At 46.1% G+C, this 144,179-nt stretch overlaps 2 protein-coding genes and 1 long non-coding RNA gene across 10 annotated transcripts in view; 1 reads left to right on the top strand and 2 right to left on the bottom strand.

Annotated features, from left to right (window-relative positions):
• Positions 1-24,142: 24,142 nt before the first annotated feature.
• On the bottom strand, positions 24,143-68,992 carry LOC147577344 (uncharacterized). 2 transcript variants are annotated; one of them, XR_015240186.1, is made up of 4 exons: positions 68,789-68,992; positions 64,671-68,636; positions 60,925-61,015; positions 24,143-24,278 (listed from the first exon to the last, which is right to left on the bottom strand). It is a non-coding gene; the product is annotated as an uncharacterized LOC147577344 (long non-coding RNA). The 2 variants fall into 2 exon arrangements; XR_015240187.1 differs by lacking the exon at positions 24,143-24,278 and adding an exon at positions 50,106-50,890.
• Positions 68,993-69,046: 54 nt separating this feature from the next.
• Positions 69,047-132,801, top strand: MASP1 (MBL associated serine protease 1). Of its 7 annotated transcripts, none has more exons than XM_086674959.1 (15): positions 69,047-69,227; positions 76,092-76,323; positions 96,217-96,394; positions 98,232-98,363; positions 100,535-100,731; positions 102,231-102,378; positions 103,708-103,826; positions 105,039-105,117; positions 111,321-111,458; positions 112,266-112,340; positions 122,643-122,780; positions 124,185-124,298; positions 127,135-127,202; positions 129,167-129,266; positions 129,696-132,801. In XM_086674959.1, the coding sequence occupies exons 1-15, from the start codon at positions 69,223-69,225 to the stop codon at positions 129,884-129,886; spliced, it is 1,914 nt and encodes a 637-aa protein (XP_086531085.1). In that variant the 5' UTR covers positions 69,047-69,222; the 3' UTR covers positions 129,887-132,801. The 7 variants fall into 7 exon arrangements, with proteins under 7 accessions (XP_086531085.1, XP_086531086.1, XP_086531083.1 ...); XM_025913228.2 differs by lacking the exon at positions 69,047-69,227 and adding an exon at positions 125,182-125,367 and having other exon boundaries at positions 76,081-76,323; XM_086674957.1 differs by lacking the exons at positions 122,643-122,780; positions 124,185-124,298; positions 127,135-127,202; positions 129,167-129,266; positions 129,696-132,801 and adding an exon at positions 116,278-118,766 and having other exon boundaries at positions 69,050-69,227.
• Positions 132,802-141,799: 8,998 nt separating this feature from the next.
• The window catches only part of RTP1 (receptor transporter protein 1), an 11,199-nt gene continuing 8,819 nt past the window's right edge, over positions 141,800-144,179 (bottom strand). The window contains exon 2 of the mRNA XM_025913990.2: positions 141,800-143,712. Within this exon, the coding sequence (XP_025769775.1) occupies positions 143,193-143,712 (520 nt within the window). The 3' untranslated portion in view covers positions 141,800-143,192. The remainder of the gene's footprint in view (positions 143,713-144,179) is intronic.

Raw genomic sequence — 144,179 nt, 5'->3', positions numbered from 1 at the left:
GAATTCTATCTCCAAGAACCCCACGAGGTCTCTTCACTATGAAGACAGACAAAATTCTTCTTGCGCTTTCAGCAGGGGAAGGAGGAAAATAACCATTTTTTAATTTTTTTTTTTCAACGTTTATTTATTTTTGGGACAGAGAGAGACACAGCATGAACGGGGGAGGGGCAGAGAGAGAGGGAGACACAGAATCGGAAACAGGCTCCAGGCTCCGAGCCATCAGCCCAGAGCCCGACGCGGGGCTCGAACCCACGGACCGCGAGATCGTGACCTGGCTGAAGTCGGACGCTTTAACCGACTGCGCCACCCAGGCGCCCCCCATTTTTTAAAGATACCCAGGGAGACGCCAGGGTGGCTCAGTCGGTTAAGCGTCCGACTTCGGCTCAGGTCATGATCTCTCCGTTCCGGAGTTTGAGCCCCGTGTCAGGCTCTGTGCTGACAGCTCAGAGCCTGGAGCCTGGATTCTGTGTCCCCTCTCTCTCTGTCTCTGATCCTCCTCTGCTCTCTCTCTCTCAAAAATTAATGAACATTTAAAAAAATTAAAAAACCTAAAGATACCCAGACCTCTCTGTTCCTAACAAGGTCTCCTGTCAAGGAAAGCTATGTCACCAAAATCACACTTGGATTTTATAAAAGCCTAACTGACCCGAGGGGTGGGAAATACCCAAAGCCAACGGCAGCTGCCCTCCACCATACACATGGGAACGACCCCGGCGCTTCCCACGTGTGACCTCCTTTCTGCCCGCCGTAAGGACAAACCTACCAATCTTGCAATGATGAGAGAAGAGAGCCAGGCATAAGCGCCACAGGGCGGAACTACTTCTGGGCTGTTCTCTGGGAGAGGAGCCAGGTCCCACACAGGGCCAACTCATTCTCCTCTCAGCTCATAATATCTGGGGGAGAAAAAAAGAATTCAGTCAGCCATCAAGATTTCCAAACATGTGCTAGAATCATTAAACCATCAAAGCACGGAAGAGGTTTTAAAGGCTCTCTAGGTCCCATCCTTTACTGGTTCACTTTGTAATGGTTAACATTTGAATTATAAGTGCAAATTCAGATACGATTCTTGGGGGAAGAATTGTCAGTGGGGGAAAAGCTTGGGCTCCAAATAAGAAGACGAGGGTATACATTCCCCCTCTAACATTTACCGAGTTACTTAAGCTCTTTGAACCTCAATGTCTTCATCTATGAAATGAGAATACCCATCCCACTATATTAAATGATGTATGCACTAATATGATATAAATATGAATCAAAACTACAAAATACTAGGGGCGCCTGGGTGGCTCAGTCGGTCGGGCATCTGGCTTTGGCTCAGGTCATGATCTCGCAGTTTGTGAGTTCCGGCCCCACATCCGGCTCTGTGCTGACAGCTCGGAGCCTGGAGCCTGCTTCGGATTCTGTGTCTCATTCTCTCTCTGCCCCCCATCCCGTAAGATAAATAAATGTGTTTTTATTTTATATTTTTAATGTTTTATTTATTTTTGAGACAGAGCATGAGCAGGGGAGGGGCAGAGAGAGAGAGGGAGACACAGAACCCGAAGCAGGCTCCAGGCTCCGAGCTGTCAGCCCAGAGCCTGACGTGGGGCCCGAACTCACAAACTGTGGGATCGTGACCTGAGCCGAAGTTGGACACTTAACCGACTGAGCCATCCAGGTGCCCAAGATAAATAAATGTGTAAAAAATTAAAAAAAAAAAAAACTACAAAATACCAGGTGGCATCACTTCAAAAAAGAAGACTATACAGCAGCTTGAAATAGTTGTGCTTGGATGGGCCAGAGCATTTGAACTCAATAATTCAACAGTAAGGAAGAGACAAGGACCCACTTATGGAAAGAAGAGACACAGTTAGACTGAGAACTTAGAAAGTGTCTGTGTCTGTGTCTGTATGTAGAAAAGTAAAAGATAAGATGAATAGCCAAATTGTAGAGCATTTTATCTGCTAGAATGTACCTTTATCCCCACACCTATGTTGTCCCTCTAGTAACATGATGGCTTAGGACTCTTAAATAAGAAATGCTCCAGAACGGACACATCTAATGGAGCTTTATAAAATACAAGGGTCCAGGCGCACCTCTGAAAATTCTGATTCTGCAGGTTGAGGGGTGGAGAGGGCATGTAGTTTTTAAAAGCTCCAAGAATGATATCGGCATACACTCTTGCCTAAAAGTCACTAATACGTTAAAAATCTGAGGCTCGGGCAGTCCGAACCACTCACCAAGATCTAGCATTCTGAGTGGCAGCGAAAGGAGGCTCAGCCAGGTGCTTTGAGTCCCACTTGTGCACTTTCTTGCACTGTGTGATTCGGGAAGGCAAGGTCAGCCTTGATTAGTCCAGTCGTTGACTTGCCAAGGCTGAGTGGCCCTGGCATCAGAAAGCAGCTTGCTTTCTGATGGATGGAGTCCAAGAGAAGGCCACAGTCGTCCTGTACGAATTTAATCAACAATGGTATACACTCAAATCCAGGGAAGAGGGCTATGAGCAATGGAGGCAGATCAGCCTTGGCCATCGCGATGCAAAGCTGCAGACACGCTGCACGGCCTGCAGCTGTGATTGGTCACTCCAATCAGCAGGAACTTGGCTTTTTACCTCTGCGGCCTCAGGCTGGCCATGACAGTGCAGCCCAGGCCTTGGGGAGATCCTGGTATCACCGAGAATTCTGAAGCAGTGCTGAGAGCAGCCAAGAGGCCAGGCCAGCAGCAGGAGGCAAGCGGGCTCAAAGCCACAGGTCCCCCAGGGGTGGTTTGGGGAGTATGTTAAAGGATCCCTGATCCCGATCTCTAGGTAGATGCTTGGCAATATTTTCCCCCCAAGGAGAGTTTAGGAGATGGGTGTTGGAGCCATCTCAGAATCTGACCTAAAGTCTTCCACGAAGTTATTGATTTCTCCCAGTTCACTCCCCGGATCAATTTCACAGCCTGGTTCCCATACCTCCCTGTGGGGCGCTTTTCATTCTTGGCCACAAGATGGAGGGTTAGGCTTTCCCCCGGTTTTGGAGGAAAAGAGATCAATTCTCTCTCTCTCTCTCCCTGCCAACTCTTCAGAGATTTTTTTTCTTTTCCATTTCAGTTTTCAAAATCCAGATTCATTATCACCTTGTTTCGGTGAGGAGGGGCTCAGCTGGCCCTGGGAGCACCTTTAATTATTGAGCATCAGTAGCAAATGTCAGATCCGCAGAGAGCTCGGTGAGTAGGGAGAGCGACTGCTTCTGAACAAACCGCTCGGTGCACAAGACCTGCTCTGAAGGCAGGCGGGCTGGGAGATTGCAGGTGACGGATGTGGCTGCGGGCATCGGCACTGCCGCACTGTTTCCTCCCCTGGCTCTTCCCTGCCAGCCCCACGATTTATAATGCTCTGTCGTGTCTAATTTCGGCCACAGCCTGGTGAATGTCATAAGGCTGCAAACACTGCGAGGCTTTACTTTCTGTGTGTTTTCTCCCACTTTGCATTTGTTACAATCCATGTCTCCCAATAACCGATTAACTTTCGGATCCACTTTTTGTTCTCGTTAAGCTCCCGGGGCGCGGGAAATGAGTATTCAGAGCACGCCCGTGTGGCACTGAGCTGAAAAATTATTCTGGCACAGATATTTAGGGAGAAGAAAACGAGCTACTATCCCCAGGGAAATTGATAAACAAAATGGATCGGATTTGGGGGAGAGGACCCGGATTTGAATCCACGGCAGATTGCCATGGTCTGCTCAGGCACCATTGCCGGGCATCTCCCTGCCTCAGCTTCCTTTCCGCGTAATAAAGCGTTGGTTCGGATGGTCTCGGGCTCAGCCCTTTCAGTCCTAGCGCTGGCATTCTGTGGGAGGGTTGAGGTTATGGATCTACATTAGGGGGTGCAAAAGGGTCTTTCCATATCCCAGATTCTTGTGATCCACAGCCTCAGGTTGTCCCAAGGCAGTAGTAGGGTAGTGAACTTTAGAGCAGTTCTCTGAAGGTGGAAAGCCTACCTCCTGGTAGAGCTTACTTTTCCCTCAAAGAGAACTGGGGAGTAGGTAAAGCTGAGGAGGAGATCTAGACGTGCAGGAGGACAGTGTGTAGAGGTCGGTGCCTAAGACAAGGGAGGGGTGGTGAAGGAAACAGGACTATGTACCTTGAGGAAGGGAAGATCCACTAGACGGAGGTCTAGCTAGAATTACCAAAGACCTTAAGTGTGTGCAGAAGCATGCAAGCTTGTCCCTGGGAACACCAAGGGCTGACCTGACAGGGAAGCTACAAGAAGAGCTTTCATACAACGTAAGGGACAACTGAACAAGACTGTCATTCCAAGCGGCACAGAGACAGAGTGGCTCATCCTACCCACCAGCCCCTCTCTCTAGCAGCATCGCAGGAATTTTGAGTAACACACAGAGGGCCGGATTAAGAATTAAAGACGGGGACTGACATTCAAACTCTTCCAGGAATGGACAGGGCATCCCCATAGAGAGGATATTGAACAGTTCACCACCAAAGGTCGGCTGGAGGAGAGGACTCTAGGGCGTCTCCCTGGATTTATTAAAATCTCTGAGAGCACCTCCCTCTCCCCTGGTATTGAAAATAAAGTGCAGGAGAAACTGGCATGGCCCTGCTTGGCTTGGTGCAAGTCCAAGGGTCAGTGTAAGTGGGCTAAGTGGGTGCTTGTTTGCAAAAAGATCATGATAAAGTCTAGGCTACCACACTTTCCGTAGCTCTGACCCTCAAGTCAGTGAGCACGCAATGGTCCGCGTTCATTTGTAGCCTTCAGAAATGTTTCCACTTTTCTCTGCATGATTTCCTTAAGTGCCGGCTGCTAGATAGACTTGATGCGTAACAAGTACGACTGGGTCTAGATTTACAGATAAAATGCAGGGGAGAACTGAAAACAAGACATTACTTAGGATCTGCTCTTGCCTTGAGAGGTATGTTCTACTTCTAGTCTCCCGAGACAAGGCAGCTTTGATGACGAAAATCTATCTTGTATTCCTGGCTCTAGTCATTTTCAGGGACTTTCATCTCCACTCAGTTAAGCCACACCATCCCGCGGCCTCATACTTGACCTTGTCATGTCCCAGATTATCCAGTGTCCAGCTGCAACCAGCTCTCTCCTTCGGCTACTCCCACCAAAGCTATTGCTAGACCTTGCCAGCCCCTGCCCTGCCACCTTCACCTCCTTCCGTCTCCAGATTAGATAAGGTGGTCTGACACTGAGACTTGTCCCATCTGACTGCTAAAAATCCCAACCACGGGTGAGCCTGCTTCCTGCTTTGGTCAAGTACGTAAGTAGCCTGCCGGATGCTGTTGGGAAAACACACACCTGTGGATGCCATTGCATATTTACGTTTCCGGTCTCAGTAGAGCCCTCTACCTTGTCCGGAAAATTCTCGGCTTCCTTCTCTTCCACTCTACTGCAGCTATTTCGAACTGTGTACGCTCTCCCCCAAATCCCAACCTGCCATTTTCCTAGCTCACGCTGAGGAGATGGCTTTACCCCACTCACCAGGAAAGCCGAAAGCTTCAGATGAGGACCTCTTCAATGTCCTGCTACCAGACCTACAAACTCCTTTGTGCCCATCTCTCTGTCCTTCCTTCCTGCTTTTTAATGAGGTGTCCTTCCACCTACGTCGAGCAATGACTCCCATCCTTCCCGAAAATCTTGACGTTTTCATTTCCCTGTTTCATATTTCTGATGGTCTCTGTCTACTGATGCTTCCACTTGGCATTTAAATGTGTTGACCCCACCTCCCCTTCCAGCCATCACTGACATCCTGCTTCCCCGTCGTAGCCACTTTCTCGAATGAGTCACACACTCGCTGCCTCCACTTCCTTACCTCCCACTACACCTGACTTCTGTCCCCAACACCCCACTAATCCCAGCCTCACCATCGTCTCCCTTACCCTTCCTGTTCCTAAACCCACTGGGTAATTCCTAGTCATCATATGACTTGATCTCTGGGCAGGGCTTCGGCCTCTTTGAAACAAAAGCTCCTTTGACTTCTATGATACCACACAGTCCTGTTCTGTTTTGGTTTTCTGCTCAGCTTTCTAGCCACTCTCTTAGCCTCCTGTGCAAGTTCTTCCTGTGCTTAGCAGTGGCCCTCAGAGCTCTGCCGTCTTGTCTGATGTTCTACTCTTAGGATAGCCCAGGCTTTCCCGCCTATAATGGCCTTATGCACCCTGCTGCCCGCCTACAGGTCCAGTCCGTTTGAGTGTCATAACCTCATCTGCAATTGTCTCCTGACCGCCTCCACTTTGATTTCCACAGGACCCTTCAATGTGCTGCACTGAAAGTAATCTATCTAAAATTCAGATCTTATCATGCCAACCCCCCCCCCCACCCACCCTCCGCCCACCGCCACGGAATCCCCTGTTTCCTTACTACTCTTAAATGGAAGGCCCAACTCCTTGGCTTGACCCCATAACCCTTCATGACCTCTGCCTCCCTCTTCAGGCCAGGGTTTCTCAACCTCAGCCATTGACATTTTGGGCTAAATAACTCTTTGTTATGGGGGCCTATTCTGTGCATTGCAAGATACTTAGCAGCATCCCTGATCTCAGTGCTTCACTCTTTTTTTGTTGCTGAATACTATTCTAACCGATGATATTTCTGAGGCTTGTTCATATTTTATGGACACTCCGCATTTTTTCTTATTTGGGTACTCTCCCTAACTTTATTATATGATTCTGTCCTTGCACACTGCAACCTGCAGTCTCCAACCTAAGCTCTAGAAAGAGTCATATTAAAGAGTGGACTTCAGCCAGGTCACGATCTCGCGGTCTGTGAGTTCGAGCCCCGCATCAGGCTCTGGGCTGATGGCTCAGAGCCTGGAGCCTGTTTCCGATTCTGTGTCTCCCTCTCTCTCTGCCCCTCCCCCGTTCATGCTCTGTCTCTCTCTGTCCCAAAAATAAATAAAAAATGTTGAAAAAAAAAAAAAAAAAGAGTGGCCTCAACAGGCCATTCGAGAAGCCAGCTAGCGCTGATCTCATAATAGTAGTTGGGTTTCTCCTTGGTGAAGCCTTCGTAATCCTCTTTCTCTATCCTGCCCCCCTTCCTTGCCTCTCCCCTCATCCTTGCAACTGGGTTTGGTGAGATCAGAACTTTGGGCTTGGTACCATCCTGCCTGTGCATATTTTTATCAAAGCACTGTATTAGGTATTATCTATCCTACTCACTGTTCTGAACAGTTTAGACAACTAGAAGCAAAGATATCATGTTATTATTAATACTTCTAGGACCTGACCTATTGCCTGGCACATGCTAAGCCTTTTAGTAATTTTTTTGTTAAATGAATGAATCAAAGAATGAGTCACTGCTTTGATAACCTGCCTGTATTGTGGTGTCCTTGCATCTGGGCCTGACTTAGTCCTGGTTAGGCCTCCCAGAGATGGAGGCTCGCCTTTTCACAGGGTAGAGAAGCTTTGACGAGGACCTGCTGTCAGGCTCTCTGGACCACTGGTGTGGCTCACTGACTGCTGCCTTGCCCCTGCCGCCGTCTTGGTTGTTCCATGACCATGTCTCTGGATCCTCGTTGACCCCCTTCACACTGACTTATTGACTGAACTGCATTTCCCACTCACTCCTCCTCTGGTCTTATGTTTTAGCCTGCCTCTTGAGTGAGCCGGTTTAGTCCAGGGAAGGATCGAGCAGGCAGCCTTGTTTAGGCAGCCGGACCCACTGCTCTGGAAGTTAGAGAATAAGCATGGCTATCTTGAATGAGAGACACCAGAAAGTAAATTCTTACTCACTGTTGGCTGATGCAATGTGGAAAGATGTATTTTGGTTTTTATATAAGGTTTATTTCTTATGTAACAAATGAAGCACTGTTCTAACTTGCTCCCTCTTCACAACATTATGACGTAGCTCCCATTCTTATTTGCGTTTTGCCGATGGAAGCACCGAGAACTTCATTCGTTCACTGTCACACAGCTGCTAAGCGGCTAAGCCAGGATTCGAAACCATAGGCTCTAACTCTAGAATCCTGCTCTACTGCCTCTCGCTTCTGGCCCTTTCCACAGGTTGCTCTCTCTGGCTGGAAGACTCCTTCATCATCTCCACCTGGCCAACTACCACCCCTCCCAGAAAGCTGATCTCAGATGTCTTTTTCTCTAACAATAGATAAGCATTTACTCCTTCCCGGAGCCTGGATTTGGTGCCCATCTCATGTGCTCCCAGAGCAGCCCGATGTTTTCCTTTTATAACACTTTCCCACTTAGAAATACATTCACATTGTGCCAATCTCTTCTATGACTCTAAACACGTTGAGAGCAGGAGCATTTTCTACCTGGTACAACATTGTACCCTCACATCAAGGGATGAAATACCTGGAAAGTAGCAGATGTTGAAAAAAAAATTGTTACAGAAATAAATGAACCCAAACATCCATTTCTTAATATCGAAATTTAGTGTTATTCCATGAGATTCTTCTAGTCTAGCCTCTTTGCTCCCCTCTCATCGATGTTTGGATTGACAGACTATGAAAGTGGAATAAAACCAAAATAATGGCTAAGGGGCTTTCCCAAAATCTTGCTCTCAAAATCTTTACACAATTTTCATAAACTGGGTAATTAATATAATAGGCTCGCATAGCTAAGTGACTATAGCTTCTGCAGTATTTAGACCACTTCTGGAACTTGCCTCCAACTCTGAGAACACACTAAAAGAAACATTAAAAACCTGAACATATTATAGGTAACTACCCGTCACCCATAATGCTGTGGTGTGGTGGGGCAAGGAACAGCAGTGAATGGACCCCATCTCAGCCTTGGGGGCCGAAGGGGGGCCAAGATGGGTCTAAACCTATCAGTGAAAGTGCATTTCCCTTCAACAGTTATAAGTTCGGGTGCCCATTCTGAGCCGGTGAGATCCCACTCCTGCTGGGTCGTGTAGGGTGCAGATAGGATCTCTGGACCCTACCGCATGCACCTCCTCTGTCTCCTTGAGGAAGTTCAGTCTCAGAGTCAGGTTGACGCTTCAGAGGCAGAGAAGGGAGATCAAAAGAAACTTGGTTCTTGACAACATCACTGGGCCCTGACAAAACACTCTTCAAGAGTTCACCTTATCTCAGTGAACTGGGCATTGTTGTTCCCCTTTATTGTCCGAATCTGTTTGAATTAAGTTTCCTGGTCCTTGTAGCATAAAGGGTATACTTACTTTGGAGCATGGCCAAGGACATATGAGCCTGGTGCCAGTGGACTCTGAAGGCGGGCAAATGAGGCCACTGCCCCCAACAAACTTCCAGGTCACACAAGGAACCCTGGCAAAGAATACAGAGGTCCAGCAAAAGAAAGACTTACGCTTCAGAGAAAGACTTCTGCTTCAGTTTGAAACCATAAGAGACTCTTAAATACTGAGAACAAACTGAGGGTTGAGGGGGGCGGAGGAGAGGGGAAAGTGGGTGATGGGCATTGAGGAGGGCACCCGTTGGGATGAGCACTGGGTGTTGTATGGAAACCTACTTGACAATAAATTATTTAAAAAAAATAAAAGAAAGAAAGGATTCAGAAAGGCCATCATTAATTAAGAGTCCTAACACGTGCACATACTCTGGTAAGTTTTTTTTTTTTCTTTTTCATTTCAGAGGAAGACAAGAAACACAAAAACCTACAGGTATCCCAGCAAACAGGAGAAGAAATGGCTCACCTACAAAGAAACAGAAATCAAGTTAGCTTCAGATCATTTCTTATTAATATTAAAAGCCAGAAGGAAAAGAAACAACATTTGGGAAGTTTAAAGGGAAAATATTCAAGGCTGAAAAATATATCAAGTTATTTCACTTGCAAGGGGGTAAAAAGATGTTCTTAACAAGCAAGGACTCAGTACCTATATTGATGCTTCTCAGAAATCTTATTAAAATTGTGCTCTGAAAGATAAATAACATAAGAACTCTAGGATGTGAAGAACTTTAGTGCTTCAATATTTAATATAAAGTTTACTGTTAGCATCTGAAAGATAATTTGTTATCGTAATATTAGGATGGTTCACTTTCTAACTATTTTTGCATGACGTTTTAATCACCAATACATGACCTCCATGAGGCAGGGAGTTTTGTCCATTTTGTTCACTTTTCCATTTTCCATTTTGTTCCCTGGAAAAGTGCTTAGCACATAGTTGGTGCTCAAGAAATATTTGCCAGAGGAATGAGTCAACCAGAAATAGACGCTGAATCAGGTCCAATGCCTTTCCCCTACATGTTGTTTTGTTATTTTTTTGTTTTTTGTTTTTGAAACAATTACTGTTCTGATTTGCAGTGATGGATTTCTCAATGCTGAGCCATCCTTGCATACCTGGGATACTCTTTACTTTAGTAGTGTACTATTCCTTGAATATACAGCTACATTTGATTTGCTAAGATTTTTATGACTAACCTTACATTAGCTGCTGTTGTTTTGTATTTTTTAAAGCTTATTTATTTATTTTGAGAGAGAGAGAGAGAGAGAGAGAGAGAGGGAATCCGAAGCAGGCTCTACGCTGTCAGCATGGAGCCCGATGTGGGGTTCGAACTCACAAACCATGAGATCATGACCTGGGCCCAAATCAAGAGTTGGACGCTTAACCAGCCGAAACATTCAGGCGCCCCTGTATTTTTGTTTGTTGTCTGTGTGTGTCTGACTTGTGTTTGTTCCATCTGCCCAGAATCCATTCTCCTTTCTCTTCATAAAGGGCCCTGTTTTCATTTGGACAGTTACCGCTTACTCATTCTGAGCCCACGAGGCTCGGGTTACGCTAACTCTACCATTGGTCTGGACGTGGACCCATGGTGCCCTCCGGGTCTGCTGGAGCACCAGATCTGCCACAGAAGGAATCTCAGTAATGGACATGGGAGCCAAGCCGGACCAATAAGTTCCCTTCTCAGGACTTGTACTGGAATTGTCAGTACAGACGTGGCTCTTATTCTGCTGCGGCTCCCCACTGAGAGACTGCCGGCTTGCACCTGCTGGGGACCACCTTGCCCCACCCAGGAGAAAGGGTGCCTGGAAGCAGCACACAGGAAGCTTCAAGTGCCTAGTTTCAGCATGCCGGAAGACACACTCCCATATTTGTTAGCAACATGAACGAGTTAGCTCCATTGTCTTCCCTAAGTCCATTTGACGAAATGAATGTAACACTCATAAATCAGAGCTGTCTGTATCTGTGCGTGTGTGTGCGTGCGCACGTGTGTGTGTGTTCTCTATCGAGTTCTGGTGTCGGGTCTATGCCAGTCTTATTAAAACATCCGGGAAAATTTTCCTTCTGTTTACACTCTGGAATATGCTAGAAAGCTAATTATCCACACCCCTTTCCACTTCCAGGTTACATGGAAAAGTAGACATTGGACCCAGGAGGGAATGAAAATATAGTAGACCTTACGATACTGGCAGAAATGGCCCGAAGGACATGCTGAGCTCTGCAGCCCAAATGGGGGCCTCCTGAACCGAACTGCCCAGTCACTGGAAGCTGCTGGCACAAAGGCCCCGCCCACAGATGCCCCTGTACCCATATATGCATGGTGGGGAGGGCCAGAGAGCCCTGTCTGGAGTCAGTTTTGGTTATTTCAACTCTCCTGAAGAATTATGCGTTTCATTTAGAGTCTTCTTGTTGTTATACTTTTCCCACTCCTCATGCTTTATATTTTTTATTTTCTTCATTCATCCAAAACCAGATTCCTAGGGATTGCTTATTTTAACCTATCCAACTACAAATCTTTTACTAACCGTGTTTATATTCCCTCACAAAGAGACTATTAGCGTGCCTTCCCTCACTCCATCCTCCTTTTTCCTGTTAACAGGATTGGAATTTTTAGTCCGAGTTGTTAAAATATTGATTTCTTCTCTTTTAAGAAACTCGAGTTATATTTTAAAATGAGATTCTCTGGATTCATTGAAAATCAGCATTTTTTTCTTGTATATTTCATTTTCCCCAATCTGAACTTTTATTCCTGATTAAATTTTAATCTAGAAGGCATAGATCTTCAAGTCCTTTGTAAGATGTTCACAGGTGCATACTCTTTTGAGCCCTTGCAGCCCTTGGTTGGAGGACCAAAGGAATCACAGTTCTGCTTTTCCACTGATCGTCTTTAAATACTTCCTAGGTCTACCAGCCTCCACTGCTGCGGATAAGAACATGAATGTCAAAATCATTCTTTCCCCTTGTAAGTAACCTGCTCTCTCTTTTTGAAAAACTTGTAAAATATACTTTTTATTTCTGGACATTAAAACTTCACCGCAAAATGTGTGTTCGTATTATTTTATTAATTACATCTATAATCCTGTGACTTTTTATACAAAAGCGTTTCTCTTTCTTCAGTTCCAAGAAATCACAATTTTTAATTATTGTTTCTCCATTCTTTCCTTTTCCTCTTCTGGAGCTGTTTGTCTTTGTCAATTATACTTCCTGAGTCCACCTTCCATTTCTCTTTTATTTGCGTTAAAAATTTTCATTGATTTGTCTTTTTTGGTCTATATTCGGGACTATATTTTTAGGTTTCTTTCTTAGATGACTAATCCAGTTTTCAGTCCCTGCATATATTATCACTGCTTCTGTGGGAAGTTTCAATTTTAGAAAAATTTTTTAACTATATTTCCTAACTTTTGAGGGTTCTTTCTTATTATTGTTGTTATTTCTTAATTTTTTTTTTTACATTTATTCATTTTTGATAGAGACAGAGTGCGAGCGGGGGAGGGGCAGAGACAGAGGGAGACACAGAATCCAAAACAGGCTCCAGGCTCGGAGCCATCAGCACAGAGACTGACGCAGAGCCCAAACCCACGAACCGTGAGATCATGACCTGAGCTGAAGTCAGAGGCTTAACGGACTGAGCCACCCAGGCGCCTCTATTGTTGTTATTTCTCATTATTTCTCTTTTGTAACATCTTCTTGAATCTCACTCAAAATTTGTATCAAAGCGTTCTCATTCTTGCTCTCTCTTTCCTCCATTCTATTTAAATGGGCTCTGTTTTATTTTTATGTGTCAGTGTTATAGCTTTCCTTTCATTCTCTGAAATGCCTAGCGTTATTATTATCATTATTATTAATTTTCATTCTTATGAACACAGCTTAGACCTGTCAGCCCCATCAGCCAGTGTAGGTTCCCTCAACACAATTAAGGCTGGGCTGTTGAGGCCTTGAAAGGCATTAGACCCTCTCCGGGTAGACCCATGGCAACAGGTAGACAGGCTAGGATTCTTGAATTAAGGAAGGGGAAGGCCACTGGGTTCATGAACTTATCCAGGCTCTTGAGAAGGAAAAGAGGACACTGCAAAAGAGCAGCGCCCCTCAGCAGGCCTGGCCCACCCAGGACAGCTGGTGCCAGCAGGGGCCGAGAGCCGGTCCTGGGGCTGAAAATGCTGCACTGACTTCAAGGCCAGCGGCTCCCGGGCTTGGCCCCGGGCTCTCTGAGATGCGAACCATCACCCGCTGCAGGCAGATCCCAGGTGACTGCCTGAATCATCTCCATGGCAACTGAGGTGCCAGTCAGGGCAGGTGGGACCTCTTCCAGGCTTCCTTTGGTCCCTGAACTCTGGCCACGTGGTCAAGCCATCTGAAAGGAGTACTGAGACAGCATCTGAGTTCAAAACAGAGTGTTTTCTTTCCCCTCTGCACTTTGAGAACATACGCTCCACTATTTATAGTTCGGAAGGGGAAAACAGCTGTTATTTTTGAAAAAAGAGACCCCTGGCGTGGTGGCAGTCATCCGTCATCAGTGAAGACTGCCGACAGAATGCGCCATCAGTGAAAACTGCCGACAGAATGCGCCGACGCCTCTTCCCAACAACCTTGTGAGAGTCAAAACGTTATGAACAGGAAGATACTTTGTTGCAAGTATGTCACTATGAAAATGCAAGCTGATGTGACTATTAACATCAATAGGAACTGGTGTTACAATGAAAAAGAAATGCACTGTCACACAGCAGTAAGACTCCCTGTCCCTGGGCGCATTCAGAGCGAGATGCATGGCTCTCCCTTAGAGACGTTCGGGGGAAAAGGAATGCATTGGACTTCAGAGTCGTTGATCTCCGAGTCCCTTTTCAATTTTCTAAAAGTCTGTAATTCATGCCACACGTGGAAGTATCATGGGCCTGGGAACCAAAATTTCCCCAAAGTTAAACTAAACTCCGTAAGTTGGAAGTCAAGTAGGAACAAATATACATTCTAAACTGGGGTAAAGTATGGCCTCAATACATGGCTAGTGCACACAGACTTCTCTTTCACTAAGGACAAGGAAAAAAATATTACAATGGGAATTCTCTAGTAAAATAGCTAGCTGCAGCCCATTCTCATCATCCTGACAGGCTGAGGGAAAGAGGGGCCCCAGACTTAATTAGCAAAATGTGACAAATCCTCTCTTGAGCCCTAGGCTTCAAGCCCACCTGCTCCTGCTGTCTCCCAGGCCCATATTCCAAGTCTCCAGTCTGTGCCTGGCTGTGGTATAAATGGATGAGTTCATAGCTGCAAGTTATCAAGAAAAACCATCCACCCGTACTCAAACGAACCTGAGTAAGAATCACATCTCTGTCAGTTATCGTATCCAATATAATCTGAAGACGAATGAGCCTTGTTAGATTTCTACTGGAAACTGACAGGAGACCCCATCCTCACGAAACCAAGTACAGAATGCAAAGTGGAAGAGAAAGTCGAATCTGGCTAGTGAGGCTTTTCATCATTTACTTGATTCATTAATTTGACCAACCCGAACAAAGACTCCTTTGTGCGCTTAGGCACGGGGCTCCCACCATGGGGAGAATCCAGACAAGAACTGGTGAGGTTTTCTGTCCCTAACAGGTTTATGGTAACAGGTGCCGACACACTCTGACAAAGGAGAAAATAACCAGGAAGTAGGAGTCTCCGTTTAAGGGGGTTAGCGGGACGTGGGAAGTTTATTTCTCGCCAGGAAGATTAAGAAACACTTTCTGGCCAATTAATATTTGCGCTTAATCTTGGAGAATGGGAAAAATGCAGATGTGCAAGGGTGAAGACAAGTAAGGCCCAGAGATGGGTAAGTATGGAGAATATTCACAGGACAAGGCATCTATCTATCAAGTGCTTACTGTGTGCCAGTAAGGTGCTGTGCAAAGCTCTTTAAACAGATTGTTTCACTCAATTAAGAAACTGAAGCCCAGAGAGATTAACGTCTTTGAAGACACCCAGCTTAGAAGTGATAAAATTGATATAATAGTCGGTGATAGTTATAGGAGGATATATTTATAAAAGTCACTGATGCTAGATCAAGAGGATAATGCCAAGTTAAGATCAATGTGCCTCGCTCTTGAGATATTCTCTCTAGATCGTATTATTGGAAAGATTCAGTGACTCTATTATTCACTACATTTTCCACTCATCATAGGGGTTTGAGAAATCTTGAAAACCTAGACTTACTTTACAGACTGAAAATGGTCAACTCCCACTACCTTACCACATGGTTCTCGGTTCTGAATTCAAGAGAAGTCGGAGATGATTTAAGGAAAGGCTTACTATAAGCTGGAACCACTTGACTCTGGCAGAGGTGAAGGAAGGAGCCTTGGGCAAGTCCCTTCATGAAAGAGTCAACTTAGTGGAATAGAATGGAGTCCCACCGCTTACTTCAGGCTGGAGACAGTCCTATTTTGTGGAAAATAGAATCGTCTGGAACAGGAGTCGACAAACCAGGGGTCAGCAAACCAAATTCAGCTTGCCACCTGTTTTTATAAATAACGTCTTATTGAAACAAAGCCACGATCATTAATTTATTGCCACTCTCATGCAATAATGGTGCTGAGTAGATGCTACAGAGACCATGGGGCATGCAGACTCTTGACTATCTTGCCGTTTACAGAAAAAGTTTGTAGACCTTTGACATAGAGCAATCAGAGCATTCTAGCACATTCACATCGGAAGGAAGAACAGAGATCATTTAGTCCCTTATCCCCTCCCTCCCCTCAACACACATAGAGAGACCGAGCCTGGGAAGGAAGAGATTTACCTAAAATCACAAAACTGGTAAGGGACCATAACTGGGGTCACTAACCATTAGAATAATGTTCTTTCTACCACAGTAATCCTGAAAGACTAACGTAGCTTGTTTTCTAAACAATTACTCATCACTAATTCCTGAGATGGGGGGGAGGGGGGCGTGCCACGGCCATGCTTCCTCAGGCTTCTGTGGAGGATGAGAGAAGTTCTGTGGTCCACACTGGAAATGGTGATAGGCCTTACGTAGTGGAGTTCTACCTGAACTCAAGTTGGCATCTGAGGGAAAATCAAACTGCACCCAAATTTCCCTCTAAACTCCCTCAGGAAGCCCCACAGTACCTGACGTAATGTTTCCCATTGAGTCCAACACCGCCCGTTGGCCTTTCCAGGCTGGAACTTTCTGGAGATGCCTTAGATGAAGCAGCTGGTGTCATCGCCACATCGCTGAGGGTGCCTTCCACCCCCAAGCAGCACTCGGGGAATGAGATGGTGATGAGGGATTGGCACGCTCTCACCTGCCACCACACTTTTCCCGGCACGGGGCCCTGTGTACCAAGTGGAAGGCCAGGTGGCGTCCCCGCATTATTCGAATGATTTTCCTGCTCTTCTTCTCCCTCAGGCTTGCGTAGCTGCATGAGTGTAAGACTCTAGCTTCCGCTAGATACTCGAAGCTGTGTGAGGCAGCGTGCTGTGTGAGGCAGTTCCCTGTGCCTCGTAGAGATTGCCCATGTCGGGGATGTCTGCAGAGCAGTTGTGTGCATGCATCTAGGGAAACGGAGTGCAGAGAGGTGAGAGATTTTCCCAAAGAGATAACTCGTTGTGGATCCAGCAAAACTTCATGCGGATTTCGTATCAGAAATTAACGGAACCTTGGGATTAGAATGTCAGCGGAGGACCAAGGACTCCCAGACTGTGCCGAGATCGAGAACTGCACCTCCAGCAGCTTGGACAGATAGCCTCTTCCTGAATCCCCCAGGGGCCACCTTCACTATTTCCTGGGGGAGCCCACCCTGTGTTCAAACACTATTGACCGTTGAATAATTATTCTGTACATTAAAAAGAACTTACAGCTTCTAGTCCTATCTCCCAAAGCCACATAGAGTCTTTTCTCCCTTTCCTTGGGATGGTTCTTAGGGTGCACCCACATCAATCAGGCCCCCTTCCTGCCCCTTCTTCCATCCTCCCGGTGACAGAGCAGCGTGGACGGATGATGCCTGCACGTGTGTGCATGTACACATATATGTTGGCATGTGCAAGGGAAGGAGGAGAGAGTTACAGCAGTTCCAAATTAGTGAAGTGTAAAAACCATGTGAAAGAAAGAGTTGAAAAATAGAGCCTACTGCACAGGGCATTACATGCCCAACTAAAAAGGTTGTGCTTTAGATGGGAGAGTAACGCAGCCTGGTAGAAAATTTAGAAAGATTATTCTGCCTTTACCACATAGGAGATATTTGCAGGACCCGGGCAGGAAGCCCATTAAGAAAATACTGCAGGAGTCGACGAAGCCTGAGCAAACCAGAGCGCACAAAGATGGGGAGACAGAGGCATGGTACAGAAACGTTCAGGAGAGACCGGAAGACTTGGTGAGTGATATAGACTGTGAGGCAGAGAGAGGAATCAGGGATGGTGCCAGGGGTGATGTCCGCAGACCGAACAACTCCAAAATGCTGCCCCTACTGGAAATTTTCATTCCGTGGCCTCGGCGCCCTCCCAAAGGAGAATCTGCCGGGAGAGAATGATACATTAACTGCGGAAGTTGGCAAGGAGAGAGGAATAAGAAACACTAATTACAGGCCAAGATAATTAACCAGCAGGTCTGGGATCAGCTGCATGTAACCTCAGCTCATCTGCTCCTGAAAATGGCCAACAGAGGATGCGAGGGGCAGACTGCGGGCAGGACATTTTGCAAATGCTAAGGGAGCAGCTGAGCTCAGACCTTGGTGACACTTGAGTTTGATGTACTTGGCGCTTTAGCTCCGGTTGCTGGAACCCTTGGGGTGCCAAATGCACTGCAGCCAGCTGTCCACTTGTCCAAATGTCACTTATGCCTCTAGGCCACTAATTACCAGGCTCCCCTTTGGCCTTATTGCGTCACTCCATTAGGGGCTTGTTGGCGACATGTACAGGAAATGGATTGGGGGCCATTAGACTGTCCAGGTTGAGAAGGGTCGGGCCTTCCTCTTGGGAAAAAAAGCCTACTTTTATCATCTGACACCGGAGAAAGATCTCAGGACTAGCAAAGAAGGTGTTCTTGTCCCAGCCCAGCCACATGGCCTTGAGCAAGTAAATTATTTCCAGTCACACAGTCTCTGTTTGCTGATCTGATAGCTGGGGCATAAATAGTCCCTGATTGTGAAGATCATATGGAATCAGAGGCCTAGGGGTATGCACTTAAGGAGCTGTTGTTACTGCTGTTGATGTTAATTGCCAACTTGAACATTTAGGTACTTTGGACTGGGGATGAAGAAACCAGGGTTTAAATCCTATTTCTGCTAGTATGATATATGACCTTGGGCAAGTCTCTTTTCTGTAGGCCTCAGTTTCTTCATCTGCAACACTGAAGGGATTGGTCTAAATCAGTGATCCTTACATCCACTAGAGTTGCCTATGGAGACTCTTAAAAGCGCAGGTGCCCGCACTCTACCCCAGACATATTGAAGAAAATTCTAAGGAGATACTAGAATCGCATAACCACCGAGGACCACTGGGTTGGACAGTCACACCCCTCCTGCCTCCCCCCTCCGTATACCTGCTCCCTCCACACTTGGAACTACTTGATTCCCATCTTCAGGTAAGCCCTCCCACAACCTCCCACACCGATCCTGTGGGTCAAAGCTCTGGACCTCAGCATCAAGTCTGGCGGCGCCACACTGGCTTTGACTTCCTGTTTTACTCTCACCTCTGAGCCCTGGCCAGTTGTCAAGATGTGGCGTTACCCTGTTCCCGGAGGCAGTTGCATTGCTGGGCTTGTCTAGTCCTGACTGGCGGGGCACTGTCTTGCCTTTCTCCGAGTTTGGGATCCCATCTCTGAACTCCAGGCTAACGGGGGGAGACCCGTTGCTGGCATCATCCGAGTATCCCTTGCAGTTGGACCCCTCTTTGCATCCCACATGTCCTGTCTGCCTTACCAAGAACGCTACTCCCATCCGAGACGGGCGTGAACACTGTGATGTGTTCCGGGACCACGCTCAGTCTGCCGCACAACCAAGCAGGTGGCGTTTTCTACCTGCAGCCCACCTTGGGCCTGTGGCTTCACTCCATTCCCGCTCCAACCTGATTCCTACTCTGTCCAGCTGCAGCCAAGGTCATTTCGACCCGTTCTGCCCCATCACGTGGTTTCGGTGGTGTCTAATAACCCCTCCCGGCCAAAAAGTTAGAACTCAGGTGGTTGCCTCGACCTCAGGAAAAGCACTGGACCTCAGTTGGCTTATCTGTAAAACAGGAACCACAGCATCTGCCTCGTGAGGGCGTTATCTCTGACTCCAGTGCTCCTCCGGGTCGATTAAGTGAACTAAGCCCTGCTTGTTCTTAGGCCTTAGATCTTAGATGTGCCTTTATCAAGCAGGTTTCCTGGACCAACGCTCCCCAGCATCATCGTTATGTGTTCTGATAACCTCTGCTTTTACTTTGCAACTCTTTAATCTCCTGTAATTAATCGCTACTTATCAGCTTAAACTCTCTCTCCTCTACTAGATCATAAGGTTCCTTGTTCGCCAACATTAAATACCCCATGCCTGGCGCATAGCAGACATGAGACATGTGTCTGATGACCGACAGATGAGATACTGGATGTGCCTGGCACATAGCAGATGTCTGGTGAATATTATTCCCTCTTCTCCGCTCCTAGGGAACGCCACGAAGCTGAATCCAGGATGCACAAGGGAGAACCAGGGCAGAGCTGAGCGTCCTTCTGGACGCTGTGCAGGAGCCATAAGCAACTAGGAGACTGGTAAGGAGGACTCCCACGTCAGCAGTTACCAACCCTGAAATTCTCGACGTTCAAAAGAATTCCATCTGAGAATCTTCCAGAAAGGACCGGTGCCTGGGCCCAGTCCACAGAGACTTTGTTTTATTTCATCTGGAATATGGTGCGGGCTTTGGCTTTGTTCACTAATTCCCCCAGGTGATCCCAATGTGCAGCCATAGACGAGAATGACTGATCCAGTCCAACCACATTTCAGACGTGCAGGTGAAGCCCGGGCAGGAAGGGATTAACCCAAGAACCCACGGTAGCTGCGTGGGGCTGGAGCTAGAACTTCGAGGAGCTAACGTTCCACCCACAGCTCTTCCCACCGCACCAAGTAAACAAATTGAAACCGCCTGTATCACTCACAGAGGCGGCTTTCCTGGCACCAGACAAGGCTGGGGACAGGCAGCTTGTTTTTTCCACCCTGGAATATATGTTATTAAAAGCCGGTTTCTGCAAGAAGGATATAATTAATAGTGATGAGTGTAATTCTTTTATTGCAATGAATATTAATTAGAGGTAAACACAGCATCAATATTCGCTTAGAGAAGGATGGAGGCTGAAAAAACAGACTGCCCACGCCCGGGCTGTCAGTCACATCAGAGAGTGAAAAGATGATAGGACCCAGAGAGCAAAGTGTTGCTCTATTTTCCTCAGATCCTCTTGGACTAGAAGGCAGCCAAAATGTAAATCTGCTGTCAGGCTGGGCTCCATGACCGTGCAAGTCTGCGTGGGCACAGGTCTGCTGTCTTTAGGGCACAGCCCATAGAACGTTTTAAGCTGGCCAGACTCTTCGTCACTCGGGTGAGCATGCTGGAGGGGCAGCTGGTCTCTTGGAAGCTCCTGGAAAGGGAGAGGCCAAACAGCCCCATGACCAGCCCTGTTGCTCTGGACTCCACACACTGGAAGAAGGGCAAAAGCACATCATTTCCCAGGGAAAATCCCCCAGGCTATGGCAAGTCCCCAGATCTGACAAATCAGACTCATATATGGAGGCTTTTGAAAATGCAGATTGCCAGGTCTTATCCCCATCTTACCGAATGAAAACGTTTATGGACGGAAGCCTGGGAATAAGCATGTTAACACACTCTCCCGTTAAGCCTGATTTTTGACCAAGCTCAAGGTCTTTTTTTTTTTTTTTTTTTTTTTTGCCAAGTCAGGATCTAGAAATCATTTCTCTCATTCATTCATTCATCTGAGAAGTACTTATTAAACATTAGGCACTGTGATGGTCATGGGTGAAGACAGAGTTCCCTGTGGTCTGGCAAGAGAAACCAACACATGAGAAATGTAATTATAACACACAGTCATGACTTCCATCATAGAGGGAGGAAAAGAACAGTATGGGAGCACAGAGGCAGGTGAACTCAATTCTGACTGCGGCCTCCAAGAGTGCTTCTCAGAGAAGATGAGTGGAGAGGCTGTGTGGGTGGCATGTTCACCCAGCAGTAAAGGCATGGAGACTTGGAGACACGACTGGAAAATGGATTTCACCAGAAGGCAGAGAAAGTGGTGTTTCATGAGGTTGATGAGCGCTAGATGGATGAGTGCATGGACGTCACCAAAGGCATTTAGGTTTCACCCTGTCAAAGAGGAAAAGACATGCAGGAGACTGACATACACTCGGGTGGGTTGTGTTGAGAACGCCTTTAAAGACCGCGGACTTGGGGAGCCTGGAACCTGGCTGGCTCAGGCAACAGAGCATGCAATTCTTGATCTCAGGGTTATGAGTTCAAGCCCCAAACTGGTCACAGAGTTTACTACAAGCAAACAAACACAACAAAAAACAAACAAAAAACCAAAGACTGCAGGCTTAAATGCCTCTTCATAGTATCGGATTTACAATCAAACAAGCATTTGGAGGATGTTAAAAATAATTGGCAAAAAGGAGGTTGGCATGTACTCAGGAGCCAAGATAGTGAGTAGAGAGAACAAAACAAAACAAAACAAAACAAACAGTGTCTTCCTAGATAAGCTGAGTATGTCCTGAATAGACAGGGAGGAGAGGAGAAGGTATTGCAGGCTTGGCATTGGGACCAACAGCAGAGCGCAGCAAGGCGGCTAACCATTATTCTAGGTCAAGAATGTCTTGATAGGCTTTTCAACCTGTGGCTGTGGGCAGCCGCCTAATAAGCTCCTAATGAGAAGGAGGTCAAGTTTGGCTATAATAGAGCAGACAGAGCAATAATGTGGGTGCCAACTCTGATGACCAGGAAGGGGGTGAGCATGGTACTCAGATGGGTCCCCTGTGATACATTTCAGAAGGAAGTAAACACACCCTCTTCTTTCTGAACTGGCTTTAGACAATCAGTTTCTCAGCTCTGGCAGGACCCATGGCGGGCATCCATGTTAACTCTTACGGCGCAGAGATGGGTAAGAGGAATGTCAGAAGGTGCAAGGACCTCACCACTGTCACATGGCCACCTAATTCCACATAAAGTGAGACCTTTTCCTTTTAGCTAACTCAGCTGCATGCTGGGATTACCTGGAGAGTTTTAAAAACTATTGATGCCTGTGTCCCACCCCAGAGATTCTGACCTTATTAATAGGGAGTGAAACCTGCTATTGAGAGTTATAAACATGGTTACCCAGCTGATCTTATTGTACAGCAAAACTTGAGACCCCTCCATCCTTACTCTTAACCAGTCAACCAATAGGTGTTGAAGGCAAATTAAGGAGTTATTCAGCGATCGGGGGTGTTGGGTAAGACTGCTATTTCCATTTTGATGGCAGAGTCTTTTTTTTTTTTCTTTTATATGTAACTTCCCGATCTTCGTTTCAAAGTCTGAAAGCAATTCCCACTTAGTGCTGCAGTCCAAACAATACAATAAGTCTATTTTTCTATAAGCTAAAATTGAGCTGTATCTGTATCTCCCCCTATTTCTAACAAAAATGTTAACCTCCTCTTACCCCAGATTATACATAGGGATCATTACGGATTTGAAATCTAGCATAATATTAATTTTTTAATAGTCAACACTAATTTTATTTTTAAGTTGTCCTTGTTTCTTTACTCAAGAATGTTCCTCTCTGCAATAATTTTCTCTTGTGTTCTTTTTTTCCGGTTGCTAGACTAGAGCTTTCAGAAATTCTGGTAGTGAGAGTCACTGTACAGACTTTGTATGCCTAAAATGCTTTGAGTTTGACCTTACATTATAATGATCACTCGGGTCATTATAGAAGTCCAGGCTCAAGATCATTTTCTTTCTTAACACGAAACATCATTCCATTATTTCTTGCAGCCATTATCGACAATCAAAAGCTTGGCGATCTGATTCTTTTTCCTTTGTAGATAAATCTGTTTTCTTTCTGAAAGCTTTTAGATTGTGTTTGGGTTTTGTTCCTTTCATTTCCCCAACTTTCACTCGGACGAGTTTAGGGCTGAGTTTTCTCCTCACTCTACCCAGAAGCCTCGTGTGTTCTTTCCATCTACCTATGTACCCTTCTCTGGTACTGGGATGTTTTCCTCAGCGAAATCTCTGATTTTCTTTCATTCATGTTGTCCACTGCCTCCATCTTGAACTTATATCACAGAGAGGGTGGACTTCTGACTCTTTCCTCCAAGTAATTGGACCTTCTGCTCGATGTTTCACCCGTCGATGCTCCTGCTCTAAGAGCTGGCGTAACTGCTCAGCTGCAGCTCACAGCTTGCTCTGTGCTCCGTGACCTCGTTTGTTAACTTTTCCTTTTGTTTTTTTTTTTTAAGTTTATTTATTATTGAGAGACAGAGAGACACAGAGTGTGAGCAGAGGAGGGATAGAGAGAGGGGGAGACACAGAATCTGAAGCAGGCTCCAGGCTCTGAGCTCTCAGCACAGAGCCCGAGGCGGGGCTCGAACTCACCGACGGTGAGATCATGACCTGAGCCGAAGTCAGACATTTAACCTACTGAGCCACCCAGGCACCCCTCTAATCTTTCTTTAAAATCATATTTTTGAGGGGCACCTGGGTGGCTTAGTCGGTTGAGCATCCAACTCCTGATTTTGGCTCAAATCATGAGCCACTCAATGTGCAGCCTGCTTAAGATTGTCTCTCTCTCTACCTCTGCCCCTCCCTCCCTCTCTCTAAAAATATAATAAAGTCATATTTTTAGTTGGAAAGGATCTCAGAAGCCATTTACTTCAATTCCTTCGTTTTCACTTTTTTAAAGGTTAACTAATACATTCACACTTTAAAGTCAGTTAAGACATTCTCATTGTAGAAAATTTGGAAAGTACAGAAGACATAAAATCGTATAAAGAAAAATCATCCATGCACAAAACGATTACAATTAGCAATATCAGCTCCGTAATTTATGAAGGATGGCCCAGGGAGGAGAAATAGAAGGCCAAGAATCCATCAGTCAGCAGGTCATTGGCCGGGTCTCATCCACACCAGTCCTCTGTACTTCCCTCTCAAACAGGCAGGAAGACTTTGGTTTTGTCTGTTGGTTAGAGGAACACAAGACTGACCACAAGCCTGGATGAAGTTACCACATCTTTCAAGAAGCTCGGAGGACCCCTAGTTCTGCCCGCTTACACCCTGTTTCCTGCCCATCATCATGTTGGTCACAGCAACGTCCTACTCTTTTTTTTTTTAATTTTTTTTAATGTTTATTTATTTTTGAGAGAGAGAGAGAGACAGAGTGTGAGCAGGGGAGGGGCAGAGAGAGAGGGAGACACAGAATCAGAAGCAGGCTCCAGGCTCTGAGCTATCAGCACACAGTCGGACGAGGGGCTCGAACCCACGAGTTGTGAGATCATGACCTGAGCAGAAGTCTGCCGCTTACCCAACTGAGCCACCCAGGCGCCCCATTGTCTGACTCTTGAATTCCAAATGAGGCTTAGCCTCATTGCCTTATCTTGAAAATAGGAATAACAATAACTGCCATAGTAGGGTGGCTGCGGACACAAAGACTGAAAATGAATATAAAAGTATTTTGGAACAATGAAACACTCTATATATACATTCAAGAGAGGAAAAGAAGTGAGTGTGGGAGGTTAGTAGGGAAACAGATATCTGTCCTAAATAAAAGACCTATTTCTGTCAGAATCAAAGAGGAAGATCCTTCTCCAAAGAGGAGGAAAGCACTGGAATCATAGAATGTCATGTTACAGGGATCAGGAATGCCTTAGCTTGTGGTTAAGAATGGTTATGAGCTGAGCCACTGGAATGAACAGTCCCCAAACGAATCTGATGCATCCTCGTCCTGCCTCTTTCCTCCCACCTTTCTGGTCCCACCTCTAAAGACGTGGGCTCTGGGGCGCCTGGGTGGCGCAGTCGATTAAGCGTCCGACTTCAGCCAGGTCACGATCTCGCGGTCCGTGAGTTCGAGCCCCGCGTCGGGCTCTGGGCTGATGGCTCGGAGCCTGGAGCCTGTTTCCGATTCTGTGTCTCCCTCTCTCTCTGCCCCTCCCCCGTTCATGCTCTGTCTCTCTCTGTCCCAAAAATAAAAAAAAAAAATAAAAACGTTGGAAAAAAAAAAATTTAAAGACGTGGGCTCTGAGCCACACAGCTGGGTTTGGATTCTGATTCTGCCACTAAGCCAACCTGAAAAAGTACTTCACTTCTCTATCCATCCCTTTCCTCTTCTGTAAAATTGGCTTAATCATAGTGTCTCCACGTAGGGTCCTCTCTTCCCTCTTAGCCAGTTTTGCTTCCACAGTCTATCATTACAACTTCCTTGCACTTACTCTCCGCTCCCTCCTCCCCCCTTTTCCTCCCCTGCTGAAATCTGCTTTGTAAAACCTCGGCCCTAGTAAATCACAGCCCTCCCCACACTCTCTGCTGCCCCTGTGTGGCTGAAGGGAGCTTGAGAAAAATTCAACGCCACACAAACCGCCCCGCTTTAGATACAGGACCACAGGTGCGCCCATAAAGTTGCCCAGCTGTCATGCTGTGTTTCCTTAGACCACTCACTCTCACCCTGCTGGAAACAACTTGACAACATCCCTCTCCTCAATCTGCCTTTGCCAGCACTCTCAGCTAATGACCTTGATTTCCACATGTCTGAAAAAATTAAAGCAATCAGAAGAGCAGGTCCACAGACTTTCACAAATGTATCTATAAGCCTGGCAGCAATTTCGGACAAGTACTCTACCTTCTCTCCTGTTACGAAAGATATATTGCCCATCCCCTATCTACAGCTATTATGTGTTGGGGCGCCTGGGTGGCCTCAGTCAGCTGGGCAACCGACTCTGCCTCGGGCCATGATCTCCCGGTTTGTGGGTTCGAGCCCCATGTTGGGCTCTGTGCTGACCGCTCAGAGCCTGGAGCCTGTTTCAGATTCTGTGTCTCCTTCTCTCTCTACCCCTTTCCTGCTCATGCTCTGTCTCTGTCTGTCTCTCTCTCTCCCAAAATTAAATCAACATTAAAAAAGGAAAGTTTAAGAAATAAAAAATAGTAAAGCTATTATGTGTTGAATTGTGCCCTCTAAAAATTTAGCATCTCAGAATATGCCCTGATTTAGACATGGGGTCATTGCACATAGTTAGGATGAGGTCATACTGGAGTAGGGAAGGGTCCTGATTCAATGCAACTGGCATCCTTACACAGAGGGGAAACTTGTTCACAGCCGTGTCCATGGGAAGAACGTCATATGAACAAGAAGGTGAGAACAGCGTCCTGTGCCTGCAAGCCAAGAAATGACAAAGGGTTCTAGCAAACCACTAGGCTGGAAGAAAGTCTCACAGACCTCAGAGGGAGCCAACCCTGCCAACACCTTGACCTTGGATTTCTCGCCTCTGGGACTGTGAGACAGTACATTTCCATTGTTTCAGCCACCCGGTTTGTGGTACTTTGTTCTGGCAGCCCTAGAAAACTATGACAAAGCCAGCCCTTCAGTGATCCAAAGTGACTGGATTCTTAACCCTGTTTAGGTGACCCAAAGACAGGGTTCCAACAGTACTCGTCTTTTTCTCCTAGAGCCTTTATTTTCCCCTCTCTACCTATTCTTATGTTGTTGTCCTCATTGTGTTCAAGTCCTCTCCCACTTCTCCTTAAACATACTTAGACTAGGTTTGGATGCCCTTTACTCCCCACGAAGCATTCTTGTCTGGGTCACCAGTGACTTCCACATTGCTAAACCCAACGGCCAGCTCTCCGTCTTGCTCCTATCTGTGAGCAAGTGACATTTGACACAGCAGATCCTTGCTGCCTCCTTGACACTCTCCCTTCCCTTGGCTTCTGGGACAGCATCCTCTTGGCTTTGTCCTTCCTGTCTGACTGTTCCTTCTTCTTGGGGGTTCCTCATCTTTTCCCAGACCCAGGATGTGAGACACCCCAAGGTCCTCGATCCACCCTCTACCTATGCACATTCCCTGGGTGAGCTCATCCAAGCTCAAGGTTTTAATTACCACCTGTGTGCCAACGACCCCCAAATTTATAGCTCCAGCTGGACTTCTCCCCTGAACTCCAGGCTCACATATCCAACTGTCCGCTCTGGTAAACGCCACATGTCCCAAACAGAACTCCCGATCTTCCTCCAGAAGCTTATTCACCAGCGTTGTCCATTTCGCCTAAAAGAAACTCTATTCTTCTAAGCACTCAGGTCAAAACCTGGTATCCATTTTTAATTCCTCTCTTTCTGACCACAGATCCAAGAAGCTCTGTCGACTCTACATTTAAAATATATCTGGTATCTTGGGGCTCCTGGGTGGCTCATCGGTTAAGCATGACTGTGAGGTCATGATCTCGTAGCTCGGCACTTCGAGCCCCACATCAGGCTCTGTACTGACAGCTCAGAGCCTGGAACCTGCTTCAGATTCTGTGTCTCCCTCTCTCTCTCTCTCTCTGCCTCTCCCCCTCTCCTGCTCTGTCTCTCTCTGTCTGTCTCTCTCTCAAAAATGAATAAACATGGGGCACCTGGGTGGCTCAGCCAGTTGAGCGTCCGACTTCTGCTCAGGTCACATTCTCGTGGTCTGTAAGTTCGAGCCCTGTGTCGGGCTTTGTGCTGACAGCTCAGAACCCGGAGCCTATTTCAGATTCTGTGTCTCCCTCTCTCTCTGACCCTCCCCTGCTTGTGCTCGTTCTCTCTCTCTCAGAACTAAATACACATTAAAAAAAATTTTTTTAATGAGTAAACATTAAATTTTTTTTTAAATTTTAAATATATCTGGAATCTAAGCCTTTTTTGTCCCCTCTGCTGATCCATCATCATCTCTCAGCAAGATTATTGCAGCAGCCGCCTGACTGTCTCCCTACTTCTTCCTTGCCCCCCACACTCTGTGCTCAACACAGCAGTCAGAGAGATTCTGTAAAATGTAAGTCACATTAAGTCGAATCCTCCAGTGGCTCCTTACTTGGTAAGAGAGAAAGCCACGCCCTTACAGTGGCCCCCTAAGACTCTCACAGCTTCTACAAACCCTTACATCTCTGACCTTATGCCCCCCCATCCTCCCTGCTGCCTCCGCTCAAGCCACGGGGCTCCTTGTTGGTCCTAGAGCATCCGGCTTGTTCTCTTTGCACTGGCTGTTCCCTTACCTGGAGTGTTGGTCCCCCAGCTAACCACATAGATACCTTCCTTACCACCTCTGTCCCCACTCAGATGTCACTTCCTCAGTAAGGCCCATCTGGCCCAACTATGTAAAACCGGTCCCTTGGGACGCCTGGGTGGCTCAGTCGGTTGAGCATCTGACTCTTGATTTCAGCTCAGGTCATGATCCCAGGGTCGTGGGATCAAGCCCCATGTTGGGCTCCACGCTGAGCATAGAGCCTGTTTAAGATTCTCCCCCTCTCCCTCCGCCCCTCCCCCCTGCTCGCCTGCTTGTGCTCTCTCTCTCTCTCAAAATAAAATAAAAAAAAATTAAAAAATTTTTGGTTACAAAAAAAAAAAAAAAACTGATCCCTGCTCTCCCATATTCCCTTTTCCTTCCCTTAGCCCATCACTTCTTAATATACAATACAATTTACCTGTTCATTACATTTACTGTATATTTTGTGTCTCCCTGTACCAGAATGTAAGCTGTGAAGGGCAGGGGTTTATTTTTCTGTCTTGTGTTTATTTATATATGTATTAAGTGCCAATAAATATCTGTTGAAGGAGTAAACAAATGAATGGTTGAGTACAAACGGTTTAGAATAGCGTATGGCCCAAAGTAAGTGCTTAATAATTATTAGCCATTATCTCCTGTATAATATTACCTCCTATTATTCAGATCAGATTCTGTAGACTGAAGATCTAGGAACTTGGCTGGCAGAGTGCCCCCTAAAGGAAGGACACTGGGTAAGGGGGGAGACTTGCCGGGCAATGAAGCTTATCCAAGCTTCATTTATTTCCAGTTGACGTGCATGGGCTTTTTTGGTTTTCCTCCAATTGCTCTCCTGTGCCAGCCTTGGATGGATCCCTTGGACCTACCCTGGCAGGGCCCCCTGAAATCACTGCTCTGGGCTTCTCGGGAGAACCTCGGGCCCAATTTACCCAGCGGGAAATAAAAATTAATAACCTCAAAGAGTTCTCAGCCTATTTCTGCTGTTCTCTCATTTTCAGGACTTTTTTCAGCCTTTCAGAGGAAATAAGAGAATTAGGCCCAAACCCAAGAGCCGATGATACTTAATGCTGGTGAACGGAGCACGGGCAGATTCTGCACAGCCCGGCAAGACAGTCCAGCCATCGGTAGAGAATACGAATGGGTTTTAATTTGGTTTCGTTTTGATGAAAGGGTTTGCAAGGGAATCGATTTAATGTGGCTTGTGTTTTATAGGACCACCCCGGCTGTAATTTTGAAGAGAGAGTGTGGAGTACAGTTTGGGGGCCGAGTGCCTGGAAGGATGGGGGCCTCAGAGCAGCTCACAGGATTCGCGAGATACTCTCCGTGCGCTCAGGTATGCTCATGGGTTGGGTTGGGGACAGAGGCAGGGTGGCGACTGAGTAACCTGTTTTGTACACATCTCCTGCACCTATGTCTTCTTCAAAACAGGACGGACCAAAGTGCCTCAGTTTTCTCAGAAACAAGAGAGAAGGGCTCGTCTTGCAGAACCCCTAATCATTCTTTCCTGCATTCCCTACTTTTTCCATCTGTCCAGGAAAATTAGTTTCTGGAATAATTTCCACAGAACAGAATAACTCCAGTCCTTTATTCTTCAATAAAAAGGTGATTTTAGCGACGGGTCCCCCTCTCCGCCCCTTCCTGAGTGCACTCACACCCTTTATGTGCAGGTCCCCTCTGCAAACCACATTGTGGTTTGAAAGCCCACCCAGTAAGAGGGGTGGGATTCAAATGACTGATAGGGTCCTAGGGAGAGGAAAGGGATTATATTTTACCTTTGCAAACACTTGGGGTGAGGAGGTGCCCTGATTTCTAGTCCAGAGTCCTCTGGGCTGTTGGGTTTCTGCTGCTACTCAGTGTTAGCCTGTTCACCGACAGCATCTCACCCAGAGACGAGCCTGGCCTGGAAGACGGCCTTGCTGAAGAGGAAAGGGGATAAGAGCAGGAAGTGGGGGCCCAGGGTCTCGCAGATCCCCACCATTAATATCAGTGTACTTTGTCTACACCACCTATGGTTGTGGGAATTTAGAACCACACGAAGCAGATCAAATGGAAACCATAAGATCCATAGGATCAAATGGAAACCTTGAACTGGTTGCTTTCAGAATCGTTTTGCCTGGAAGGCTTGGGCGTTGAAGGAAGAACACACACGACATAAAAGCATTGCTGTTGCCAGTGCCCAGGACGCCTAAAATGGGTTCAGTTACAGCCAGGAGAGAGCCTGCGCGCGACCCTGGTGACAAGGGCGTGCTTTCTTGGAGGCACCGTGCTACACAGCTCTTCGGTGATTCACTGCTTTCTAAATCAAGGTGCCATCAAGGTTTTTCCTTTGAGAATATCACCCTCATCCTGTCCCATTTGCCTTCTTAAAGGAGTCAATGAAATAGAATTAAAGTTTCGAGCTGGGCATGTTTTGTAACCCTGGGAAGAACCAAAGGAGTGTGTCTGGCAAGGGGACCTCACTGGTCATATCTGTGGAATCATCAAAAAAGGTTAGGGAATTAGGGACAGCTGTCCCAGAACAGAGGACCCACCTTCCACACTGAGCAGGGCCCAGACCTGCCTCTGAGCTGTGTTGGGGGAAGCTGTCATTTCCTAGGGGTGTCACTGGAATGGGGCCATCACACACTTCTCCCCTTTGACATTTGGGGAGAGACATTTGGACCTTCCCAATGCTCCTCAGTGAAAAGAGAGGGTAGACCTTCGCTACCAGGAACGGACCTGTTAGAGTGGAAGATGGCAAGGAGTTACTCTGATCATGTAGCAGGTTTCCAGTGCAGGGATAGAGCCTCAAACAGGCACCCAGAGATTTATATTCCCGTCTTGAGGCTGATGGGGGCTGTCCCTGAATCTTTGTGACATGAAAAAGTCACTTTCCATCTCTAGGGCTCAGTTTCCTCATCTGTGAAAAGGATCAGATGATCCTCATGGCCTCTTCAATAATTCAGTTCAGTCCAACATAACATGAGTGGATCATTCTGACATCAGAGTGGAGGCAAGACTGGAAGAACATTGCCTGGAGGCCAGGAGATGAGCTACCACTAAATTCCAATGAATTACTATTAAGTTACCAATACCTTTCTTAAGCTATGTTAAGAAAGGCATGATAATGGCCTGAGCAGCAGTTGTATCAGCTAGGAACTGCTGAGTAACAAATCACCCTAAAACTCCCTATTATTTTTCAATACCTACAGGTCACCTAGAAGCCCTACTTGACCAATCCTGACTGGGCCCATGCATGTGTCTGTGGTTGTTCGGCTGGCAGGTTGGCTTGGGGACTCTCTGGTCGGCTCTCTGTCACATCCCTCTAGCAGCCTAGCCCAAACATGTTCTCAGAGCAGTGGCGGAGGCCTAAGTGAGAAATCAGGCTTTTTTTTTTTTTTTCTATGTATTTTTTTACTTTTTCCTTGTATTTTCTTTAATAGCATTTTAATACAGAAGTTGAATTGATCAAAACAGAGTTCAACATTGTAAAAAGGTAGGAGTAAAAAATCTTCCTCCCTGTTCCTGTCCCCAGTCTGCCCTATTCTTTTTTTTTTTTTTAATTTTTTTTTTTTCAATGTTTATTTATTTTTGGGACAGAGAGAGACAGAGCATGAACAGGGGAGGGGCAGAGAGAGAGGGAGACACAGAATCGGAAACAAGCTCCAGGCTCCGAGCCATCAGCCCAGGGCCTGACGCGGGGCTCGAACTCACGGACCGCGAGATCGTGACCTGGCTGAAGTCGGACGCTTAACCGACTGCGCCACCCAGGCGCCCCCAGTCTGCCCTATTCTCCCAGCCCGCTCCCAGCCACAGATAACACTTTCTTATTCATTTCTCATATACTTTTCCACTGTTTTTTTTTTATTTTTTAAATTATTTTTGTATTATTTTTTTTAACGTTTATTTATTTTTGAGAGAGAGAGAGAGACAGAGCATGAGTGGGGGAGGGTCAGAGAGAGAGAGGGAGACACAGAATTCGAAACAGGCTCCAGGCTCTGCACTGTCATCACAGAGCCCGACGCAGGGCTCAAACTCACGGACCGTGAGATCATGACCTGAGCTGAAGTCGGACGCTTAACCGACTGAACCACCCAGGCGCCCCTCCACTGGTTCTTTTTTTTAAACGAGGACACAACCATACATGAATGTATGTTCTTATTTTCCCATATTTTGGACACAAAACCTTCTTATGCTGGATATACTACTCTTCTTTATATACTAAACCATGGTGATCTTTTCAAATCAGTACATGGGAACCTTTGGGTTGTTTCCAATCTTTGAGCTAGTGCCTTCAGGGACAACCTGGCTTGTTTGCCATACATTTGTGCTGCTGTTTCAGCCCATCTGAGTGAAAGCTAAAGAAATCAGGCATTTTTTAAAGCCTCTGCTTGCATCAAGTTTGCTAGTGTTCCATTTTCCAAAGTAAGTGTCCTGGCTGAGCCAAAATTCCATGTGAGAGACACAACCAGAGGGCACAGATCCAAGGAAGCAATCCTTGTATATCATCTAACAATCCTCTGCAGAGGCGGGCTAAGGAGAGGGGATGCATACAAGAAACACAGAGAAAAGCAGGAGGTGGCTTCCCATCAGCTGTGACCTCAACGCATGTCAAAAACTTGGCTGGGGCGCCTGGGTGGCGCAGTCGGTTAAGCGTCCGACTTCAGCCAGGTCACGATCTCGCGGTCCGTGAGTTCGAGCCCCGCGTCAGGCCCTGGGCTGATGGCTCAGAGCCTGGAGCCTGTTTCCGACTCTGTGTCTCCCTCTCTCTCTGCCCCTCCCCCGTTCATGCTCTGTCTCTCTCTGTCCCAAAAATAAACGTTGAAAAAAAAAATTAAAAAAAAAAAAAAAAACTTGGACATGTCCTTGAGTAGGCCCCAAGCCCAAGTGACCAGGAAACAAGATAGGGTAGAGTCAGTAAGGAGATTCGGGTGGAAGATGTTAGTGCTGGCTTCTGCTCAAGACCCTGTTCTCCATGAACAGGTCTCATTTGGTACAGCTTGGTATTTTCTTTTCTATTTCCTTTCGGTTGTTAACAAGATTCCTTCCCCATGCCATACTAAATTATTTTCACTAAAAAAGAAATAAATAAAGCAAGAGGCGAGGGTGCAGAGTAGGGGAGGGTGTGAAGCTGCGCCCCCAGCATCAGATATGGTGAGGGCAGTGGGATCAGAGAGAGAAACCCTCAAGAGACTTGAAACGCAGGATGCCCTACGGTGATGGGATGGAAGTGTCCTACCTACACGCTCTGCAAGATCTTGCCTGTCCAAACCTCAATAGACTTTCTGGCTTGTTTAAATAATGGAGGTCTCAGTCCTACCGATTTATCTTCCAGGAGAGAGACTATGAAGGAGGAAGGAAGACAGGTGTGGCCAGCCCCTTTACAATTTCCCATTGACTGGAGTTGAGAGCCATCAACTTTGTTTGGAACTTTCCCACATTGGTAACATTTGTGAGCCTGAGTCTGTGTCTCCTGCCACAGTGGGCCACAAAACCATTAAACAACAACGACAAAGAGTCAGAAGAGTGTATGAATGGCAGCCCAGCCCAACACTACAGAGACAACAGAAGGTACTCAGATACGTTTTCAGATTTGATTCTCAAGCTGCCCTAGACTGTTAGCTTCATCAAGACAAGAGAAATCATGTCTGTTTCATCCACTGCATCCACAGTGCTTAGAGCAGTGAGTGGCACATAACAGGTGCCCAATCCGTATTTGTTGAATACATGAACGCTATGAAGCAAAGAAGACAAGTCATTATCCCCGTTTTATATTTGAAGCCTAGAGTCTCGCAGTTAATAAATGGCAGAGCCAGGCCCAAGTGGAGACACTCATCCCCAGGTCATTGCTAGCTATTTTGTCTTATGATGCTTCTAGGTCATTAGCCTCAGGAAGCAAAGAATCCCAAAGGCATTTATGTGTGGAGCAACTGTACAGGGCACAGGCAGAACCTCTGGAGCTTTCTAGCACCAAGCAAGATTCACAAAGAAAGGACAGAGATGTGGATGAGTAGCTGGCCAGAAGCTCCCAGTCCTCCTGGTGCAGCAAAGGTGCGTTCCCAGCACGCGGTCCCCAGCCAGGAACATTCGCAGCTCTTCAGCCTCTCCTGGAACAGAGTTCCAGAATGGAGCCTCCTCTGGCAGCCCAGGTGCTCCCATGAAAGCCATATCCAAACACATCAGGGTTATGTCTAACTCATCTGTGCACGGTCCACTGTTTAGATATTAGCCATCCTAAGACTCGGGACCCATCACTGCCACTCTTTGTTCTCTGGAAGAGATAACCGTCTCAGGAGGAAATAGTCTTACTACAAATTAAGAGGCTAATGTGCATAGTTGACCATCGAGAATGACTACAAAACATTAAGTTCTTAAGGTCCAGTGAAACCCTGAAAGGACCACAGCCTGGGTCCCTTAGGCAAAGGTCTGGAAGCAGTTGAAACAACATGCATGTTGTAAGTGTCCTGAAGGAGAGGGTCCATGGCTTCCATCAGATCCTGACAGGGGTCTCTGATTCAGTTCCAGCCACATAAAGATCTAGAATGGACTTGTCATCTTCCCAACTACTTGGCTTTGCTCAAAGCCCCAGGGATGGGACATGTCCTTAGCAAGACAATGCATGCTGTTTCCTGTGGTCACTGCCTGCCTCCCACAGAGAATGAAAAGTGAGTAGGTGGTCCCAATGGGACTAGAGCAATGCCTCTCCCTCCTCGTGTCCAACACATGGGGTCAGAGCCGGAATGGTAGCATGCGAATGCTGGAACAGGCTCCAGAGGACATCAGCAGGCATAGAAGATGATTTTATACTTCGTGTAAAGACAACTAATGCCTAGCTCCCCCAAAGTGGCGTGTTTCAAAAGAGATTTCTGCTCCTATGTCTCAGAAGAGCCTTACATAGAAGCCAAGCCTTGAGCTGGTGGCATCCATCAGCCTCAAATTCTAAAGGACGCCGCCCCACCCCTTCCAGGGTTCAGTAAAGGAGGCGAAACCCCGGGGTTTGTGCTAAAAGTGATTCTCTGGTGCCACCTGGTGGTCACTACTTATGAATGCACCTTTTACAACACAGACTTAGCACTAAGTTTGTACTTTGCTTTTTACCGATTTCAAAACTGAACTCAGTTCAAACTCCGCCCATTACTGACATGCAGGTTGAAGCTCAGGGATTGCATAAGTGATATAGCAGGTGGCTCATCAGTGGCACAGACTACATTGAAGCTCAGGCCTTCCCATTCTCCTTCCGGAGCATTCTCCCACCCTGTGCAATGTTAACTTTTCGTTCCACTTCACCCTTTTCCCAGGACAGGAATTTTCCATCTGGAACCAATGTCTGGGCTGAATGCCCTCCTTTGTGCTCCTAAAGTCCTCTAAGTTCCCCTCTGCAATGGCCTTCTCTACCCAGGTTGTCCTACTGACTTTTCTGCATCCCTCACTCAAAAAGAGACCTTTGAGAGCAGAGACTGTTCACACTCTGTATCCCAGGACCCAGCCTGGAGCCTGGAACACACGGACAGATGCATGAAGTTCCCCATCACCCAGATGAGCAGTACAGTATGCATGCGGGCCAGGAGCACCATTGCTGCCCCTGTCACCATGACCACTGTCTTCCTACTCCATGCTGTGGGCCCCTTATAGTTCAGGGTCCTGAAGAGAACAAGACGTGGTCCCTATCGTGTGGTGTTCCAGTCAGGGAGGAGCCCCAGCAAGGTCAAGTATGGATCACAATATGATGTGGGGAGTCCTACGCAGAGGTACCCTAAGGGCAGAGAGAAAACACTGGGGTGAGGCTGTGAATCTCGAGATAGTTTCTGAGACTTGAAGGTGAATGGAGGTGGCCCTTGGTGGAGGGCATCCGACAGCAGACACAGCCAGCCCCAGAGATGTGAACAAGTAGGTGTGGGAAGGGTATATCTGGAGTACAGGATGCATGTGAGAGTTGTGGGTGAGAAAGGCAAACTTGGGGGCCAACTCACAAGGGCTCCTCATGCCAGGACATGGGAGCTTAGCCTCTGTTTCTAGGGGTGAAATCCCTGCAAAGGATTTTAAAGACAACAATGAAATGGGGGTCTGGGCAGCAGTGGGGTCAATGAAGTCGGAAACATTAGAATAAAGAACGTGGCCCAGAAAAAGTCTATAGAGCTGGTGTTCTCCAACTTTAGTGTGCTATGGGGTCTCCAGGAGGGAGAGCTTCCAAAGCAGAGTCCCGGGGCCCCTCCTGGGATTCGGCCTCAGCAGGTCTGGGCTTGTGCCCCAGTACTTGGCATTTTTAGCAAGAATTAAGCTTCTGCTACAAACGACTCAAGGGCCGCACTTGAGGCACCACTGGAGAAGAATGAGGGGGGCAAGGGCCAAGGACAGCGAGAGACGGGGCTGTGAAAAAGATGCTTTGTGGTGGGAGCTACAGAGGAACAATTGGAGGGGTAGGAAGGGACAAGGGAACAAGCAGTGCCCATAAGACCACAGGAAAATTGTTTTAAGGACAGAATGGTTCCCCAAAGCAAACTCACCAGGAAAGTTAAATTAGGTATGAAGAGAAAATGCGGTGATTGGCTTTGGGCAATGAGGAGGTCCTTAATGACTATCCTGCAAGCGGTTTTGTGGGAGCAGTGGGGACAGAGCCAGACGATAGAAGGTCAGAAGTAACTGGAAAAGAGAAATACGGACACTCAGGGGCTCTCCCTCCCTCTAGAAGCCTGACCTGGAAAGAAAATGAGAAAGAGAATGGAAGCCAGATGGGGACGGAAATAGGTGCCAGAGAAGAATTTTGGTGTTCGGATCAGAAAAGTTGACTATCTCTCTATGGTATGGAGGCCGAGTGGCTGAAGATCACAGCAGAGGGTCCAGGAGGGAAGGGTGGCCGGAGAAGGGAGCATCCTGGAGAGGACCGGGAGCTGGGGTGAGGTCCAGAGCCCCTCTCTCCTGAGGCCAGTGAGGAGAGGGAGGGGAAAGGTGTGCTTGAAAACAGGTTTGCAGGGTGATTCAAATGAGGTACAAAGATAACAAATACCATAAATATATCAACTCACTTGGCCAAAATCTGAGTTGAGATAAATCTGGGAGAAATAGTAAGATCATTAAACAACGGAACGAAGATCCAAAGAGATGTGAAGTGTCTAGAGTGAAGAGCTAAGACACAGCTTTAATTTAGCAGACATGAACTCTGTACTTGGTTTAAAGTCAGCTTCCACAAGCACAGAAGGGCAACTTGACTGAACAGCAGACAACGGTTTAAAAAATTAATTGACAATATTCTCCACTTGACCGAAAAGGATTACAAGGCTTTTAAAAGCTAAGGATCTCAGGTTATCAATGTGAGATCCCAGGACTTAGCAAAATTCTAGCCTATCCACTGTTACTTTTTCACACTTTTCTAAAGACGCGACGGTGGGGAAGAGTGGGTGGTATGATTGTTGAGACGGCTTAGTCTGTACTCTGCTTAATAAATGTTTTTTAAAGTAACTCATTTGCAAACCTTGATATTTTAACAATAATTGGAAGCCAGTTCCTTGTGATGGATCTCAAAACTGATTGAGCTGATTTCGCCAAACCAAGTTCACAAATCTCCCTGACCACCTGGGGAGCTTTGCAAGAAGACATCCCCAAGATCTTCTGTCTGGCCTCACAGAGATTCTGATTGGGTAGATCTTGGGGTGGGGGGGGGGCTGTCAATGAACCACAGTGAGGTTTAGAAGACACTTAACTGGTTAGGAAATCTTTGGCAGTGTCTGATTCCCATCCTAAGCTGCTAAAGAGACACAAAACATTCTTCCTTGTGCTTCATAGGTATTCAGAACCAACAGATCGTGTCTTTAGTGAGTATGACGACTTACGTGCTTGAAGCCACGGCTAATGTTGGTATACTTTTGGTATACTTTATAATTTTATAAAAAATTTTTTATAAAGTTTTTTTATAACAAATTTTTGGTAGACTTTATAATTTTGGTAGAATTTTGGGCATGTGTTGGTATCACATATAAAAGTGTTGAAAGACTGGCTTAGATTTATAAACTTCTTTTCTCAAAAGAGTTTAGTTTTCAATACAAATCTCTATATATCTATTCTAATCTTTTCAAATGGCTAGTCATTTATGAGCAGCATATCCATGCGTAATGATGCCGTGGGTGTTACGGAGAGAGACTGGTGAAGTTAGGAAGAGGTGGTTTGGAATGAACTCATCCCGCCCAAAGATCCCAAAAAAGGGACCAATCATTTATCATCTTTACCATTTAAGTTTACTTTTATTGGCTGATGTGTCTCTTTGAGTTAGATTTTATATAAAATCCATCCATTATATATTTTTTTTTTGTAAATTTACACAGCCCTGAAACCATCACCGCCATCTAGAACCCTGCCACCCTCCAGAAAGTTCCTTCACTCTTGTTGGCAGCCTGATAGCCTGTGTAAACCTCGGATCTATTTTCTGTCTCTAATGTTTTGTCTTTTCTAGAAACTCTACGTAAAGAGAAGCCCAAAGTACTTAGTCTTTCACAGTTGGCTTCTTTCACTTTGCTTAACGCTTGTGAGGACTTACACACAGTTTGCTCTCTACTTTTAGGTCTTACATTTCAGTCTACGATCTATTTTTTTTTAATTTTTTTTTTTTAATTTTTTTTTTTCAACGTTTATTTATTTTTGGGACAGAGAGAGACAGAGCATGAACGGGGGAGGAGCAGAGAGAGAGGGAGACACAGAATCGGAAACAGGCTCCAGGCTCTGAGCCATCAGCCCAGAGCCTGACGCGGGGCTTGAACTCACGGACCGCGAGATCGTGACCTGGCTGAAGTCGGACGCTTAACCGACTGCGCCACCCAGGCGCCCCTACGATCTATTTTTTAATTCATACTTTTGTGTCATGAGAAGTAAGAGTCTAAGTCTATGCATTTGTATATGTGTGTATTTTTGCCTGTGAATATCCAATGGTGTCACTACCATCTGAAAAGGCTGTCTTTCCCCCTTGAGTTGCCTTGGCATCTTTATTGGAAATCCGTTGATCATAAATATGTAGGTTTATTTCTGTACTCTGTCTTCGGTTCCATTGATCTACATGTCCATCTTGTAGGAAGGATAAACACTGATTTGTGAAAATATTGTTTCGGTTATATGCACTAGGTGAGTGTGTAAAGTGTATTTCTTACCGATGACTGTGGCAAACATATCTTCTTGAAAATTATTTATCTAAGCAGTGCCTGATAATACAATAATACACCAAAAAAGGGTTCTCGAATAGGCTACTGGCACCCACAAAGACTGTGGAATAGAGTACAGCCTCACACTTTGCAGAAGAGGAAACTGAGGCCCATAGGGAGGAAGTAAGTTGGCCACAGTTGTGCTACAATGCAGACTGGGGTGCCTTTCCCAGAAGCCCCCATTTTCCTGATGCTGCAGCCACCCCTCCTGTTGTTTTGTGACTCCTTGAGGGGCTCCCACCTCCGCCCGTTGCAATGAGGTCCTGCAGTCAACAGCTGGCAGAGCTCACATGGGCACGGGAGCGGGCAGGAATCCTGGGGGCTGTGACCCGCCAATGCCCCTGTCTTCCCCTCTCTCTTCAGCCTCCCCCTGCAGGTTCACTGAAAGTGGTCTCCACAGACACTGCATTGCCTGGTGGGTCCGGCCCCAGATGACGGTTCTCTGTGTTCCTACTCCTCCCTCCGCACCGACTGCAGAGTTGGCTTTTCTTCAGGGACTCTTCTCAGAATGGAAAAAAGAGGGCAGCACCACGGACGTCAAATGGCTCTTACACAATGGCAGCATCTTGCTGAGAGTCATGTAAATAAGCCTGGGAACATACGGATTGAATTTCCCTCAACTTACCCAGGAATGTAATAAGTCAGGGCCACGGAAGAAGGCTGCCGCTCGGCCAGGCGCTCAGAACACTTGAAAGACTCCTCTCCCTGCCCCAGAGACATCTTACCCTGGAGGTCTCCATCCCTCTCAAGTTCCAGGGCTCCTAGCCTTGACGAGGCACAGACACTTGGCTCTGTCCCTGGCACGCTGGGCTCTTCAGAGGGAGACAGTGCTTCCAACCTCGTAAACTGGGCAGAATGTCTGTTCACTTCTTCATTCATTCCGCCACTCGCGCACCTAGTGTTATTGAGCACTGTGTCGGGAGGGTAGGAATCTCACAGGGTACAAGACAATGTGGTCCTGCTGTCCTGTCTAGTGAAAGAACTTTCTAGCACCCCAAGTTATCAACGCTTTTGAATAAGGGCAGCTTCTCAGCATTGGCAAAGTTGGAGCAGAGGCTGGTAGAGACATAAGCCTCAGATGCAGAATTGGGCGGCTGACCTCCAAGGTCCTTCTCAAGGGCAAGCTTCCTGAGGTCTGAAGTTGCTGGAGCACTGCCACCGCTTCCTTCCTGCCTCCTGCCTGCACGGCTCTCTCCCAAAGGCACCTGCAGGACCTTTGCCCCGGAGGTTTTTGTTGGAAGGCATGGGAGGTCCCTGGAGAAGCAACAGTGGGTTCAGAAAAAGCACAATGTTCATCTCTCCTGCTGAGAAAACCACTATCATTCTGATTTCTTTTTAATTTGTCTTCTGTGGCCCCTCCGAAGAAATCTGAAAGCTTTCTCCCGAGGGAGGACGAACTTGAAAAATAAAACAAAGGCGTATCCACCAACATAAAAGTTCTAGTTAAATTATTCCCATTGGGGAAAACTGCATGAGGGATACACGAGGACTCTAGATTATTTATTTTAACGGAATGCAAATCCACAAGTATCTCAAAAAAAAAAAAAAAGGTTTAGTGAGACCTAAAATTTCTTGATAACTACGCTATGCGTATGTAAGATGTTATCTTTAGGGGAAGCAGAGTGAGGATGTAATGGGCATCTATACAGCTTCTCCAATTTTTCTGTCAATCTGAAATGACTTCAGAGTAAAAAAGTTTAAAAGCAATTTGTAAAAATGCAAGAAACTGCTTATTGATAGTGGGGGGGGGTGCAGAACACTAGACTGGAAATTAGTAGACATTGCCTTTCCATGTGACCTTGGGCAGGACCCTTCTTCTCTCTGGCCCTCAGTTTCACCACTCGTAACGTGAAGGTGCCCCACTCTTTTTATATAACATCCTGCCCCATCTGTGGTCCAGTTTGGGGCCCCGGGTCTATGTCAGTCTCGCCCTCTCTTCACCCTTTTCCCAGCCCAGCTGCTTAGATTCCCCATCTGCAACATAGGAGTAAATAACATTTATTTTTTTAATTGTTAAATTAAAGAGGAAAGGAAAGGAAACAGTAGATGCCAAGTGCCTGACTCGTAATAAAGACTCAGGAAATATTTGATTCCTGCCCCTTTGCCCCTTTCCCACAGAGCAGGATTCGCTGAGTTCCTCCACCTTCCATCTCTCACCGCCATGCCCTGACCCTGGAGAAAGCACACAGCCTTTAAGAAAAACCTGTGAGGTTCCCCCTGGGAATAACAAGACGTCAGACGGAGCACGTGGGTCCTCAGTTTCCCTACAACAGTGGTCTTCACACTTTGGGTGCATCCAAATTACCGGGGGCAGGGTGGGGGGAGCTTGTTAAAACCCAGAATGCTGGGCTCTGTCTCCAGAGTTCTCCTTCGGTAGATCTGGTGCAGAACTTTAGAGAACGTGGGATTCTAGCCCGTTCTCAGGTGATCCTGCTGCTAACATGAGCCCTTTGCAAACCCAAAGGATAGCTACACACCCCATGTTGCAGAGGCAAAGCAGACTTGCCAGGGAGCTTGGCCCTAAGGGCTGGAGCAAGGGAGTTAAGCCAAGGAGAAAGAAATTCAGGTCTGGGGGAGGGTGACCTCTGGGCTGGGCTCCGGGAGATCAGAGCAGGGACCTTTTCCTGAGGAAGGCTAAAGAAAGAGGAGTTGCTCCAGCTTTTCCTTTTCCTCCCCCTTTTCCACCCAAAATAAAGCAGTGCCCCTGGCAGGCCTCCCTCTAGCCCATGGGAAGGCTCCAGAGCCATGTAAGGTCAGGGCTCAGGCCGAAGGGCTGACTGCAAATGTTGAAGGCAGGAAAGACAGGAGGGGAGGAACGTCTCCAAAGCCCAGGACGCACGAGCTGAAAGGGAAGTGGAAATTTAATCAATCCCGAACTGGTTTGTAGGGGGAACATTCCCGGGTGATTTGGGGAAGCTGCATAAGTAGGAGGTTGGCTGCGGCCCGTGTTTGTCAACACCCACGTGCTCGAGTGGAAAGTGAGGCGAAAGATGAAGGCAAGGAGGAGAAAATGAAGAAGCATCTCACTTTTATTGTTTAAGTAAGTGCACAGCCCTGGGCTAAGCACTTTTCTCTGTGAAGCAGGCATTACCCCCCCCCCCCCCCACTTCACACTTACTAACTACTCCCAACTTACACAGGTATCCACATCAACAGACGCCTGACTTCAGACCCCGCTCTCTCCACTGGTTTACTGCCTCATGACCTTCTGGGCTTTGTCACCTACAACCTGTGTGAATTTGGCCAAATCAATATTTCTCAGACCAAATTTCTCTGCCAGGGGAAAAAAAAAAAAAAAAGAAGTTGATATCAAGTACTCTCTAACGGGTTTTGAAGCAGAGAGAGAACAGCCAGGGAAAACAATAAGGTAAAATGCAGCCTGCTGTGGGTGTCTCAACCACCCAGCTAAAGATAACAACCGTGACTTCTAACACACAAGATGGTAAACACTTAGAGGTCTTATATTTGGCTTCTGGGCACCACTGGGTTAACATTTCCATCCTGTTGTAAGTAAAACCATTACTCACCAGTGTAACTAATGTTTCATTATTGCTAATTCCAAAGCCATTACACCATGGAGCCAGGGTTTAAAAAGAATTTAATTGAAGACCAAAACATGCCCAGTAGCAATGCCTCTTTTATAAATAATTTCTGCTCCAAATTCTAACTTGGCATAAAAGCTTTTTGTGTCTGTTTCATTTTTTTTTAACGTGTGATATACAATGTTTTCACTGTATCTCTGGGCAGAAGCCTGAGATATCCAGAAAAATAACACCAGCCATAACAGTCCTTCTCATTTTAAAGGTGCCAAATGGTAGGCTGGACAATGACTCCCGTCCCACGAGGAAACACATACAGGCAAGTTACATGGGATGCCCAAGTTCTCAGAGCTGCGTCCAACCATCCCGGTAGTGTGGGTGTAGACCCAGTCCTTGTTTTGTCCCGTCGCTCTTCCACAGAACATTGGAGAAAGAAACATGCCACCCCACCCAACGTCAATAGCCCACCCACCTACACAACCAGCTCTCTTTTCATGTGAGTGTGGCTTAGTTCCTCACTGGGAAATGCCCCCTCAGGACCAAGACTATGGAAGGAGTTTGGAGATTGTCTAAGGACTGACATAAGGTACTGGAGTCCTGAGAAGTCAGAACAGCCTAAGATTACACTGCCAGAAGGGGTCAGGAGCCCTCCTCCACCATCCTCAGACCACGGAGATCCGAAGAGGGGGTGATTGGGCAAACCCCTCCTAGGAGACGATGCCGAGCTAGGATGTGTTCATTCCTTCCCAACAAGCCCTGATTTCTCAGTGTGCAGTTGTCGAGCAGTGAAGGGGACTTCACGTTCATCAGAACGTGAAAAACATTATGATTATTCTGGAGAGCCCCAAATCTAAATCTTCATACATGGCATTGAATTCATAGTCCATTTAAAGAATTATCAACTGCTGCTGCTGAATGAGATCCTAACTAATCTGTTTATTTTTCACACGGGGGGTTCTGAAGTTCTAACACCAAATGTGACTTACTCAAAGCCACAAACATTTCACTGTGACAAAGGTAAGAATTAGTAACAACTACTCAAATTTAAGAACCAAACCGTGGGATGGGGCACCTGGGTGGTTCAGTCAGTTAAGCGGCCCGATTTCAGCTCAGGTCATGATCTCGTGGTTCACGCAGATCAAGCCCTGCGTCGGAATCTGTGCTGATGGCTCACAGCCTGGAACCTGCTTCAGATTCTGTGTTTCCAACTCTCTCTGCCCCTCCCCTGCTCACGCTCTCTCTCAAAAATAAATAAAAAACATTAAAAAAAAATGGGTACCTGGGTAGCTCAGTTGGTTGAGCATCCGACTTCAGCTCAGTTCATGATCTCACAGTTCGTGAGTTCGAGCCCCACATCGGGCTCTGTGTGGACAGCTCAGCCTACTTCAGATTCTATGTCTGTGAATCTGGAGCCTGCTTCAGATTCTGTGTTTCCCTCAGCTTGCATTCTCTCTCTCTCTCTCTCTTTCAAAAATAAATAAACATTAAAAAAAATTTTAAGAACTAAACCATGCACCAGGCACACTGCTAAGAGATGTTCATGTAACATATCATATTATGCTTACAACAAATGAGGGATGAAGGGGAAGGGAAAATGGTTCTTCCCCATAATCAAATATCCAGGAAATGGCAGTCTGGATTCACAGCCAGGTCTGTCAGGCTGCAAGCTCGTGTCTCCTCCTCCATGCACTATTGCCTCTCATGATATTATGATTTATAATAAGAAACTCGTATTTGGCCTTCATCCCCATTTCCGGCCCAAGGCTCCCAAAACCTTTGGAATTTCCCAAGTGATGAATCATAAAGGTGTCCTTTGTTATGTTAATGATATGACTTTTGGACCCTGACTGAGGATGGGGGCCAGGTGCCAGAGGAATCAACCCAGTGATTTAGAGGGTTAGAATTTATAGTCCCACTCTCTGACCTCAGGGAGGGGAGAGGGGCCGAAAGTTGGATCCATTGCTGAAGGCTGATAATTTAATCACCCATGTCTATGTAGAAAAGCCTTCATAAAGAACCCAAAAGGATAGGATTTGGAAAGCTTCTAGGTTGATGAATATGTGGAGATCTGGGGAAAACAGTGTGCTTGGAGAGTGTATGAAAACTTCATCTTCTTTCTCCCTACTTTGTTCTATGTATCTCTTCTATCCAGCCGTTCCTGAGTTATATCCTTGGTTCCTGAGTTATATCCTGTTATAATAAACTGATACTCTAATAAATAAAATGTTTCTCTGAGTTCCGTGAGCTGCTGTAGCAAACTAATCAAACTGGAGGAGGCGATCATAGGAACTTTGATTTGTAGCCCGTTGATCAGAAGCACAAGTAACCTAGACTTGCAATTGGCACCCTGGGTTGGAGGGGGTTGTTGGAACCTTCAGTCTATAGCTGGTTGGACAGGAGCACCGGTGACAGCCTGGACTTGTGACTGGCATCTCAAGTGGGGGGACAGGGGGGCAATCTTACAGGACTGAGTTGTTAACTTATGGAATCTGAATCTGATGTTGTCTCTAGGCAGATTGTGCCAGAATTGAGTTGAATTGAGTTGCTTGATGGTGTTGAGTTGCTTTGAGGCTTGAGATGCTTTGGAATTGGGTACAGGAATCCAAATTACCTCTCAATCTGTTTGAAAAGAATCACTGATGAGCATGGTGGAGAATACATGGGAAATTGCAAGTCTGGAAATATGAAAGCCAGTTCAAAGGTGCTCACAAAGTTCCCAGTGACACAGTAAGGGCTTGGACTTGGACAGTGGCAGAGGGATGATGATGTGGATGTATTTTAGCATCTGCCCTATCCTCTGCTGAGACTTGGCATGGGTGTTAACATGAAGATAAATGCCGCCATCCACAGGGAAGCTCCTATAGCCCACGGTATTTGTTCTCAGAAAGAGATAATCAGCTGTGAACAGGTTGGTTAAGGGTATTAACAACCTTTCTCTGAGCATCATAGAATGGACTTGGAGTACATTTCAGATGCAACTCTGAGCCAGGGCACAGCGAAGGACACCAATCAAAATGGATCCATTTTTCTAAATTCCTCCAATCAAGGAGGATAAAAATAATATAAACCCATCGGGGGCATTTTGTGAACATCTTCACCTGGGTCCAATGGGGTCTTTCTGAAATCCCAGCCCAATATCATTTTTAACAATATTCATTCTGACAATCTTTTATTGATTAAACACATGTTTAGGGAGTGTGAAGCACGCCTAAGTACATGAAGCATTGCACAATGCTTGGGGACTAGAGCAATGATGTAGTTATAGGTATATTACTCAAGAGCTTACAGTATACTACAAAGTATAAAATACAGATATAAATGACTGAAATGCAAGGGTGGCAGAGATACATGACTTCAGAAGGAATGTAGAATGGCTCTGAAAGTTGAAAAAGGACCCTTCTAGCTGAAGAGGTGTGAAGGAGAGAACAGTAAGGGAGGCTTCCTGTACAGATGACAAATAAGAGAGTGATTTAGAGGATTTTCAAGTATGTTTACTCTTTATCTCCCAGATTCTCCAGGAAAACTCGAAGGAGTGCACTATCATTATCATTATCATGTTACTATTGTTATCATATTATAAAGAGGGAACTGAGTCGCAGGGGGGTAAGTTTATTTTTTAAGGTTCACACCACCAGAGAAAATAATAAAGGCAGGACTAAAACCCTGATCTTCTGCTCCCTACTAGTCCTATTAATCTACCAATTGGTTTGGCCACGTCCCTGAGGATATGTTGGAAAGGATCTTTCATACATCGTAAGTCCCCATACCAGCTCCTTGAATAGCTGATTTTATAGACCATTTCCCAGGCACTGGGAATTGCTTTGGACTGGTCTGAGCCAACCAGCTGTGTTGTGGAGCTTTGTTGATCATATTCTCTATAAGCATGTCTCTGGAGAGTTGTTCAGATTCACAGGGCTCTGGGAGTTTCCTGTTGAGACCATTGTCCTGGAAAGAATCTGGAATGACTCTTAAATGACTTTATCTTTTCTCAGAAATACAAGCATGAGGCATTTCCAGGAGTGTGTACTCACATGTCTTCTATTTCTTGATAGACAGTGGAATGTTGTGGTTTAAATTAGAGACACTAGATTCATGTGAATGATGTCACTTTGCCACTTGATAGGCATGTTGGCACTGGACAACTTACCTAATTTCTCTGAGCTTCAATCTCCAAATCTGTACAATGCAAACAATAATAATACTGAACTCAGAGGGTGACATATAGTAAGTGCTTGATATATGTGAACTGTTATTTTAATTATACCTCTCTTCACCCTCAAAATAGTATAGACTCTTCTACTTCCAGTGAAAATATCTTTTAGAAAACAAGAGCAAAATAAAGGCTTTTCCAGATATACAAAATTTGAAAGAATTCATCAGCATCAGATCCACACACACACAAAAAGTGTTAAAGGTGTTAAAGGAACTCCATCATACAGAATGAAATAATACCAAATGAAAATATGGATCTACACAAGAGAATGAAGAGCACTGGAAATGCTAAGTACATTTAAAAACACATGAGGTTTTTTTTATTATTATTTAAATCTACTTAAAATGTAATTATCTTTTGGGGCACCTGGGTGGCTCAGTCGGTTAAGCATCTGTTTCTTGATTTCAGCTTGGGTCATGATCTCATGATTCCTGAGTTTGAGCCCCATGTTGGGTTCTGTGCTGGCAGTGTGGAGCCTGCTTGGGATTTTCACTCTCCCTCTCTCTCTCTGCCCCTGCCCCTGCCCTGCTCATGCTCTCTGTTTCTCAAAATAAGTAAACTTAAAAAATAAAAAAAATAACAAAATAACATGTAATTATCTTTTAAAAATATAATAATACCAACATACTAAGCTGTTTGTAACATGTGTATAAGGAACATTACTGACAACAGCAGTATAGTGACATAGAGGAAAATGAAATTATGCTATTGTAAGGTTCTTATAATATACATGAATGTGTATGATATCACTTGAAGGTAAACTGTGATACATGAAACCCTAAACCAACCAGTAAAATAACAAAACAAAGAATTATACCTAATAAGCGCAAAACAAAAAAGATAAAACTAAATTATAACATATGCTTATTCTAATCTAAATTAAGCTAAAAAAAGGAAAAAGAAAAACAAAGAACAGATGGGACAAATAGAATACAAAGACTTTTATGATACACTCAAACACAACCATATCAATAATCACATTTAATGTAAATGTGATCTAAACACATAACTGAAAGGCAAAGATTGTCAGATAAATTTTAAAAAGCAAGACCCAACTATATGCTGTTTATAAGAAACATATATTATTATTTTAATGCTTATTTATTTATTTTGAGAGAGAGAGAGAGAGAGCATGAGTGAGGGAGGGGCAGAGACAGAGGGAGAGAGAGAATACCAAGCAGGCTGACAGCACAGAGCCCGATGTGGGGCTTGATCTCATGAACTGTGAGATCATGACCTGAGCCCAAATCAACGTCAGAGAGGAAATCAATGAAATATAAAACAGAAATTTAATGGAGGGAAAAAAATCAATGAAACAACAACTAGTTTCTTTGAGGAGGTAATAAAATTGACAAATTTCAATATAGACTGATCAGTACAAAAAGAGTAAGAATACAAATTACCAAATTCAGGAATGAAAGAGGTTACATTACTAAAGATTTTATAAATATTGAAATCATAATAAGATAGTGCTATGCACAATGTTATACCAATAAGTTTGACAACATAGACAGAATAGATCCTTGAAAAGTTTACTCAAGATGAACTAGATAATCTGAATACCCCTATACCTATTAAAGAAATTGAATTTGCAGTTAAAATTTTTCTCATGAAGTAAAAGGGAGGGGCAGGCCCAGATAATCTTTTTGGTAAATTCCATTAAAGATTTAAAGAAGAAATTATATCAATTTGTTTATTTATGTAGATAAACTTCCAGACAATTGAAAAAGAAGGACTATTTCAACTCACTATGAGGCCATGTTTTGCTGATATTACAAGAAACCCAGACAAAAATGTTACAAGAAAATTTCAGAGCAATATTTCTCATAACCATAGATACAAAAAAAATTTAATAGACTTTTAGCAAATGAATTCAATCATATGAAAAAAATAATATAGCATGACCAAGTGGGGTTTATCTCAGGAATGCAAAACTAACTTTCTGGAAAAATGAAGAAAATAAACCAGTGAAATTTACAATATTAATAAACGAAAAATGAAAAATCATATGACCATCTCAAAAATGAAAAATAAAAACAATCGGTAAAGTCCAACTGCCATTCCTGATGGAAACTCTCAGCACATTAGGAATAAAAGAAAACTTCCTCAGCTTGGTAAGGGGCAATTACAAAAAGCCTATGGTTAACATCTTACTTTGTGGTGAAAGACTGGCTATTTTCTCCATAAGATCAAGAGCAAGACATTTATGTTCACACTTCTACTCACTATTGTACTTTTGGTTCTAGCCAGTGTAACAAAGCAAGAAAAAGAAATAAAAGGCATCCAGATTAGAAAATAAGTAAAATTCTCTTTATTCTTTTGATGATATGATCATCCATGTAGAAAATATAATGGAATCTTAAATTTTAAGAAGCTACTAGAACTAGGGGCGCCTGGGTGGCGCAGTCGGTTAAGCGTCCAACCTCAGCCAGGTCACGATCTCGCGGTCCGTGAGTTCGAGCCCCGCGTCAGGCTCTGGGCTGATGGCTCAGAGCCTGGAGCCTGTTTCCGATTCTGTGTCTCCCTCTCTCTCTGCCCCTCCCCCGTTCATGCTCTGTCTCTCTCTGTCCCAAAAATAAATAAACGTTGAAAAAATTAAAAAAAAAAAAAAGAAGCTACTAGAACTAAAATGTGAATTCAGCAAGGTTGCAGTATATGAGATCAATATACAAAATGAATTGTATTTTTACATGTTAGCAATAAACAATCAGAAATAATAATAAAAATCATTTACAATAAAATAAAAATTTATGAAATACTTAGAGATAAATATGACAATAGGTAGACAAGAACTATTCACTGAAAATAATAAATCACTGTGAGAAATTAAAGAATGATATAAATGAAAAGACATACTGTGTTCATGGGTCAGAGCATTCAATATTTTTAAGATGTCAGCTCTCCTCAAATTCATTTATAGATACAACACAATCTCAGTCAAAATCCTAGCAAGCTTTCTGGTAGAAATTGACAAGATTTTTCTAAAACACCTTGGAAAAAAGAACAAGGTTAGAGAGCTAATACTACATGATTTCAAGTCTTTTTCTAAGGCTACTGTAATCAAGATAATGTAGTGTTGGTGCAAAGATCAACAAATAGATGAATGGAACAGAATTGAGACACCAGAAATAGATCCCCACATACAGGACAACTGACAGAAGTTCAAAGGCAAATTGATCGAGAAATAATATAGTCTTTTTAACAAAGCATGCTAGAACAATTGGTATCTAAATTAAAAAAAATTCTCCTAAATCCATTTATCATGCCATATATAACAATCAGTTCAATGTGGATCATAGACCTAAATGTAAAGCTAGAAGTATAAACATTCTAGAAGAAGATACAGGGAAAAAAATCATTATGACCAATGGACTGAATGCTTGTGCCCCACCCTCAAATTCATGTTGAAGCCATAACCCCCAAAGTGATGGTTCTCGAAGAGGGGGCCTTTGGGAGGAAATTAGGATAGGATGAGATCATAAAGGTAGGTCCTTCATAATGAATCAGTGTCCTTATAAGAGAAGATACCAGAAAGCTTGCTTCTCTTCTCTTTCTCCCATGTGAGGACACAGCAAGAAAGTAGTCTGCAAGCCAGGAAGAGGGCCCTCACCAGTAACGAAATCTGCTGCCTCCTTGATTTTGGACTTTGCCACCTAGAGAATTATGAAAAATAAATGTCTATTATTTAAACCACCCAATATATAGTGCTTTAATATGCCAGACACTTGGGTTAAGCAAAGATTTCCTTGATATGACATCAAAAGCATGATCCAGAGGGAAAAAGATTTCTAAATTGCACTTTATCAAAATTAAAAGCTTTTGGGGACACCTGGGTGCTCAGTCAGCTAAGCATCTGAGTCTTGATTTTCACTCAGATCATGATTTCACAGTCATGAGATTGAGCCCCACACTGGGCTTTGCACTGAGTCCTCTCCCTCCCGCCCCCTCACTTGCTCATGCACATTCTCTCTCTCTCTCTCTCTCTCTCTCTCTCAAAATAATAATGATAAAAGCTTTTTTTTTCTGCAAGGCATTAACATATTGAAAACACAAGGCACCAACTAGGGGAAAATATCTGCAAATCATGTATCTGAAATGGATTTGTGTATACAATGGTCTCGGGATATATAAAGAACTCAATAATTAGAAAACAAATAATATGATTGAAAAAACAGGCAAAAGGTTTGAATGGACACTTCACCAAAGAAGATAGAGATACAGAAAACAAACAAATAAAGACGCTCAAAATCATTTTTAGAGAAATGCAAACTAAAACCTAGCGAGATACCTCTAAAAATATATAAGAATGGCTAAAATTAGGGGCGCCTGGGTGGCTCAGTCGGTTGGGCGACTGACTTTGGCTCAGGTCATGATCTCACGGTTCGTGGGTTCGAGCCCCGTGTCAGGCTCTGTGCTGACAGCTCAGAGCCTGGAGCCTGCTTTCGGTTCTGTGTCTCCCTCTCTCTGCACCTCCCCTGCTCGTGCTCAGTCTGTCTCTGACTCTCACAAAATAAATAAATGTTAATTAAAAAATTAAAAAAAAAATAATGGCTAAAATGAAAAAGACTGACCTTACCACGTGTTGGCAAGGATGTGGCACAACGAGAATGTTCACTTCGAATGTTCACTTTGGGAAATTGTGCCTACCATATGACCCAGCCATTCCACTCCTAGAAATGTATCCAAGAGAAATGAGACCATGTTTCCAAACAAATACATGCATGTGAATACTCACAGGAGCTTTATTTGTAGTTACTGAAATCTGGAAACAACCCATATGTCCATTAATGAATGGATAGATAAAAAATTGTGGCTTGTGAACTAACGGTGCATGCAACATGGGTGAATCTCAAAATAATTACACTGAGTGACAGAAGCCAGACACATATGGGAACATAACGTACAATTCCATTTGCACAAAATTGGGGAAAATGCAAAGTCATATGTATTGACAGAAAAAAACTCAGTTTTTCCCTAGGGAAGCAGGGGCACGGTGGAGGGGCAAGGAGAAACTACAGAGGGACACAAGGAACCTTTGGGGATGGTGAAAATGTTCATTGTCTTGATTATTGTGATGGCTTCAGAGGTTCAAACATATGTCAGAATTTATCAGATAGTACACATTAAGTTTGTGTAGCTCATCGGATGTCAATTATACCTCAAAACAGCTGTCTTAAAAATAAAATGACACAAGCTACTGAGAAAATAGGAGTATGAACACATGAAAAACAATTATTTATTGAATAATGAATAATTTCTCCTTAAAAAAAAATCATAGACTCGAGGTGCCTGGGTGGCACAGTCAATTGAGCTTCAGATTTTTTATCTCTGCTCAGGTCACAATCTCATGGTTCATGAGATCAAACCCTGTGTCGGGCTCTTTGCTGACCTCATGGAGCCTACTGGGGATTCTGTCTTTCCTTCTTTCTTCCCCTCCCCTGCTTGTTCCCTCCCTCTTTCTCCCTCTCTCTCTCTCTCTCCTGCTCTCACTCTTGCACTCTCTCTCTCAAAATAAATAAATAAACTTTAAAAAAATCATAGACTCTAAGGTTGGGAGAGTACTTGGAGATAATTCTAGATGAACCCCCTTATTTTGCAGATGAGAATAAATAGCAAAACTCAGAAAGAGAAAGCGACATGTCCAAAGCTGCACAACTAACGGGTGTTAGGTTATAGCGCTTTTTCCGTTAAGCCATCTTGTGGTGGAGAAATTGCAAGGAGCAGGAGACTTTAAAAATGTTCTATCAGGAAAATTTTCAAGCACACCCAAAACTAAAAAGAATGGCACAGAGAACTGAAATAGAGACTTTAAAGCTAAGTCCCTACCTCCATTATCATCTCATTATTTCCCACCCTAATATTCTGTTGCCTTGTCTCTAAAATGGGGCCAACGATAACTGACTTGCGAAGATCGAATAAGAGAATGCATATAATGCCTGGCACACAGCACAGGCTCCACAAATGGTCAGCTCTATTATTCATTGTGCATCATGCCTCCATCACTGGCCTTCCCACCTCACTTTTTGCCATTTCGGTAGCTCCTGCCCTGCCATCAGCCTGTTGAAGTCCTGTTCGTTGTTGTTGTTTTTTTTAGTCCCAACCTGAAGGCCACTTTCTTTTTTTTTTTTTTTTTAATTTTTTTTTAACGTTTATTTATTTTTGAGACAGAGGGAGACAGAGCATGAACGGGCGAGAGGCAGAGAGAGAGGGAGACACAGAATCGGAAGCAGGCTCCAGGCTCTGAGCCATCGGCCCAGAGCCCGACGCGGGGCGAACTCAAGGACCGTGAGATCGTGACCTGAGCTGAAGTCGGACACTTAACCGACTGAGCCACTCAGGTGCCCCAGGCCACTTTCTACATGTACCTTTCATGATCCTTCTACCCCTACTTTCCAACTATGCTAGTAATTACTACTATAGGCTGAGACCCCATAAATGGACGGTCATTTTGCGGGTGGTTTAAAGATATTACTAGGGGGGTGCCTGGGTGGCTCAGTTGGTTGTTGAGCATCCGACTTCCGCTCGGTCGTGATCTCACAGTTCGTTGAGTTCAGGCCCACGTTGACCTTTGTGCTGGACGCGCGGAGCCTGCTCTGGATTCTCCGTTTCCCTCTCTCTCTGTCCCTCCTCCACCCATGCTCACACGTTCTATCTCTCTCTCTCTCTCTCTCTCTCTCTCTCTCTCTCTCACTCTTTCTCTTTCAAAAATAAACATTGTAAAAAAATTTACATTTCTTTTTTTTTTTTTCCAACGTTTATTTATTTATTTTTGGGACAGAGAGAGACAGAGCATGAACGGGGGAGGGGCAGAGAGAGAGGGAGACACAGAATCGGAAACAGGCTCCAGGCTCCGAGCCATCAGCCCAGAGCCTGACGCGGGGCTCGAACTCACGGACCGCGAGATCGTGACCTGGCTGAAGTCGGACGCTTAACCGACTGCGCCACCCAGGCGCCCCAATTGTAAAAATATTTAAAGGTATTACCAGGGAAGTTGTAATCCCTGATCCTACAAACAGGTATATGAGCATTTTTATTTGAATACACAATTTTCTCTGGAGGGCAACAATTTTCATTAGATCTCTCAGAGGTGTGCATTATTTAAAAGCCTTGAAGAATAACTATGTCCTTGAAACAGTATGTAGGGAAAGTGTTATCATTACTCCCATTTATGGGAAGAAAATCCAAACAACTCAGGCCCAAAGAGTTGGGTCACGTCATGGCTTATCTCCTAAAAATGCAGCAGTAAGCATCATGTGCTAAGTGCTTACCTAACAGGGTCTACCGGCAATGTCTTCAGATGAGTCACCCTTTTTTCTTGGTCAGACATGGCAAAGACAGAAGGTCCACAGAGCTTTATGCCCTTTCCACGCCGGCTGTGGTTGAGCCCAACCTTTATAACAATTGCCTAAGGGGTAGCCAGCTTTCCTGAGATGTTTTTTTTTTGTGAAGAAGTATTTTGTTTGTAAGGTCCTGCTTTTAAAAAAAAAAAAAAAAAAAAAAGCCGTGGTCATTCAGGTTTGCTGTGTTGTGACAACCGAAGGGTTTGAATTTGCCCTGTGGTTTGGCCGGAGAATACAGCCAGCCACAAGCCCCATGTGCTCCGCATGAGCCCGAGCCTCAGCCAAGCTGTGCTCTGGGCTGGGTCGAGCTGGGAGGTCTTTCCAGCTCTTTCCCAAACTGCCTTCGTTTCATTTCATTTTCCTGAGTCTGGGAGCGGCAGGAGAATCGGGGGGCCTGGCTACGTAGGTATTATTAGCTCCCAGGATATTCTCCGGGCTCCGACCAACTCACTTTAATCCCCCGTGTGCTCATTCATCAAACATGCATTTTCTTTTCCTTTCCTTTCTTTTCTTTTTTTTACTGTTTTTGCAAACGTTTATTTATTTCCGAGAGAGCCAGCGTGAGTAGGGGAGGGGCAGAGAGCGGGAGACCGAGGATCTGAAGCAGCTCTGCACCAACAGCCGCGAGCCCGACGTGGGGCTTGGACTCCTGAACCAAACCTCAAGTTCATGACCTGAGCCGAGGTCAGATGCTCAATCAACTGAGCCATGCAGGTGCCCCCAAACATGCATTGTCTTAAACACTGTCTGATCATGTCAGCCTTCGCTAAAAAATCTTTTCCGCCTTCCTGTTGCCTAAAGACTCAGCGGTAGTCCTCAACCCTTTCAAGATCCTGGACCAGTGGTGACTTTTCCACAGCTGGTGTGGTGCCCAGGGCTGGTGATCTGGAAAGCCCTGTTCTCCTCCTCTCTTCCCTGTCTCCGTAAGTGGTACCGGTGCCACCTGAAGTGAGCATTCCAGGCGCTCTATCTTTCCCCACTCTCCATTTACGGCCAGGTTCAGGCTCTTCTTATCACAACACATATTTTGCCTTGGTCCACTTGGCTCCACTCGCTCGGATCCGTGCAAGCATTATTCTCTCCCAATCATGGCTGCTTTATGACTTTTGCGGGCTCTAGGCACTTCTGCCTTTATGAGCCCCTCCATCCATCTAAAACATGAATAAAAATCACATTTTAGCCATGCCTTGGTATAAAGGCAAATGTAATCCAAGCCAAGTGCATTATTATATATTTGTTTGTTTGTTTGTTTTTTAATTAAAACATTTTCACAGGCTCCAGGCTCCGGGAATGCCTAATGGATGAATGAGTCCTATAACTAACCACTACAACAGCCTCCTACCTGGCCTCCCTGCCTCCCCTCCTCCAAATCCATTTTCCTCATGATACCCAGCAGGATTTTTTTATCATTGTGAATTGGGTTGTGCCACTTTGCTGCCTGAGCACCCCTGACCAGGCACCAAAGGCTTTGCGGTTTGGGAACTAGGAATGAAGCCTCTCTTGACCACATCCATCACACGTGTAACTGGTTACGTTGGCTAGATCTCCTTCCCACACTTACTTCTAAGACATATGCAAAATACATGCAAAATGTCTCTGATATGTACAAGATATGGATTGTTTGGTGAGCCTATTGTTTTGTCATTCAACAAATAGTATCCTAACGCATGTATATCATCCTTCAACCTTCCCTTTTCACTCAGTGCTAAGTCTTGGAGATAAATTCCTGTTGCTGTACATAGATCTTTCCCATTTTCTCTCACTGGTGCTCCATACTACATCTAATCACTATTTTACCGAGGCTCATTTTTCACCTTACAAACAATGCCACAAGGAACATGCTCGCCCATGTGAGTGTTTCTCTAAGACGGATATCCTGAAGTAACATTCTCGATTCGTAGGCTATGCACATTTTTGCTTTACCAATACCCCCAGCTTGCCCTCCAAGTGGCCATGCTTGTATATTCCTACAAGCAATATACGAGTGTGCCTATTTCTCCACGGTTTCGTCAACACTAACCATCTCCAACATCCTCCGGTGATTCTTTCTGAAAAGACCTGCGAGTGATAAGCTTTTAGAGCCTGAGTATGTCTGTATTTCAGCTTCACTTACATAATCCTCTGGCTAGTGTAGAATGACAGGCTCAAAGGATTTTTCTTTTGCACATTAAGATATTTTTTCCTTCCCTCTCGTTTCCAGGTGGCTGGCAGAAAATCTGGATGTTAATCTGGTTTTCATTATTTCTTTTTGGTAATTTTTAAGATTTTAACTCTACCTCTGATATACTGAAATTTCACAGCAAGGAATCGATGTATAATTTTATGTATGTATCTCACATGAGGCTCGGTAGATCCTTTCGGTCTGAGATTCATGGTTTTGTCTCAATTCTGGGAAAACTGAGACCAATGTTTCTTTCTTTCTTTCTTTCTTTTAAAATGTTTATTTAGGGGGCGCCTGGGTGGCGCAGTCGGTTAAGCGTCCGACTTCAGCCAGGTCACGATCTCGCGGTCTGTGAGTTCGAGCCCCGCGTCGGGCTCTGGGCTGATGGCTCAGAGCCTGGAGCCTGTTTCCGATTCTGTGTCTCCCTCTCTCTCTGCCCCTCCCCCGTTCATGCTCTGTCTCTCTCTGTCCCAAAAAAAAATAAATAAATAAAATAAACATTAAAATGTTTATTTATTTTTGAGAGAGAGAGACAGAGACAGAGACAAAGAGTGGAGGAGTGGGGGCAGAGAGAGAAGGAGACACAGAATCCGAAGCAGGCTCCAGGCTCTGAGCTGTCAGCACAGAGCCCGACACGGCGCTTGAACTCACAGACTGAGAGATCATGACCTGAGCCGAAGTCAGGTGCTCAACCAACTGAGCCACCCAGGAGCCCCATGAGACCAATATTTCTTCAAAGATTTCTTCCTTTCCCTTCTCTTTATTCCATTTTTAATGAAAATTCCACTAGCCACACATAGGATCTTCTGATTCTATACTCCCCTTACTTTTCCATACTTCTGATCTCTTTATCTGGGGAAATTCCTCAGCTGGATTCTTCAGATCATTCACTTGTGACCGTTCAGCCATCATATTAGTACTGCATTTTATTTTTAATTTTAATACGTGTACTTAACATAATTATATTTAATAAATACAAAGTTATTGGTTTAATTTCACTGATTATCCAATTACTTCCTTTTGTGTTTCAATCTATTCTTTTTTCTTTCTCCTCTTCTTGTTTCATAGATGATACACCCTCCTTTAGCACTCCAGAGATAGCTTATTTTAAAATGCTGCTCTTACATTTCTGTTAACCCTATTTCCTTACATAACATTCTTCTCTTGTTGAATTTATGATCCTTTTTCCATATACAATCTTTAAAAAAAAAATATCTGTTGATGCTTGTTCGGTGCCCTTTCTGTGTTGGTGGTTTCTATTTCTTAACAAGTGACTTCATGATACAGCCTTGTCAGAATCCAGCTTCCCCATGGGACCTTGATGGCTTTCCACATGGTCAGGATGGGTTCCCACAGGATGAGTTCCCATGGTCAGGATGGGTTCCCCGGATCACTGCTACAAATTCTCATCTACAGACCTCTTTGTACAGACTTTCTCATCCACAGATCTTTCCTTTTCTTGCTTCTGAGTGCAGCCGTTCATTTATTTCTCTCATTTCTAGTCTTTCTTAGTATTTCTATGGATTGGGTACAGAAATTGGAAATTTCCATTTCTCTTGATGTCCAGGTAATATAGCCCACCCTTCTGAACCCACCAACCCTTCATTAGCTGACGTGTACTCATTCTAGTCAGCTGCCATATTACCATGACTTTGCTGACCACTTTTATAATGTAACACATGCAATAATTTAAAGTATGTATAAGGAACAAAGGTAGTATTTACTTCTCCTCTGGGTGATCAGAGAAGATCTCCCAGAAAAGCTGACATTTACGCAAGATTTCAAGGGATAAATTAGAGAACGTTCTACAAGAAAATGAGGAAGAAAATAGCAGTAAAGACCAAGAGAACCAAGTATATAAGTTCACGCATGCATGAAAGAGCGTGATGGAACCTGGAATAAACTACGAGTTTGGTACCAGTTCTAGACATTAAAGTGTGTGTGCCTAAGTGAGGGGAAGAATATAGAAGTGAAAAGAGCAATTCGACGTAAGAGTATCGTGTGAGTTGGGCTAGGCTAGATCATCTACAGAAACGAACAAAAACCAAAAGCTCTGTGGCTTTATACAACAGTTTTGTTTTTTTTTTTCTCACTCATGCAAAGTGTGCTGTGGACCCAGCGGACTTGTGAATGCAGCTGCCCTCCACATGCTGTCTCAACACTGCAGACTATTTCAATCTCATGGCACCTCATGTCAACATGAGGCTTCACGGTTCAAATGTTATTTTGAGACACTCTTATTTGACTCTTTAAGCAAAGGAGGGCGTTTAGGAAAAGGTTTAACAAAGAAGAGAATTAATGAGATTTTTTTTTTTTTTTTTTTTTTTTTAAGAATGGTGCTGTAGACAGAAAAACCAATTAGGAAGTTATTGAGATAAGCCAGTGTGAATTAATGAAGCCTTCCACTAGTGCAGTTGCGGTGGGGATGCTGGATTTGCAAGAGACTTACATGCAAATAATGGGACTTATTGATTAATGGCACATGAGGAGAAAGGAAAAAAATACATCGGAGCTGACTCTCAACTATCTGGCGTGAGTTTCTGAGCTAATGGTGGTTCACGAACATAGGTGGTGCAGGAGAATGAGCAAACTGAGAATGGAAAGATAGTAACCTCTGCTCAGTAGAAACCTCAGATGGAGGTGTGAACAGACACTTGATCGGTGGGCGTGGAACTGTGGGGAGATAATAGGCTACAGAAATAGATTTGTAAGTAATCAGTATACAACAGCATTTAAAATTGTAGTCATGAAGTGCATTAGAAATATTCAGGAAGAAGGGTTAACACTAAGCTTCTGAGTTTCAGGGCCTCAGAAAGGCCATCAAGACCCAAACATTGTATGCTAAGTTTTAAGAGTGTGTGCATATTTAAATTTTTCCCTGGGAGGAAAGACCATTCCACAAATGTTTATTAAGGTCCTACTAAGTACAAATCAAAGGCACTGGCCTGGAATTGGAAACAGAGCAGTAAACAAAAAATACAAAACTACTTGTCCACCTGGAGATTATGCTATTCCAATGGGATGGGAAGGGAGCAACAAACAAATAATAATTAAAATAAACTGTATCTTAGCTGGTGATCAGTGCCATGAAAAAAACTGAAACCAGGTCTGGGGGTTGTGAGTGTGGGTCGAAATACAAGCGATAGAATAGAGCGGTCAGGAAGGGTATCACTAAGAAGGTGACACTTTTAGAAAGAGTTGAAGGAGCTGAGGGATGGAACTATGGGGCTTTATGGGGGGTATTCCGGACAGGAGATCTAGCTTTCATTAGATTCTTAATGATTCACTAGGAAGATAAAGAATGATTCCTCTGAAGCAAGAGGAGAGCTGAGAAAACAGGGAGAGAAAGAATAGAATCATCTGGGGTCGCCTGGTTGGCTCAGTCGGTTAAGCGTCCGACTTCGGCTCAGGTCATGATCTCGCGGTCTGTGGGTTCAAGCCCCGCGTCGGGCTCTGTGCTGACAGCTCAGAGCCTGGAGCCTGTTTCAGATTCTGTGTCTCCCTCTTTCTCTGACCCTCCCCTGTTCATGCTCTCTCTTGGTCTCAAAAATAAATAAATGTTTAAAAAAAAATTTTAAAAAAAAAGAACAGAATCATCTGCAAAAGAATGCTGGTGATTGGTTGCGGGATTCAGAAAAGATGTAAAGGCAGGAGGACCTGATAGACTGAAAATAGAGTGGTGTCAAAGAACAGTATATCTTGATGAGATTGAAGTCTACTGTTACTGCAGTCTGTAGGGTGATGGAAGGAGCAGAAGACTTAGAAAGATAGGACATGGTGGTCAGAAAATGGGGCGTTTGTTATGAGCTGAGGACTTCAGAGGTGGATGTGACTATGGATGTAGTAGGTGGTTAGGGTCAAGTGGAAGAAGCCATCATTAAGGATGAGGATGTTAATGGATGAAGGCCTAGGGTCCCTCAGGATGTCAGGAGGAACGCGGAAGGAAAGGTAAGCAATAGTGCCACACACCTAAGTTCTTAAAGAAAGGAGCAAAGGATGGGAACAAGAGACTGGAAGGTGGCAGTAACAGGGATGAGCCGTTTGCCAGAGTGATAGAAGGGCAGGGGAATTTGGAAAGAGGGTGGAAAAGTACTAGTCATGAAATAGCAGTAGAGAGTTAGAGAAGTAAGGACCCTGACTCATCCATGATCCGAGTCTGCCCCCCAACCGCACCCCACGGTCTTACCCCAACTGTCCATTTGCTTCTTATGGTCTAAACAACTCTGTCCTGTGGTTGGATCTGCTTGGTCCCTGTGGCCTTAGCATCTGGGGACCCTCTGGGAGAGGGGAGACATAACGAGTGAATAGAAACTACTGTTGCTATAAAATGGACTTAGGTGAGCAAGGGTAAGGGAGGTTGGGAGGGCTTATTGGTTTCCTAGGACTTCCATAACAAAATACCACAGACTGGGTTACTTACACAGCAGAAATGTATTTTCTCACAGTTCTGTAGGCTGGAAGTCTAAGATCAATGCGTTGGCAGGTTTGGGTTCTTTTGAGACCTCTCTCCTTGGCTCGCAGATGGTTACCTTTTTACTGTGTCCTCACATGGTTGTCCCTAGGTGTCATCTGTGTCCTAATCTCCATTTCTTAAAAGGACACCAGTCATGCTGGATTAGGGACCACCCAACAGCACTTTTTTAACTTTAATTACCTTTTTCTTTTTTTTTTCAACTTTTTTTTTTTTTTTTTTTTTTGGGACAGAGAGAGACAGAGCATGAACGGGGGAGGGGCAGAGAGAGAGGGAGACACAGTATCGGAAACAGGCTCCAGGCTCTGAGCCATCAGCCCAGAGCCTGACGCGGGGCTCGAACTCACGGACCGCGAGATCGTGACCTGGCTGAAGTCGGATGCTTAACCGACTGCGCCACCCAGGCGCCCCTACCTTTTTCTTTTAATTCGAGGGAAAGAGAGAGAGAGAGAGAGTGAGCACAAGCAGGGGGGAGGGGCAGAAGGAGAGAAAGAATCTTAAGCAGGCTCCACACTCAGCATTGGAGCTCAACATAGGGCTTGATCTTCCCACCCTGGGATCATGACCGGAGCCAAAATCAAGAGCCAGATGCTTAGCCAAGTGAGCCACCCAGGTGCCCCAACTTTAATTACCTTTTGAAGGCCATATCTTTAGGGGCGCCTGGGTGGCTCAGTCGGTTACGTGTCCGACTTCGGCTCAGGTCATGATCTCGTGGTCCGGGAGTTCAAGCCCCACGTCGGGCTCTGTGCTGACAGCTCAGAGCCTGGAGCCTGTTTCAAATTCTGTGTCTCCCTCTCTCTCTGCCCCTCCCCTGTTCATGCTCTGTCTCTCTCTGTCTCAAAAATAAATAAACGTTAAAAGTTTTTTTTTAAATAAATAAATAAATAAAGGCCATATCTTTAAATGTTATCCTATTCTCAGATATTTGGGGTTGGGACTTCAACAAATGAATTTGGGAGGGGCAAAATCTCTGCTCAAACAGATGGTGTATGTCTCAACCACTTAAGAATCCCAGGATCATTCCTGAAACGTCACCTGTCCTCCTGCAAGGTCATCAAACAGAAAACCAGGTACCCTGTGTTACCGATGAGGCTAGTTCCTGGTTCCACAGACTTGAGCCCTCCAGTAAAGCTGGGCTAGATGACAGGGCTTCCTTGAGTCAGAAGTTTCAGTAGAGCACGCCCACCCCCTGCCAGAGTTTAAATCCTAACATCCTCCCCTTATCCCTCTTTGGCAAGGAGCATAGAGAAAGAAGAGTAAAGAGAGAGCCAGAAGACCTAAAGAAGGCTAGTTTCTAGTTTTTGGGTTTTTTTCACTGAATAAAAGAAGGCAGGAAGCAAGAGAAGCTGATGTGTATGACCAGTTAACTCATTTCCACTGCCCACTCATAAACTTAGACTCCAGCCTAAAGAATAAGGAAGAAGGTGGGAATCAGGTTGGGCTGAGAGGTGGGAAAAGGGGAGGGTATCCTCTCTGATACAGAGCCCAAAGTAGATTCTAGAATCTATAAGCCTACTGGCAACTGATGAGGCATGAAGATTTTGCTCTTAAAGGGAGGTCCAAACACCTCAGCATACCTCTTTGTTCAATAAAACTGTGCAATAGAGAGCCAGCTGTGCTGGCCAGGCAAGGGTCATTTGGGGTCTTCCGAAAAACAAGCAAGTTTCTTTTTAAAGTACTCAGTTTCAAATAGAGTGGCCTACAACCTAACATAAAAGAGCACTGGAGTAGGAAACTCTGACTCATATCTCAGCTCACCACCTAATTTCAGTGTGACCCTGGACAACACATTTCTCTCTCTAGGCCTCTGTTACGTCACCTCAATATTATTAATCATACACGTAAAATGCCGATAATAAGGCATGCCCTTTAATGGTTATTTTCAAGAGGAAAGCGTTCTTCTCGAACATACTTTCTTCTGTTATATCCCAGAGTACACCCTCTTTGTAAAGCCACTTTGAGATCTAAAACATTAGTCCAGTATGGATAGTAATGCATCGGGTATGGTTCCACACACTGAAACAAAGAGATGTTAAAGTGTTCGAGAAAGGATACCTTTTAAAAAAAATAAAACAAAAACGAAAACAAGACAGCTAATCCAACATCATCGTTGCGAATTAGAAATCCAAAGCCCAAGGAGGACAGACAAAAAGCTCAGGACTTCTCAGTGGGTTAGGGCAGAATGTGACCTCTGTTCTCAGCATCCTGACTCATAGGCCATGCCAGGCTGCTTCTATTGTGTCCTCCCTCTAGAGCAATGCTTCCAATATTTGGCCACATTTATAATTTTTTTTCATATACATGAAAACATGTTTATTGTTATTTATTTTATATTTTTATTTAAATCTACTCCACATTTGTTTTCTTTTTTAACTGAAATCCATATATGTGAAAGTATGTTGCCACTCTAAATATAAAAATAAAAATAATGAATAAAACATTGCTAAACTCTAGAAGAATAATATGGCCTCTGCAAGACTATGAATTTGGGACCCGCCTGTCCTTGATAAAAGGGTAATTAGCATTTATGGCATAATGGCATCACCCTCAGACTTTCTTCTCAATACTATCAGGAGTGAAAGGGAAATGAAGAAGGCAGGACTTTCTTGGCATATGGTGGTGACAGACACCGAAGGTTGACTCATGCAATTTCCGTTTCCAACCCCTGTCTTCCTTGCTGCATAAGCTGTAAAACTAAGAATTGGACTTCCAGCAACCCTTGCAGTTAGTGGTAGCCATGTGACCCAACTCTGGTCTGTGGGACATAAGGAGAAGTCCACCAATTCCCTTTCCCTCTTCTTCCTTTTTTTTCTGTTTAGAATGTGGACGTGACATGTAGAGTTACAGCAGCCTTTTTGTGACCATGAGGTGGCAAGCATGAGACTAAAAGCCCATATCCTAAGGCTGGCAGAGCAAAAAAGAAAGAAAACAATGCCCAGCAGCTGCCCCAGACCTATGTCCCTCCTCACTTCTTGCTATGTGAGGAAAATAACTTCTGTTTGAACGTTAGTCGAGGTTTCTCTTATTATCTACCAAACAGAATATCAGCTTCCCCGGCACGTTTGAATCCCATGTCCGTGGCATCTGAAATCGGCCTGACACCCTGCTGGCATGTGCTTCCTGCTTTTCGAGACCCTTGTGTAAGAGAACATGGGCTAGGGCTGCCGTGACAAAGTACCACATATTTGGTGGCTTAAACAGCATAAATTTATTTCCTTATAGTTTTGGAGACCAGCACTTCAAATTCGAGGTGTGGGCAGGTGTTTTCCAGTGAAAGCTCGAGGTGTTCTTTTGAGGCACCTCTCCTTGGCTTGCAGATAGCCACTTCCTCACTGTGTCCTCATATGGTCTTTTCCTCTGTGGTGTCTGTGTCCTAATCTCCTCTTATCATAAGGACGCCAGTTACCGGTAAGATCGCCCCCCCCCCCCCCGCAGCAATGGTCCCATTTGAGCTTAATCACCTCTTCAAGTCTCTATCTCCAAATTGTCACATTCCGAGGTCCTGGGGGTTAGGGCTTCAACGTACGAATTTAGGAAGGACACACTTCAGCTCATAACAGAGCCTAATAGTTTATTTTTCAACAGATACGCTTTTTGCCTTCCCTGAACTCTTGCAGACACGTGATAGCATGGCTCATGGGTGTTCAAAGTCCACAGGCAGGATCGGGAGCCTGCAGATGAAGGGAAAGAGTCCTGGATCCGGGGTCAGGGGGCCTAGACTCCACATGTCAGTTGTCCTCTTACTGGCACGGTCTCTCTGAGCCTCAGTGTCTTCCTCTGTAAAAACATGTGACTACTACATGTAATAATGTATATGGAAGCATCTGGCACATGCTAAGGATACTTCATCAAATCTAAAATGCCATCAACTTCTGTTTGGATGATCCATCCATTGTTGTAAGTAGGGTGTTTAAGTCCCCTACCAATATTGTATTGTCATCAATTTCTTCCTCTATGTTAATAGTTGCTTTATGTTTGGGTCCTCCCATGTTGGGTGCATAAATATTTACAATTGTTAAAAAAATATATATATAAGTAAAAACTAAAATAAAATGCCATCAATGATAAGATGTACCATTATGGTGTATGTACCCAGATAGGCAAAAACATGCCATGACGACTTTTATTTTTTAATGTTTTTTTTTAATTTATTGTTGAGAGAGAACACGAGCCGGGGAGGGGCAGAGAGAGAGGGGGACAGATAATCCAAAGCGGGCTCTGCGCTGACAGCAGCGAGCCCCATGTGGGCTTGGGCCCACGAACCATGAGATCATGACCTGAGCTGAAGTCGGTTGCTCAACCGCTGAACCGACTGAGCCACCCAGGTGCCTGCCCCTAGGAGAGCTTTCAAAATTAGAGATTCAGGCTCTCCACCCCAAATTCACTGAATTTGAATCTCCTGGGATGAAGTTTAGGGATTGGTATTTCTTTAATCCCCCCCCATATTATTCTGAAAATATGATAGGCTCTGAAGCAATGGCTTTCAACATAGTCAATGTATTGTATAACCCAAAATATAATTATAAGGTGCCATCCTTGGGGCTATTTACCGGTTTCTTAGATATTCTATAGGAAGCCTGGATTTCCGACTTTGCCAACAAAATCCCATTGCCCAAATACTTGACATTTTCTAGCACATTCATGGGATTCCAGAAAGTCTCGGCTCAGGAGTCGTATATAATAAATACTCGGTACAACATATAAACCAAGCCCGGTTCTAGTGGTAGGAATGCTGTCACATTTACCCTCTTAGTGCTGTATTTCTGACCCCTGTCTTGCACTCTAACCTGGGGCTGTTGAGCCCACCTCTGTTGTTCTACATTTTAGGATTCTAAATGAGGTACTGTTAGTTGATTGGATGTATATTTTAAGCCTTTTGTCAAACTTTTAAAAACCTAGGTGAATCTTCTTAAAAATTATTTTTCTGAATACCCACGACGGAATCCTGAGCAATGTCATGTGCGATGATCGCAGATAAAGCAAGTGTCGAGATGAGTTGGCCGCTCTAGACTCGACTCTCTTCGTAGGTCATGAGAGCAACCCCCGCACCTACCTTCACGGCAGGGTTATTCCACAGTTCTCACATCCACATTCATATGTGTTCCATCATCTCAACGGGGTCCAATCCCTGAGTTTATAGTGGAGCAAACAGATGACCCTCCCCTCCCTCCCCCCAGCCGGGAAAGTCGCTGCCCAAGGTCACATACAAGTTAGCCTACTGACACCGAGCCTACTCCCAGACCAATCTCCCTTGTGTTCCTCCTACTTCTCATGGTCTGTTAATGATACTTCAGAGAGTTGTTTTTTTTTTTTTTTTTTTAATCAAAAGGTCAGGACAACATCACCAATGTCTTCTAGTCTAATGGGAAACTTCCCTGAATCTCACCCAGATCATTCACTGAGCCAGCCACACACAGTTCCTGTTTTCATGCAGATTCCATCTGAGCCTTGGCGAACTCCCAGGGAAACACATATCAGATCTGCTGTCTATTGGCAGAACTTTGGCTTAGAACGTATTTCAAATGCCTCCCATTGAACATTGGCAGCCTTGAAAAAATCTGGCCAGGAAATTATTCTGGGAAGCTCAAGTGCTCTATGACACTTACAAGGAGACGCTGATGGCTTTCTCTCCCAAGCTCTTCCCTCTGTGCCCAGAACAAATGATTGCATATTCCTGTATGTGCCCTAAATTAGGAGAGGGCCAGTCCTGCTGCCACATGAATAGAGGGAATGTCTGTGACGGGCAGGGCCCTCTGCATAGCACACTGTGCTTTGAGCCAAGTTCTTTCTCCTTCGGTTTAAAAACCCTGGGGTATTCCAAGAGAAATGCAATCCATGTGTTTCTGATTCATTTACACTTAAATCATTAAAATGTTGTTTTGCGAGAGTTATTTGATGTCTGAGGAGCCTATGAGGCTTCTTAATGGGACTTTTAAACGTTTTTTTTTTCCCCTACCCTGCCTGAAACAGAAAGCAACATTTTGCTAAAACAGTGCCTGAGTTCAAACATATTCTCTCATCTCATATATTTGCACCCACATTATCGACCACAGCCTCTCACTAATGCCAGGCCTGGCAAGACTGACATTTGAAAGTGTTAAAATAGAGAAACTGGAGAGAAAACGGAGGCAAGAAGAATTCTGGCGGTGGGGGGGGTGGGATTCAAACCCCTGTTCCCCCAAATCTGCCAAGGCAGCAGTACCCGAGCATGGAGAGTACCTGTGTCTGCGACCTGGGTTAGAATGGGCGGGGGGCCCTCTCTCAGATACACCACCAGGCAGCTAGCAAAGCACTTCCACAAACATAACCACCCTGAAGCCTCATAGCAAGCCTCCTTTCCCCGACGCAAAGCAGGATCAGAGATGTTAATAAAGTATTGGGCCCAACGGTGCACAGTCAGCTCGCACAGAAAGGAAAGATTACAGCTAAATTCGGACTCCGAGCCTACTGCTCTTTCCAGAATGCCTCAAGTGGAGCTTCCCTGTGGATGCTGTATTTGAAATGCCAGACACATTATAATATATGAGTGAGGAGCAGTGCAAGACCGTGGGTAAGGTCTCAAATTTGTCCCCTGTCGCTTTCTAACTGTGTGATCTTGGGTATACTACTTAATCTCTCTGGGCGGTTTCCTCATCTGTAAAATGGGGCTAAGCCTACTACCCAACTCTACAAGATATAAAGATGATTGAAGGAAATTAACACATTACTAGAACAGTCCCCAACACAGAGGGCTCAACAAATGTCAACTCTTGGCGGTAGTAGCAAAGGAGTAAAAAAGAGCTGGATGATCTTGGCAAGGTGTAGAACCTCTCTGAGCCTCAGTTTTCTCATCTGTAAAATGAGTACAATAGGGTGACCCTCACAAATCCTCGGGAGTACTTGAGACCATGCTTATGCTTAGCGCCGTGCCTAACACAGAAAAGCTTCTCCGCAAAATCTATTTTTCACGCCCAGACGTCTCTCTCCATATTGAGTATCGGTTGTCATTGTCGTGGGGAAGTAACTGTCTTATTATTCGGCTCGACTTAGATCTGGTGCTGCATTTCTCCACAATCTCAGGGTGTAGGCTGGTACACAGGCCCAGGTGTTTCTACACCCATAGGGTGCGGGCTATCCTGCTGTTGATGGACCCGCACTGGGCTGAATTAGATCTCCGCACACTCTGAGCTGGTAAACAGCACAAGTTTTGCTTTTAAGTGGAGGAGAACCACTAGCCAAGTGTAGGACTTGGGGCTCCCTCCCATTCCTGGCCAGTGGCTCTGTTCGCAGGAAAATCTGTTGCTGTTTGCAGGCTGTCTGAGGCTTTGGGATTTGGACCTTTTTTCTTTCCTAGTGTAGATGTCAGAATTGCCTTCTTAGTGGGTTGTTTCTGCTTCACTGGTGTCTTTTTGCTGGTGTCCTGAAGACGAGCAGAAAACTATAGCCATCTGGCAGGGGAGACTAAAGAGAAATTAGACTTTGTCCCTCTCCACCGTACACACACACACACACACACACACACACACATTCTCTCTCTCTGTCCCTCTGTCTCACACACACACACACACACACACACACACACACACACAGATACAAATACCTTTTTGAGCTTCCCAGTTATTTTCTCTGAAGAGCTGGGGCCAGCCACACAGGATAAAGGAAGGAACTGGGAGAGCAGATCTTTTCAGGAAGAAGACAGATTCTGTTCTGTCAGGTTCCTATGAGTGTGTGTAAGTGCGAGTCAGAGGAGAGAGGGAGAGAGAGGAGGGAGAGAGAGGAGGGAGAGAGAGAGAGAGAGAGAGGGAGAGACAGAGAGGAGAGAGAGGAAAAGGCAGAGGGAGAGAGGGGGAGAGGGGATCTGTTGCAGGCAGGGGAAGGCGTGACCTGAATGGAGAATGCCAGCCAATTCCAGAGACACACAGGGACCTCAGAACAAAGATAAGGCATCGCTGACACCACACCGGGGACAAGCTCACAGGAAAGTCAGACCGGGGGGACCAAGGCCAGGCAGCTAGGAGCACCCAAGGCTGGAAAATGAGGTGAGTGCCAGGGCAGGAGTGGGCACGGGTGCCCTTTCAGGAACCAGGTGTCAAGCAGCCCTGGAGAGTTTGACCTTGTCTCTAGGCAGACTCACCTGGGTGTCCTGGGGGTGTTGCAGGGGTTCTTGTCAATCCTTGGGGCTTTGAGAAGGGAGATGTGGGCTGGGCGCTGCCCTGGGACGGCGGGGACACCCCAGCTCGAAACAGGAGACTTTGTGCAAATCCTGCCGGGACACTGCCGAAGCTCAGTTTCCCCCTCTGCCAGCACAGGGTGCTGTCTGCTGGCAGATGTGACTTTCCTCCGGTGCCCGCAAGGCTGATTTTTTGTTTTCCTCCTCTGCAAAGAGCACTGATTTATCTCTTCCAACACTTTGTGAGTTAGGTATGAGTTTGTGTGTTTATTTGTTCGGACCGGAAAAGAAACCAGCTTCCCACAGCTCAGCTCTGTGGTTTCTTAAACCTTCAGAAGTTTGCCAGTCAAAACCTCAATTTAGAAGACGAAAAACCTGTCCCCATTTTACAGTTCCTTATAAATTTCTGCATTTCTCACTGAAATCAGAGGCAGCTGGTGGCATGAATCAGGCTATGAATTGCACAGAATGGCTCTTAAAGGGATACCACAAATTAAAAAAAAAAAAAAAAAGAAAAGAAAAAAAAAAGGAGTCTTTGGCGTTCTAAATCTAGGACTCTAAATTCTAATTGTTTTTAAACTCTTCAAGATTTCCTATTCCTCAGCTTATACTTAAGAGTTACTTGATCCTTCTTACCAGGCATTTCTTCTAAGTTTTCCTCTGCGAGTCTCAAAACCCAGCCAGTGCAATTATTTTTACTATTTCTAAGCGTTAATGCTGTTAAAAATACAGGGGGAAAAAGACAGAAAAAGAAAAACACCCTGCAGATGTGTTAAGTCCCCGAGCACCTCTTTTCCCATTGATTTTCTTCTCAATTGGAAAAAGAGTTTCTATTTGTTTCTCTTCTGCAAAGTCACCTAGCAACTTTTCTGGGTCTGGGGCCACTGGGGGGCTTCAGACTGTGTTAACTCTTTGGGCTCAGATTACCTGTGGTTCAGAGAAATAATCAGGTGTTTACGATTCATTCGATCTGTTCTTTTAAAATCCATTGTAGCGTTAAGCTTCCCATCGAACTTCGTTTTCCTTTATCCTGCAAAAAGATAGGATTTCTGTTCATCTACGTGGAGTGACAATTTGACTGATGTGTCACTATTCAAATCCTGCTGTACCAGCCAATGCCCCAGCATGCCAACATACAGGCTGATTTACAGTCCTGTATCATCCCTTAGTGCAGAACCTCTCTCCTCCTTATTTTCCACCTGAAGCCCCCGACTGTTCAAGCCACAGCTCAAACATGATGTCCTCTGCCCTGGCCAACATCCCCAACATAAGCATCCTGTCCTTTGCATGGTCTCTGTTCCTGGGAGCTACATCTCTTTTCGTCTTTGTAATATTTCACCGCTCAATTATCTATCTCCTCATCCAAGACTGAATGCTCCTTAAGGTATAGGCTCTAGGTCTGTTTATCTTAGTGTGCCCAGCCCCTAGCGTAATGTCTGTTTCCTATTAGGCATTCAAAAAATAGTAGCTGAACAGAATTCAGTTGGCGACCAGTGGAGACGTGCTCTGCTAGAAGTCTCCAAAGGGTCTTGCCTCTCGGGGACACAGCACTTCAGAGTTTGAGAAGCACTTTTATAGGCCTGTCTCATCTGGTCTTCAGATTTTAGATGAGATGAGGATTCACGGAGAAGTGGGGATAAAAGCAGTTAAGCAACTTGCCCGAGGCCACCCTGATGATCTTGAAAAGGCTCCGACTCATACTTGGGTCTTTGGACTCCCAGTCCAAGATTTTTTTCTGCTACATTCCACCAGACTCTCAACCAAGTGTGTTATCCTATACCAAGAGCTCTTGATTCTAGCTGTACATTAGGATCATCTGTGATGCTTTCAAAAGGGCCGATGACCAGACCTCACTCCAGACCAATTAAACTAGAATTTGTTGGGGAGGGGCTTTGTTATTAGTATCTTTTTTTTTTTTTTAATTTCTACATAAAGCCATGAGTTTTTTAATTATTTTTCACAGGATTAATTGCTTTGGCCAAATGCCTGGGCATGATATGGGCATGGACCCAGCAGGTTCCTCTGTTAGCTTTTGTGATTCCCTTCTTCTGTGGAAGCTAATTCACCATCTGCTGTTGAGCATTACATACCACTTCTTGGGATATCCTTTTCATCATCCGTCAAATAAGGGCATTGTCCAAGGGATCTATCTATACAGTGGCTTTCAACTCTTCTACTTAAAAAAGCTTTGGTGCAGTGTAGGTTGAAGTGAGGGGAGGGAATGAAGAGGATAGAAAGTGCTATTTCTTCCGCAATCATTGACACACACACAGGCATTTTGTGCACTCCGGAGAGCCTCCTCGTGCAGGGGGGTCCATCAAGTCCCAGCTTTATGTATTATGTTTGACATCTCAAGCAAATGTAGCTAAACTTTTTGATTAGCTCAAGAATAGGTCGCAGGTGTGGGGAATTGTACAGCCAGTGCCTGGTGTGTAAGAAGCAAAAAACATTCAGAGAGTGTCACGGGAAACAAAAGAGGCCACTTGTATTCTTCGATCAGCAGCTCCTAAAGCAAGCAAGCATATGCTCAAGCCCATTATGTGCAAGGAGGTATTTGTTTCCTATGTTTGAAACTGTCTTGAGATGCAAACAAAATAGAACAGAAAGCTTTGCAGGCCTTCCTCCCACACTGGCTGGTTACCTACCACATGTGGGCCTTTGAGGCTGAATGGGGCTGTCAGCCGTCAACTCTTGACAAAACCAGCATTAGGAGGCTCCGAGTCTCCTCCATGCGGTCTGGAAAAAGCAGGCATGGAGAAAGTTGACCTTTCAGCCTTGCATAATCTGGGTGTCGCTATTGCAGGAAAGTCCAGCTTGGGAGCCAAAGCTCTTTCCTAACCGCTGCTTTTCGGGAAGCAGCATGATGGGAGTAATTATCACTAACATTTGCTGAGGGCTGGACGGTTAACAAAGCACTTTCTAATTAATCCTCCTTTACTCTGATAGCAGCCCTAAGGGAAGTCATTATCACCACTTACTGGATGAGGAAACCGAGGCATTACCTGGCTTCCCCAAGGTGGGGCAGAGAAATCAAGTCAAAGGCTGGACTTGAATCTAGCTCTTCTGACCCAAGACCAGTGCCCTCCCCTCCCCAGGCGGAACTGAACCAGAACTCCCCGCCCTGGTAGCATCGGTACATTTCCTCGCTTGAATGTGGGGCTGCCTGGGGCCTGAAAGATAGAGTTTCTGGACTCCTCTTTCCTGTGAGTGCACTGAAGAGCTTGGACTTAGGCCTTCCCTTCTGTCTGCCTTGGAGGCCCTCCCTCCTAGATTGGTTTTTAGAAAATATTGACACTGGCAACTGGATTAAAACATTTTGTTTCCTTTGTTGAAATCTTACATGTTACTATTGTAGGGACCTTGGAAAAAATTTAAATAACTTCATTATTTTCTTTTTCTTGAAAAAACAGTACAGCGGGGCGCCTGGGTGGCTCAGTCGGTTAAGCGTCCGACTTCGCTCAGGTCATGATCTCACAGTTCGTGGGTTCGAGCCCTGCATGGGGCTTGTGCTGACAGCTCGGAGCCTGGAGCCTGCTTCAGATTCTGTGTCTCCCTCTCTGCCCGTCCCCCACTCACACTCTGTCTCTCTCTGTCTCTCAAACATAAATAAACATTAAAAAAATTTTTTTTAAAAAGAAAGAAAAAACAGTACAGGGTCCTTCCTGACAAGTGTGAACATTTCATATACACAAAGATGACATTTAAAATATTTATATTCCCATTTTAGAGATAACCACTGTTAATATCCTGTTAATATCCTTCTAGGCCTTTTGCATTTACCTATTTACCTTTTATGTAAATACAATATTGAGATGGCTAGATAATCTATATTTACAGTTATCTTGTGTTACATCTTCAAAAATTCATATATGTGTATATATGCATCTGTGTGCTGTGGAGGGAGAGTTGGTAGAAACAACTTTCTGATTAGCAATGATGGAATCATTATAATAGTACCTGTTTATGCCTGGAGGATAGGTTCCTAGACCCTCACTGGATAACTGAAACCACAGATAGCAGGGAACGCTGCTAGGAAATACAATGTATTTCCTCTATATACATACCTAGGATCAAGTTTAATTTATAAATTGGGCACAGTAAGAGGGGCCCTGGATGGTTCAGTCAGTTAAGCGATCGACTCTTGATTTCAGCTCAGGTCATGACCTCACAGTTCGTGAGTTCCATCCACCTAGTCCAGCTCTGTGCTGACAATGGGGAGTCTGCTTGGATTTCTCTCTCCCTGCTCCTCTCCTGTTCTCTCTCTCTCTCTTTCTCAAAATAAATAAACTTTAAAAATTAGACACAAGAAGAGATTAACAATAGTAACTAATAATAAAATAGAACACTTATAATATACTGCAATAAAATCACCTGCATGTGGTCTCTCTTTCTCAAAGTATCTTTAAAATTTTTTTAATGTTTATTAATTTTTGAGAGAGAGAGAGAGAGAGAGAGAGAGAGTGAACAGGGGAAGAGCAGAGAGAGAGGGAGACAGAATCCGGAGCAGGCTCCAGGCTCCGAGCTGCCAGCACGGAGCCCGACGCGGGGCTCGAACTCACAAGCCGTGAGATCATGACCTGAGCTGAAGCTGGACGCCCAACCGACTGAGTCACCCAGGCGCCCCGATATAAGTCTTTCTCAAAATATCTTAACTGTACTGTACTCATCCTTCTTAGGATACAGAGATGATAAAATGCCTATGTGATGAGATGAAATGAGGAAAATGATGTAGGTACTGTGATGTAGCATTAGGTTATTGCTGACCTTTGGACAATATGTCAGAAGGAGGATCATCTTGCTTCTGAACTGGGTCTGACCAGGGGTAACTGAAACCACAAAAAATGAGGTCGTAGATAAAGCGGGATTACTGTCATCCAAAGATGCTGGCATAATTTCCCAGTATTGACTTCGGCTGTAGAAGACTCGGGCACACTTTCATCCATCCATCCATCCATCCATTCATTCATTCATTCATTTTATTCTCCCATCACCTATTTTTTTTTCTTTTTTTTTTTTTTTAAATTTTTTTTAACATTTATTTATTTTTGGGACAGAGAGAGACAGAGCATGAACGGGGGAGGGGCAGAGAGAGAGAGGGAGACACAGAATCGGAAGCAGGCTCCAGGCTCCGAGCCATCAGCCCAGAGCCCGACGCGGGGCTCGAACTCACAAACCGCGAGATCGTGACCTGAGCTGAAGTCGGACGCTTAACCGACTGAGCCACCCAGGCGCCCCTCCCATCACCTATTTTATACCAGGCTGTATACTAGGCCCTTTATATACATCATCTCTAATGCTCATGGGAGTCCTATAATTAGAGATGATACTCCCCACGTAACAGATGAGGAAACTGGGACTCAGAGAGACTTATCTGGTATTTCACAGCCAGTGAGTAGAAGAGTTGGGATTTGAACCCAAATATCCGTCGCCCCAGGGGCTGCATCTGAAGCAGCCCAGGGTGATGCAGGCAGAAAGGAAGCATGTAAGGGGAGCTGTGGGATCTGGAGGTGTGATGAGTGCACCATAGCCTGGGAATCTGTGAGCTGGGTGGTGGAAGATAAATAAGACAAGCAGACGAAGAATGGGGATGGTACGCGCAAGGGGGCCGAGGCGTGGACAGGCATGGCATGCTTTCAGAATGACATGTCAGGGCACAGCTGGCCCCGAGCTGAGGCTGGACCCGCAGATCAGCCCTAGATCAGAACGGGCTCGTCCACGATCCCAGGGACAGAGGCCTGATCCCACAGTGAAGCCGCATGGTCATGTGTGTTTTGGAAAATCAACTTCAGCAGCAAAGGGCTGAATGGTATCAAGTGGGGGACAGGGAGATTACTTAGGGTGCAATAACAATAGGCCAGATAAGAACGTGTAACGTAATTGATGGAAGAGAAGCGGATGACCTGACATATGAAGCAGAATAAAGAGGACTTAGGCAAGACGTTCATGAGCCGGGTTTGGGGTGTTTGAGCTCAAGGTCCTCGGGTCTTGCAGAGGAACAATCTATTAGAGGCCTGCTGTGGTGCATATTGACCATTCAGGTTTTGACTAGCTGTGGACATTCTGCCTCACCATTGCCTCCGCCACTTGGGGTGTGTTCTGTGAGTTTTACTGGGTTTTCCTTGCCCCTGAAGCAATTTTTTTAACAGTCCGTTATCTCTGATTCCTACAGCTGGAAATAAGTTGCAGGGTTTTGATCCTTTGATCGGAACACTTACCCAAGGGGGGAACATGTTTTGCTTACTCTTTCGTAATTCCAAACGTTGCGTACCTTGACCGATTTTGTCGAATCTGTTCGAGGTCCTGCAAGATCCCATCCTGGAGCATAAGTCTCCTCCCAACATTACCACGTCACTGTTACTCACTTTTGACAAAACTGAATCCAGAGTCCAAGATCCTTAAATGAAGCTGAGTTGAAGGAAGGACATCCACTTTTACCTAATCATGAAACTTAAGTTTTCAACAGTAACATGATACGTGTCAGAGTCGCGACTAGGGGACTTTCTAGGAGAGCTGGATACTGTTAACAAACCTTCAGAAGAGCACAGCTAGAAGAAACCTTAGGAATCATGGAGCTACCATCTCCCTGATGGTAAGCAAGCCCAGAGTGGGGAGGAGTACCCACAACACGTCAGCGGCAGAGATCTGCCAACAACGTGGTCTCCTGGTTGCGGACTTAGTTAAGTGGTGAGGACCTGTGTCCATGAACGTAAGTAGATCCACTCATGTCTTTCAGGTGGCTCCTTCTCTGTCACGCTCTGTGCCTCTCCTTGTTGAAAGCTTCGGCCCACACCGTGGAGCTTAACAATATGTTTGGTCAGATCCAGTCACCTGGCTATCCAGACTCCTATCCGAGTGATTCAGAGGTGACTTGGAATATCACTGTTCCAGAGGGATTTCGGATCAAGCTTTACTTCATGCACTTCAACTTGGAGTCCTCCTACCTTTGTGAATATGACTATGTGAAGGTGAGACCCCTGATATTCCCTCACTGCGCCAGGTTCTCTACTGGGAGTCAGAGAAGAATTAAACACTGTGTTTTCCCTCCCAGGGTAGCAGTCCAGTGAGGAAGGCACACAAAGTTACAACATGATGAACGAAGGTTGGGGTGATATGCTAGGTGCAGGCTGAGTGGGAGATCTAGAAAGGACCACAAGGGAAACTGAGGCTGGCAAGGTGTAACTCAGCCAAACGTAACCTCCCCTGTTTTCTTTCTGTTCTCGAAGTCCTTAATGTTTCCACTAACCTCTGCTCCAAGGTCACCTTTACAAGCAGCGAGAAAAGGGCAGAGACCCCAGAGTAAGCATAACCAGACTGACACACAGCATAATGATGTCCAAAGCTGAGGCATTTGAAAGCCTTGCCTACTTCCCTAAGTAATGATCAGGTACTTGGGAAGGCTGGGTATACAGTAGCAGACAGTGGGAGGTGAGATCAGGTTGGATTGGGGTGAGATTCTGAAGGGTCTTGAATGTGATGCTGAGAAGTTTAGGTTTTCTCTGCAAAGGGTGTGGGCAAGGTTGGGGGGTCAGAATCAGAAGTGCATGTAAAGATCATGTGGAAGAGGAACAGGAAATGATTACAGCATCCAAGCAATATTGCCTCAACTTTAGAGGGACCCCACAAACATTTCCATGGATGGGAAGCTGTTCTCTGAAAGTAGGGCTGAGAAAGGTTGGAGTACGTCTGGGAGATCAAGTTTCTTAAGGTTGTATCTGGCTCAAAAAGGTGTGGAGACCTACTAATCTACTTTCTAAGCTCTCTCTGGCTTTCTGGAAAAGTTCTCACCAAATCATTCCAGAGTAGATTTTATATATTTTCAGTCTTATCGTAGTCTCTGATTTCTACAGCCAGGAATTCAACAAAAGTTAACCTTGTATTAACCAGAATTTTTGACAACAGCAAAGCAGTGAGTTTACAATGTACATTGATACTTGAAATCTCATTCAATCTTTAAAAAAATTCTATAAGACAGGCACTTCACAGGCAAAGAAACAAACCCAAGAAGGTGAAGCGGTGGGTCAATTTACAAACCCATGTCTTGTGACTTTCATTTCCATGTTCTTTTGGCTACACCAAACGAACGGCTCTCAGGTCACACTCCACTGGGCCCCAGGATACTGCAGGGGCTTATAAGACCACTGTGGGGGTAGAGGAGGCTGATAAGTGGGACTATGAATCCCCACCCTGTTTAAATTTATTTTAAATGTTGTGTATTGCTTATTTTATACATTGGGTCTCCACCAACTATCTCATTTACGGCAAGGTTTCTAAGATTAAAAACTTTCCCAGATTGGTGGTCTACGACAGAGTGTCTTAGCTTCAGCGCTGTGGATATTTTGAGCCAGATCATTCTTTGCTGAGGAAAACCGTTTTGCGAATTATAGGATTGTTAGCAGCATCCCTGGTTTCTACTCACTAGATGCCAGTAGCACTCCCCCTCCAGTTGTGACAACCAAAAACACCTCTGGAAGTTGCCTATATCTCCAGAGGGACAGCATCTCCTAGTTTGAGAACCACTGCTCATTGTGATGCCGCCCCTCTGTGAACGTCCTATGCTAGGGACGATGAGAATTTAAAGATACAAAAGATCTGGTCCCTCACAGGGAGATGCGAGCCTAGAAGAGTGGCCATTGCATAAGATGGAAAAGAATAATGACAATAAAAGATTGACAGATCAAGAATGAGAAGAGGTAGATCTGGATGCTCTAGGAGATGATGTGGGTTGGCAATCTAGACTGACATATAGTTTCCCTAAATTAATTAAAAATGGAGCCAACTGGTCAGAGTCACAGGGATCCAGCAAGCAGTATTGAGCAAGACTTGAAGTGTTCATCATCCTAAATTGAAATTTCTGACAAATACATTAGTTATGTCTTCCAGGATGTAATCTAGCCTCTGCCATAGCCAGACTCCAGGAGAAGATGCATTATGGGTAGGGGACATTAGGTTGGCAGACTCTTCCAGGCCATTCCCCCAACTAATGCTGGTCATAAAACCATGGCATCCTCAAATATTTGGATTAGAAAGTGGTCTTAACCAGAAGGAAAATGACGAAACATTGGCTTAATACAACAGTAGGTTCCATAGGTTTAAACAAGGTTAGATGTGAACTTCCTAACTGCTTTCTTCTTATTTTCAAACATGTCAACCATCTAGAATTTTTTTGCAGTGGAAAAAAAACCAAAAAACTTGCTTTTGCTAGTAGCTGAGGCCTTAAGACTGTGGAAATTACAGAATTTTTTTCGTTAGCTGTAACAATGACTTACTTTCATTATCCACCCCCCTTCCTCCACCCGGAGAATTGACTCTCAATTCATATACACTGAGCAATCATTTCTCACCAGTTTTCCTCTTGTTCAGACAGATGCCAAGCTTGACCTTGTTAGGACTCCTTTATAGAGATAATAAACACACAGCAGAGGATTTAACTCATTCCTTTGTCCCAAATAAATGGAGTCTCCTGGCAAGGCAGATTAAGGAGCTGACATCAGCTGCATTTTGTAATGGGAAAAAAACGACAAGGCACTTTTCCAGTCCAACAATAGAACCCAAAGACCTCTTCTGACACTGAATTAAGGACCCTGGAGTATTCTACCCAAAGCTTGACCTTTATAGCTGAAGAATACTTGGGAAACTAATTGATAGTTTCTATCAGGGACTGTGAGACACCTTCAAGAAAGTCCAGGCAGACGGAGGTAGGTCCTCTGGAAGGGCAGCATGGTCCTGGATGCTTGCCCGGGATCCAGGAAACGCCTGGTCTAGTCCCCAGTCTGCCACTGACTCCTGAATGAAGGAAACGTTATAGCACTCTCTTCACTCCAGAATAAGACTGTGACCCCTGGGCATAGCAAGGAAGCAGTCTGCTACCTGAAGTGCCCCACAGTCCTTGCGTCTCTGGTTCAGACACCTTTTCCCAATTCGAAAAGGGATTCATGTAGTGGGCAGGGAGGGCAAGATGTATCTCTCTTCTTGTGCTGACTGCCTTCCAGAATGTTACCCCAGGCATCAGCATTAGCCTCCCTACAGAGGTTCCAACGGCCACGGGACCTGAGCAGGCCTCCCCTCACAGGACGTTGCACCCTTGTTGGCTGGTAACTCATGCTAACATAGCAACACGCTCTGTGCCCCTGCCCACAGGCACCTGGCGGAGTTCCTGTCTGGAGTCATGAACTCCCAGAACGTCAAGTTGCCTCGGCCCTCAGGAGACTCAGTTAATCCCCCACTGTTGTTGTTATTATTGTTTTTCAAACATTTCCGCCCCGTGAAAGTTTTCGTCTAACAAATTTCTGGGAGGCGCGATAGAGAAAACAGAAGAGTGGCCGGCGGGTGGAAGGTGGCTCTGAAGCTCACTCATCCTCCTGGGGCACCCTGAAGGTCAGCATTTATGACTTGAATACTGCTTTAGTCCCCACCGGACAGAAGAGGAGCCTGGGAGCTCCAAATTCTGGCACAAGGCTAGTACTCTGGCCTCTGAACTTCCAAACCCAGAAGCCTTCCACATACAGTTGAAATCCATTCACTTCTAACTGCCCCCCTCCCTCTGCCCTCCAGAAAAGGTGCCTTTCCTGGCTATGAATGAGAGGGAAGCTCCTTCCCTTCCATCTGAATAAAGCAGGAACATGCCATGTCACTCCTGGGTAAGTCAACATTCCTCTCCAAAGTTCTATTTTCTCATCTGTTCCACGATGGGGTGACATGAGATGATCCCTAAAGTCTCTTAAATTCCTAGACTCTAACCCTAATGCTCCTCACCAGAACTTTCCAGATGACCCCACCAAACCCTCACTGTCCTAGTTAGGATAATGCCAGAAAATGGTAATAATATGTTACAACATCCACTTCTCCAAGTTCTGTGGCCATAAGCATTCCAATGAGAGCCTACCGTCCGCAGGGGATGTCATTTAGAGAAAACTTGTAAACACGCCATGCCACCACTGTCCTTTCCCAAGCAACTTTAAATATCCCTGATGTCCCTTTGGTGGGACATTATCCCCTATTTTGAGGCTTTTACACTCTGTGACTGAATTCCCCTGGCAGGCCTAGGAGTAGATTTAAAGCACCCTCGAGCTCACAGGGACCCTTGCTGGCCCAGCCTAAACACACAGACACAGACTGTCCTTCCCACCCAGGCCCATCAGGGTAACAATAATGGAACTGCTGACTCCATAGTTCAGAGGCTTGAAGAAGAGCAGGACCCCAAGGCTGTGGTCCGGATGCTCTCATTTTATGAAAATTCCTCTCTGGCCTGATTTCCCGCAGTCCTTGGTCTTCGAGGCGTGTGCACATCTGCACGACAGCATCTGCTTCCTTGGAATGTGGCTGCAATGTGTGGATTCCTGCAGCGCACAGATGAGGCAGATGAGTCACAGCTGGTTAGCACTGCAGGCACGGGACACAGCACGGACGCTGGCTGTGGTGGAGTCAGAAGGGTTGGACTCTTGGGGTCATTCTCCACTCACTAGCCTTGGGCAAGTGAGTATTTCTAGAGGGGATTCAACTTCCTCTTCTCTCATACAAGGGAAGTTGAAACAGACAGTCTCCAAAGCCACCCCGGCCCGGATATTCTATGCATCTAAGACCTCAGAAATCATGGTTCAACTCCACGACCAGACCAGCATGACCGAAGCCTAGGGAAGGGGCCATTCATTGGCCAGGGCCACACTGAGAATTTTTATCTCAAGACTCTCAGTCTTTTCTTCTTTAAAAAAAAAAAAAAAAAATTGGGGCCTGGGTGGCTCAGTCGGTTAAGCGTCCGACTTCGGCTCAGGTCATGATCTCGCGGTCCGTGAGTTCGAGCCCCGCGTCGGGCTCTGTGCTGACAGCTCAGAGCCTGGAGCCTGTTTCAGATTCTGTGTCTCCCTCTCTCTGACCCTCCCGCGTTCATGCTCTGTCTCTCTCTGTCTCAAAAATAAATAAACGTTAAAAAAAAAAATTAACAGTGAAGTCCCACCGGGTGGGAGCTTAGGTTTTTAACATATTGTAAATGTAAGTAAGTGCCATGAAGGCCAACATTGTCTCTAGTCAATCCTATTTGGTCTCTTCAGTATAATAGAGCACAGAAGAACCTTTTGTCCCAGGAATACAGCAAATTAGGTCCTTTGGTTGGGCATCAGATGAAGTGGTGACTTGTGCCTAGAGAAGGTCCCTGGAGCCACGGTCACTGAAAAAGGTCCTGAGAAACCAGAACCCCCAAGGGAACACCAAAGTCACACACCCTATCTTCAAGTTCACTTCGCAACATCTGTTCACTGGAAAAAGAGACAATAACAACCTACATTTGGTTTCTATTCTCTCTCTCTTTCTCACTGAGTACATATAGCTCAGTTGGCATCTGCCAGATGCTCCTGTGACGTCTCACCAGTGTTCTCCTGTTAACCCTCTGTCCTCGACGCGCTCGGCGTTTCCTCAGTTCTTCCCACTGTTGGCACCTCCATTCCAATTCTTATTCCTCTCACCACGTCTACTGCAATTGCTTCCTAAACGTCTACCAGCTGTCAGTCTTTCCCCATCCAGTCCACCCTCTGCCTGTGTCCAGAGGTATCTTTTTTTTAAAACAATTTGTTTAGTGTTTATTTGTTTTTGAGAGAGACAGAGACAGAGTGCGAGTGGGGGAGGGGCAGAGAAAGAGGGAGACACAGAATCTGAAGCAGGCTCCGGGCTCCGAGCTGTCAGCACAGAGCCTGACACAGGGCTCGAACTCATGAACCAGGAGATCATGACCCGAGCCCAAGCTGGACGCTCAACTGACTGAGCCACCCAGACGCCCTCAGAGAGATCTTCTTAAAACACCTCTTTGACTGTGACACTCTCTAATCTTTCAGTGACTCCCCATGGCCTATGGAATACAGTCCAAGAATCCCATTGAAAACCTACTGTAAGCAGGACACTGCACCTGTGCAAAGACAGGGCGCATGTATCTGCCCTCCAGGAATCGGCAGTTTCATAGCGTGTCACGAGACAAATATCTAATTAATACATCAAAGCTGTGCAAGTAACACAAAGGGGGTGAGGCAGTATACAAGTCGGGGAGCAGTCATTTCCGGGTGTTCAGGAAAGGCTGGGGAATAGGAATAATACTAAATAACAATAAATAGGAATTCACAGCCCAACTCCCTAAGCTTCTCGATCTCCCTAGGCACTGGTTTTATCGCTAGTACAACAACAACCAAAAGAAGTTTATCATGACATGGTACCTTCCTGGAAGGTGGTGGGAGGGTTTAAACAAAATGTTGGCTGGAAGTAGAATTCATAGCGCAAGGGGCAAGCATGCTCAGTGGTTCCGAGATCAGGCTTTAGAGCCAGTCAGACGGCGGGGGTGGGGGCGGGGGGGGGGGGGGAGGGGGGAGGGAGTCCTGCCTCCACCCACCTCTTACTGCAAAATGGGGCACAATATAATGCCTACCTCATGGGCTTATCGCAAATGCCAAACGAGGCAGAATTTTTAATGACATCTGTCCAACACGTATGGAATTCACTCAGTAATGTTGTCATAGGGGTAACGATGGCAACCGTGTGCATAATAAAGTGCCTGCTGGTATTGCCAGGTGCTGCATGAGCATCGCGTTTCTCATCCACTCTGCCCGTACCACTAACTGGCTACCCATGACCTTGCTCGTGCCCCTCGGTTTCTTCAGGCAACTTATGGGGAAATATTTCGAAAGGACTGGTCAGATGCGAGAGGTCATTTCTCCTGTGCGTTTACCTTTCAGTCACACACATTTGTGTGTTACCTTTCAGTTACCTTTCAGTAACACACATTTGTTCCCCGTGTATTGCCGCATTTGATTCTTGGGGGAAGAGCGGGGATCATTACACCTACTTTACAGAAAAAGAAATCCTGCAAAGAACCCAGGTGGACTTGTCCAGTCTTTACAGAAAGCCAGTTTCTCAGGGCCTGGTCTGCTTACCCCCAAGTCACAATTTTGTCTCTCCATTTAGTCATTCTGTTAGAACAGGCTTTGTCCTAGAAGAGACCTTTTGGTATGCTTCCTGGCTATGTATTAGTCCTAAGGCAACCCTGCCCGTCAGGGTAATTTAGTAAAATTTGGTAAAACAGAAGGACTTTGAGGGTCCTCGTATTGTCTAGAATCTGTTAAAGAACTTTCTCTTTTATCCTCACTTGGAGACGATATCTATTTTACAAAGCTATCAGGAAATGGAGACTGAGCTGTGAGGGATGAGGGCTTGATTTATCTGTGTGTGGTACACAAACCCTAACAGTGAACTCCAGGTCGTTTCACTAGACCGTCAGCGCTGGCACCTTAGGGCCCACGTCTAGGTTTGTTTCCAGCAGCGAGCACGGTCTCAGGCAGAGCAGGAAAAGGCCTATGTGTCCCATTAGTGAGTATAAGGAAAGGGCCGTGGCCTAGAAGGCAGCCACTGACTCCTGCTGAGAAGCTGGACGAGTGAGATCCCGGATGAGTGAGATCCCTGCTCTGGGCCTCAGTTTCCCCATCTGCCCAGTGAGGGAAGAGGACTTGTGGGCGTCTCCAAGCCCTCCCAGTTCTGACGGCCTACAGCTCTCAGTCCAGTGCTCCCTTCTCCAGGCCTCATAGGGTCAGTCTGCATCCTGCTGTGGAATGGCAAGATAAGTCCCTCCCATGGCCCTGCTCCAAGCCCGAATCCCCTGACCCCCGGGCTCCTAATTTCTGTGCAGTGCTCTGTGTTTACTCAGAACATGCCCTCGACCTTCAGGCTGTGGCTGACCCCAGCTACCGCAGCAGCTCTGCTAATTCTCTGGGAGTGGACAGGCGGCCTTGGCCTCTGAAGGAAACGAGAGGAGGGGAGATGTTTCTCATGAATCTCGGTTGTAGTCCCTGGGGATATTCTTCCACTCCTGAGATAGTGGGTTCTAATGCTAGGGACACAGAACCCAGGAAGTGGAAATGAGCTTCAGAAATTGTGACAAACGCTCATTTTATGCAGGAAGGGCAAACAGCGTAGGCTCTGGGGGATGGAAAACAGAAGGAAGGTCCCGATGCCGGGGCAGGGCACACAGGCACACTCAGATGGGTGTGAAGCGGGGGTGCTCTGGGGTGCCGGGGCACCTGGTGCACGAATCTGCATGCCTGTGTGTGCGCAGACCGATCTCTGCTCCACCTCGGTGAACAGCAGAGTTTGAATCTACTTTGGTGTGCTCAAAGAGGGAAAACTAGTTACTAGAGCTTGGGGTACAGCAATAATTAAAACATACAGGAATCCCTGCCCGCAGGGTGCTTATATTGCCCTGGGGAAGACAGATAAGACACACCAAACATAATCCATAGATAAATTATACAGGGCGTAGTAAGGCGATAGGCAGAGACACGCAATGCAGCAGGATAAAGAGGGGTCACGGTGAGGCAGGGCAAGGGTTGTGATTTAAACGCGTTGGTCAGGGGGCGCCTGGGCGGCTCAGTTGGTTAAGTGTCACTGTGGATTTCGGCTCAGGTCATGATCTCATGGTTCGTGAGTTCGAGCCCCGTGTCGGATTCACCGCGTAGAGCCTGCTTGGGATCTCTGTCCCCCTCTCTCCCTGCCCCTCCCCCACTCGCTCACACACACACTCTCTCTCAAAAATAAATAAATACACACTTTTTAAAAATACAAAATTAAAATAAATAAACACGTCGGTCAGGGTAGTCCTCATCGACAGGGTGACCCTTGAGCAAAGACTTGGAGAAGTTGAGGAAGTTAGCTATGTGGCTTGCTGGGGAAAAGCCTTCCACCCAGAGGGAACAGCCAGGGCGCAGACCCTGAAGAGGGCACGTGGCCGGTCTGTCTAAAGAACAGCAAGGAAAGCAGTGTGACCGGAGCAGGAGGTACAGGGATGAGAAATGGAGACAGACAGGTGCAGGAAGGGAGCCGGGAAGGACGGCCAGATCACCAGGCGGCTGGGAAATAGGGTCCCTGCTCAGCGCCCACAGCAATGACAGACTTTACAAGCTGTTTTCATGCCAGTGTTTCATGACCTCTCAACTCCTAGAGGACACTATTAACATCCTGCCCCCACCTTAGATGCTTGTGAACACTGAGGCCTGATGACAGAGGTGTGCTTGTCAATGATTAACACGTGGCTCTGGACTTGGGGGTAGGCGGGGAGGGTGGGGAGAAGAGATGCTCAGAATTCACACACCGTTCACCATTCAGGTGCCCTAGACACTCATTACCTCCAGGGCATAGGTAACCAGTTAAATACTGACAATGGGAGGTGATGACCTTCTGTATAAGTTGTCTCCAATATAATTTAATTAATTGCAACTTTCCGAAACGGAATTGTTAACGATGGCTGTGTTTTAACAACCGGCTGCAAAATCTCCAAAAAGTTGACCCTTTGCACTTATAAACTGGTGGCAGCCAGCTCTGCCACCCTACTGTCTGGGGAGGTTAGGGTGACACATGCCATGAGAGGCAGGGCGGGCACCCAGGTCCTTTGGTCCTTGTTCCTGTGCTCTGCAGGAGTTTTCCCGTGAAGATCTGAGGATGTTCATGACGGCCGGGGCTGGACAGGGTCCTTGGCAGGAGCAGAAGAATATGCCAGCTCACACATTCCTGGGAACTCTGCCTGGGGACCCTGGCCTGTGGCAGGCCCCTTCGCTGCACTCAGCCCTTACTCAATCACGGCTTACACCCCCAGCCTGACTGTGACATACCTTGAGCCAGGCTGCCTCTGCTGCAGAACACAACCCTGCTGTGTTTTCTTGCCCTTGGACTGTTTTCGGGCTCCAAACAGTTTGAGGCCCAGCCCCCCCACCCCACCCCCACCCCTTGTCTCTGAGGGGATTTGCATGTGAATGAGCCTGGCTCTGAAGTTCCAGAAGGCACGGGGTGGGGAGTCTTTCACAAGCTGGAGAGAGTGAATCCTTCCTGGCCCTCCTGCCCAGCCCCAGTTCCCAGACTCTCCCGCCTACCCCCTCTCTACCCCGCTCCTGCTGGGACAGTGGGCATTGCCAGTTTCCCACCTGCGGGACGCCCCGCTTCCCAGGCTCTTAGAGCCCCTCCCTGCCAGCCTTCTTTTTCTCCCCATGCTCCTGCTGCCTGGAGACCATCCCCTTTTCTGTCCAGAGCCCTTCTTGCAAAAGGGCAATCCTTCCCGGGAGCAGTGGGAGTCTTGGACTCCGAGGACCCGCCAGCCATGGCTCAGGCCCCCACGCCGTTAATGGTGCCTACCATTTCCATGGACTCAATACCTTCTTAGGGGCTTACCCAGCTCTGTTAGGAGCTTTTTACTGTGATGAACACATAAGTAAGAACACCGTACTGGGACTATGGGACACACCCCTGCCGTTACCAGGCCATGTGGCTTTGAAGGGGTTACTCCGTGTCCCTGAGCCTCACTTTCCCCACGTAAGAAAGAGAAGAGATAAACTTGGTAGCCTTTCATATCCTTTCTATCTCTGACCTTCTGTGGTTCTCTGATTCCAGTGACTGGACCAGGGCTGGAAGTCAGGATATCAGGATTTTGTCTCAGGTCTGCTACTCCTAGGCCGTGTTCCCTTGGGGACTCATGTCACCTCTCTGGGCTCAGAATCACAATGTGTGCCTGAAGTGCATTCCTTGCAAGAGAGCCAGCAGAAGCAAATATAATAAAGAAGGTGAAAATACCTGTCAGCTGGAAAGTTCCACACAGAGGAGGGAAATGACTGTTACCAGTGCTATGATTATTATTATTATTATTATTATTACTACCTTATGGCCAAATGACTTGGCTGAAACCCAAGCATCAACCTCCAGCCCCTCTCGGGCAAGGCCAACTTGAGCCTTAGACCCACCAGCTGTGCTATTTTACTTCCATGGCTTTCAAGAGCTTCCAGAATGCAATACACAAAACGCACTCATACGGACACACACACCTCCTTTCTTCTCTAGTCCCAGGTTCTTGTCTGGAATCCAGTACCTGTAATTTGCTCCTTCTCGTGATCTTTAGCTGAAATCTGGGCAAGTGTGTAAAGTAGGAGATTGAGCTGTCGAGCCCTGGCCCGGTCCCTGGAGGTGATAGACTTACTGAGAGGGTGGCTTCAGGAGCACAGAGCACTCTCTTGCGAGTCAGAAGTCCTAGCCCAGGGCTGCAAGTGAATCCCCGACCTCAATTCCCACATCTAAAGCAATCCTTTGTTTTTTGTTTTTGTTGTTGTTTTTTAAATATAATTTATCATCAAATTGGCTACCATACAGTGTGTAAAGTGTGCTCTTGGTCTTTGGGGTAGATTTCCGTGGTTCATCGCTTACATAAAACACCCAATGCTCATCCCAACAAGTGACCTCCTCAATGCCCATCAGCCATTTTCCCTCTCCCCACCCCCCATCCACCCTCAGTTTGTTCTATGTATTTAAGAGTCTTTTGTGGGTTGACTCCCTCCCTCTCTGTTTGAAACTATTTATTCCCCTTCCCTTCCCCCCATGGAATAGAAGAATCCTTTGAAACACAGGGAAGTGAGAAGATTCCTGGACTTATATTCCCTTGCGGGAGGGAAACTTTGAGAGCTCCCTCACATTCCTCTGTGAAATCAGTGTAATATCCTCTGTCTGTCACCCACCTCCCGGGATTGCCAGGAGACGCCTCGAGTGCAGAGGGCCAAAGGAACTTAAGATAGGTGCCACCTGCCACATGAAGTGGCCGGGCTGTGAGGGGTCTCAAGGTGCCCCTCCCTCTCCACCGGCCTGGGCTCTGGGGTCCTCACAGGATGAGAAGTCTGTGCTGATGGCTTCAGTGAGATTGGGAATGAAGGTGTGAAATTGGAAACCAGAGGGGATATGGGGACAGTTCCAGTCTCTCCCTCTTCTTCAAACAGTGAAATTACCCATGCCCACCCAGCAGGGAGTGCAGAAGGGGGTCATCTTGGATGACCGGATTTCAGCAGTCTTGTTCTTCTCACTGACGTCCTGAGAGCTGACTAGATTCCAGGTGCCCTTCTAAGTGTTCTACGCGTATTAACTCATGTCACTTTCACAACAGTCCTGTGATATTAACGCTATCGCTGTCACCATTTCCCAGATGAGAAAACCTGTATACGGAGCGTAGCCGTTTCCTAGGGCTGCCATCACAAAGCACCACAAACTAGGTGGCTTATAACAGGAATGTATTGTCTCACAGCTCTAGAAGCTTCAAGTCTGAAATCAAGGTGTTAACAAAGCCACTCTTCCTCTGAACGCTCTAGGGAAGAATCCTTCCTTGCCCCTTCTGGCTTTTTGGTGGTTGACTGCAATCCCCGGCATTCCCTGTGTGTGGCAGAATGTCTTCAATCTCGGCCTCTGCCTTCACACTTGACTCCGTGTGTGTCTCTGTGAACAAACGTCCCCCTTATAAGGACACCGGTCTTTGAATTATGGGTCTACCCTAAGCCAGTATGAGGTCATCTTACCTTGACTACATCTGCAAAGACCTACTTCCGGATAAGGTCGAATCAAATCCAAGGGTTAAGACTTGAATATATCTTATGGGGGAGGAGGGCCACAATTTACCTACAACACAGAGAGTTTGAATGATTTTCCCAGCATCTAATAACTGGTGAAGACTCATGTGCAACTCATATAAAGATGAGGTCCCACATGATCCAGTGTCAGTAAGGGATTACATTAAAAAAAAAAAGAAGAAGAAGAAGAAAGGAAAAATTTTGGTGGCATCTAGGTGGCTCAATTGGTTAAGCACCCAACTCTTGATTTCGGCTCGGGTCATGATCTCATGATTCATGGGATTGAGCACCACATTGGGCTCTGCACTGACAGCACAGAGCCTGCTTGGGATTCTCTGTCCCCCCCTCTCTGCCCCTCCCCTGCTAGAGCTCACTCTCTCCCTCTCTAAGTAAACAAACACTTTATATATATATATACTATATATATATATAGTATATATATATAAAAGTATATAGTATATATATACTATATATATATATATATACAGTATATATGTATATATATATAAGTGTATATATATGTATATATGTGTGTATATATATATATAAGTATATATATATATATATATATAGAGAGAGAGAGAGAGAGAGAGAGAGAGAGAAATTTAAGAATTGAAAGCAATTCACAACTCAACTCACTTTCTTGAGAAACCAAACCCAAACAGAGATGCTTTTACTATACTCTTATATGCCCCCACCTCGCTTTCTCTCTCTCAATCTGTCTCTGTCTCCCCCTTCTATTTCTTCCCCCAGTCTCCAAGAACTCCACACCAAAGAACTCTTCTGTCTCCCCTCCTCCATCCACTTACACACAATCCACTGACTCCCCCTTGGACTTCATGATCACAAAAACCATTCATGCACCGCCATATGTGAATTTTAGTTATTCTGAGTTTCTTGATTGTTTTATCAGAGTTCTACTTCTTACCATATTATCTGTGTGGAATTAAAGCAAAGAGCCTCACCTCTTTTTCAGCCCTGTTGGGACCCAAGGGCTAGAAGAAAACGTTAGGAGGTGACAGAGTGGGGAGGAGTCACCATACCAGAGATTTGGGTGGTCATGAGACACAGAGGGACTGCAAACCAACCCTGAACTTCCAGGCTGGGTTAGTTGCCGCTCTTGTGTGTTCCCTGTTTGTTGACCTAAACTGACCAATTTTATGCCACTGGTAGAATGAGAAGGAAGTAGCTTTGGGCCCACGTTTCTTTTTAAAATACTTTTAAAATATAGAAACAGAAGAAAGAAAAATTACCTGCAGTTCAACTAGCCATTGTTAACATTTGCTCTAATTCTTTCTCCTTTTTATTTTCAATGCATTTCTTCGACATAATGCATTGTGGTAATTACGCCATGTATATGTTTAAAATTTTTTTTTTTTAACGTTTATTCATTTTTTGAGACAGAGAGAGACAGAGCATGAACGGGGGAGGGTCGGAGAGAGGGAGAACAGAATCTGAAGCAGGCTCCAGGCTCTGAGCTGTCAGCACGGAGCCCGACGCGGGGCTCGAACTCACGGACCGGGAGATCATGACCTGAGCCGAAGTCGGCCGCTTAACCGACTGAGCCACCCAGGCGCCCCCCATGTATATGTTTAATATGCGTAATATAACCTACTAAGAAAGTTCCCAGATCATTGCAAATTCTTCATTAATGTGATAATTAATGCCTAATATTTATTAAGTTAAGGCTCATTTAGACTGTTTCCCCTAGAATTGGATATTTACCATTTTTTTTTTTTTTAGTTTTCTATTATTATTAGCAGTCTATTATGACTGCTATAAACATCTTTGTCACAAAAGGTTTTTCCACATTTAGGATATCTTCCGCTAAGTGTTATTCCCAGATAGGAGGCCAAGCAAGAACTTTGTAGGTGGAGGATAATCCAAACAGCCTGATCTGTCTTAGAAGGTAGTGAGTTTCTCATCTTTGCAGTTGATCTCAAGAAGGCGGCATGATTTTTTGATAGGGGTGTGATAGGGAGATAAGGAGTCAGGCCAAGTAGCTTCCAAGGCCCCAAGAACCTATGAGATGGTAATTCTCCAAGTATCACTTCATAAATGTCACTCTTTCCCTTTGTCCCAAATTGCTTCCTGCTCCCCATAGCATATCTATTCCTGTGCAACAAACCACTGTAAAACTTAGTAGCTAAAACAACATCCATTTTACTTGCTCAGATCCTTTGGTCAGAAGTCTGGGCTAGGCTCACAGGATGGTCTTTGGCTGGATTTGCCTGAGGTCATTCGAGGAGCTCTAGTCATTTAGAAGCTTAACTGAAGCTGGAAGGTCCAAGATGACCTTCCAGATGGTGGTAGCTGTCAGCTGGCTGGTCGAGAGACCTCGACTGGGATAATTCCTCTCTGGCCTGTGTGACCTTTGCTTCTCCAGTAGGCGTGACAGGGCTTCCTCACATGGAGGCACACAGGGAAAGAGCTACAAGGCCCCCTGATGCCTGCAAGAGCCACAGGGCCCCTTGGAAGTGGCACACCAGCTCCACATGTCACATGCCTTTTGTCAAGGCCAAGTCACAAGGCTTGCACCCTGAAGGACTACTCCTTCCAGAAGCGCCTTGCCACGCACAGCTAGAAACACATACTGACGCTTTCAACACTGTCCAGAGATCTCCTTAGCAGATCCACAAGTGCACTGTGTACATTTTTCTGCCATCTACACTGTCACGGGCAGGTTGTACCAATTGTCTCACCACTACGTGACGCAGGTTGTCTTTGTCAAGCTCCCCCCCGTGGCGGTTTGCTCATTGCTCTTCTAACCTCTACTTGCTAGCCAGTCCCAAAACCCAAGCCAAGGGTCCTGTTTGCTACAGCCCCGTACTTCTGAAGCCGGTACCTGCATCAGCCAGAGTTCAGTGAGGAAAGCAGAGTGAGAAATTGCTCTGTGAGCAATGAGACGTAAGAGCTATTTGGGGCCTCAGAAATCACATGACTAGAGGAGAAGCTGGGAAAGTGAAAGCAGGACTGGGGAGCCAGAGGACCACGGGCACTAATCAGTGCTCCTGAAAACCGGACGTGGGTGGAGATGTTGGCACCTGCAGGGGAATGTGAGAATCCAAGACCTTCTCGGAAGCCAAAGTAGGCCCATGAAGGGGGGCCCACGGGGAGAGGTCTGCGAGAAGCTGTTGACTCTGAACACCTCTGAACCACCCACAGAGGTGGAAGCTGTTCAGAGTGGGTGGTGGGTCTGAGCCACTGTTGGTCAGCAGAGCCAGTAGTCGGAAAGAAGCGCTGACTGCAGAGTGGAGGAGAGTGAGGGCAAGTGGGAACCCACTGGGCGCATCTATGTCTGTTCATTCTCTGTAGCTGATCACAAAATAGCCTTCAGAGAGTAAGGACTGTTGTGTTCTAAACTCACACATGCCTCTCTTTTGGCCCCCTGTACCCTGGAGCTATACAGAAAGGGAGATTCTGAGGAATATCGTTCCCAGATTAACTAAATTGACCGCAGAATAATCCAGCACATTTCCTGAATATCTGCCTAATTAAAATATCTGCTGGCCTGTCTTAGTTTTGCCAAGGTTTGTGCTGTTTCTACTAAGTTGAAAATTCATAGAAAACAGATCCTGGCTTCTCTTCCTTAGATCTCTCTTCCCAGCTCCCTGTCCTCAACACCTTTCCTATGGCAGGTGGTGATGGGAAAGGAGGGATGGTGGAGATTCTGAATACCCCCGGGACTTCACTATTCCCTTAGCCTAGAAGCTCCTCCTGCTTTCCCCAACTCTACCTACTATTTCTACCTCCCTAATTCCTATTCATCTTTCAGGCCTCAGTTCAAAGAACATTCTGTTCTTCCTAAATGTTTTATGATTCCCCTCAGCTGGATGGAATTTGTTTCCTTCTTTAAACCCCTGGGGCTTCCTATCTTTCATTGCTATAACTATGCCCTGACAGTTCCTGAACACATACCCATTTGAGTTACTTATCTTACTCTCCTACTAAATTTCACATTCCCAGAGGCAGGGGACTTGCTCATTAAGCTCATGCAACAAATAAGTAATTTTTGGCATCCTCCACATTACAGTCCAGACAGAATTTGGTACATAAATATTTTTTGAATTGAGTTGAAAGAAAACAAATTGAGGACATGCATCCATGTGTTGGGGCCCTAAATAACAATAGCCTGAAAGGATATGGTTGCCATAATAAGAAATAGAAAAATGAAGAGTCTGTGATCCCTGGCCAGATGGTTCTCTATTATTATGAATTTTGTGTCTTCATTTGATAATGTACTTCCCACCATCATGTTCACATGATGACCCTAGAAATGGGACAGTCCAAACAGAAGCCAGGGCTCAATCTTTTGCTTGTGCTCAGAGGTAAATGATTTTTGTAGAATTTTACAATTCTTAGCAGGGGCTGCAAATATTAACCAAGGTCAGTGACCCTTCTGTTTAGGTTATGACTGGAGCTGTCACTGAGCCACATCCTCTCTGGGAGACAGTCCATGCCCCCAAGATAAAGTTTCAAGAGGCCCTCGAGCCAGAAAAGTTGTTTGGCCAAGTGCCTATGTCTTTTGTCATGTACTCTCTGGGCTGGTGGGTTCCTTTCTCCAGGGTCAGAATAGTTCCAAAAGCAAAAGTGCTATCAGGAAATGCTCATGGTTATCTGTCTACTCCTGAGCAAGTCACTGGCCCACTCTGGACCTCAGGTTCCTCTAGAAGGAGGGGGATTGAAATAGCTCTTACAGGTCCTTCTCTCCCAGCTCTGATATTCCAGGACTCTATTCCGAACAGCAGGCTGAATTCCCAGGCTTCCAGAGCCTTCTATCCCCTGTTCCTAAAGATATAGATGGCTGAGATTTTCCCATGGGCCTCAGCCAGAACATGCTTACCTGTTGTCTGGAATAGTGTGGCTCTGCACATGATGACTGTGTATCTGCCATCATGAAAATGTCTTTTATCCTGCAAGTTATGAGGGAGTTTGTTATCACAGACCCTCATTATGTCTCCCCGTGATCCAAGTTATCCCTGGTTGATTTCACTTGAAAGTGTCCATGCCCCAGGCACTATAGGATCCAAGAGACTTTGGGGGATACCAAAGTACAAGCAGGAAGCTGCTGAGTCTGAAAGTGTTAATGCTCAAGTCATATGACTACTCGTTAACTAACTGACTTTGTATGGCATGGTTATAGACCATAAACAAGTTCAAGTTCACCAAGTTCTTCAGCAGAAAACAATTGGTGTCTTGAAAATTCTGCTCACCATCCTCCAGTTGGCCTATTGAATGTGTGGGTGTAACGACTTGTTAGAATACTAGCATATCACAATTAGAAGAGAACATAGAGCTCAGCTAGTTCAAACCCCTGTTTTATCAGGTGGATAACTGAGAGTAGAGAGGAGGCAGCCCTGTGACCGTTTGTGGTAGAGTCAGGAATAGAGCTCAGGACCTTCAACTGCCAGGTCAGGATATCTTATATTATCAATATTAGAACTCAGAGTTAGAGGTCACCAAGATAGGGTCCTCCAGTTCACGCCTTTCCTAGGCCTTCACTCTGGTTTCCATTTTACAACATATTTCAGTTAATAAACTGATTTTTAAAAAGACACAAAATAAAACACTACATAAAGGAGACCTAAGAATTGCAAAGGCATTATAGTCCAGGAATGTTCGAAGCAGGGCGTGCAACATTAAACAACTCAATATCCCCAAGATGACTGACATTCATAATAATGTCCTTGGGTCACCAAGAAAGGGTTAGCATGTTTCACCTACGAAAGCAGGGATTTGTATAAAGCACTTTAAAAAGCATTACACTAAATAACAATAATGATGATGCTGATGATGGTTATTATTATTAATTATGGTCAGGTAAAACTTCGGCTATCTGGAAAACTCAGATAACCAAAATAACAAACAAGCCATGGTGGTCAAGGAAGTGACTGTGTACAGATAGGTACATTCTACAGTAACAAGGCTGGTGTGAGTTTGGCTAGTATCTGCAGAGAAGAGGAATAAACAGCAAAGCCATGATCTCATCTTCTGTTTACACTTCAATTCCCAAAGTTAGTGATTAATTGTCCTTGTGTTTTGTTGCCAGGGCAAATTGTTTTTCTTTAAAACTCCCACTTATCTTAAATAAATAAATCATTAGTTTCAAAACAGAAGTGTCAAATGTCAAGATACTTCTGACATACTAGGCTAATGAACAAAACAATGAATGCATTAGAAGCTACTAGAGGTACGCAGAGCCTTTGAGAACTTTCCCTTAATGACTTTAAAAGGCATCAGAATCATTCTTGGTAAGAGATTTTCTCACGCATCTTGGCTAAAATGTCAATCTAGAGGTTGCAAACACAAATACAGCCTCAAAAGAATCCAGTCAGTGTAAATGATAGAGTGGTAGGTAGGCCAAGTATTCATAGTCAAATAAACATACCAACCAGCTACCGTATTGTACTTTCAAACCAAACTCACACAAAATCAGCTTTAGGCACCCAATTTAGGCTCTCCACTGGGGTCTCTGAATTTACACAGGGTCTCTGGCTCCTCCAAGGAAGGGAATTCTTTTAGCAAACAGGTAATTTTTGCATCTGAGTCTTAACACAAACACAAATGTTTCAGGGATGATTCCAGTCATTTCTGAATTATTAAGACTACCTACTAAATATAGTTCTAATTATATAATTTCCCTGTTCAAAAGTTTCCAGTGTCTTTTCTGTACTCAGAATTAAGAGTCACATAGTGTTCTTATGGCATTCAAAGTCAGTTATAATCTCGTTTCAACCTTTCCTACGACTTTATGTTCCCACAGACTCCCTGGCTTCTTGTTCTCAGAAAGAGCCTCACACTTTAGTTCTTGGTAACAAACATTTGTTGGGTAATTGCTAGGTGCCAGGTCCTGCTCCATGAACTAAAAACACATCTACAAAGAAAACAAAGTCTCGTTCTCCTGTAGTTTCCATTCTGATGGGATCTTTCATCTTCTGAGTGCCAGTGCGTTCCCAGTGACTGCGTTCCCGTTAAAGCACTTGTCGCACCGTATAACAGCTCTGTCTGTGTTTTCATCAGTCTGAATATTGGCTCCCCAGGCACAGCTTCATGCTTTACTCAGTGGCAGGCACACACTGAATGCTCAGTGAATGCCTCGGAGTTCGTTTCTCGTCTTTGGAAATGTGGTCAGTTTCTGTTGCATATGGAATCCATCTGTGAGGTTATCGAAGTCTGAGTTCTAATAGTGAGTTAGTTTTGACAGATGAGTCATTTTTTTGTCCATAGGATGACAAATGTCAAGCTACTGCTGATGGACCCAAACAAAGGAATGAGGCAGTGACTATGCAGCCACATGGACTTAACCCGCACTGTGTCTTTCCTCAAGTCCCAGAGTCCCAAATCCTCTTTCTCTGGGTTTCCCAGGCTGCCTGGTCTGTTCATGGGCAGCCCCTCCCTCATTTCGTTTAGAGACCAAGCTAATTTTGGAAGCTACTCATCTTGTTCCCTTCCTCTTTGATCCCAAAGGTAGAAACCGAAGAGCAGGTGCTGGCAACCTTCTGTGGCAGGGAGACCACAGACACGGAGCAGACCCCTGGCCAGGAAGTAGTGTTCTCCCCCGGCTCCTTCATGTCCATCACTTTCCGGTCAGATTTCTCCAATGAGGAGCGATTCACGGGTTTTGATGCCCACTACATGGCTGTAGGTAAGTTGGAGAAATGGGTGGCTCACCCCAGGTCTCCCCTTCTCTCTAAAGATTAAAAGTACCTCATGATCGTTTCTTTACAATGAACACCTACATACTCACCATAGAGACTCTGCCATTAACATCTTCCTGCATTTGCTTTATCACATATCTACCCATCTATCCATCCTCAATCTAGCTATTAATCCCCTCTTTTTGATGAATTTCAAAGTAAGTTGCAGACAGACAGTGGTACACTTTTTCCTAAATACTTACCCGTGCATTTCATTTTGCTGAAGTTGTTCAATATCTATTCACAATTTTCCTTCTTTTAAAGTAAAATGTACATTCAGTGAAATGCATAAGGCTTCAGTACATTTGTTGAGTTTCAAAAATTTTATATTGTATGTAACCCAAGCCCCTAACAAGGTGTTGAGCTTTACCGTTAACCCAGAAAGTTCCTTTATGCTCTTTCTCAGTCACAGTCTGGTCCCATCTACCTTAGAGGTGACAACTGTTCTGATTTTTTTTTTCCACTATAGATGAGTTTTGCCTCTTCTTAAACTCCATATAAATGAATGTACACAAAATATATTTTGGAAGTGAGGATTCTTTACTAAGAATAAAGTTTTTGAGTTTCAATCATGTTGTAATGCATCGGTAACTTGCTCCTTTCCTGGCAGAGTAATTTTCCATTGTATGAATATAATACTGTCCGTTTATCCATTCTTTCATTGGTAGACACCTGCACTCTATCCGTTTTTTGACTCTCACTAATAAAGTTTCTATGCACTCTTGTACAACTCTTTTTGTAAACATATGTTTTCACTTCTGTTGGGTAAATAGGTAGGAGCAGCATTGTTGGGTCATAGGACAGGTGTATATTTAATTTCATAAGAAATTACCAGGCCTTTCCCAAAGTGTTTTTGTACTATTTTAGATTCCTTCACCAATGTACAAGAGTTCGATGTCAATTTTTTAATTTCTAAAATTTAAAATTCTGATGGGGTATGTAGCGGTACCTCATTATGGTTTTGATTTACATTTCCCTGGTGACTAGTGATGTTCAGCATCCTTTCATGTGCCTGTTGGCCATTCTTTTAGCTTTTAGGGGGAAATGTATGATCAAAATTTTTTTGATGTGTATCTATTTGTTTTGAAAGAGAAAGAGTGTGGGAGTGGTGTAGGGACAGAGAGAGAGGAGAGAGAGAATCCGAAGTAGGCTTCTAAGCTGACAGCATGGAGCCCAATGTGGGGCTTGATCTCACGACCATGAGATCGTGACCTGAGCTGAAATCAAGAGTTGGGTGCTTAACCGACTGAGCAACCCAGGTGCCCTTGCATGATCAAATTTTTAAATTGGGTTGAGAACATGCGTTTCTTTAATGTCTACGTTCCCACTGCCCAGGGAAGTGGGATATATATAGAGAGAGAGAGGGGCTGCATGGACTAGAAAGAAAGAATGGGTTCTGGAGCTACCCTACCTGGGTGTGAATACTGACTCCACCATTTATCATCTCTATGACTTGGAGTAAGTTCTGTAGAGGCCCCAACTGTCTGTTTCATCATCTGTGGAAAGGGGATGGTAAGAGTTCTACCTGCTATTATCACAACTCTTACGGGGTAGTGGCACCCGTGAGAGGCAGCTCGCCTGGCCTCGAACCTGGCTTTTGACGGTCTTGGATAAGTTGCCTCCGTTCTCTGAGTTCCAGTTGCCTCATTTGTAAATGGAGACAATGGCTACTTTGGGGTTTTATGTGAGGCTAACACAGGGAGTGGCCCATGTACAGAGCACATGGCTGTTGTCTTCATCGTCCCACGTGGACTGACTGACCAAAAGCCTCTACCTGCCCTGCAGATGTAGACGAGTGCACTGAGCGGGAGGACGAGGAGCTGTCCTGCGACCACTACTGCCACAACTACATCGGCGGCTACTACTGCTCCTGCCGCTTTGGCTACCTCCTCCACACGGACAACAGGACCTGCCGAGGTGGGGCCCAAGGATGACTCCGTATATCACCACTTTGTGCCATGTTTCTCAATAAGATTAGGGGAGGCTCAGAGGCGGAACAGATACGGAGTAGAAACAAGTAAAAATGAAGCCAGAGAGCTCTGCCTCAGATACCCTATGCCTGAAGATGCTGAAATGCCCGCCAGCCGGGAAGTCTGCGTTCAGGTTCTCAAAGGACCACATTTGTGAAGCCTCTAGGCCATCTTTCTTCCTGGACAGCAGGAACTTCTGCTCTCCTACTGTAGGTAACTGGCCTGGCCCCAGTTATGGGAAAAGCTGGGTTCCCAGTCCTTTCTCTCTCAGCCATGCACCCGGCCTCACCCAGCCGTTCCTTTACCTCTTCACTCCCCTGGCCTCACAAGTTCCTCTGTGATCGAGAGAACCTCAGTCCAGAGAACAGATGAGGAAGGAGAGAGGCAAAGACAGAGACAGTGAGGAGTATGCCCCATTCCTTCCATCTCTGGTTTCCTGTCTTAATCAACACGCTCACCCTGCTGCCACCTCCGGGCAGGGCGAGGATGGAGAAATGGAAGACTTCAGCCACTTTCCATGAGGGCCTCCCTGACTAGTGGGGTTATCAGCACAGAAGCAAGTGGTGAAATGTAGCAAATGCTGTGGGCTCAGCACAAGTGACCTAAGTCTGCACGGCACTGTGAGCAGACATGTCCCAGAGATGGTGGCCCTTGGCAGAGTGGGAAGAAGAAGGAAAAGGAGAGTGCTCCAGGCAGAGAGAACAAATGTTCAGAGTCCTGGTAGAACTTGGCATGTTTGGGGCATTGCCATCAGATCAGTATGGCTGCAGGGTAAAGATCTGTGTTTTAGGAAGGTCACTTGGAAGCTGAGTGGGGGATCATTGGAGGAGAGAAAGGCTGGAAACAAGACTTCTTTTCCCTCCTCCTTAAAAAATTTCTACTTTCTTCTGAATAAAACCCTCATGTGATCCATCAGTATAAAGGAGGCACATACAGGAGTTTTCTTCAAGAGGGCTGTATTTTCCTTGGTTTTTATTCAGTAGGTATTTATTGAGTATCTACTACATACTAAGTCCGGTGGGGACTAAGAATGAGCAAGGCTTCTCAGTCTTTGTTTTCATTTTCTCCTCTGCCTCCAGGAGCCTTTTAAAACATTATCTTCCTAATTTCCCCTACCCATGAAATTTTAATACCACAGATAATACTGTATGTATGTTTATATACTGTATGTCCTGTCTGTGTATTATGCATAAAAAGAGCAACCTTGCCTAAAAAAAAAAAAAAAAAAAAAAAAAATAGCCTCCATGGGCTAAATGCCACCCCCCAGAGAGTGCTTGGTGTAAGAAATGAAAAGAGGTGGGAATTCAAGAGGCCTCATCCTAACCATACTCTGCAGCTCACAGCTATAGGACTTTAGGTTAGCCATGCCCCCTCTCTGAGCCACAATTTTCTCATATTCAAATGAGCAGGATAAACAAGGGCTTAGAAAGGATTGACATCCCAGATCTGGGAGGGGTCAGTCCAAGGACAAAGGTTCAGTGGCAGATAAAGGGCCTTGGCAGGTCTAAGCCATGGCCAGGGTCCCAGGACACTGGATCCTTGGTTGCAGCTACAGTGGCGAACAAAGCAGAATCCCTGAGCTCAGGGAACTTACAGTCTACTGGGGGCAAGAAAATCCCCCAACAAATATATTGCACAATGTCAAGCAGTGGTCAGCCGCATGAGGAGAAACAGAACGAGGTCAGGGGCCAGAGAGTACGGATATGTGTGAGTGTCCCGTGTTGGATGAGGGATCAGGAAGGCTTTGAACAGAGACCTAATGGAGTTCTGGGCTGAGGGGAGAGCAGACAAAGGAGGTCTAGAGGTTTCCGCCTACCAGTCTATCTCAAAACTTTTACTTCTCAGACCCCCTCTGCCCCACACCAATACCAGAGAAGCTGATGAGAAGGTTTATCACACTCACTGCCTTTGAGTCTTGACTCTGAACATTATGAGGTGTGTGACCTTGGATACATCACTTCTCCCCGAACTTCAGTCTACCCATCCATAACATGGGGCTAATGATGCCTTCCCATTGCCTCTCAGGACCAGTGGGAAAGTCATACAGTAACCGATGAGAAAGGGGTTGCTGTGGCCATGGCTGTGGTGTGCCACTTTGCTCTGGTATGTTTCCCACAGTGGAGTGCAGTGATAACCTCTTTACCCAGAGGACCGGCGTGATCACCAGCCCCGACTTCCCCAACCCTTATCCTAAGAGCTCGGAATGTTTCTACACGATAGAGCTAGAGGAGGGTTTCATGGTCAGCCTCCAGTTTGAGGACATTTTCGACATTGAGGATCACCCTGAGGTGCCCTGCCCCTATGACTACATCAAGGTAAGCCTACAATGGACATTTGCCCTGGCCATGCTGGGAGATCTTGGCTGAATTGGGAAAATTGATATTCTTGGTCCTCCAGTTTCTCCCAGGGTAGAAGGCCAAGACCAAAAATTACTTAAAATAGTGTCTACCAGCTCCATCAGCTCCAGCCTAGGGATCTTCCCTGATCCAACACTAGCTCCTTGGCCACCTGTAAAATCCCTTTTGCCATGTCACGTGACATCACCATGAAGGAACACCAGAGGTGAAGGTCACGAGGACCATCTTAGACTTCTGCCTGCCACGTATAGTATCCCAGGAGCTATGCTGTAAACCTTCTCCAGGCACTTAACCTCATGGGGCTTCACTTTCCCCCCATTCACAATAAGGTGACAAGATGGAGATATCACCCAAGATTGTGGAAGCCACCAGATGAAGGGTCAGGAGGACTGGTCCTCGGAGATGGAAGAAAACACGAGCTAGAGGCACAGGAAGGATCCACACCTGGTAGTCAGGAAATCTAGATCAGCTAATAGTGCCTACTTCTTTCTCTCCATCCCCACTGACTCCATTCCAGGAAAATCCCTCTTATCTCCTGGTCCGTGGCAAGGCTTCTAGCTGTGTTTCTTGCTTCTAGCCTTGCCCTACACAGTCTGTTCTCCATGACATCAAGGCTGATCTTTATAAAATCCAGGTCCGATTAGGACTGCTCTTGGAAGTAAACATAAACCCCTCAATACCATGTGGTGCTTACCTGCCTTTCCAACCTCATGCTATGGCACTCCTGTTCCAGCCACTCTGGCTTCCTTCCTGCTCTTAATGCCGGGCTCTTTCCCGCCTTTGGCCTTGACCTTTACATATACTGTTTTCTCTGCCTGGAAAGTATTCTTCTCTCTTCCTCAAGTGACAATCTTCTACTCATTCTCCATGTCTCAAATCCAGTGTCACCTCTTTGAAGAAACTTTCCCTGACCATCTATTTAAAGTTTTGTCTACAAATAAACAAATAAATATTTTATCTATTATATAAATGATGAATTATATAGGTTACATAGATTGTACTACGTACATTAGAAATATATAGCATATACTTGTGTATATATATATATATATATATATATATACACACACACACCATCATGATTATTTTTTATCATTATTTTGCTTATTTATTGTTAGTCCCCCCCTCGCCTCCATCCTCGACTAGACTGCAGTTTCTTTGAGAGCAGAAGTCTTTTCTATCCTATGCACCTAGACAGGACTCTGTCCCATTCTGAGACATAGTATGTTCATCTTGGAGCAGAGGACTGCCTTGTCCACTTCCAAGTCCATTGTACTCTGTAAGTGAGAGAGTAGAGATGGAACTGTTTGGTGAATGCTAATGCCCGCTAAAAACATGAGTGAATACTATGGGTGCACATGGAAGCTTCCAGAAAGCCGGGGTTCAGTACAGAGATGGTCCCGACAGCTGCCACCACAGCTCAGATGTGACCTTTTTCTCTATCTTGCCCCTCACAGATTAAAGCTGACCCAAAAGTTTGGGGGCCCTTCTGTGGAGAGAGAGCCCCAGAACCCATCAATACCCAGAGCCACAGTGTCCAGATCCTGTTCCGCAGCGACAACTCTGGCGAGAACCGGGGCTGGAGGCTCTCATACAGGGCAACAGGTAATACAGCCTCTTCCCCCATGGGTCACACTTAGTCACCATGCTCAGTAGCTCATGGGACAGTAGCTGAGGGATGAGGGATGCAGGCCTGGGACTCCTCTGGGGACGTGACAGGACCCTCAGCTCTGCTATAAAGGAGGTTGGGGCCAAGTACATTCTGTCTCCTGACTCAGTTTACCATCCAGAAAATGGGGGCAAGGGCAGCAATAATGGTGGGGTTAGACTAGACGTAGTTTTCAAACTTGCCGCACTTCAAAATCACATAAAGAGATTTAAACAAGAACAATAATAAACAAAGAAACTAACTAACAAAAAAAACCTTATTTCCTGATCTACTCTTTCACACCGATTCATTAGGCCTGGAGAGAACCCTCCCAGCTCAGCTCTCTCCAAGTCTGGGGCAGGAATTTGAGTGCGGGCCTATAGCTCAAAACGTTTCCTCATGGCGGTTTGCCTCCTGTGGCCCCCAGACTGGCAGCCTCGGTAGGCTTCATTCCCTACTACCCCAAGGCAGCCAGTCCTGGCCCAAAGCCTGATAGAGCCATGTGCCCCAGGGGTCTGCAGTAAGCCGAGGAAAAAGAGGGTACTGGTTGTAGCTGATCTCATAGATCTGATATCCTGGCCTTGCCTGCATTATCACATCAATGCCTGGTTCTGGGGAGGGGAATGGAGAGTGTATTAACAGAGAGTTTGTCCAGGAAAAAATGTCAGGGGTGGAGCCAGGCCTGGGAATCCTGTCCAATTTAGGCTTCGGAAGGGCGGACTCAGAAGCATATGTTCACGGTCTCTCTCTAACACTCCGAAGAACGGTCTTGGGGAGAAAGAGCGATTAAGTCATACTGAGTTGCCCAAGAGAATAAACTTTGCCCAGTGAGTGCCAATGACAAGGATATAAATTTCAGTGAAATAGGAAAACACTGTTCCTTTCATCAGAGGAGTCCAGTAGGAAAGGTACAGGTTTGGGAGGTATTAAGCTCCCTGTCACTGTAGGAATGCAAATAGATGTTTGACGTCTACCACGGAAGATGTTGTAAAGGAGGCCTCAGACAAGGGTTGCACTCAGTGACATTTAATATCCTTCCTACCGTGTGTTGTGATTAAATCATTTGGCCAACCAGCTCATTTTACCGATGAGGAAATAGAGGTCCAAGTTGGAAAGTGACCTGCTCAAGGTTCCAGAATAAGTCTTCAGAACCTAGTAGGTACAGACCCCCAACACCTAGTTCTGTGGGTCTCCCCTGCACCATACCTTGCACTGCAGGGGCTGGCCACCTGCTGCAGCCTTTTCGTTGTTTTCTCACCCACCACTCTTTCATTACTCCCCACCAGGGAATGAGTGCTCGGACCTACAACCTCCTGTCCACGGGAAAATCGAGCCCTTGCAAGCCAAGTATTCCTTCAAAGATCAGGTGCTCATCAGCTGTGACACAGGCTACAAAGTGCTAAAGGTACAGGGTCCTGCTGGGGGAGGAGGGGCCAAAGAGATGCTCCTGTGCCTCCCAGGGCAGACGGGCTTCCCGGAGCTTGCCATGGCCCCTCCAAGTTATTTACCAACTTCCCCATAAACCTCCAGCATGTTCCAGAAATGCCAGCCCTCTGAAAATCCAAAGCATGCATCCCAGACTCTCACTTCTAGAAATGGCACAACAGTCATTTATCAGAGCTTGGGCTGGTTTGAATTGCAAAAACAAATCAAGATCTGTTCAGCCCTGCAATCAGGACAAACAACCTTAACGGAGTTCATCAGTCAGGCCGATTGGGGGAAACTGGGATGGGAAGCAGAGATTTGAGAGGCGGCACATGGCTCACTCTTCCCAGGAGCCTCCTGGCTACCTTGGAAAATAGACACAAAAGCACCTCCTAGGCCTCACCTGAGATGAATTAAAGTGGGATCTCTGGGGCAGGGCCAGTGATTGGTTTTTCTGTTATGTTACCCAGGTGAGTCCAGTGTGAGTCAAGCTGGAGGAGCTCTCACGGAATGGGTCTCTACATGGGGTCCCCACCACAGCATCACGTCACTCGTTAGAAATGCAAACGGCATTGGGGCACCTGGGTGGCGCAGTCGGTTAAGCATCCGACTTCAGCCAGGTCACGATCTCGCGGTCCGTGAGTTCGAGCCCCGCGTCAGGCTCTGGGCTGATGGCTCAGAGCCTGGAGCCTGTTTCCGATTCTGTGTCTCCCTCTCTCTCTGCCCCTCGCCCATTCATGCTCTGTCTCTCTCTGTCCCAAAAATAAATAAACGTTGAAAAAAAAAAAATTTTAAGAAATGCAAACGGCAGTCTCCAAGCCAGGCCCACTGAATCAGAAACTCCGGGGGTGGGGCCAAGCAGTTTGTGCAAAAGCCTTTAGCCATACGGATGCTTACGCACGTTTGAGAGGCCCTGCTCTGGAAAGAGAGTCAAGGGTACAGGTTTCCCCTCCAGGACAGTTGCCCCAACCCTTCCTCACACACAGCCCTTGCCCCTTTCCGCGGTTGGAATGGGCACTATGAATTCAGAGTCTGTCTTTTCCATGAAGTCAAGCTTGCCCTTGGAAGCCAGTGGTTGGAAAATGTTAGTCGAGGACAACTGGGTATGGAATTTGAGCCGGTCGTACTGGGGAACAACCACCAACCCCACCCCTCCTCCCTGTTGCCACATCTTCTTCCTGTTTCTTCCTAGGATAATGTGGAGATGGACACATTCCAGATCGAGTGCCTGAAGGATGGGACATGGAGTAACAAGATTCCCACCTGTAAAAGTAAGAGAACAAAACTGGTCTATGATAAGGATAATGAGCTCCCCAGCATTGGTGGGTTCCAATCAGAGACCACACAAGGGTGAAAACCTGACGGGTGTGCTCAACGAGGGGTAGAGCCAGTAACTCAGCAGACACGTGAGGGCTGGACCGAAAGACTATTGTTTGTTTAGGCAATACGACATTAGGATTCCAAAAGAAACTTCTTGTTGGTCCCGGTTTACTTCCCAAATGCTAACTTTACCTCTGCCTGCAGGCAAGTTGCCAAACTTGCTAAAGAAGTAGCTTGTCCCCTGCTCTGAAACTAGCTCTGGCAATTACTAATTCAGGAAACTATTTTAGCACCGGTGCCCAGAGCCAAATGACCTTGCCAATCTCTATGTGGTCATCAGCCATACCCACTAAGGTTTCTGCAACAGCTCATGATTTAGGGCCCGTCAGGAAAGGCTGTGAGGTCAGTAGACCTGTGCGAAGCAGGGGCCAGGGGCACAGCTCTGTACTGGCTCTTGAGACCCTGAGATTTTACATTGGCTCTGCTCCTAACCCACCCCGTGATCATGGACAAGATCCTTCACCTCAAACGTGCAATAAAAAGTTGAACTAGCTTTCATACTTTAGAATACATTGGGGCGTTTCTCAAATTATATATTCCACATAAATCACCTAGTGTGCACTGTGAAAGTATAGATTACCAGCCACCACCCTGTCCCCTACCCAGGTCGCTCCAGTTAGAGACTTGTGAAGACCACAGTTTTAGGAAACTCATTATGGCAGCATGGGGGAAGGGAGGTGTGGTGACGGGAGGGTGGGAAGGGAAGAAAGGGAAGGGGCAAAGAGAGGGTTGGCTTTAGGAGGGAGAGGTGAAAAGGCAAGAGTCGGTCCTGCCCACCCCCGTTTCATGGCTTGCCATAAACAGTGGAGTAGTATCCCACTTCCCTGTAGTTCTCCTAACTCTCTCCTAACTCTAGGCAGGCAGATCCACTCCCAAAGCCCCAGGGGGGGGACTCTGTCAGTAGGAGCTCTCTTGAAGCAAATCCCAGACAGAATTTTAGAAAATACACTTGCTTTTCAAATCTTTCTTTTTTATATGACAACGTGGCTGGAGTCAGAGCCCAGGGTGGGAAAAGGCGGGCGGTGGGCATTTTATGGCTTTCACTAGTTGGATGCCTATAGGAAACAGGAAATTCAGGTAGAAAAGAAAGGTCCAGAAACTGAGGAACTCAAAGGCCAGCAGACATGTCCACCACCTTCTCCAACGCCTGGCTCACGTGTAGTGCTGCGACTAAGTTCTGTGTGAATACTGTACAAGGCAAAGCAAGGGCGCATTGTGAAGGAGGAAGCAAAAGAGAATGTGGTGTGGAGAAGACAGGATGTTTGTAAAGTCAGAAAGTTCTAGATCAAATCCAGACTTGACCAGTTGAGTGTCCCTAAGCAATTTACTCAGACTTCCGGCCTCAGTTTCCTACACTCTTGATTCTTCTCAAGACCAATTGGGCTAATGTACCTACTGTGCCAGTGGAGCACCAGGAGTAAGTGAAAGTTCATAAAAGCTTCTTTCTTCCCTCCCACCCCCCACATCCAAACTCCTCACTAGGCAGAGGTTTGGTTTCTCTCGTTCATGCTTTTGGAAGGTAGAAAAGTTTAATAGTAATTTTTCCCCAATGAAGCATGCACACTTCGATTACAACAGAAGTACTTCATTTGATGGTACTATTTTAAGTGACTTACGTTAGTATACAAAAGAATGGCCGTCATTTTGTACTAAAGAAGAGGAATATTTTTTTTTCTCCTGAATATGGCCTGGTTCTCCCAACATAGCCCAGATTAGGGTTATTAGAATCTCAATTCAGGCATACCTGGCACCTGTACTCATTCACTGAATAGGTTTTCACCGAGCATCTCTGCATCCCAGACATACGCTGGGTCCTAGGTGCAAAGATGAGTAGGACTAAGAAATTTCAAGTCCCTAGGGATTGTGGGGCAAGAGTTTGGGAACAGACAGGAAGTGTGCATGTATAGTGAAGAAACTTGCACTGGAACAGGAAGTGGAAATGATGGAGGGTTGTCCTGACCCTGCCTCCACCTTGCCATGGCCACCCAACACAAGTACTCTCCATGCTGAATGCATATGTCAAATGAAGGTTCAAACCAGATGAAAACAAAGCTCGCTTCAGGGGCAGAATGCTGGAATCCTTGTGAGCCAGGACTTATGACCATGCAAATTCTCAGAATGGTACAAATTCCACAATCCCAAACTGTCATCCACACTGGCTGTACCTAAACTGCATTCTTAATCAATCTGGTGGAGCGATTTCTGTATTTCCTGCATGAACTGTTTCTGCTTTGCTTGCTAATTTTTCTCTTTCTCTCCTCTCTCTCTCTCTCCCTCTCTTCCTCTCTCTGCTTTCTTTCTCTGCACCTCCTGACCCCTCTTTGATCTTCACCACGGTGGCAGAAACCGAAATGGATGAGGAGAACGAACTCGGGTCAGAGCAAGAGACAGAGTGAATGACGGGACCCCTCAGAGTGCAGACATCCAGGAATGGACCATACCCAAGACCCTGGGGCCCCAGAGCTACTCCACCCCTCCCTACCCCGCCAACGCTCCATTTCCAATTTCTGTGCGGATTAGTGTGGATGCTGAACAAAGCAACACAGCGTCAAGCAGTCGAAACTGCTGTGTAATGGAGAACGGTTCCCTCCTGGAGGGCCCACCCATCATTCAAACATTACTCTGGAAAATAATGAAAAGCCAAGGGGGATTTTTTTTTAGCACCCTCCAAGCGGACTGTACAATTCTCAAAGGAAAAATGACTTTGGTTCCAGAGACACAAGATTTCATATACAATCACATGGCCCTAGGCTGACCAGGTCAAAGTGAGCCCTGGTTCCTCATCCACTCCACACTTCAAGTTGAACTGGGCCAGAAGGCCTGTGACTTTATGACTTTAGTATTTTTATCTGTTGCTACTTTCTAACCATGAGTAGGTGTGAAACTAACCATAACTCCTAGAGCATGGCTTTTTAGGAAATCTAGACCTATTCTCATCCACAGAAGTTTTGCTTCCACCTAGACCTAACGCGGGACTGAAAGCCCGTTATCGTTATCATTATTAGTATTCTTTCCTCTGGACCAGGGCTTACAAATTTTGCATCTCTGAAAATTCCCTGATTAAAGGTTTCAAAAGATAGGTATCACACTTGAAAGCACAGTCCTCAGCTCTCGCGCCATGGGCCATCAATGGGTCACGATAAAGGGCTCTGTTAGTGGCAGCAGGAATCTCTGCTTCAGCCTGAACAAAATCAGAATAGACGCATCTGAGAAACCCTTCATTACTGTGACCAGTCAGTCAGTCTATGTGGTGATTAATGAGGGCTTTCGACGAGGGCAGAATCCTGTGCAGGTGGACAATGGCAGGTCCGGAGACGGCAGTGCCAGCCTAGGGCAGGGGTGCCCCCGAGAGCGGAGATGAGGTGGGCAGTCAAGACGGGCATCAGTTAAGTCAATACGTTTAAGCCCACAATGTGTAACAGATATTTTACTCAGTGTGATAGAGGGGATCCTAACTTAGAATATCCGATATGGACCCAAATAATTGCAACACTGGGCAACATAAGATGCACACATCAGAGAGATGAACAGAGGCCTCAGCAAGGGGAAATAGGGAAGCAGCCCTCTCCAAGTAGAAGATGGAGAAAAGGCTTTCAAGGAGAAGCAGCGCTTGATCAAGGCCTCAAGGGTGGCCAGAGCGTGGACCACATGGTTTCCCGTGTGGGGAAAGCAGGCGAGTGAGCGGCACAGTGAGGGTGTGTGATGCTGGAGCACAGGTGCACCGAGGGTGGGGACCAAGAGATGCTGGGGTGAGTGCCAGGGGAGCCCATGGTGCATTGTTCTGCAGGAAGCCCCAGATTGTGGCAAAGCACACTCAGGATGGCAGGTCAAGAAAGATGTGTCTGAAGGAAAATAAATGGCAGCCAGTAGTGACAACAGAGACAGGGTGTGGGGTGCGTCCCATCCCAGGGAATGATGAGAAAGGGCATCCTAGGGAATGGAAAAAAGGAAGAGCGTTTTGATTCCAGAGTGGGGAAGTGGCCAGAGGGAGTGTTAGAGAAAGGATGAGACCCCTTCCAAAGTAAAGAGGCTAGGCTAGCTGAGGAAGGAGGCTCTGGGTATAGCATCTTTGATTGCACCAGGTAGGGCTCAAGGCCCCCGGGAAAGGGAAGTTGTCTCCAGGTCCCAGAGAGGCATGGCTCTTCACCTGATACTATAGACTTGGGAGAAGTCCCAAGCTGAAGCGACCCTCTATTATATACTATTTATCACCTCCATCTGCCTAGAGGGCCAGCAAAGTTCCTTCTCTAGAGTGATGAGAAAGCAGGTACTCAAGAAATATCTCCCCACCATTGCTGGCCAAGTAACAGTCTCTCAATAGACTGAACTTCTAGCCAGGGCTTCTAGGATCTAAGCCCAACCCTGCAATTCCTCCCCCTGGAACTAGGTATTAGGTCCAGAGGATAGGTAAAATGAACCAAAGCTCAGAGACACAATAGTAATACCAAGATCCAGGCACCAGTGAATGGTATTTCCTAAAAAAGGAAGAAAGATCTGCTTTGAGACTCAGCAGGAAAGAACATTTAAAACTGTTTTATATCTTTAAATAATAGATGTTATCACCTCTGGTGACCCTAGTGCTGACCTTCATCATACAGAGTAGAACAGTGTCTCTAGTTTTGGGTTATCAAAATGAATGGGAACGATTTGTCTAGGGAGACTAGAGGTCAAGACAAAACATTAGCCAGTTCTCTTGGCTTTTGCCTTCCTTGTGGATAGGAGACACCTGCTGTTACCCTCAGCTGTCACCACTCTCCTCCACATCGAAGGGCCTTGGAGCCATCTATGTTTTAAATTAGGTAACTCTTTATTCGATCAAAATGATAAATTTAGAGTTCTAAACTTAAAAATCACAAATTCTGGGTAGCATCTCAGGGGGAAATTGCCCTCTCTCTGCTTCCCAAGGAGGGGGGATTCTGGAAGTTCTTCTTTGTGGAGTGCTGTCCTATGAAATTATCAGAAGATTAATAGTTAATGTCCATCATTACCCAGCTAATACTGATTTTAAGCCACTTTACCTAGAAAACAGATCCTTAGGAATTGTTAGTTGGTTTTCTCAAAAGAAACCTGAATTCAAAATCAGGTCCAGTTTTCTGATTGTACCTCGTTGTGTGACCTTAGGCCAGTCAAATCTTCTCTCTGGGCTCATCTGTAAAGTAAAGGTGTTCTGGATTGTCCACCTTTGGGCTTCCTTATGAACTACAAAGTTCTATCTATGACTTTTCTGTGATTCTTCAACTCTGACATAGGCTGTTAGCCCTAAAATGAAGATGCCCTTAGAAATGAGCACCACCCCCTAAAAGAAGTCCCTGAAGAGACCGTTTGATAAATTGGGTCCTCAGCCCATGACTTGGGCTTCTGACAGACTTGTACTGGACTTTGTGCTGGCAACCCCCTAAGACCACCTCTGAGGAGCAGGCATCCTACAGCCAAGCCCAACATCCAGCCCCAACAATTGGAGAACATAAGCAGGTGAACGATTCAAACTTAGCCCACCCTGGGCCCCACCTCCCACCTTCTGTGGCCAGGATGCCCACAGAAAGCCAGCAGGGTGGGGCTGTGTGTTCATGCAGGAGCTGCTGTCTTTCTGTTTGTTTTTGGTATTTTTATGCCAGGCACCAATGTGAGCACATTAACTGCTCTTGCTCAGCATGTGGTCGGGTCTGGAAGAACTGATGATTCCTTGGTTCGTGTCAGCCAGAGTTTTTTCAATGAGCTACAGGCTTCATGCTTGGGCAGGAGAGACTAAGAGGATTGCACAATAGAACTGGAAGTCAAAGAAAGGACTATGTGGGGAAGAGACTGGGGTCTGCTTAAATCTCAGCAGCCCTGACCCTGCCCTGGAGTTGACACAAGGCCAGGTGAGTTGGCCACACAGTAGTGCCACAGTAGATGGAAGAGACCCCAAAAGCAGAGCTACTCATGGTGGCAAAGGCCCTGTAAAATCTTTAGGGTACCATTCTCATAGACTAGAGCACTGCTCTCTGAACTTGTGTGCAGTGCACAACCTGCACATCTATATGAGACAAATCCTTCATATGGCCCCAAGGAGAAGAGCACAGGGTAATTAAGAGGTGTTACTCTCTTCTCTCAGTTGCAGACTGTGGAGCCCCAGCAGAGCTGAAACATGGGCAAATCACCTTCTCCACCAGGAACAAACTTACCACATACAAATCTGAGATCCGATACTCCTGCCAGCAGCCCTACTACAAGATGCTCCACAATATCACAGGTGAGCCCTCCATGCTAAACCAGCCCACTCCCACCTTGTACCATTTGGGCCTCAGGGTTGGACTGGGGGCTGAGGCAGCCAGTCTACTGGCCGAAGTTTGGGAGGAATTGGAAGGAGAAACACCTGGGGGCATGTCTTACCTCTCCCTGCCTCAAGCTGACATCCCACGGGTTAGGCCACATGGCACCCCCAAAACCCTCACATGCACACTCAGAGCCCCTGGCAGAGAAGGAACCCTCAGGGAGACGGTAAAGCCAATCAGTTTTGCCTCTGCCACAGACTGGTACTAAGAAAATTCTCTAAGCTTCAAAGCCCTCACTTTTCAAAAGGGGAACTCATAGAGCTAATGTGAGACTCAGATGAGATGGCGGGCACGAGTGTGGACACGAGTTTATTAAGTGGGGAAAGGAGGGCAGACAAGTGTGCCACAGGGAACTGCAGGAGCAAAGGGCTGGTGACTGAGGAGGAGGAAGTGCCTTCCAGGGGCTGGGCTGGATCAAAGGAAGGGGGCAGCCCCAGACAGACAGGAGTCAGATTGTACAGAGCTTTGGACACCATGCTGAAGAGTGTGCTGTTTGTTTGTGAGGGCAATGGGGAGCTCTTGGTGATTGTGAGCAGAGGGAAGGCATAGATTCTAATTTTAGAAAGGTCCTTCAGGGTGCAGAGAGGACTGGCCTAAAGAGAATGGCATCAGAGAGACCCCTTGCAATGGCCTACTATAAAAGAATCAAGAACCCAGATCTATTTTCCATGTGCTACAAATCAACCGTTCTCTCCCTTCTCTCCCATCTATTTTCACTCTCCCAGGTATATATACCTGTTCTGCCCAAGGAGTCTGGATGAATGAAGTACTGGGGAGAAGCCAGCCCACATGTCTGCCAGGTACCTGACCCTCAAGTCCTCTGCCTCCAGGTCTCCCATCCAAGGTGCTCTGGCTATTGATGGAGAGTGGATGGGGAACATGGTAGTTAAGGGCTACCTCAGAGAGCCCAAGATCAGGTCTTGGCAAACCATCCAGCCTCTACATTCAGCCTCTGTTATCACGCCAAGAGCCTTCCTGTCTCTTCTCTCTGCAATTCTGCTCCATTCCCACCAGGCTTTCCCTCCAACAGTTTGTGTGTGCACCTCCTGTGCACCAGGGAAATCAAGAAAGTGGGCACTCTGTCCTCAAGTGCTCACTGTGTTGTAGAGATGAGCAACATAGGACAAATAACGGACAACTATAGGACAGAATAAGAAGTTCCTCCAAAGAGCAATGTATTCAAGTCTTACTGACCACTGCAGCCCCATGGCTCACCTACTCACCCCACTCTAAGATGAAAAAAGAACTTTGTGGTAACAGAAAGTGTCACTGTGCATAGAGATTTGGGAGACATTTTGTGGATATTTGTGTTAGCATTAAAAGTATAGGTGATTTGCATTGCAATCATAGTGCACACATATATTCAAATCAACTTTCTAGAAAACCGTAGCCTCAAACATACTCTGTAGGGTGAAACAAATAATCCACACCAAAAAGAAAATTAATAGTCATGGCACAGAAATATACACTCTTAATAAAAGCAAAAATAGCAGAATTGACTTAATTAATCAAGCAGAATTCATTAAAAGATACAACCATTCAGGACAGCACTGAGGAGTGATGCTGACCCCACCTACATATTTGCTGGAACAGCAGGAGCTTTGCAGTATAGTTAAATGTTGTGTGGCATTTGTATTTTACTGAATTAGAGTGTGGGGTAAACTGAGACAGTGTATTATCTGAACGGTACCTTTTAGTAATCCTCAATATCCACTCAGTAGGCTTCTATATGTTAGATATAGATGTTAAAATAGAAAGACTGTAGGGTTGTCTACCATTATCTGTAAGAACCAAAGAAAATGTTAGCATTCTATGTTGGCCATCACAGTTGCTATGAGATCCTACAGAAGGACGAATTCACTGCGTGTGGTAGTCTGGGAGTGGAGGAGTCAGGACTGGTTAGGAAGACTTCACTTGGGAGGGTTTTATACTTAAGAAAGAACTTGGAGGAGGTGAAGCGGAGGAAAGGTCAACCCACTCATACTCTGGTGATCCCCATCATCTCATTCAGGCTTAGCCAGAAGCACACCCAAGGGCACAGAGCACACCCAATATGAACCCTCAGAGAAGATGGGGAATGGTGGAGCTGTGGAAAACTGGAAAGCCAAATCCCCATTTTGCTAAAATACTATGTGGGCCAAAGGTAAAAACACTGCAGGTGGATTCCATCCTGGGCAGCCACATTGCAACCTCTGGAAGGGGAAGAGGCATTGAGCTGGGAGTCAGGGGCTTGGGTCCTAGTCCTGGTGCTGTCATTTTCTTATTGTGATCTTTGGTAAGTAATCTCTGGGGCTAAGATTCCATACCTCAGAAGTGAGGGAGTAGGACCAAGTGATCCATAACATTCTATAACCTTCAATGGTTATCATCCTCTATATTTACACAAAGCATCTTGGATACAGTGAGTCATGAAATTCTTTTAACACCTGGTATTGGGAAGAACTGTGGTTCACCATTGGACCATGCCAGAGATTTCTAAATCCTTTCCTCCTAAAACACCAAAATTAAACCCAAAACCAAACCAGAAAGGAGAAAGCCATTTTATTTAGCATCATAACATCCACCTTTCCAAAGAATCTTATTAAGCAAATACTCTCTGCCCTTCATTTTACATGTGAGAAAACTGAGGATCGGTGAGGAGCACTGATTTATCCAAAGCTATCCACAAAGTTAGGGGCAGAGCTGGAAGATGAAGCCAAGAATTTTGCTGTCAACACAAGCAATGTTGAGCCATTCTTGACTCTATGTTTCATGGCATCCTCATGGACCCAGAATTCTAGAATATTATATTTTTGTTTTAAGGGCCCTCCCTCAGTACCTCCAGTGCTCTAGAGTCTGAATTTGGCTTCAGTGCAGCTGAAGCTCTAGTTTTTCAAGAAGATTCCTTTATTCCAGGAAAGATTGGATGGAAAAGGGTAGCAGCCAAAAAGAAGGTCCCATTTCAATGAGCTCGCTCAAGGCTTGTTGCATCATTCAACCTCTTGAAAGGACAAAAGCATATCAAGATGAAAAGCAGACTTTAGTGCAGAAAATAAAACAAGAGTTAGAAGAAACAGGCTCTACTTCTGGCTCTGTCACTAATGACTTTGAGTATGTCACTTGCCTTCTCTGAACCTCGATTTCTCCATCTGTCAATTAGTGGTGCTTCAAGCTTCCCAAGCTCTGACATTGAAGAAAGGCACCATTCAGAGCTGGCCTTGTTGTAAGCATGAACTCAACCACAGGCATGTCCCTTACCAGATGAGGCCCTTTCAGCACTAAGTGAGTTGTTGTGCAGGGCCAGTCACAGATTGCCTTGAGATGTCACCTTGTAGGCTGCTGCTTGTAATTGGGAGTCTGGCCTTCAACTCTGAAAGACCAGGCCACAGAGAATTAGCAAAGGCCAGCTCACATCTGGCCTGATGTGAAGGACAGAGTGCCTAAGGATCATGTCAGAAGCTTTTGGCATCAGGAAGAAGAGCATCTGAAAAACATTAGGTCGCTGAAAGCCTGACCTCCCAAAGTTGCCAAGAAAACACAAATATTCCTTGGTCTTTAAAGAATTGTTGAAAGTATCCAGAACCAAAGAATGTAGCCTGGCCATTTGCAACCAGGAGGAAGCCCACACTCACACCAGGCTCACCTCCCAAGCCTAAGAGCCCTGCTGGGAAGGCCCATGTGAGCTTGTTCTTGGCCAGCAGGGGACTGGTACTGAAGACCCTCTCTGCTCATGGGCCAAAGACATTTGGCTGCAGGAGGCTGGTGGTGCATGTGCATGCTCGGGGTACAACTCAGTGGAACGAAGTTTGATCAGACCTTTCTTCTTCCCCTGAAGGTACTACATGGTTCCTGGGTGCAATGATGGGTGGCTAAGAGCAGAGCCCATGCATCATTGCTTGTAGATTATGCCACTTTCCCCTAACCTTGGATGCCCTGGGCATGCATTCATAGCATGAGTCCTTTAGGCCAAAGAAGAAAAAGTTACAGAGCCCATGACCATGATCTGTATACGTAGTGAGGTACTGTGGGATATGGGACAAGACATTGATCTTAGAATCTAGTTAATTCCCCTACTAACTTAATAGTCATGTGTCTTAGGCTAATTGCTTAACCTCTGGAGAGTTTTCCTCCCATAAAATGGGGATAGCCATGGAAAATGAAATAAAAATTGAGGGAATTTGGAATTTGAAGGATCCATGGAGATCATATTGGCCAACTGCTTCATTTAGCAGATCAAAAATTAAGAGACAAATTTACTTAGAGTCACACAGGACATAGGAGAGAGAAGCTGGGTCAAGTCCCCAGGTATCTTGACTCCCAGCCCAGTGTTTGCTGTGACCCGCCGGACAGTCTTTTAGTTTCCTTCCATCACTCAAAGCCCATGACCTATGGTTTTCAGAACTTTTCTAAGTACCCGCAGCATGGGCCTCTTCTGGAATATGAGCTGGTCAAAGCCGAAAGTGTTGTTGGCTGGAAATGATTCAGGATGGGGAAGCCCCCACACATGAAATGGTCTGGTCTGTCGATGGCACTGGCTACAGAAGGGCCAGACCATACACAGGCCAGACCAGAAAGACCTAAGTCGAAGATGACACCTGTGCAGAACTCTCCCAGGCTAGTGTGGCCCTGTGATGTAGAGTAGGGTCCCGTGTGGCATAATCTACAGTGAATGATGTGAATTTCTTTCAGCAGCTCTTTCCATATATCTGACCTGACCAGTCTCTGTCTCTTGTCCCCATTCCCTCCTTCTCCTTACAGTGTGTGGTCAGCCCTCCCGCTCTCTGCCCAACCTGGTCAAGAGAATCATTGGGGGTCGGAATGCCGAGCCCGGCCTCTTTCCGTGGCAGGCCCTGATAGTGGTGGAGGACACCTCAAGGGTGCCAAATGACAAGTGGTTTGGGAGTGGGGCTCTGCTCTCCGAGTCCTGGATCCTCACAGCAGCCCATGTGCTGCGCTCCCAGCGAAGAGACAACACAGTGACACCAGTCTCCAAGGAGCATGTCACCGTCTACCTGGGCCTGCACGATGTGCGGGACAAATCAGGCGCTGTCAACAGCTCAGCTGCACAAGTGGTGCTCCACCCAGACTTCAACATCCAGAACTACAACCATGACATAGCTCTGGTGCAGCTTCAGGAACCTGTGCCCCTGGGACCCCATGTCATGCCCATCTGCCTACCAAGTCCTGAGCCCGAAGGCCCGGAGCCCCACATGCTGGGCCTGGTAGCTGGGTGGGGCATCTCCAATCCTAATGTGACAGTGGATGAAATCATCAGCAGTGGCACACGGACCTTGTCTGATGTCCTGCAGTACGTCAAGTTACCTGTGGTGCCACACGCTGAGTGCAAAACCAGCTATGAGTCTCGATCGGGTAACTACAGTGTCACAGAGAACATGTTCTGTGCCGGCTATTATGAGGGTGGCAAGGATACATGCCTTGGAGACAGTGGTGGAGCCTTTGTCATTCTGGATGACTTGACCCAGCGCTGGGTGGCCCAAGGCCTGGTGTCATGGGGGGGCCCTGAAGAATGCGGCAGCAAGCAGGTCTATGGGGTCTACACAAAGGTCTCCAACTACGTGGACTGGTTGTGGGAGCAGATGGGCTCCCCACAAGGCCTGGGGGCGCTCCAGGTGGAACGGTGAGCTGACTGACTTCCTCAGGGCCTGCCTGCCCCACCCCAGCCTGAGTGAGTCTGCACACGCACTTCTGACGGCACACTCCACGTTACTCACCAGACCAGATGGAATGGAACGCGCTGTTCTCATCCTCCCAAGACAGCCCAGGGGCCCTGAGAGCCAGCAGTGTGGTATAGGAAAAGGCTGTATAAGAGACCTGGGTGCATGGCCCTGAGCAAGCCCCTGCCCCTCTGTAGGCCTCACTCTCCCCCACAGCACAGTGAGGGAGACTAGACCTCTGGCCAATCCCAACACTCCTCTTTGGGAGCGCTTGACCCCGGTGGCCTTATGCACTCCTAGTCACTTACCAAACCCACTCCTCACACTGTTGGTGTGCCCGAGCTGGGACCTGATTGTTAGAAAATCTTTCCTTATGTTGAGCTGAATGCTGAGTCCGTATGTTTTCCCTGATCAGCCCTGGCACAGACAAGTCTAGTCTCTTCTAGGGTTTTAGAAGACACGGATCAGACCCCCGAGGCCCTGTCTCCTAGGGTGATACCTTGGCGTACTTTTGTTCCTTAGGTTTCTCTCCCAAAAGCTTCTTGTAGTCCAAGCCATATGCCTGTGTTCTCTATTAAAGGAATTTCAAAGGACAACGAGAAAGCTGGGAAGGTGTTGTGGTGACCAGGAGGAGGAGAATATCAGTGGGAGGCCCCCCATCCCTGATAAATTCCTATTGTCAATTCTGAACACATCATTTAGACCCATATGTTACTCTCCAATATCAGCTGACAACATAAGCGTCCACACCTGCCGCTCCAGACAAGCATGAAGCAAACTTCCAGCTTTGAAGTGTATCATCTGAAAGGGCGACCTGAGCCCCAGCCCTAGGCGTGGAGACCCAACTGGATTGTTTAGAAAAAGAGAAGGCCCACACTGTGTCCTGTTGGGCTTCTGGGCAAGAAAATGGAAGAAGGGTGGGCTCAGGACATTAGGAGTAACCCGATCTCACCAGACTGCCCAGCATGCCCACAGTCTGAGCTCTTCAGAGAACCCACCTGGCATGGATGTTCAGAGAGATCCACCCCTCCGGTTTCCAGGAGCCCGAGTCATGGGAAGCAGAGACATGCCCATGAAGACTTCTCTTGCAGGGAAGAGAGAGAGGCAGCCAAGAGTGTTGGGTTCCAGTCCCCTAACTGGCTGTATAACTTCTCACAAATCACTTTCCCTTTCTGGGCCTCAGTTTCCTCATCTAGAAAAGGAAGACATCAGATCCCTCTCAGCGTTCTTCTAGTGCTAGCATTCAGTCTTCTGACTGCCAGAGCCTTTACCTGGCTCTCACAGGGCTGACTGTGTTCCTCCTCCCCAGAGCTTGCTTTTCTGGGGATTCTCCATCAGAGAAAGGCAGCCAGAGAAGTCTCTTGAGAAGAATTCCAAGAGAACATTGGGAAGTGTCCACTTGTCCAATCAGTTCATGAAACACACTCCTATGTCTATGAACAGTGCACATAGAGAATGCTGTATTTTGTATATTTCATACCACAAGCTACACTACTCTGCAAGGTGCCTCTGTGCTCTGTTTCTCCTGTCAGGGGTCTAAAGTGGAAATAAACCCTCTGTGGATAACAAACAGCCTTCATTCTGAGGTTTGGTTATTGTTGATGTTTGTGTATTTTGACCTTTTGAAGGAGACTGGCCCCGCATTAAGCTACTCTCTCTCCCATTACAGAAAAGGTACAACTTTTGTCATTTGGACATCATCCAAGAAAGGGTAAAATGAGGAATGGAGTCAGTTATGGACCTGTGTCCCCCCGGGCTGTGTGTGCCTTCACTGAAGCACCTGTCATTTAAGTCCTGGACTTCAAAGAGGCCAAACTAGCATGCAAGACAGGGTCACGTGCATCCTTGTCTCACACAGGTGAAAGCAGCGAAGTGTTGTAAGAAGAGTAGAGATCACAGCACTGTGGGCACTTGAAGGCGGGAGAGTCACAGGGCTCAAGAGGATTTGGGGAGCTTTATAAACAGGCTGCAGAGAACACACCAGGAGACAGGAGAGAAGGGCCAGTGTGGATGAAGATCAAGCAGGGAAGCATGCCTGAGTGGAGAGGTGCATCAGGGAATCAGGGAAGGTGGAAGGAATCTTAAAGGCCATACGATGTTTGCACTATGTCCTGTAACCAGTGACTCTCTAATTGGGAGTATATTAGAATCACCGGAGTGCTCCTTAGAAATGCAGATTCCTGGGTCTCACCGGCAGAGGATTCTGAGGGTGGGCAGCACAGTGCGGGAAGTGGGGGGAGGAGGAAGGTGCTGGAGAAAAAGGTGCAAACCCACCAGACCTATGGCTAAGCCGGTGCAGATGTGGGAGCTGGGGGAGTTTAAAACATCCAAATGATGTATTCAGCAGGGCTCAGTGTATAGGCCTGGTGTGAAATAGTGCAGGCACGGAGCTGGTGGGGAGGGGGGGCACAGCTAACCTGCTCATGAGGGCTCTCCATGGATGTGCTCATGGTTTGCCTTTGTTTGGGGTTTGTATCATAATGAAAATATCATGTTTTTTTACACTATTGAGAACTAAAAGAATCCTAAATTATGCTTGACATTGTATATGTAGCTGGTCTCGAGCACTATCCTGTCTTGCATTCTAATGTGTGTCAGATTTTTACTATCCTCTAAATATTAGGACTTTATGTTGTGACATATCGAGACACTGAGGTATCATGAGGTTACATGGAAACCACCTTGTGACATGGCAGGGAGGAGTCACGTTACTCTCTACTTCCCCTGGTGATTTTTTTTTTTTTACCAGCTTTAGGATGCAATCTATGCAGACCTTAACAGACATCTGGAATATCAGAGGGGAGAAGGTCACGAGCAATCCAGCTCGAGATGTAAGGAATGAATAAGCAAGAAGGGAATCACTGAGAAGTGAAGCCAGGTCAGAGATACTGATTTGGAATCCATCAGGATACAGTATAGACAGTAGGATGGCACAGGAGACTGCTATTATCTACCAGAAGTGTCCAGAAGAATGGGCCAAGGACTGATCAAGGGTGCCGCAGCATGGAAGGCATGGAGAGAAGAGAAACTCCAAGAAAGAGACCAAAAAGAGGGGTCAGAAACACAGGAAGAGAAGTGCTTCAGAAACCAAGGAGGCAGTATCAGGAAGGGTACAGTACTCAACAGTGCCAATGCCACAGGACAGTCCGAAGCTAACCTCCAGGCAGGACACTCCCCAGGGACAAGGACCCAGCCTCTACTGTCCACTCAGAGGCTCTAGGAAGCAGGGCCCTGCTGTGTTTAAATCTCCAACTCTCCCCCTCCTCCTCCTCCTCCTCCTCCTCCTCCTCCTCCTCCTCCTCTTCCTCCTCCTCCTCTCTTCTCTCTCTCTCTCTCTCTCTCTCTTTCCTTCCTTCCTCTCTCCCTCCCTCATTTCCCCCCTCTGTCTCCAGACTTTTCCTAGGTTTTATCTCTCTCTCTTGAGGCAGGCAACTATCCTTACATCCACTTTTCTCTATGACTTATAGTAAAAATTATATGATTATATGCTTAGTTCTCTGGGTTTGGGTTCCTTGAAACCTACAAATCTTTTACCACAATCCTTGACTCTTCAAATGAAAGTTTAAATTTCCAACTTTGCTTTCTACTTTGCTCTTTCAAAAGTCAGAATTGTATCCAGCCTCACCTAAAACAATGGATGCTCAGCTTTAATAATAAGGAGCCAGAGGGCAAGGGGAATTCCTGGAGATAGAGAATATATGACAGAAAATTTCAAATCCTGTTTTCCTACACATGAAAACATGTCTTTTGAAGTCCTATGTATGGGCCCAGAGTCATTCTACCTCCATATATTGTTGTGGATCTACTAAATGTCCAAATAGCCACTTTATTTCCAAGTGTATGCACAGTCTGGCACTTTCTTCTTCCAAATCCACCTCCAAAGGAGAGGAGAGGATGTGGAGACTAACTGTCAATTCCTCTTTCCATAAGTTTGGCTATGGAAGGGAGGAGAAGGAGAGACTGTAGAATGAATGAGAAGCCAGGAAAGTGGAAGTGCGATTTTAGGATGAGAACTTGGCCATGTTTTGGAGGTGTGGGCAAAGGAAAGATTCAAGATATCAGAGAGGGATGAGAATCTCCCAAGCCAGGTCCCCAAGAGTGTGGAAGTGAGAAGATCCAGAGTCCAGAATTAGTTCTGAAGAGAAAAAGGTTTATAGACAGGGGAAGATGGAGAGAGAATGCTTGGGAGAGTTCCCACCCAGTGGGCTCTGATATTCTGCTGGGAGTGGGGACAGGACATTAGCCTGGGACATTAGCCAAGGGCATGTAGAATGAAGCTACTGGAAGATACTGAAGATGCAGTCAAGGTTAAAGCACATCCATCTGGGATTTCCCCAGCCCTACTCAGCAGCCTGGTGACAGCTACCAAGAAGGCAAATGGCTACCTGGATCCAGGGGCTTAGGGTATGAGTGCTCTAGGAAGTCACATAGTAAGAGTTAGTGGTGCTGGATACGGTGGGAAAAGCCCTGAAGTCAGGAGACCTAGATTAGAATTTTGCCACTAACTCATAAAGTAGCTCTTTGCAAGTTAATTCCCTTCTTAAAGCCTCAGTTTCCTTAGGTGTATGATGAGAGGGATAGACTAGATGGTCTCCAAGGCTGTTCAGCTGTAAGATGCTGTGTGTCTGTGTCTGTGAATCCAAGTCAGTGGAAACAATATGGATCAGGGAGACCCTTGGAGGGGTCTTCAACCCCCCAAGGCCCTGAGGAAAGGCTTCTCTGAGAAGAGATCCCCCTGGATAGAGCATGAAAATTCTTTATTAGTCAGGACTCTTTCATTCATGTAAAAGAAACCCAATACAAATAGCTTAGGGAAGAGAGAGAGGGCAGGGGAGGGAGGGAGAGAGAGTGTGTCTGTGTTATAGGCTCACATAGCTAAAAAGTCCAAATCACAAGACTTCAGGTATGGTTAGATCAAGGAACCCAAATATCAGGATACAATCTCTCTCTTGCTTCATCCTTCATCATCTAGACTCACTTTTTCCCATTAGTAGCATCATTCTCTGAAGACTCTCAATGAAGTGATCATTGATAGATCTTGGATTACAACCAGCAGCTTAGCAACCCCAATAGAGAAAGGCCTTCTCTTTTTCTAATACGCTTAGCAAAATTCCCAAGGCCAGCTTTCATTGGGCTAGCCAGGGTTACATTCCCATCTCTGAGCAATTGTTGTCCCCTGAGGATGAGAGGATTTAATTCATTAGGTCTGGGTCACATTCCTATGTCTGGAAACAGATGTAAGATCATTCCAACTCAGGACATAATGGACTAAGAATGAGGGAAGAGTAGACCCCAGAGGAAAACTGGGGTGCTGTTACTTAAAGTGCAGTGAATGCTGGGAAATAAAAAATAATAGATATTCCTAAAAGACAATGATGAGCTCATACCTCTAGCAAAGAGCAAGATGAAGCCCAGAGTGTGATCTGTCCCTCCCTCCTTTGGCTGCAGTGTGTGGGCTCCCCAAGTTCTCCCGGAAGCTGATGGCCAGGATCTTCAATGGACGCCCAGCCCAGAAGGGCACCACCCCCTGGATTGCCATGCTGTCACACTGGAGTGAGCAGCCCTTCTGTGGGGGCTCCCTTCTAGGTAAGGAGATGTGGAAAGGGTGGGGGACCCAGGATTCGGGGACTGGGTGAAAGTGAAGGGAACCAACCTTCATTCTAGAGACTGATCAAGATTTCTTCATTGAGAATCACTGTCCACACTAGTAGCAGGACCCAGGACAGTGTGGTAGGAAGAGTCCTTAACTGGAGCTAGGAGACATGTGTTCCTGCTCTAGGTTGCTCCTTCAGTCAACAAACACCTATTAGTCCTGGTCAGTCTCTGGCACTGGGAAGGACTAAGTCAAGGAGTCAGACCCTCAAACATGAATTACAAGGCACTTATGTGCAGCTCAAAGGCATGGTGACTAGGGCTGTGGGACTGGAGAGAACCAGGAAACTCACCCTGGAGAAGTCAGGGAAGGGAGATTTACAAAGGCCCTGAGTGCCATATTTAGGAATTTAGATCTATCCTGAAGGCTGCTGCAGATTTATAAACATATTCTGGAAAGTTCTTGCCGGGGTAACACGGATTGAAGGAAGAGTGAATCCAGAAGCCAGGAATTCAGTGAGGTAGCCATTGCAATTGTAGGGAGGGAAGTCATTAGCCTCAGCATGAGGACATGGGACAAGGGAAAGAAATAAGGCAGATTTGAAAGGATTAGGAAATAGGACTGTCAGGATTTTGCAAGGAGTGAACGTGGGTGGGAAAGGGAGTAAGGGTGGGAAAGAAATGGCTGGCGGCTCTTCCCACTGCAGTTTGGTCCAGATGATCAAAGATCCATTCCAGCTCTGACATCATAGGGAAAATGAATAGCAACCTAGAGTCCCTGGCCAGTTCCTGGTCTGATCTCTGAGAGATCAGAAGGCCTGAATGGGTCCACATCTGCCTGGGCAGCTCCCAGGCTGCCAGCCTTGTCTCTCACTGACTCACCTTCCTGACAGTACAGTCAGGTAAGGACATGTCCGTGCTAGATCAGTGCTTTTCAAACTTTAATATGAATAGGAATTACTTGAGGGTCTTGTTAAAATCCCCAGATTTTATTATAGAATTAATAAAGATTCTATTTCAGTAAATCTGAGGCAGAGCCTGAGAGTCTGCATTTCTAAGAAGTTCCCAGTTGAGGCTGATGCCTAAAGGGTAGCCAGCAAGCACAAGGCTTTTTGCGGACCCATCTTGGGCTGTCTGGAGTTCACCAAGCCCATAGGTTTAAGGGAGCCCTAAAATCCCATTGAAGATGTTCAGTCTTGGCCCCTTGGTTAGAATAGATAGATGAAATCACAGATTTAAATCCTCATCTTCAGATTAGGGTCAAGTGAGTGTCTGAATTCGGCTGTGAAACACAATGGAAAGGGGAAAGCCTGAAGTAGTCTGAAGCTCTCAGCTCAAGGCAATAGAAGGCAGGAGGGGGCAGTCTAGGGCAGTACATATGTAAAATTCTGTTCTCAGGCTCCAGCTGGATTGTGACCGCGGCTCACTGCCTCCACCAGTTACTCAATCCAGAATACCCAGCCCTACAGGACTCAGACCTGATCAGACCTTCTGACTTCAAAATCATCCTGGGTGAGTGAGGGGCAGGCTGATTCCTGAAGCCAACAGTGGTTCCGGGCATGGACTGTGTCCACTCACTCACTCATCAGGGCAGGACACCTGGGACGAAGAATGAGCTAGAACTGGAGTCCAGAGGCCTCAGTCCTAGCCCAAGGCTATGATTTGCAGGCAGTGAGACCATGAGCAAGTCGTTGAAGTCTAGCCCTCAGTTTTTATAAGTAAAATAAGGATCCCAGTCTAGATATTTTCTAAAGACACTTCAGGCTTCTATGAATCCATGGTTTCAGGTAAGTCACACACAGATGATCCAAGCTGACCCTCTCTTTTATAAAATCTAGACCATCAGCTGATTCAGTTCGGTTCAGCACAGACTTACCTACTGACATTATGCTGGGATCTAAGAACACAGTGTAATTAAGAGCCAGTTCCTGCACCCCAAGGAACTTACAGCCTACTATGAATATGAACACAGAGACCTCTAGTATAAGATAGGAAGCAGAGTCCTATAGGAGGGGAACAGATGAGGCACCATTGGAATTCACAAGAAAGAGACTTCTAACTGAAGAATCTAACGCAAGAATCGGGGAAGCTTCATGGAGGAGGGAACACCTGACCGAGGCACTGAAGTGTGATTATATAGTTTGGACATGTGGCAATGATCATCAGAATGAGGATTATAAGGCAATGGGATCAGTTCAAGAAGAAAGCCAGAGGTAGGAGCCCATGACTTTGCAGAAGTCAAGTAAGGGGATGGCTGGGAAAAGAGCAGTGAGAGGCAGAAAAGGGTTAAGGCTGAAAGCAGGCTGGATGGGACAGGGGGTGACAGGGGACAAGGTGTGATCTTACCCTCCATGTCTCCATTACCCCCATGCCTCATGGGCCTTCTCTTGCCCAGGTAAGCATTGGAGGCGCCGGTCAGATGAGAATGAACAGCATCTCAGAGTCAAACGCTTCTTCCTCCATCCCCTGTATGACCCCAACACATTTGAGAATGACGTGGCTCTGGTGGAGCTGTTGGAGAGCCCGGTGCTGAACGACTATGTGATGCCCATCTGTCTGCCCGAGGGGCCCCCACAGGAAGGTACTCTGCCGCACCCCTGCTCCCGCCTCTGCAGAGCAGCAGGTGCCTTCACAGGGACTTCTTCTCCAGCCCTGGAGAGGTTCTGGTGCCAGCCGAGCCTGCTGACCATGTCTGCGTGATCCCTCCTCTGCCTCCCCTAAAACAGCTAAGTCAGAACCGGCTCCATGGCAGGACACAGTAAATAGGCAGGCTTGACCAGTACTGTAAATACTATGTCAGTCAGGATCCAGATGAGAAAACAGAAACCAGACTAGTTATCGCAAGAGAGAGAATTTAATACAGGGCATTGGAGGACTAGGGCAGTAAAGGGGGATACTAATGCTAATGTAACACAGGTAGTACCCACGGGAAGAACCCACCCTTCCTGGGGCTGGGGGAACAAAGGGGGGAGGGGGCAGTCACAGGACCTAGAAACTTGGAAAGGGGACTCAGAAGCCCGAGGAGAAAGCCCTGTGCTGAGGTGCTGGGGAAATAGCCAGGGCCAGCCCCCAGGGCTAGGGCAATGCCAACAGTAACAGCAAGGCTTCCTGGAAACGCGCCCTATTTCTGGGACCCCTCCTCCTCAACAAAGCACAACTCCCATTTTAGAGCCTCATCTGCAGCATCACAAAGCAGAGTAAAGAGGAAGCTTGGGCCCGAGAGACGATGGTTTCATCACCACACAGATTCAAAACCCCACCCTGCCGTTTCCCAATTGGGTGACCTTGAGACAGTGTTAGACCCTCAAGGCCCTTACCTCTACACAGAGGATAATACCCCATAGGGTGGCTGTGATATTTAAGTTCAATAATACACTCAAACACATCGGCTTTCTTTTCATCTTGGTCTAAACCCAGTAGTGCCGCATCATAGCTAACCTTCTTCGGTTTGATCAAGTTATAAAACATGGCTGAATAGAGCTGAGCCAACGGGAAAGGCACAGCAATGACTCTGCTTTATCAGATGTCATGTGCCTACCACGTACCAGTTGCTTTGCTTTCGTTAATTTATTTATTACTTCTAAAAGCCTGGTGAAGTGGTATTGTAGTCCCATTTTCCAGATGAGAAAATGAGTCCTCGCAAGGTGAAGTGACTTTACCCAAGATACGGTTTGTAAGAGGCGTAGCTGGGACCAGAAGCCAGGTTTTCCCTCTTAACACCCAATGCTGTTTCCAGTGTCCAGACTCTTTTTCAAATGAAGAAATGATTGCTCTATCAGAGCTCAACCCATTTCCACACTGTCCCAATATTTGCCAACTCCATAGACTTCTAGAACATCAGGGCTGGGAGAGGTGTTAGAGAATACCAAGTCCAGCCAATTCATTTTGTTTTATGGACAGGGAAGCCAAGCCTCAGCAAGGGAGGGAGGTGAGGGGGCTCCCCGAAGGCAGCAGAGCACATTGTGGACAAGGCTGAACTTTTTAATTTCTCACCATTATTGATTGAACACCTACTATGCACCAGCACTGCTGGAGGCATGGGGATATAGCAGGGAAGAGAGAAAAAGCTGAGTCTACTAACTTAATGGAGCCTAAGTTCCATGCTAGTTGGGAGCGGGAGAAACTGGACAACAAATTAGCCAGCTAATGAGTCCTAGAAACAAATGTGCAAACCTCTATTGCAGGTAAGCTCCAACCCAGCAGTTCTCCTCTCCACCATGCTGCCGTTCTCCAAGGGGACAAATTCAGCCCTTCCTTCCCATGCAGGGAATGATGGGACAGCAAGACTCAACCCTCTGAGAACCCCACAGACAGCCTCTCTTCTCTCACTGTGTCTTCCTTCCTCCAGGCGCCATGGTCATCGTCAGTGGCTGGGGGAAACAGTTCTTGCAAAGGTTCCCAGAGACACTGATGGAGGTGAGGTTCAATTTATGTCCCATAGAGAATGATGCCTCTGCCCTGCATTGACCCTTTCTGCTCCATGTTCCCCTCAGGGATTTAGAGTTTTGGGTGAGAGAGACAAAAGGGGCCCAGACCCACCTCCAAAGTTCACTGGGACTTTGAACCCCAACAAGTTTGGTCTGTTTGTTCTACATGGGGCACTAGTCTCTAAACATTGTTCAGTATTTCCGTAACATATTAAAGACTCAGCTTATGGAAATTCTTCCAGAAAACAGCAGGCTTGGACACCCCAAAAGGTGACCCATCAGTATACCATAAAGATTCACGTACCAGAGAATGGGCTAAAGAATGGGCTCTTGAGAGCTGCAGTTCTTGTAGTAATAAACTTGACAGTTGCATTTAGGAGTTCACATTTATATCATTTCCTAAAAGAACACTGAACCAGAAGTAAGGAGCCATAGCCCCAAGTACTGGTTCCTACTAATTTGCTGGGTGATCTTAAACAAGTCATTTGCCTCTCTAGACCATTGTATAGTATCTCGAGCTGCAAAGTTACGGGCAATGCTAGACGCCCCCCCCCCCCCAAGATCTGCCTGACTCTGACATGACTGGGGTTAGTGACTGCCACAGCTAATTTTTGACCTTTCAACATATGTTATTTTAACACACTTCGAAATTTCAGATTTGCAACAGCCATTCATCCTTTCCTTTGTTAACTTCCAGGTACTTATTTGGTGCCTCCCATGTACCGGACATTGTACTAGTTACTAGGTATGCAGGGGGGTAAAAGGGCAGATCCTGTCCCTGGATCTCATAGGGACTGGATCTGCCCTTTTAGTCAAGTGAGGGGGACAGAAAGTAGTTACCAACACGATAAATGTGATGAGGAAGAAGTGCAGGAGGCTCCAGAATGTATAACAGGAAATCCAACCTCATCTTAAGGGTGCAGAAGGGCTCTCCAGAGAAAATAACACTTTAGTACCTGAACAATGAATAGAGGTCAGTCAGGCACTTGATGGTCTGCTGAAGATATGTGCTTGTGACCACTCTGTGCTTGTGACCACTCTGCCCTAAGTTTCTCTCCCCAGTGATCTGGGAAGACCATGGCCCAAGAGGGACCAAAATGACAAAGGTCAACAAGAAATATACTTTGGGGTCCCATGACCCATTCAGTTCTTGGTGTGGGTAAATGAGACTCATATGTTTCTTCATTTTATTCCAGACATCTGCTCCAACATTTACCCCCAAGCTGAATCCAGGGCAATAATAATCACAATACCTTACTTTTACGTATCAATTTATTGCTTCAGTTAAAAAGACTATTCCCTGAGTATTGACTCTGTCCCAAGCTATGTAAGTAGAAGTGGACAAAATACAAACCCAGTGTCCAGAAGCTCATACTACTGTGATGCCTGCTGTAAGGCAAGCAGTGGTAACCCCTATGGACTTAACATTTATCCGGTGTTTGTAATTTACAAACTATCTGCTTATTCATCTCCTCTTTGGACCATTCCATGTGATTCGTATGGCAAGTAGTGTGACTTCCACTTCTCAGATGAGGAAGCGATCTCAGAGGTCTGAAAAGCAGTAAGCAAACTATATGCCGCAGGTCCCACAGCCAGCAATTGTAGGGATGGGGGTGGGGGGAGAAGATTGGCCATGTTTTGTATACATTCCCATATTTGAAATAATGAATGTGCTAGGCAAGTATTATTACAGATGAGAAAAATGAGGCCCAGGGAGGGCAAAAGACTTGCTCAAGGTCGCACAGCAAGTTCATGACTAAGACTGTAGCAGTACATGATCTCCCGATTCTTCAGTGTTCCTTCACCTGCACAATAGGATAGTCTCTGAGACCAGGTCTAAGGTTCGACCTAAGCTCATCCAGGAAGGAGCTGGGGAGGAGCCAGCTCTAGGGGTATCAGAACAGCAAGAACTCCTCAGCCAGGGGTAGAGCCAACAATGGCCTTATGTTCCAGATTGAAATCCCAATTGTTGACCACCGCACATGCCAAGAGGCCTATGCCCCTCTGAAGAAGAAAGTGACCAGGGACATGATCTGTGCTGGGGAGAAGGAAGGTAAGTCAAGAGGATGGCATACAACAGGGCACCACCAGCAATGGAAGAACTGGAGTTCGTCCAGTCTTTAAGGCTGAACAGAGGAGGACTCAGAGAGGAATGGGGGAGGTCATGAGACGAAGGATTCCACTGGAGAATTACACTGTGTCAGAGAAACGAGTGCTAAGAAATTCCCATCATTCCCATCTCCAAGCCCAAGGATTCCCCTATGAAAGGAGAGTCCCGAACCTGCCTGCAATAACTGAAATCACTGAGCTCTCGGGAGGCCAGACAGAACTGTGGAGTCCAGGTTTGGGTCACATGGTCTGTTGCGCCCCCTCGTGTTCAATTCTCTGAACTGCAAGTCAGATGTAGGGAAAAGGAGGCTCCTTTGGATTTATTTGGGGCTAGGAAGAGGAAAGCTTTAACATGCATCTCCTTTTCATTTAGGGGGAAAGGACGCTTGCTCAGGTGACTCCGGAGGCCCCATGGTGACCCTGGATAAAGCGACAGGCCAGTGGTACCTGGTGGGCACGGTGTCCTGGGGCGACGACTGTGGAAAGAAGGACCGCTATGGAGTGTATTCCTACATCTACTACAACACAGACTGGATCCAGAGGGTCACCAGGATAAGGAATTGAATTCTGTTCCTCACCCCCAACCGCCTGCCCCGGGTCACTCAGCAGCACAGGAGAATTATCTGATGCAAGATGGCCACCCCTCACCTTTCACCCATTTCGTTCAGCCCACCCATTACTGGCCAATAAAGAGGTATCTCAGCCCCCTCTCCACACTCTGTAAAGGAGTAGAGTAGCTGAGTGATCAGAACACAAGGCTGAACCCACGCCCTATCACTTACTGACATTGCATCATTGGGCAGGTGGCTTTACCTCTGAATGGCAGTTTCTTTGTCCATATTATAAAAATGGCATACCTTACCTACCTCAGAAGAGTCTGATGAAGATAAAATTAATTAATATATACATAGCACTTAGCACAGTGCAGACATAAGTCCTCAATAAACATGACTTAGCAAAAGTCATTGTGTTTACCAGGCAAATGAAGTTCTCCCACAAATCCCGTCGGGTCTTAAGGCTGCTCAGTGTGTACCCTTCCCCTCAACCTTGATCATCTCCTTCATATGCCTGCAAATGTTCCATGATTCTTTGCTACCGTGCACTTTTCTCAGTCCCAATCCATGTTCCCCATTAAAAAAAGAAAAAGTGACAAGTTTCTTAGTCCAATAGCCTGTCCCATAGCAGTGCACTTGTGAATGTGAGCTGGACACGAAACTGAGAGAGTGCCCGAGAGACAGGAGGAGGGGGGCAGACCAGGAGCAGTGGACTGGGAAGTCAGATGCCAGGTTTTACAAATAGCTCTTCCCCCAGCTCCTGTGTGGCTCTATGCCAGTCCCTTCCCCTCATCTGAAAGGACCCTCCCAGCTCTGACAGTCTAAGATCCAACGAAGACATGTTTCTCTAATGAGATGAGTTGAAGCTGAAGTAACCAAAAGGCAAAAATTACTATAAGGTTCAACAGAGCTTTGATGCAGACCCAAAACTGCATCCACTGCTCTCCCCATCCCTACCCCATCTACCATGTCCTGGTTTCCAAGAATGTCACCTAGCCAAGTGCTAGCCAAGGGAACTTTCCACATTCCAAAGCAGAGCATCTGCTCCTACCCTTCCTGGGAACCTGAGCTGCACAAGGTCAGCCTTGGTAGGCTAGACTCAGACCCCTGAACTCTTCCTTCTTATGTCCCCAGCTAAACCCAAGCAGCAGTGCCACTGATTTCACACCCTGTCCCTCACCCTGAATGCCCTGGCACTGCAAGATCACAAGTGTTTCCCAGGCAGAATGCCTCTCCCCTCCAAGAACCACCTCCTCTCTGGGGAGACCTCATCCCCTCCAGAGCTCTGAGATTTAAGCTCTTCAAGGGTCAGAAGCCCCAGGTTCCTGTCTTCTATTTTATCAAAATTGGTCTTCGTGGGAGATTCTAGTTCTTAACCTGCACTGCGGTTGGTGGACTCAGTCAGAACCTCTTGTTGGAAGATGAAGATACTGAGGGGTGAGAACTCACAGAAACTAAGCACTAGGCTGAGTGCTCAGGGACAGCAATTCACAGCCTACTGTTGGTTCCATGAACAAGTCATTCTACCTCTCTGGGCCTTGCGGTCCATGCTGTAAAGGGAAGATGGCAATGGGTACCCAACTTCATCAGATATATGTCAGACAAGCTGGAGCTCTATCTCAGACACCAAAGAATTGCAATGCAAAGTTTTGGAGTTGCTGTAAGACATTCCAAAACCCCATAGCTTCCTACCTCACAGCACTGCCCAGGTGTCCCCATGTGCTAGGCTGTGCCGACGGGGCTATGGAGAATACCAAGTTGAGGGAAGCATGGTCCATGCCTTCCAGGAGCTCCTACAGGTGGAACTGACACATCCACAAGTGACTACCATGAACAGAAGGAACCCAGCCAAGTGCTATGTTTGGGAGCAGCATGGAAGCAAAAGAATAGCCACTCTGATATGGAGGCGTGCGAAAGAAGAGGGGACATCAGGAAGGAATCCTAGAGGAGATGATGTTGGCACTGACCCTTGAGGTGGGTGGGCATTCCCACAGGTAAAACAGAGGGAGGCATTCCAGGTGGAAGGATCACAAGAGTAAATGTCCACTCAGGTTTTCCTCATATTACACTAGCTTCTCCCACAAAAATGGTGGGTTTACTAGGCCTGGAACAGAGAAAGGACATTGTTCTGATTCTGGGATCAGAATCACCATCTGAAATAGCCTTTCTTCTAAAAGTCAGGAAACTATAGCGTTTGAAATAGCCTCAGGATTTGTGCATAAATACTGGCTTCTTGCTGGACCCAGTTCATCCTGTTATTTCCCCTTTATCCTTATTCTGAGGAAATGTCTAAATGTGCTCTGGAACTCCAGCTTACCCTTGATCAACAAGCATTTATCAGCCCCTGCACTGCTGCTGAGTTTCAAGAAACCCAAACTTCTCACAGAGTTATAGAAGCAGAGGGTTGGGGAGTGCCTGGGTGGCTCAGTCAGTTGAGCGCCAGACTTCAGTTCAGGTCACGATCTCATGGTTTGTGGGTTCAAGCCCCACGTCAGGCTCTGTGCTGACGGCTCAGAGCCCGGAGCCTGCTTCGGATTCTGTGTCTCCCTCTCTCTCTTGCCCCTCCCCTGCTTGTGCTTGCTCTCTCTCTCTCTCTCTCAAAAAATAAATAAACATTAAAAAAATTTAAAAAAAAAAAAAAAAGAAGCAGAGGGTGGGAGTGTCTATTAGGACCATCTTATCTAGAGGTGGGAAACTCATTACCTCCAAATGCAGCCCATTCCAAATTCAAAATGTGCTGCCTCTTAGGTTCCCTTTTCTATGCAACAAAACTCCACCTCCCTAGAATAGAGTTTGTAGCTGTGATTCCATACCATGAATGTTCTTTGCAATAATGATCATGCCAACTTCATTAGCAACAAATGCTATTGTTTTTGTGAGTAGCTACACATTTGTTCCAATAAACATCTGCGTTGAGTCAAAGAATCCTGTTTGGCTTGTATGTTTTTCATGCACTAATGATTCTGGTAAGTTGTATTTTCACTTATCAACACTTCTCTGAATCTGATTAGTATCACTGTACTATGAAGAGAGATAGTGGGGGAGATCATATTGTCAATACAATAGCAGGTCTTAGGTTTTTCAGGTCAGTCCTGATTAAACACCTTGTTGTATTATTCCTATAAATTATCAGAATATTCCAGGATGCTTATCTTTGAGCATCCAAATTACATTGCTTGATTGTCATCCACTCTCAGAATAGAAAAAAAATTTTTTTCATCATGTGTTCAATTGTTTGGTTCAGAAAATATGGCACCATGTCTATGAGTGCACTCTTTTGAATCGTAGTGTGTACTTTCCTTTTGCTATGAGTTAATCTTGTTCCGATGGCAAGAATCAGAAAATTAGCACCAACAAGAAGCCCTTCAAGCAATGATAGGTAAAATTAGAGAAATCTATACTGATCATGTGGCAGAGATGGTGGCCAATTTGGGTCTAGAATAGGTCTTGAAACCAAGAGACTTAGGTTCTAGTGCAGCATAGGTTGACTCTCTTATCCACTTAATTTCTCCATCCATTAACTGGCAGAAAAATCTTTGCTCTACCTGTCTGAGGGTTGTAGAATAAGATGAATTACCATATAGGAAAGAACGCTGGAAACTAAATGTAGCTCAAATATAAAAAGTTCTGTGGGAGATAATCACTAACATTTCTGAACATTCACTATCTGATTGAGACCACACTAAGCTCTTACATAATTCTCTCATCTATCCTCACAAAGTACTATTATTCTCTTCTCCCCTTTTTACAGGCAAGAAAACTAAAACAGTAAGGTTAAAAATGTGGACCAACCTACAAACACCAACACCCCAGTAGCAACAAGCACACCTAATGTCCAGATTTTGGTTTCTAACACCATTCTTCAATAAAAGGAACGAGGGCTCCTTAAAGAAATGGCTGATTCCAGGACTAGCACAGAAAATATACAAGATGAACCTGGAGTATGTTGTTCCAGAGAGTAAGGTAGTCACACACAGTGATGGGGGGTATGTCAAAGGGACACAGGAGCCAACTAGAAGAGCTCTAATGACCAAAGCAAGAACACTTTGAACAACAAAGCAAAACAGAATTGGATTGCAACCCAAAGTATAAAATACATATCCATAAGTGTATACTTACATGCGTAAGTTATTGAATGAATAAGTAAATGGGGGAGAATAGATAAATCTCCCATGAAGAATGCCAAATGGTTTATATAAATAATTTGCTCTAAAGGAGATAGAGTATAATTCTCCCTCCCTTAAGTGTGGGGTGCAAATAGTGATTTCCTTCCAAAGTGTACAGTATGGAAATGGGGGAGCTGGGGGGGGTGGCAAAATAACTTTAGAGTAGAGAAACCTAACAAAAACACTACCCCAGCTGGGTGATCACAGTTAATATGTTGATAGTATATGACCTTGATATGTCCTAATGAAAATAGCACTGTATCTCTGCACTCTTCCTCCATTCCTCTCATAACCCCAGCCTAAAATCATGAGAAACAGATCAGAAAAATCCCAATTGAGGGATAGTCTACAGAACACTTGACCAATACTGCTTGGAATTGTTAAGGTGATCAAAACTACTGGAAGTCTGAGAAACTGTCCCAGCCAAGAGGAGTCTATAATACACTGAACTGTATCCCTAAAAAAGATACATTGAAGTTCTCATCCGCAGGACCTCCAAATGTGTCCTTATTTGAAAACCGGGTCCTTGCAGATCCAACTAGTTAAGACAAGGTCATACTGGAGTAGGGTGGGCCTTTCACCCAATATGACTGGTGACCTTATAGGAAGAGAAGATGAGACACAGAGACAGAGACTTATGAAGGAGAACGCCATGTATGATGGACGCAGATAGAAGCCAAGGAAGGCCAAGGGTCACTAGCAACCACACGCTGGGAATAGGCAAGGAAGGATTCTCACCCCCCAACCCTATTCCCGAGGTTTCAGAGGGAGCGTGGCCCCACCAATTCTTGATTTCAGACCTCTAGCCTCCAGAACTATGAGACAATAGATGTCTGTTGTTTTAAGCCATGCAGTTTGGGGTGCTTTGTCATGGTAGTCTGAGGAAACTAACACAGAGCCTAAGGATACTTGAAACTAAATGTGTGACATAGGACCCTAGATGGCCCCCTGGAATAGAGAAAGGAAATTAGGTAAAAATGAAGAAAATCTGAATCAAGGATGGACTTCTGTTAAGAATAACACATCAATACTGGTTTATTAATTGTGACAATTGAACCATATACTAACAGAAGGTGTTAATAATAGGAGACACTGGGGAAGGGTTTATGGGAACTTTCTGTACCATCTGTACAATTTTTCTGTAATTATAAAACTATTTTAGGGACCTACGTGGCTCAGTTTGTTAAGTGTCTGACTCTTAATTTTGGGTTAAGTCATGATCGAAGGGTCATGAGATCAAACCCCGAGTCAGGCTCTGTGCTGACAGTTTGGAGCCTGCTTGGGATTCTCTGTCCCTCTCTTTCTGCCCCTGCTACTCCCTTGCTTTCTCTGAAGATAAGTAAACTTAAAAAAAGAACTATTTTAAAATTAAAAGTTTCTATTTTAAAATGTGGCCCAAGGTCCCTCGGTCAGGAGATGGGGAAACTGGGATTTGAAACCAGTTCTGATGGACTCTGGGTCCCACTGGCTCTACCCCAATGGTTCTCAAGGTAGGCTGCACACAGGAGGCACCAGAAACACCAATGTCTGAGTCTCAGCCCCCAGAGACTCGAATATAACCAGGAGTAAGTCTTGAGCATTGGTGGGTGGGATTAAAAGTTCCCCAGGTAACTCTAATGTGCATACAGTTTGAGAACCACATTTCTAAGCTATCCTGCCAGTGTGTGGCTCCTGAAGAATGTTGGGAGCCTCTTTTACTCCAGCTTGGGTCTTTGACTTAGGTCATGCAGCTTTTGGGAAGCAGAGGTGAGGTAGGTACCCTGCTGCTCTAGCCCACAATCCAGAATGTTCTGACTCTCAGCCACAAAACCATCACTATGATATCTCTGCATGAGTATTTTCCAGGAAAGAACAGTCTTTTTTACTTTGCAATGGTAAACTGAAGAAGGGGAAAGTATTCCAGGCATGGGGGAACAGCATATGCAAAACAAAGGATATGAAAGGGCAGTGGATGTTTGGGGGAATCTGAATGACTTGGTGTTCCTGGAAAACCAGAAGAACTAGGAGAAAAGAGAACACCATCAGGCAGATATGAAGTGCAGGCCTTGTATGCTCAGCTTGGTTTCGGGAATGGGGAGACATTTGAGTTTTTTGAATCAAAGGGAGATATGATCACTTGACTTTTCCAATGAGGCCTTAATGCAGAGAAGTAACTAAAGGAGAAGACACCAAAGGTAGGGGATTCAAGATGGCTTCTGACATCAGGCAAGGGACCTTCTGGTCCTGAATGAGTGCAGGCCTGTATGGAGGGAGGACAGGAATCTGCTTTTCAGAGGTCTGAGAACCTAGGGCTAAGTCCAAAAGAGACACTGTTAAGAGATTCCCAGCTTCTGGTAATACTTCAGGATGAATTAGCAGAGAAGCAGAGAGAAAACAGGGCATAGACCAAAACCCAAGGGCAGTAATGGTTTTCCAGGCCCCTGGTCTTTCTGTGAGCTGCAGGCATGAGTGTTTATCTCCAGAAAGAAAGCCATGGGCGTCTCTAAATTTGAGGAAGGACACAAACACGGTTTTTGCAACCGTCTCCTGCATCTGATGTGTGTTGGCCTCTCTTTGGAGACGTTAAGAAAAATTGTTTGCATGTAAAAACACGGGCTCAATTCCCAGCAATGAGCTTCTGATGCAGGAAAAAGAGCCAAGACCCTTTCAACACCTAGGCAGATCACAAAGGCTCCAAGGGGGTCCCCTCTGAAGAATGGGGTATTAGGACAAGACAGTATTATGACAAGAGGAAGGTGTGTCAAGCCCGGATGGTGCCGCAGGGCAAGCGCGCTGAATGAACAGATCAGCGTGTGTGGGAACGCATCTCCCCCACCAACATCTGCCAGTCCCAGTGGAAGCTTCTGCAAATGAACAGGTTATGATCCCAAGCCATACCAAAGGCCAGAATCAAACAGAGCCAGCCCTGGGAATCTGGAGGACACTGTGTACATGTGGTCCAGACCCAAGTTTCGGAAGATGCTGACCTATTTTGAAAGAGAAGACCTACACTTCCCCCTGAGCTGTTTATCCTGTGACATTATTCCATCTAGCCCATCTCCTGACACGATCTGGTTGATTTCATCCATGCCCAAGTTTAAGTGCTCACACATGGCCCAGGCCTGCCAACGGGATCCAAGACAACAGAATCCTTCCTTTAAACAACTCCAACAACATCTTCCTTTGGTCTGAGTTTGTGTGTCCAATGCCCAAACCCATCCTGGCTGTCTAGGCCTCCCACAAAGCCTTTTTAATTTGAGTGCATTTTAAAATTATGAAACACTTCAAACACACTGAGAAGAACAGAAACAAAAATCCCTGTCCTGCTCAGACTTGACGAAACACTTCCCGCGCAAGGGAGAGGGGCAGGACTCCCATCCAGAGAGCAAGCTGGAGCCATGACAGAGAAGGTGCTTTGGGCCAGGGGGAAGAGCTCTGCACCCAGACGCTGAAGACCTGGGCTCCAGTCCAAGCCCTGCAGCTTGATGGCTCTGAAAGCTCAAGCAAATCACGTTCTCTGTGCCTCAGTTTCCACAGCCCCTGGTGGATTGCTCCTTCTTTTCAACCTCTCTACTTAGAGAGCCCCAGACTCAGTCCTTGGCCTCTTTTCTATCTAGCCTCACTGCCCGAAAAATCTCAGCGAATCTCGTGACATTTCATATCACGTAGATGCTGACTGCTCCAATTTTCTCTCCAGCTTGGGCCTTTCCTCTGAACTGCTGTTATGAACATTCCACTGCCACCTTGCATTTCTTACATTTAATGTCTAACAGAATGCCTACAACACATATCAAGCTTTACATGTCCATAACCAAGCTCCTGACATCGCCCCCAAATCTATTGCTCGCATAGTTTTCCTCGTCGCCGAAGGGGGTTGGCCAGGCCAAAAACCTTGGGGCCTCTTTGGCTCCTCTTTCTCTCATGTCTGAGTCATCAGCAAATCCTCTCAGCTCTACTTTTAAAATATACCCAGACTCAGGGGCGCCTGGGTGGCGCAGTCGGTTAAGCGTCCGACTTCAGCCAGGTCACGATCTCGCGGTCTGTGAGTTCGAGCCCCGCGTCGGGCTCTGGGCTGATGGCTCAGAGCCTGGAGCCTGTTTCCGATTCTGAGTCTCCCTCTCTCTCTGCCCCTCCCCCGTTCATGCTCTGTCTCTCTCTGTCCCAAAAATAAATAAACGTTGAAAAAAAAAAACTTAAAAAAATATATATATATACCCAGACTCAATCCAACTTTCCACCTCACTGGAACAGGCCATAATCACCTCTTTTCCTAGATTAGGAGCCTCCCAGGTAATCCTCCCTCTTTTATTCTTACTCCTCTATGGTCTTGTCAACATGGTGATGATAAATTAGATGACATTACTCCACTGCTCGACCCTCTACTGACTTCTTGTCTCATTCAGATTAAAAACCAACGTTTTGACAATACCCTGTGACACACATGGTCTGACCCCCATTACTACTCTAATCTTTGTTACCCTATTAGTAATGACTACTAAGCCTGAACTGCACCCCAGCCACTTTGGTCTCCTCACAGCTGAACACTCCAGGCTGCTCCTACCTCAGGGCCTTTGCACATACCATCCCCCCCTTCCTCAGTTCACCTCTTTAGCGAGACTCTCCCTAGTTACCCAATCTAAAATAGTAACTCCAGTCCTTGCTTTTCTATCCCCCTTGTCTACTTTATTCCTCTCCTTAGTACTTAACAGCCCCTAATATATCACACATCTTACTCAGACTGTTTATTGCCCAGTTCCTCTACTAAGCATACGGTAAACTATTTGGTGGCTTTGCTTTCCGCTCTATCCACAGTGCCTAGAACAATGCTCAACGTATAATATGTACCCAATAAACATTTGTTGAATGAATGAATAATCCTGGAAACAGGGGAAATCTTATTATGTCTTCAAAATGTTACTGTAACCCCACTATGATGAAGTGAAGAACAATTGAGCTTATTTTAGAAGTGAGGGGACAACACAGACTGAAATTCCATGGCTACCACGCAAGTCCCTGTATAAAGCAGCACCTCTCAAGGTAACTGCCTTTTCAAATGCAAATATCACTGCAGAGAGGTCTAGTTAGGGTATGATGTCTCAAAGTTTGCCTCCAGAAAGGAAAGGGGAAAAGGATCAAACTCCAAACCCACCTGGTCAGACTGAAGTGCTGAACTCCATGACCCACCAGATGGGTCAGGGTCAGGCGCCACCCCAAACGAGTGAGGACAAATAAGGCCAAGCTGCAGTGTATGAGCAAGGTCAAGGCTAGTAGGGGCTCTTCAGATCACCTTACTTCTTTGCTTCACAAATGAGGAAACTGAGACCCAGGAGAGGGGAAAGACTAAGGCACCCAAGGTCAGCAGCCTAGATGCCTCGATGACATCTAACCCAGAGCTGGGACCCATGTTGCCCAAATCCCAGGCCAATGAGTTTTCTGTAGCACAACCACCACCCGCCTACCCTCACAAGATTCGTCACAAAATAGCCATACAACAGGCGGATTTCATTTCCCTGGTGCATGTGGCAGTACCCACGCCGTGCCAAAAAACGATTCCAAAGGAATTTCCTTAGCTGGGAGTCCTACAGAGAACCAGAATGGGACTTGGAATGGAATGAAATTCCTTTTGCGGTATTTCAGCCAATGGGAACAGAGCCCAGAAATCACTGGTGTTTTCTGTTTGGGGTGATTTTTATATAGCTCTCTTTGAAGAATGAAGAGTGGCTACCATGCCACTGGAAAAATGAAGTCACTGCTTTGAAATATATTTGAGACGAAGAAAAGAAATGACTCTACATTACGTTTAAATAAACCAGGTCTCAGCCTTGGGCTGGAGGAGTTAACCCTTACCTTCCTTTTTCTTTTTTCTTTCTTTGCTTTTTTCTTTCCCCCCTAAAACATTTACCAGCAGAGCTGAAATCACAGAGAAAGAGCCCCTCAGGGAGTCACAGGGGAGGCTGCCAGATGAAAGGCAAAGGGGAAGAAGGAAGAGGGTGAGCCTATGCTCTGTATCAGGCAAAGTTACTGACAGTGCCTCATTTATTTCTCACAATAGCTCCGCAAGGCACGAGTGTTATTCCCATTTTGATGAGAAGAGAAAGGGGGCTCAAGGAGTTTAAAGTAATTTGCCTAAGGCTGTACAGCTCATAAGTAGCAGAACCTGTTTCTGAAGTTTGAATTAATCATCTTCCCTGACTCTGTGCATATAACGCTGGTCAAATTTCTTACTTTCTCTAGGCTTAAGTTCCTTACCCATGACATAAAGGCCCTAGATCGAATCTGCCTTACAGCTCTGATGATCTATGGATTCACTATGTTGGAAATTGTCCTGAGCTGGTGATTTCCTTTGTTCTTAGGGCTCCTGACCCCCAGGAAGTGTTCTCCCATGGAGATGGCCCTGTCCCGTGAGTGAGGGAAATGATCCAGGCTGCGCTTCATGCTGATACCACACTGAGGAGTTCAGCCTCTGGAGCCACAATTCAGAGCCTGTAGGTCTGCTCCTGGCTTGAACATCAAGACTAGTACCCGGAAGCTCCAGTGGGAGAGGCTGGGATCTTGAAATGTCTCCGAGAAGTTTATTTATAATGCCTAGGGCACATCTAACAAGTTCATCATGTGGCACGGGGCAATGTGTACAAAGGAAGGATTGTCCCAGAGAAGTCTTTGCCAAGATGAGCATAAGCCAGTGAGCAACACCCGCCCCCCAATCTGTAGCAACAACAATAAAGGAAACAGTGGAAGCCTCCGAGGGTTGCAGACATCTTCCTACAGAGGAGGAAGAGGCCTAATGCTTTAAAAAAGAGGCCTGAACTAAAACTAGGTGAGGGTTGGACTTCTTGCTCTGCCACTAGCTGGCAAGGGAACTTGAGGTAAGCCACTTCCACACTGTGGTCACATTCCAGGAAGGAATACAGCCATAAGCAAGTACTTGTAACAAAATTTGATAAGCATCTGGCAAGAGTGGTCGGGCTCAATGATGGAGACTCTCAGAGCAGGACAAAGCCATCATAGCAGAGGACAGGCAGGAACCAGGAGTTTTGAGGGAAAGTCAAGTTCCCAGGACAGAGAGTAGGAGGGTAAGAGGGAAGCTGAGTCCTAGTCCTAGAGAATCCAAGGCGGGGCCTTGATCAAGGGAGACCTCAGGGCTCATCATGATAAGACTCGGTGCAAAAGGAAGTCTGTTCCTCAGCGAGAAGGCCTTATACCAGGCAGTGCAGGTGGACCACCTGGGAGTCTTATTCCAATTCAGATGCTCAGGCCTCATGCCCAGAAATTTTGATTCTGTTGCACTGAAGTGGAGGCCGGGAACAGACATTTCCTTAAAAAGCTCCCCAGGATTTCGAAAGCACAGCCAGGGCCAGGAACTTCCTCAATAGTAAGCAGGGCTCTCTGGGAGACAAGGCCTGTCTCAGTGCCCACTGGATCCCAGCACCCAAATCAGGGCTTGTCAGACAGAGGGTGTTTGGGGTACTTGGCCTGGATAAAGGGATGGGCACTGTGTGAATAAAGCAAAGGACGTCGGCAGCCAGGTGCTAGAATTACAGCAAGGGCAAGGGTACGACCGGCCTTGGGCTGAGTCCCCTGGATGACTGACTGAGCACTGCCTGCATTCTTCCTGACCTTCATGATCAGCCCAGACCTTGAAGCTGGAGCTAGATTAGCCTTATATGGGAGCCCAAGAAAGGGGAAAGAAGGAGACAGACAGGGGGCGTCTAACATATCAGGGACCACACATCAGGGACGTTGTAGTGAGTCTCAAGCACACATTCATGACTACTAAGCCTGATTGAAGATATACAGTCTTTATTAAAGTATCCCATCTTTATATAAGTGGCCCTACTCCTTCCACCACTACAGATGGTGGTGACTTGCCATTAAAAAGGGGATCGGTAGGGGACACAGGAAGAATCAAGTTGTTAACAGAGGCGAGGTGAATGAGGACCCTCGAAAGTGCAGGGTGGCATCCCATCTCCTGCCTTCTGCCTCCCCCCAAACCCCATCCATACCCGTACCCTCAGAAAGTCTCTCCTCCCACCCCAAACCATACGCATCCCAGTTTAAAGTGATATAAGGTTCTCTCACATATCTATGCACTTCTCTATGGGTAAAGCACTTCTTGTCTTTAATGTTCCCTCTCTTGCTAATGACACCCCATCCCTGTGGTTCTAGGTGGACAGCTAATGGTTGGTGAGAGGGCCTATGCATGGCCAAAGTAGGGAAGCCTCTCAACTAGCATATCAGCAAGGCGCCCAGGAGGCCAGACCCCTACACTGGTGTCATGACCATCAGAACTGCTGAAGAATCGGTGAGGCTGGGTCTCTGAACTCTACATACTCTTCATTATAACAGAGCGTCATATATTTGTTTCCTAGGGATTTTGTGCCTTGCGTCTAACACTCTACCTTCCGAACCTCCCCTAAATCCTCTGTCAGTTCATAAGCCATGGGTGGGAAGCCTCGACTATGGAACTCTACCCCAACCACCATCTCTGAGACAGGCAGGCCTCAGAATCCATCCTGAGTGGAGAGAGGCTGCTGGAAGCTGGGGGTCTGGGGAACAGAACCAAGGAACCCTGTGCATCCAGCAGCAAAGGGACAGCCTAATGCTTCCACCTCTTCTCTTCAAGAGAAAGTTCTGCTGTGTGCAGGGAGGCAGAGTTGTGGAGGAGGCTTCTCCATAGGGGCCTGGGGTTGACAAGAGAGCACAAGAATGAGCTCATCACTGTGGAAAGGCCTTTTGAGATCACCAAGCCCTGTGATGGTCAAGCTTTTTTTTTTTTTTTTCTTTTGAAGCAGTTGAACCTATCTGCATCCACAACTCTTAAATGCCACTCCAAGATGTTCTGATCAAGGCAAGATGAGGAAGTAGGAGCCAGGAATGGACAGTGTGACCAGGATGGGAACCCTACTCCCCCGGCCTACCTTCCAAATCCAAAAGTCCCTGAGCAACAGCTATGCAGAACTTGGGGGTCCTGGGTTTCACTTCAGAAACCCTTGATTTTATGGATGGTAAAGACGTGTGATTTGCCCAGGGTCCCCATGGAGTCCGTGGCGGCACCGGCACTAGAATTTAACTCACTCCCACCCCAGGTCTCTCTTTGCCCCCTCCCTCCAGCTGGCTGGCCCCCACGGGCCTTGGGCCGCGAAGAGTTCCCCTGCGCCCACTAAGGGAATCTTAGACAGAGCTGCGGAAGGAGAACTGCAGGTAGATGATCAGCAGCAGGACCGTGGCCCAAAACAAGCACCAGGGTATCGAGCAGAAGTTGCAGCCAGAACCCGCCTCCGCCTGTGGCTTGGTGGGGCTGGGCGCCCGCGAGAAGGTGTAGGTGGTGGCCTCTTCCTCCAGCAGCTTCTCGCTGGGCTTCCAGTGCACGATGCCCTCCTGGCAGGCCTCGCAGAACTCGCCGCGGTGCCGCCGGGTGTCCTGGCGGCTGGCCACGTGGATGCGGTACTGGCCACCGGGCTCCCCGTAGCACTGCTCGCGCAGGCTGGTGATGAGGTTGTCCACCAGGCTCTCGATGTTCTCCTCCAGCATGCTCGACTCGTCCAGCCGCGCCGTGCCGCACTCGTAGCACAGCTGCTTGAAGACGCGCATGCGCACCGAGCCCGCCCGCTGCTCGCGGTCCAGGTACATGTGGAAGAGGATGACCACGTGTGGCGACTGCCAGGTGTGCCAGCACCAGGAGCAGTGGAACCTGCGGGGAGGGGTTGAGGCAGGGGGAAAGGACTGTGTGCTGCAGAGGCCCCTGCCTCCTGCATCCCAGTGCCCTCAGGCCTTGCCCTTGGGGCTTTGGCTCTGGGGATATTTCCTCATCTGCAAAATGTTCAGGGGGCACCAGATGAGTCCTTCCTGCTCAGACCTCTTTTAAGTCTCACGGCGGGGATGGCCCGGACCAGCTGGGAAACGCACCATCCGTCCGCACAGTCTTACCTGTTAACACTGACTGTGAACAGGCTAGACCCAAATCAGGAGAAAAATGACACCGTTACTGCTGCTGGGCCTCCACGTGCACACAGCCAGAGTCAGAGCCAGTAGCCAGCACGGAACAAGTGCTCAATAGATTTTTCTTGAATTGAATTGGATGGACTGAACCAGGGCAGGAAGTAAGGCCTTGCTTCTGACCCCCACGCTGCACCATGGAGCCTCCCCATCTTCTGTCCC

The sequence above is a fragment of the Puma concolor genome, chromosome C2, assembly GCF_028749965.1.
Source record: "Puma concolor isolate L17-30 chromosome C2, mPumCon1.1.hap2, whole genome shotgun sequence".
Taxonomy (NCBI): domain Eukaryota; kingdom Metazoa; phylum Chordata; class Mammalia; order Carnivora; family Felidae; genus Puma; species Puma concolor.
The sequence above is the reverse complement of the archived record's forward strand: the minus strand, read 5'-3'. Positions and strand labels throughout refer to the sequence as shown.

Coding starts and splice junctions, on each gene's coding strand:
- MASP1 (XM_086674956.1), top strand. CDS start 76,081: ATGTCTTTCAGGTGGCTCCTTCTCTGTCACGCTCTGTGCCTCTCCTTG. Junction 76,324..96,216: donor GTGAATATGACTATGTGAAG/GTGAGACCCCTG, acceptor TTGATCCCAAAG/GTAGAAACCGAAGAGCAGGT. Junction 105,118..111,320: donor CAAGATTCCCACCTGTAAAA/GTAAGAGAACAA, acceptor CTCTTCTCTCAG/TTGCAGACTGTGGAGCCCCA.